Source organism: Indicator indicator, chromosome 2 (genome assembly GCF_027791375.1).
Source record: "Indicator indicator isolate 239-I01 chromosome 2, UM_Iind_1.1, whole genome shotgun sequence".
NCBI lineage: Eukaryota > Metazoa > Chordata > Aves > Piciformes > Indicatoridae > Indicator > Indicator indicator.
In genome coordinates, this window is record NC_072011.1 from 59962846 (window position 1) to 60107024 (window position 144179).

Sequence of the window (144179 nt, forward strand, 5' to 3'; positions counted from 1 at the left end):
TTCTCATTCTGGTAACTGCATGTGAATAGTGCACTTGATCCAGAAAGTACGTAGCATGTAATTGCTGTATGCTTTACTTAGTACCGGATGGGAGCCCTGATACATGTGAATTGTTTCTATGTTTAATTAAAAGGAATAGGTATGTTGCTTAAAGGAGCTGTCAGCCTCTTGCCTGTATAATAGGCCTGCTTCTCATACATGGTCACGTTGTTGCGTTGGAGTAGTGTGGACTCCTTTATTGCCCACGTCTCAATTAAGGTATTAGCATGACAGATAACTCTTTGCTTGGGGTTGGGGAAGACATAAGAACAGCAGTTTCTCCAGCTGAAACTAGGAGACCTTACTAGAAAATGGGAATGTTGAAGTTTGTATTGAGTAATTCTTCTCCTTCCATCCCCCATTCAGAAGAATTGGAGGATGTTCTGAACAAAGAAAAGTGATTTTTTTTTTGTTTGTTTTATTATAATTTTTTTCCTTCCTTACAGAACATTTGTTTTTAATTGCAGTAAGAGTAATGGTCTAATATAATATTTATTTTAAAAAATATATTATTATAACCTAAACTCTGGCTACTGTTTGGTGGTGGAGTATTTTTAAAAATTATTTCCTTTTCCACTAACTTGTTAGTAGTCTTAGGCAAGAATTTAGGCCTTACTTGGTCCTCAGTAGAAGAGGAAATATCACAGCATTTATATGGATGATGGAATCCCTTGACTGTGTTGGGTTGCTTACTTGGTACCCCTCCTGTTTCATATCCTCTGCTTCATGCTGTTGTTAATCTATGGAATATGAATAGTTTTGGTTTAAAATTAGTGAAAGTTCAAGATTCAACATTGCAAAAATTCAATCTGAGAGTTGTTTAGAATACATCTTAAAGACAATTTTTGTGGTTATGTGGAGCATGAATGCAACAAAGATGGCTTGTATTTCATGTGCTTAGCCAAAGAACAGGAAGAAACATGGCAAAGCTCAATGCACTTATAAAATACCCTGGATACATATTAGAACACTTAGAATATTTCAGTTTTACTGTCGGAGAAACAAACAATGATCAGAGATCTAAGGATGCCCTTCTGGATGGCGTATAATTAATAGTTGACAAGTATTGTGCATTTTATTTCAGCAGCGGAAAACATACACTGATTTAGTAGGCAGGATTTAACTGTGTTCGTGACCCATGTGGCATTCTTCAAGTTGAGTACACAAAGTGAATTTTCCTTGCTAAAAATGTTTTGTAGGCTGATGATTTCAGAACAGCTCTTGGAGGGTTCTTTTGCGTGCTTAGCGATTTTCAGTCTGCTTGTGGCTGTGCTTGCAATGTGGCTGTCACAGACTGGATGGATGTAATGGTGTAATATAGTTCATGCTTCCAAGTGGACAGTGTCCTATATGCTCTGTATGCATAAGATTTGGATCTGTGATCCATTGTACTGAGGTGGTTCTCTGTACTCTCACTAGCCAATGATGGGCATTGGTCTGCTGAGAAAGTGGATGTGCCCTAAGGAGCGGCTGTGTAAAAGATGGTATCATCAGTTTGTAAATGCTTTGCATGCAGGGTTTTCCTCTTAGAGAGGCTTTCTTTGCGTTAAAGATGCTCTTTGAGTTGAGTTAAAGATGCTAGATGGTCAATAAAAACCTCTTGACTCTTAAAAGTGATGGTTAGTGCTGGGTTGGGTCTGAATTGTTGGTGTTGACCATCCCTGAAGCATTGCAGTTCAGGAGCAGAATGAAGCAGGCTCAGATTCTTCTCAGTATTTAAGATTCTTCTTTTTTCATCTAGTATCTTTATGCACATATGCATAGCTCTTGTTTTGATACAGAGGTCTTGAACTTTCTTCTACCAAAGATGGAATCTCCTGTGAGTCCTTTGAGAGTCTGAAATACAAAGTGGAATTTTTTTTTTTTTTCCTGGAAATGTTTCTGTAAATACTATTTTATACTTTGAAATCATATCTGAAACGTGTCTGTTAATGGAAATAAATCTCTATGGTGTCCCAGTTTTGTTTACATGTTAACTGCTGGTTATAACTGGACATTTCCAACTACCATAGTATTTTCCGAGAATATCCCTATATGTAGTGCAGTCCATCTTTCTGCTACTACTGTCCGTTGTGCCTATCAACTGGAAATAAAGATTCATTCCCTCATAGTTCAGTCTGTGGCCTGTTTCTCATCTTGTGCCAGTATCAGAAATTCACACAGCACTGACATGAAATATTTCACTGACTTAAGTATTGCACTTCAAAGATAGCAGCCTGATTTGATGTCAGGCTTCATAGTTTTTCAATCACAGTTTGACTGATGCACCAAAATTTATTCGTGCTCCTTACTTGTTAGTCATCATTGGTGGCATATGCAGTGATACCTAGGGAAAAGAAATATTGTCAGCTAGCTACTGTACAATGGCAGGGTTCTTTAAGGTGTAATCCGTATTTCAGAGTAGCCTGCCTTCTAGCCTTGCTGGCTGGAAGCATTAGGCTTCACAGGGTTTAAATAATGCCCACTTGTCCAGCTCTTACTTGAGAGCATAGAGAAGCCATGGGCTGTGTTTTTTCTTCACAAGTTTAACTGGGGCCCAAAGACCTTTGGGGTGGTATGTTTCTGAAACATGTGCATGCTTGCATGGCATCAAGATGCTTTTGTTATCTTTGGGATGGAGGGAGAATTTTAACTGCACAGTTAGGAGCATGACTCTATAGTTCCAAGTTCACTAAAGAAAAATGTGGGTAAGTGTGGTTAATGACATTAAGGACTTTTGGTACTGGATTAGCGCATGAAAAAGTAATTCAGATGAAACATTGGAAACTGTAGTTCACTGAGAAACTCCTTTACTGTCACCAGTAGCGTTCATTGGTATTGAAATTCAAAGGAGTTTGTAGAAAATACTCACTCTACCCCAGCTGTGTAGCAGTGGTGTCAGAAAGAAGCAGCAGTTGAAAGAATAGAAGCAGCAGTGTCTTTTAAAGCCTCTCCACCTACTTTTGGAAGACATTAGTCATTTATGTGCTTGTGAATAGGGTAGGGTATCTTGAGGTGGCAGCAGCTAGGTATGAATTAACTCCATCAGTTTCAAGCAAGTCTTTGAGGACAGAGTTCTTCGGCTGTCTTCCCAAGATGATCACCTAGGAGAAGAGATGGCTAAACAGGCCATCAGGGACAGAGAGGTGGGGGTGTTCACATAGCCCCAAAGTGCTGCAGTCAATATACAGGTATAAGCCTGTGTGAAATGAAAGTCAACGTGATTACTTTTTGTGTCCTTTCTAGTCTTCCTTGCAGGCCTGCCCATGAGCTCTTCAGGGTGAGTTTGGGTTTTCCCCTCACCATTGCTTTAATGTTTGAAGTGACTAACTTGGCTGTATCTCAGGTGCTAAGGCAAATGAATAAGAGTGGAACAATTGAGTAGCGGAGAGGCGTGTCAGATTGGTAAGTTCAGAACACGTGAAACTGTGACACAGGATGACTTGACGAAGGAAACTGAAACTGAGACAATGATTATAAAGACTGGCAGAAAACAGGGCCAGGAAAATAAATTCAATTTGCTGGAGTTATATAACCATCTTAGTGTAGCCTGGTAGATTCATTAGTTTGAGAGCATACTTTGTAAAGGAGAGTGATTGCGTGTGGCTTCACTTTTAGCAAATTGACTGTAATTTAGAATGAAGGTGTAGGAGGTTGAATATGTTATTACTCTGGTTTTCTAACTGGTGTGAACTTGTCTAGCAGGTGAGTTTTTCAGTGTGTTCAGCCAGCATGTGTTCTAGCATACTTCAGTTTAGAGTTGCAGAGATCCTTGAAATGATGATTTGGCACAGTAGCACATCTTTATTTATTTATTATTTATTTATTAGACACTGAGAACCTAAGAGGAGAATATGGAAGAATCATGAATTATCTCTTTCTGTACCAGGAGGATATTTAGAGATTTATACAAAGATGATGACCAATAGTAGTGTAAGTATTTAATTCCAGATGAAAGATACGGGGGGGTAGATACTATTTTGAAGATCATCCTTACGTAGGTGCTACTTGTAAGTCAAGTACGTCATCCATCCTGGCACAAACAGTATCGACTGGAAGAGCACAAGATAAGGATGGGAAGAGAGTGAAGGGAGCATAGCTTGCTGCAGTTACCTCTGCTGGATGCTCATCCTTCCTGAGCCATGGAGAGCTCAGTGTGTACGGCCCAGGGTTATGTGCCTGGTAGGACTGGGAACCTCTGCTCAGGTTGCTGTGCCCCTGAGAGGGCTTTACTTCTGAATGGAGATTGAAAGTTAGGACTGCTTTTATCCTGGCATTTCATTTTGAAATCTTAATTCTCTTAAGGAAGGTTTGTTGGATGTCGTGGACTTTGTCTCATTCATTCTCAACTCTAGTGGTAAGGGATAAATCTTTTCCTATGCCTCTGTAATCAAAGTTACTATTTTTTTGTTATAACCAAGTCTGAGCAGTGTGAATGAGACCACATGGCCAGGCAGCAGTTTCACGACTTCTGCTTGGCTGTCTTTGTGTGTGCTTTTCAGGCTAAACACAGATACTCTACCTTTTGGAAGAGTATTTAGTGTGGGAAGCAGCTTGAGTCTTTCTGTTTAAAACTTATGCAGACGTTGATGTCTATACTTTTTTCTGTAGATATAATTACAGAAATTGAGAGTGATGCTTCATCAGTTACTCATCAGCATTTAATTTTGTAAAAAGGTTGCTACTACTCTAAAATGAAACTTTTTGTCACCTCATCAGTTGCTAGCCCTTTGGTTGTTTGTCGTTCAATAAACATAATGTGTTTGTAAAGTCTTGGTGACGTTTCACTTGCCTGGTCAGGTTTGTAGAAGTACTTTAGGAGGATTTACAACCTAACTCCTGGTCAAAATGCTTTGTAATGGTGCTCCTGGTCCAGAAATTTGAAGAGAAAAAAGATAACAACATGAAACTGAGTCTAAGAGTTGGAAAGGAATGAGGTAATGTATATGTTACGGAAATCTAAGAGAAGAAGGGAGTTTCTGTAAGTCAGTGACACTTTAACAAGTTATAGTTTTAGTACTTTTAATCAAATCTTGAAATTACTGTGCTGAGTATGTTCTGTTTTAACCTAGAATATTCTTATTCCTTCATAATATGTTTCTTGCTGATAAAATTAACTGTGATACAGATTCTTTGATTGTTTAACATAGGCACACTTGCCGGTGTAGAAAATACCCATGTTTATGTAGCAGTATATTTCTACATATATATAGTTGAAAATACTAGGGTCTGTCTTCCTATCCTAATGTCAGGATGTTTGGGATCGAGGCATTTTTGGATGCGAGTAGTACTCAGCTGAGTGAAAATGGGCTGAGGTTTTTGAGATGCTAATGTGCTTCAAAATTGTGGTTTATAGCAAAGAATTCTTTGGGTAAAAGCAGTTGGATTGGAGTTTCAATGTACTCGTGAGGCCATGTAGTAGGAAATCCAGAGGGTAACTACTTAGTCTGGTATGTTCAGCAGGAGTGAGAGAGCTGTTACCTGCCTGATGAGAATGCTGTAGTCAAACAATTAATGAATTATTCTCCAGTGATGTCTTCTCCCTTTGCAGACTATGTGGGAAGTCTGAGCTCCTCCTAACTTGGGTTAGCCTTCAAAAATGCATGGAACAGCCCTTTCGAGCTGGTCTTTGGCTTACTTCCCTCTTTGTAGGTCACGTAAGCCATATTAGCAGCCATGGCTGCCTTGGAAAGGGCTTGCTCTGTTTGGAGACTCCACAGAATCTCTAGGCAACCTGTGCCAGTGCTCAGTCACCCTCACAGCAAATGCTCTGATGGAATTTTAATTTTTTTTCTTTGTCTTTACAGTGCTTAAATGCTTTCTCAGCTTATTTGTGTAGAGCTGTAAGCTAAATGAACTTTTGTAGTACCTTGTGCCAAAGAAGTCTTTTGTTTTTATTTTAAACAATATTTGAGCAGTTTGTCTTCCAGAAGAGATGATAATCTTGTAAGATTATTTGTCATACAGAATTTACCTGAAGGTTTGTTAGCCATCTGTCTTGTTTGTAATACAGTGTTCCTTCTTAAGACTCTTTATTCCCGCAACCTTTTAAGGGTATAGTCAGATGACCTAGAAGCCACAATAAATTAATACTATGAGGTGGCAGCCCTCCCTTAACTGAGGTATTGCAACTGACCTAGGCTGTTGACGTACTAAGTCAAATTAGTTTGGCTAAATGAGAGATGTTTATCTTTACTGGTGGATCAGCATGTTTGAATGTGTTCCAGGGCTGTATACCTGTGACTCTTTATGATGTATTTTTGTATATATATCAAAACTGTCTGAAGAAGTATGCCTTGACAGCTCTGCATATGCAAACAGCTGCATTTCTGTTCTTTGTTTATTTGTTTAACATTTCCTCAACACTGGGAAGTACTAAAAAGGACAGGATCAAACTGCTTAGGCTTCTAGGGAGTAAGGGGTTATAGAGGGAACCAGTACTAGCCATGGGATGATGGAGAACCTCCCCATGGGAAATCCTGACAACTTTCAATGTTATTTACTCTGTCTTTTTCCATATTTTCCTACTCTTTGGGAGGGGGGAAGGGAAAAAAAAAAAGAGGAATGTAGGTAAAACAGAAGAGGAGTTTAATAATTTGGGATCCTCAGATTGTCTTGGTCTCTAACCACCCTGCTTGGTGTGTATATGCCGGAGGGAAAATATGTAAAGCAGGTTGATAGCGATGGAACTGTTCAGACATGAAAGGGAAAACTACATATTAAGCTGGTCAGTTTTCTAGATAATCTTTTAAGTTTTTGTGCATGATGATAAGGAACTCTTGTTCCCCTTAAAGCTTCTTTAGATCCCTGTGGCCTTCTAGCATAGGCTTACTTCTTGTTGTAAGGTTGTCTCAATTTGTATTTTAATGGCTCATACCACAGCCATTGTGGTATTGTGAAGGACTTGAGGTTTGCAAGGGGCTGTGTTGTTGTACTCTGTCTCCAACCATGCCATTTCCCTGTTGCTTTTTCTTGCAGACATTCCAGCTTTTATAGTTAATGCACGTTATTTTAAAAAAGCTTAAAATGAAAATTCACTGTACTGAGGCATGACAAATTATAGAAGGTTTGTAGGAAGCATGGTGTGTCAGGACTTCAAAATGTATATGGAATAAATGGCAAAGAACTGTTTTATCTGATCTTAAAATAGGCGAATATCCAGGACTATGGAAACAAAATAAAAATGGAATTTAGGTACATGAGTAGGAGGACCTGTTTAAGAAAACAAAAAAGGTTAAGATTCTGCTGTAGGCATACAGAAAGTCTGGACATAAAAGGCAGTGGAGGGACAACAGACAACCCTTTTGGAAACTTTAGGACTTCTGCATATTCTGCAATGTGAAAAATTAGTATTTCTTCTTTGTTTTGTGATTAATGCTTGTTGTTGGGTAGCCAAGTTTACGTTGCCTGCATGAAGTTTTTTGTGTCTCAATGTTGTTAAGAGTAAACTTGAAATGCAGGTGGCCAGCATTTCTTTTATTTAGGAATAAAAAAAAAAATCTAAAAGGTATTTTTTTGTGTGGTTTTTTAGTTTATTTTTTTTTAGCCCATGTTTTCATATTGTTCACTGTAACAGAGCTTTAACCAAATTGGGACCATGAGAAAAACAGTTGAAAAATGCTGAGAAAAGAAGCTAGGGTTTTGCTTTTAATGAAATTGTCAGTAGCTGAAAATAGTTCCTTAAGATGCAGGGTATCATCTGCAGGGTTTTAAACTTGAGAACATGCACTGCAAAGACATCAATTTGGAAACTCTTAAATTAAGCTGCCCTTACATTTTTTTTCCTGAGAAATTCTGAAGTATCTGCAATTAGTGTAATTAGTTGCCAAAAGACATAATTAACAGCCAAATAGACTGATTTTTGCCCTCCACCCACACACACACCTTAGCAGTTGCATCTGCTTGTGTGTTAGTCTCTGAAGTTTTACTGAAAACTAAGTTCCTTGATCAAAATCAGTTGTATTGTGTATTAAAAAAATACTTTTTTCTGAAGTTCAAGTACAGGTAAGCATATATTTATAAACCCATGTGTAAGAGCTATTCACAATGTGAGATGCCAGTGCTACTAGAAAATGCTAATAGAGATTTAATAGCTACTTAAAAAAAGCTTTTAAAAGTTCATTGATCCAGCATTTCATGCATGATACTGCTTTTAATGGTTAAAAAAAAAAAATACGTAATTAGTCTGCATATGATGGCATGTTTTCATTGCAATTGAAAATGGGAAAGGTAAAAGTAGGTAAGCATTGTGGAGTGGTTATGAAGTGTGGAATGTGCTGGGTAACTAATGCGTATAGAATTTACACAGGGTGTTTAGGTTTGAATAAAGTATGTGTCTTTAAAAATAAACACAGTTTAAAAGAAGTTTTGTTTAGAAAACAGACAACAAAGGTAGAAGCTAGGTTTAATGTATCAAAACAATGCCATTTGGCTTTCTAATAAAACCCCAGGATGTTCTTGTTTTGTTTTGTTTTGCCCTTCCCTCCAGATGTCCAAGAGCTGTAACTGCTGGACTGGGATGCTTTAGGAGATCTTTTTCTTCAGAGCAAGGAAGAACAAAGTGTCCTCCCCGTGCTGCGGTTTCTTTGAGCATATAATACAAATATTGGCAAGATATGTTGCCAGTGGAAACCAGATGGTTGTGTTCTTCCAATTTGTATTTCTATACTGTAAAACTTGATAGGAAACCGATTTAGTCTTATCTCCCCCAGTAGGTTTCACAGAATGGTAGGGGTTGAAAGAGACCTCTAACGGTACCTAGTCCAGCCCCCCTGCCAGAGCAGGATCACCTGGAGTAAATCACACAGGAACACACTCAGGTGGGCTTGGAATGCTTTCAGAGATGGAGACAGCACAACCTGGTCCAGTGCTCTGCTATCCTCAAAGTGAAGAATTTGTTTACTTATGTTTATGTGGAGCCTCCTGTATTTAAGCGTCCATTGCCCCTTGTCCTCTTACCTGACACCACTGAGAAGAGTCTGGCTCCATCCTCCTGACGCTTGCCCTTTAGTTGTTCTCTGTACAGAATCTTGGAATAGTAGGGATTGATAGGGACTAACACAGGCTGTGGGTATGCTAAAACAGGTTGACCTAGAGCAGATTGCACGGGGTTATGTCCAGGTGGGCTTTGAATCTCTTCAAAGATGGTTTACTTATCTTTCTTTCTTAAAGCAGCTTGGGTTTAGGCATGCTGCTGGCCTTTAGTACTATGGTGTTTGGTGGTGATAGCAGGTTTTTTATTTTTACTGCAGTTCTTAAAAAATTTAGATTTGAATCAGTAGTTGCCTATTACACAAATGTTTCGTATTTTGATGACAGCTTTCTTAACCCATCTTAATAACATATATGCTGGCAAATAAGTAATGAGTAACAAAGCAATTTCTTCCTGCACCCTGACGATACTTGATTTTACAAGTTCCACATGCTGTTTTCTCAGCCATCTCCCAGAAGCTGAGCAAAGCCATGCTTTCCTGATTGTCAGGCACTATGGAGTTTGTAATTCAAGTAATGAAATAATAGGAACAGTCATTTAGAAAAGTTTTCAGAGTAAGTAATGATCAGATAAGTCTGACTTGGTGCATGAAAACCTGCCACAGTTCATCATGTAAAATTCAGCCTTATTACAATGTATATTAAATACAACATAACTGTGGACTGATCCAAGGATAATAAATTCTTGCTTTATCTTTCTGTGTATTCATGTTGCTGGCATAATTAGGATTGAATAGCCCTGCTGAAAGGTTAGAAATAGCTATATACTAGAATAGGGATCTGACTTTTTGGTAAACAACAGAAAATAATTTGGGGACATCTATCCATTTATTTATTTATTCATTCATTCATTCCCAGTCTGTAGTGGATTTAAGTTTTTGGTATACTGTTGTACTGTTTCTAGTAATTAATGTTCATCAGGTAAAATTTGATAGGGCTTTTAGGTTGTGTTGTTTCGTGTTTGATTTTTTTAAAATTTGTTTGTTTGGGTTTTTTTGGTTTGCCTTTTTAAAATTTCATCTGTAACATTTGAAATACTTGTAGAAGTGCTGGGCTGGAACAATTCTCACTATCAATACAGCCTGGGGGTTGAAGTGATAGAAAGCATCCCTGTGGAAAAGGACTTGGGGGTGCTGATGGACCAGAAGCTGGACATGAGCAGACAGTGTGCACTGGCAGCCCAGAAGGCCAATGGCATCCTGGGCTGCATCAAAAGATGTGCAGCCAGCAGGTTGAGTGAGGTGATTCTGCCACTTTGCTCTGGTGAGACCTCACCTGGAGTACTGCATCCCCAGCTCTGGAACCCTCAATACAGGGCTTGGGCTGGGTGACCTTTGGAGGTCCCTTTCAACCCAGATGATTTTATGATTCTAAGAAGGTAACATGTATATTTAATGTCATTGTGATAGTAAGTTAGAGAAAATAGCCCAAAGAGGTAGCAGAATTCCTGTTCCACCTTTTACAGTTCACAGTTACCTTTTTCTAGTGATGTGCTCTTGGATATCCAAAATTATGACTATTATTATCTCAGGGTATTCTTTTTCCTCCCAGCTACCTGTCCAAGTTACAAGGTCCAGCTTTTTGCCTCTGGACCGTGTAGTGTTCCTCTCTGTCTTCCTAGTCTAATGGTTGGTGTAAATTGACACTGCAGCTGAACATGACTTGGAAACTTTGCTTTCTGCAGTATATATCTGCCCCTCTATGCCATTAGGGATTTCTTCAGAAAACTACCCTTTGTGTAGTATGTTGGCTTGTATTGTTCCTGAAAGCTGTCAGTGTAATCTGGGATCTATAGCAAAGTCAAGAATACAACACAAGATTTTCTTGGTGACACTTTGTTTTCATAGTTACGTTAAATCACACAAAGTGCTTAAGGCGATGGCTTGGGGTTCTTTATTGTTATTTTTTCCTTCCTCCGACATAACTTAGTAGTAGGATACAGAAAGGGAAGAATGACAGCCAAATCCAGTAAGCTTTAAAATACTGTTAATGTACTTTTTCCTCCTCTTGCTTCTTTCTTGGAGAAAATAATACCACCTCAATCCTCCTCACCCCCCAGCACAGAGAAAAAACTGTCTGGCCTTTCGTCTTGGTTGTATTTTCCTTGTTTATTTTTTCACTGCAAGACGAATCTGTGACTGCCTTTTACATCATGATAGGCATTTCACAAACTCTTAATTGTGAAGAATCTTCCTGGTTTATAAGAATCTTCCTGGTTTATTATATCAGAACTGCTCCTTGACAGAACTGGGTTCCAGCTGGGCCAGTGTATTGAGAGATGTCAGTCACATCTGATGTAGAGTCCATCTAAGGCAGATGGTTTTGCATGGCAAGTATCTTCTAATTAGCTGCTACTCTTAATAGCAGGAGCTGCTTTTTAATTTTTTCTGCCTGTGTTACAGCAGTGCTCTGCAATTGTGGCTTATGGCAGAGGAATCTGTGGGAGGCTTTTGCTTCCTAAAATTTGGTGAAATGATTGTGCCTTGAGATTGTTTTAAGGGAGTTAACCTTGAATAGTTGCAATAGTGTTTAGTCATAATGAGACATGTAGCTGTGTAGATTGTTTTGTTGCATATAAACTTTCCTCCTCTTTGAAGGGGAGTCATGTTTCTCTGAGCAGTTTTCTCTTAGCTTCCTAAGCAGCACAGAAAATCACAGAATCACGGACTGACAGGGGTTGGAAGGTACCTCTGGAGATGAGCTAGTCCAACTGGCAGGTTCACCTAGAGCAGGTTGCACAGGGTGGCGTCCAGATGAGTTTTGAATAACACCAGATACGGAGACTCCACTGCCTCTCTGGGCAGCCTGGTCCAGTGCTCTACCACCCTCATCATAAAAAGTTCCTCCTGATGTTTAGATGGAACTTCCTGTGTTTGGTTTTGTGCCCATTACCTCTCCCAAATGGATCAGCTGTGGGCCATAGAAGATTTGAGTTATGAATTTTAGATGCTTGAAGTGAAATCTCTGCATTCTTATTGAATTCTGATTTTAACTTCTTCCTATAATGTGGGGTTGCCCCCTTTTTTATTTTTCATTTTTTTAATTTTTCAAAGATATCAGAAACTCAAACAGAAAAAGATGAATAGTGTTCTGCTCATTCCACAGCTCCAGCAGTGCTAAAGGCAGTTACTGGTGCAGGATGAAATTGGGCTGGAAATATTTGCCACCAGAATTTAACAAAATGGGAATTCACAGCTTTCTAATTCATTCTATTTGGAGTTTATCGGTATCAAGAATATCCAGACTTACTCTGATTAAACCATGCAGGCTTTCTGCTTCATAGCTCAGCTACTTACTGCTTATTAGAAAAATCTATCCTCACAAACATCTCACATTTATTTTACATATGCTAGCTATGACGTTTTTCTTATAAAAATGTTACCTAGCTTGAGCCAGGCTGTGTGAGGAAGATGCAAATAGTGGTTGGCCTTTATGTGTCTGTTCGGTAAATTTCACTTAGTTGTCCCACTTGACCACAGCCAGTCTGCTCCCTTCCCAATATGTAAGTTTTGGAGGCTGATTTTCATCCTATCAATGCCCAACTGTTTTGCTAACAGCATTGAGCAGGAAAATGAGTTCTCTATTGGGTGGGGTTTTTTGGTGTTGGGGTTTGGTGTTGGGTTTTTTTACTGCTTGGTTCAACAATTCCTCCATGTCATTGAAGTCTCTGGAGCCCCCTATTACAGGAAAGATGCGGACGTGCTGGAATGTGTCCAGGGAAGGGCTGTGAGGATGATTAGAGAGCTGGAGCTCCTCTGCGATGGAGACAGACTGAGAGAGTTGGGGTTACTCTGTCTAGAGAAGAGAAGGCTCTGAGGAGACCTTATTGTGGCCTTCCAGTATCTGAAGGGGGCTTATAGGAAAGATGGTGGAGGAACTTTTTAGGATGTCAGGTAGTGATAGGACTATGGGGAAATGGAGCAAAACTAGAAGTGGGTAGATTCAGATTGGATGTTAGGAAGAAATTCTTCCCCATGAGGGTGGTGAGACACTGGAACAGGTTGCCCAGGGAGGTGGTAGAAGCCTCATCCCTGGAAATTTTTAAGGCCAGGCTGGATGTGGCTGTGAGCAACCTGCTCTAGTGTGAGGTGTCCCTGCCTATGGCAGGGGGGTTGGAACTGGATGATCCTTGAGGTCATTTCCAACCCTGACAGTTCTGTGATTCTGTGAAGTACATGTTTTGGTCACTTTGGTGTTGCTATTGGAGAATCTATGGTTTCTTTCTCTCTGAGATGCCATCTTCTGGTGAAGGGGGATTTTTATAGGGAGGAGGAAGAAGGTTTTGTGTTTTGTGTTTGTTTGTTCGTTCTTTAATGTGTGTATTATTTTTCCATCACAATAGCTCCAAGGGTGTGGTCGCAAGGTTGCATTCTTGCCTCCATTCAGGCACTTTGAAGGCCTGAAACGAAAGTGAGGTGGTTGATGAGAAACAACTTTCTGGCCTATTGTGATGCAGAATAAAATGGGAATTGTTGAACCTCTTGCAGTGTGTTTTTGTTCTTGTCACTGGCTCTGCTTTTCTAATGAGGTGGAAGTTGCTGTATTTTAGCCAGAGGCTGGGGGGATGACCTTTGAGACTGGTAACTTGACTGCTCAGACAAATGAAGTGGTATGACCAGGTAGAAATTATAATTAAATTGGTAATAGTTGGAAGCTTGCGTCAGTAGTCAGACTAAAAAAAAAAAAAAAAAAATCCTGTAGTAATAAAATCTATTTTCTTCAGTATTAGAAATATAATGAGGAAGGGCTCTTAAACACTCTATATTCCTGAACCTTTAAAATCTGCTTGGTCAGCTCTTTCACTGTGGCATCAAGGAATCATGCAGCAAGGGCACTGCATTGAAAGTATTGCTTTATTAATGAGGAATGCACCCAAAAAGGGATCCTTGTCCCTTCTCAATGAAGGCTTGTCAGAGCAGGAGTCAAGCTGCCTGTTAAGCAGGAAGGCAAGTTCTCTTATAAAATACTTGCAAAGCAGCCACCTGGAGATTCGTTTATTAGTTTGCTACATGTTATAGATGATGGTGGAGTGCAGTTATCATCAGTTTGGGAAAACAGTGTAATTAAGAAGAAAAAAAAAAGAAAAAAGGAAAATAAATAATAAAAAACCCGAACCAATCCCCTCCACTTCCAAAACAAATACCAAAGGGAAAAAAAACCCCAACAAGCAAACAGAAAAGGAAGAAAAATCTATCTCCTTATTCTAGTTGGTCAGTACTATTGCTGAAATGTGCTAGTGCTAATTATTTGAGATGCTTGGTATAAGAAAAATACTTACTTTTTTTTCTTCTCTCTAAAATGAGTTAGCTAACAAGTAACTCAAGTATGCAGGTACTTGCACAATTATTCTGTATGTCTAATAAAAATGTGCATCTTAATGCCTTTAACCTGGTGTTAAATACCTCTTCTGGGGGGCACTCATGGAACAAAACTGGAATTTTTCATCAAATTCTAGTTATAAATTTCTGGCTTCTGAAAAGGTAAATATTCTTCAGAAGATCTTGAGGGGTTTTTAACTCGTGTTCACACATGGGTTTTGTGCTAGATGGTTTTAAGAGTCTGAACTCTCTAGTGAACAAGGTTCAGAGATATAAGTAGCTGTTTGTGACGGTTGGTAATTTTTAAAGAAATATAGCTGGGGACAAGTTTTGGGCTTGCAGCCAGTTTATCTTTCCCAATTGTCTCCTTTCACGTTCTGCCTGCTTTGTGCCAACTCTAAGAACTTAAATTTTTGCTTCATGTATGTAAGCTGCATTTAGCATGCACCGTTTTGAGGGTGTTTGCTGACCTAACAGATCTTTGAAGGGAATCTTTCTTTCCCTTCTGATTTGAGTGGCCTGTGTAAGGATTGGGGTAACGGGCCTCTCAGTGTGCTGAGAAGAAAGAAAAGACCAAATTGTTAGATAAATGTTGATTTTCATTAGTTCTTAAGAAGAGTTGGTGAACTGGTTCCTAGTTGGGAATCTTCAGTGATACCTGAGTCATGTGCTTGGGTGGCTTGGTCTTAGATGAAGAAGTCACAGAAATGCAGCATTGTTTTGGTCAGAAAGCTCGTTTAAAATCGAGTCCGATCCTTATCCCAGTACTGCCAGGGCACCGCTAAACCACAGCCCTCAGCAGCACATCTCCACGGCTTTGAAACTCCTCCAGGGATGCCCTGGGCACCCCTGCCCTGGGCAGCTTGTGCCAGGCCTTGACAACCCGTTTGGGGAAGAAATTGTGCCTTATGTCCAACCTAACCCTCCCCTGGTGCAGCTTGAGGCCCTCCTATCACTTTTTCCTGGGAGAAGAGACCAACCCTCACCTCACACCAACCTCCTTTCAGGGAGTTGTAGAGAGTCAGAAGTTCTCCCCTCAGCCTCTTCTTCTCCAGGCTGAACCACCCCAGTTCCCTCAGCTGCTCCTCACCAGACCTGTTTTCCAGAACCTCTGCCAGCTTTGTTGCCCTTGTCTGGACCTGCTCCAACACCTCAATGTTCTTCTTGGAGTGAGGGGCCTAAAAGTGACCCCAGTATTTGAGTTGCAGCCTCACCAGTGCCCACCAGGGGATGATCGCTGCCCTAGTCCTGCAGTCCCAGCTTAAGCAAAGCCCTTCACAGTCTGTGACTCGAGAGGCCAACCAATCTTAATACCAAAAAAAAAAAAAAAAAAATTTGAGCCTGAAGAAACTCTCTACATAGACAAAATGAGTTACTTTTCTCCTTGTAGAAAATACATTTAAATGTGTTGTCACAAACTAACAGGAGCTGTTGAGCAAATACAGGTAGAGTTCAGTGTCTGATCTATTCTTACTCTTTTTAGGCCATTGTGACTGCACGACCTATTTCCAGAGAGTAGCAATCTGTCTCCATGTATCAGTGTTTAAAAGCTTAAAAGGTAAATTGCAAAAAGGTACTTTCTCAATTTAAGACATTTCCATACAGGAAAAAATTCTAGGTATTCTGCATGTGTTGTTTGTTTATCAAATATCTACAAATTTCAAGAAGCTTGGATAGTGTTATGCAATAGATCTTTGGTTTGTTATCAGTAAGAAATTGTATGTGTATTTAAAAAATACTCTGGTAGTCAGTAATGGTTATTGTGCCTAGTTGTTACTTCCCAGAAGGCAGAATCTCTTTATTTCCATATGGTGTTCAGTAAGTCTGATCTTTCTGCAGTCTTCAAGAAAGCAAACATTTTTAACATTAAGTCTGTCCCCTTTCCAAACTGAAAGCCTGCTACTTACCATGGAGAGCTGTCTCTCAAGCTTTTTCTTGCTGGGTCTTTTCCCATTCCAAACAGTCTTGACTTCTGTCAGAATAATCCTTATAGAATCACAGAATGTTCTGGGTTGTAAGGGACCTATAAAGGTCATCTAGTCCAACCCCCTCTGCACTAAGCAGGGGCATTCTCAACCAGATCAGGCCATCCAGAGCCCTGTTGAGCCTGACTTTGAATATCTTCAGGGATGGGGTCCCAACCACCTCCCTGGGCAAAATTCCTTTTCGTTGATCTGTGCCATCAGAACTTCACAAAACCACCACCTTTTTGGATTTTGTGTTTATGTTAGTCAACCTGCTTTGGATATTGCTTGGACAATACTGCAGAGTTTCTTTCTTGAATGATAATTAAAATATACTACTTCTTGACATCTCTTTTGTGTTAGCAGTAGATGAGTTTAAAGCTTTTGCCAAGAAAATGGCAAGATTTGTTGTATCCAAAGCAACTGAGATGGATTAGTTCATGTTTTCATTGCAGTTCTCAGACTTTCTTCTAATGACGCGAAGATACGGACAGTGTCGGGATTTTTTATCTTAATAATTTATTTCTGAAATTCCACCACGTTAGAACCTCTATGTCAAACTCTTTACTGTTGAAATTTGTTGATAGGCAACGTCAGGCATTATACAAATAGGTTCAATATTGTTAGCTATATTTTTCAGAGGTTTTCTTACAGGATCTACTCCCAATTGATACGGATTTCTCTGTTTTAAAATTAGTTGGTTGTGTCTCACCATTTTGTTCCCCTAGTTTGCAAGAACAATTTCTATGCTTGGGAATACCTGCCCCACCCCAACTCCCCAGCATTTTGCCTCTCTTAACTACAAGTATGTTTGGTTTCACAGAAAAAGTGAAATTTCAGTGTTGAAACTATGTTATTAAACCTTGTATATCCTGTATACCCTGTATGAGCTGCTTCCCTTGAAACACTCACACCCTTATCAGGGAAAAAAGAGAAGAAGGAATTTTGGGAGATTTAGATATTCAAATTTTTAAAGCTTTTATGAATCTCAACTGTCTATCAATATTTAAAGTGAATCTTGGAAAGTAAAGTAAAGCAGAAGTGACTTTCACTTATTTTTGTAAAGAAGAAGGTGTAGACAAGAAACTTTCTCTGGAAGTGATTTGGGGTTTTTTTGTTGTTGTTAATAAACTATTTTGACAGTCCTTTGTCACTTTTCTGTAACTTACAATGTCATCATGAAACAAAAAGGAAGAGTCAATTGTGTACTCTACCATACGTACTTGAAAGTACTCACTTCCATAGCATATATGGAAATGAAAGAGAGTCTTGATTGATAGAGCAGTTGACAGAGTGGCAGATGAATTTTGGTGGGTTTTTTTTTTTTTTTTTCTTTTCTTCCCTCCAGGAAGTATTTTGTGCCTACTGGTCCTGTGTGGGTGTTAAAGCTTGTATTATGGTTCAGTTTCCTGAGTTCATTTTGAACTACCAGATAAGCTGCTTCTTAATTTAAATACAGGTTTTAGCCAGTCAATGTCACTAAGTTTTTAAGTTTTAATAAACATTATTTTATTTGAAATTATTTTATCTTACAGTGTCATTGAGGTAAAATATTCAGGTAAATGTTTGTTTGAGAGCAGATGGCTTAATTTAATATATTAAAAAAGAGAAACTGCAAATGTATTGACTTGGTTAAAACAGTGACAGCATCTGGCAGTCATTTCAGCAGGTGTTTGTACGATGATGTTAATATTACACACACTCCTCCAAATTTGTTTATTGACTTTTATACTTCCACCATCAACAAATTTGATTTATAATGTCTTTTAATTATGTTATTAGATGCAGTAGCTTATACTGTTAGGCTTTAAAATAGAGTTTTTCCAAATAGCATCACAGAATGGTCTGGTTTGGAAGGGACCTCCAAAGACCATCTAGTATTTTGGAGGCACTGGGGTTCTGTGTTTTAAAATTGATTTTTCTTCTTTAAAGCAGGTACGTATCTGTTATGTGAGTGTGGGGTTTGAGAGGAAAAACGTAAAAAAACAGCTCTTGGAAGTTTTCAGTCTATGTTATGTGTTTTGTCATGTTGCTTGTTGAGGGAAGGGTAATGTGCAGTCTTCAGGAAATAGCACTTTCTGAGAAGCATTTACCTGAAAGCTGGCACTGTAGCTGCTTTAGTCAGTTCAGAATGTACAATGGAGCATTTGGAAGGCTAAAAATGGAGGCTTCTTCTCTAGCAGATCACTTAAGATTTTCAAGTTTCTGATAGTTTCACTTGACACAGGCCATATTAGAAAAAAATAGTATCAGTCATGATTGTGAAGTTTCAGCAATCTCTGTAGATGTCCCTCAGCAGTGTGACAAAACCTGTGGATGAGAAGTCATCCTCTAACGGACCTGACTCTGGTTTTCCTTCTACAGCCAGCAAATGACCTGCACATGATTAGCAGGTTTGAGGCAGGGTCAGGCCAGAAGCTCTTGGTTCCTGAATTCTTCTTCTTCATGAGCTGCTGTCAGGATAGGTTCCAGGTGTGCTGTCACACAGGCTGGTGCCTCCAGCTGGGCATTGCTCAGCAGTGATGGGCACCTTGGCACACGTGTGCTCTAGGCATCCTTCTGCCTCCCATGCGCTGTGTGGATTCGTGCTTTCCCCTGCTCTCATCTTTCTTGCCACTGGGATGGAAAAGGAAAACTTTAATTCTTCTGATCCCTGCTGTGAATCTGAGTGAGCGTGTGCATATCCCTTCATGTCATCTGTGCTAGAAAAGTAATCTTTGAGCAAGGCTCCTGCCATCCTCCTAAATCTACTGCAAGAAAATGAATACTTCTCTTTTCTGCATAGCCACATTTTCAGTGTTTCAGCCAAACTGACCTTTACTTCCATTTTCCCTGCAAGGCTTCTCCCTTGTCTTTCCTTAGTAGCCTCCCTGGGTTTACTTTTAATGACATGTTTGAAGTTTGTCTTTGCCCTTTTCATCACCTACCAAGGAAGCCAAATTCTCTGCTTTTGTTTTTCATAACCACCCTTTATTTTCTTCACTGCTTAACACTTGTGCTGGATTTCACGTAGCAGATTTGAACTATATTACACTGACCATCCGGAACAGTAGGAAAAACACAGCCATTGAGATACTCATTTTGTGTCTTTGATACAAAAGAGGGGAACAGGCTTAAGACAAGACACTCAGAATCCCTGAGTAGCATTCTTCTGGGAGATACGAGCAGCCAAAATCACAATTACTGTGTCATATCTTAAATAGATATAAATGCTCCAAAGAAGATACATGCAGCAGTGTTTGAGTACCTGTGGGTGTTTTGCTGTAAGAAAGTCTTGCTGCTACGGTGGCTGCCCAAATTCTTCCTGGCAGGACCCACTTCACACCTCCAACTCCCTTTTCTGTTCTGACCTGTGAGGGAAGGCTGGGAACTCTTCAGTAGAATCTTCTACCTGCTGATGTCTTGTTAAATTGGTAGAATTTTTTTTCATGAGAGATGAAAGCAAACAAGTAAAATTAGGCAACTGAATCACAAGTATGCAGTGGGTCTGCTGTAAGGTTAGTAACCTTTGTAAGTGGGTGATGCTGAGACTGCAGTGCCAGACATTCCTTTGCAGGAAAATGCTCTGCAGTTCATCTCTCAATGTCCTTCTGGAGTTTTTCATAATGAATTAATACTTAGTGTCAAAGACAGAGAAGGTCTCAGGTGCTGGTGAGGTGTGTTGTGTAAGCAGCAATGGGGAGAGGGAGAGTGATCTGGCTTCGACCTGAAGTTATGGAGGTTTCTCTGTTGTTTTAGTAGACATTTACAGTTCAATTCTGTCCTTAGAAACCTGTGCTGTGGCTGCAAAAGGGGTGGTGGTTCTTCCCAGTCAGTGTGATCTTGCCCCCTGCTTGTGGCTGTGCTGAGCTGGGCCAGCTGCTGGACTGGCTGAAGGCTAATCATGGTTAGTTTTCAGGTGGATTAATGAGCTGGTGACACTTTCCCTGAATTGACTGTGTGAAGTTGCACACATACCACAAGCTAACTTCCTCTTTTTATCAACTTCTGTTCTCTGTTTAGATGTCTTGGTAGTGGTGACATCCCTTTGTGATACATGGCAGGGTTTGAAGTTCATAAATACCTGCTAAGGTAGAGGACAAATTTGGACCAGAAATAGTTCAAAGGAGGAAACAGAAAACAACTTTTTCTCCTGAATTTTGTTGGTTAGGTGTCACTGAAACAACAACTTGGGCTATGATGGCATACGTAATGCAATGTTTTGTCATTTATGTAAAAAAAATTCACCAGAACAAAAGGAAAACCCTTAGGAAAATCATCAGATTAAGATTTTAAAATGTAAGGGAATCTCTGGAACTTTGAAAGTGGTTTTTCTGTGTGTTTTTAAAAAAGGACTGGTTTAATATTTTAAGAGTAGGAGAGTTTTATGGTGGGGCTGGTTTTTTTATTTGTTTTGGTTTTTACATCAGTCTCTCTTCACTCAGGAAAAACTCCTATTCTACAGCACCTTTTACATCATATTTAACCCAGTTGAAAAATGAAAAAGCAGCTAAAGTAAAAAGGAAGCCCAAAATTCTTTTCTCACAGTTAAGCATCTTCGAAAAGTATACCTTTTATTTAAGTGGAGGTCAGCTTTAATTTCATTTCTAGACAGTTTTTTGTTCTAGCCTTGTAAAAATTCTAAGAACTTAATTATGTGATGCTAGTGGTAGGGCATGGAGTGATATAATTATTCCTTGCGTGTTTTGATTGTGTTCCTTAAATATACAAACATGGGAAATTGAAACTAATGAATCAAAAATGTTTAATGTTATACTCCTCACACTTTCTGCGCCTCTTTCTCTCTTTTTTTTTTTTTAATGGAAGACAGAGAATATCATCTTAATGTTCTAAGTATAATTTAGGCATAAAAAATGCATTTATTTAAAGTTACCTCTGTTTTACAGAAGGGTTTCTATGGTGGTTTGGGCTATTCCTGAAATATCTGGGGAAAACTCTGCCTTGAGTTTTGTACTAAATGCCACTCTTACTAAAGAATTTCTTGATAACCTCTGGTTAATAAATGAAACTCCAGTGTTGCTCACTGTGCTGATAGGTAAAAATATGACGGAATTCTGTGCTTGCAGAGAAATGGAAAGCCTAGGTTTTGGGGAAGGCTTGTTGGTTTTTTTTGGGGAGGGTTAAGCAGCTTTTGGTATAGCTGCTGTGTACATATGGGGAAGATAAATCAATGCATGTGTACTTTCTCTTGTAATTTTACGTGTGCTGTGTATATTCCTGGTTTTCTTCACTTAAAAAGTTCTCTGTGCTCTACTACTTTCTCCCCACCTTCCTGACTATCTTTTTATCTGCAAGTTTCTCTAGTATTTTTCTGGTATAACCCAAAACTGCAATACTAATTGGCAAATTTCCCTTTTTTTGTTGACAGATGATGATGTACCTGCAGATATGGTTGCAGAAGAATCAGGTCCTGGTGCACAAAACAGTCCATATCAACTTCGCAGAAAAACTCTTTTACCTAAAAGAACAGCTTGCCCTACAAAGAGCAGCATGGAGGTAAGTTTTATTTGTTTGGGGTTTTTTTAATTGCAAAGTAAATTTTCCTGTTTCAAGACCAGGAAGATAATTAGTACTTCTCATAAGTGACTCCATGACTGAAAGAATTCTTATTGATTTCAAAGGGTGCCTCCACTTCAGCTACTGAAAACTTTGGTCACCGAGCTAAACGTGCTAGAGTATCTGGAAAATCCCAAGATTTATCAGGTAATAACTCTTTGTACAAGAAAAAAGGGGATGTGGGGGAAGAGGTGGAAATATTTAAGTAACACACACGTACTCCTAAAATGTTTTTTTCTTGTGTGTTGTCCAACTAAGAAACAGCAGTGAAAAAAACAAGTACAAACTCGTTCTGAACTTCAAATTTGAAAGCATAATTTCAATCTGATTTTTTTTTTTTCCTTTGGAAGCTGGTCCTTTAGCCATGTTGGTTTGGGTCTTTTCTGGATTTTGTTTGGTTTTATTCTCCTCAAAGGACTGTGTAGTAGTACCCAAGCTGCTGGTAGAAGCAGTGATGCTGCAATGGTGCAGCCGTCTGACTAGGCTTCTTTAATATTTCTCGTATTGGTGTGTTGTTCCAGTATGGTGCTTAGAGGTAGTTTTGGTATGTCATTATAGCAGTTCATTGTGGAGAGAGGGGGATAGTTTGTCTATGTTTATGAATAAAAAAATACACATACAGCTGTGTGAGTTTCACACACAAACAGTATCTTTACAGTGTATAATAAACACATAGATTCATAGAATTGTCAAGGTTGGAGGGAACCTCAAGGATCATCCAGTTCCAACCCCTCTGCCATGGGCAGGGACACCTCATGCTTGATCAGGTTGCTCAGAGCCACATCCAGCCTGGCCTTAAAAACCTCCAGGGATGAGGCTTCCACCACCTCCCTGGACAACCTGTTCCAGTGTCTCACCACCTCCATGGTGAAGAACTTCTTCCTAACCTCCAATCTGAATCTACCCACTTCTATTTTTGCTCCATTCTCCCTAGTCCTATCGCTACCTGACACTCTAAAAAGTCCCTCACCAGCTTCCTTGTAGGCCCACGTGCAATATTTATATTGTGTGTGTATATATGTGTATTTTTTTATTTGTGCACATACACATTTTTTTATTCATACATATATATATATAGGCACACATCCTGCCTGTTCTGTTCTACTTCACTGTTCAGTCCTTCCGCTTCTTTTAACTCCTGAAATGCTTTTTAGTTCCAGGAGATCTGCTGTCAGTTTTCTTTGGAAAATCAACACTAGTGCTTGCCAACTCCCATTAATATGGTTTCTGTTGCCTTTAAATTTTTTTTAAATTATTTTTTTTCTTTTTAGCCCGTGTCTCCCTTAGCATTGTGAATTGACACTGAGCAGCTGGCACAAGGCTTTGGTCCATTTTCCTTTCTTCTGTTGCAGTCTGTTCTTTCTGTCTTCTTGCCTTCTCCATAGTCTTAGACATTCTCTTTCTCCCCTCTGTTTTTTTTCCTCATCCACCCCTTTGATTAACTCTTAATTTCAGCAACTGTTGAAGAATCATTTAACCTCAGATTGATAGCCTTGAAATTTCCAGAACCAATGGAACATTAACCTATGTCATTTGACTTCCAGTTTCATTTCCTGATTTGATGTTAGAAGCCTTGTACAAAGTTACCTTGTCACAGACTCAGTTTCTCTTGCCCAGTTCTTAGTTTTTCTTCAAGGTTGCTCACTTTTGATGTGTTCTTCATTACACTTTTACTTTCCTCCTTGCCCTAGTTAAGGTATGTAACTTTACCTCCTGTCCTATGGTACCAATGACATCATAAAGAACACTTAATTTCCAAAGGAATTCTCCATGCTTTCCTTTTGTTATATTTTTGAGCTCATGTGAGGACAGTACTGTGATCGTGGAGTGCTTCTTCTCCATCATGGAATTGTAAACAAGGGTTTTTAAATTGTCCTTTTAAGATTGTATTGTGCTTCTCAACCCATATTTCTATTAATCTCTTTCCTGGTAAGGCTGATGGTTATTTTCTATTCTCTCCATTGGGTTTCTGAGATATTCCTCTAAATTTGTCCAAATATTGATTTTTTTTTTTTTTTTTTTTTACTGTTTTTTGTTGGATAATGATATATAAAGTGGCTGAGTTGTAAATATGAGACTTTCTAGATTGTCATTAGTAGAGATTGAATACAATCATACAGCTGTAGATGAAATGAAGGTGTGGGACTAGGAAGAGAGGATAATGTCTTGATGGAGTACAGTTCCTTGTAAGGACTGTGAGCTGAGGAAAGGTTGGTGGAGATGAAAGAAAGCAATGCCAGTTTCCAACTGGAGTGGAGCCAGTAGTTGGTAAAATAGAAGACTGTTCCATGTTTTACTACTGATTTCATAATCAGTGCTGTTGAGAGAGAGTTGCTATTTCAATTTGTAATGTAAAAACAAATCAGTCTCAGATATTGTCAAGAAGAACATACTATAATTTTGAAATATTGGCATGGTTTCTTCCAGTATTTGCAGCCCTGTCCTTCAGTGGTCTCTGCAGTGGACAGTCCTGAGACAGAAAGATTACTGAATACACAAGAATCCTGATGAGCAAGCAACACATTGCAGAAAATTTTGGCATAATCTTTCACTGAAGCTCTTTTAGGTAGAATACAAAAGACAAAGAATCCAAAAATTTAGATAAGAACATGGTTATGATGAAGCTGTACTGCTTATGTCACAAGTGACTGGTGAACCTACAAATTCAGCACTTGACATCTGTAGAAAATATTCACAGCTTTTAGATCTTACTGATCCAAATATTTGTATCTTAAGCTAATATAATATTTCTTGATTTACAGAGAGCTGTAATATTCTGGCTGTTCCCTTATGTTGTGCTTCTGCTTACACTGGGATATTTCACACTCTTTTATACCACTTGTCTCATCCAGTCATTTTAATCCAGGGTCTTAATCATTTGGCATACACTTAGTTTCTTCCTGTGTAGGTTTTTTTCCTCTCTTGCTTTTAATTCACTCCCTTTGCATATCCATTTCATACTGGGCAGTTCTTGCTGTTTTTTTTTTTTTTTTTTTTAAACCACCTTTGGAGGACTTCAGAGACAAGAGATTTCAACTGAGCTGCAGATCTGCAGTAGAGGCTTAGAGTCTAGGTTACTGGATCACTTGTTGATAGCTCTGTACATTAGGTACATGCACAGCTGATAATTCCCAGAATTTAGTGCCTTTCTGAATTTATTTTCGGCTTTTTCTATTGATTTGCAAGATATTTTTCCAAGAACACTGCCTGCTATTTTTTTCTAATATATTTGTATTTCTTAACAAGAAGATATTTTTACTGAATACCTCCTCATGGAACAAAAAGCAATTTGTCTCCTTCTTATAACGGGCAAAAAGTATCCATTCAAGACACAATATACAATTTGGGATGACATTCTTGATCTTTTCATGAAGAAGGTGATTCACTTTCAGGCATCTTTGCCTGCCTTTTGCTGTGCTATTAGACTGTACTAGTTTCTATCTGCTAAATGATCAAAATTGAAACTGAATTAGCTTCACGCTGTCCTGTGGAAGCAGAATGAAATAACCAGCTGTGTTTCTGATTCTTTGGTTGTCTAGTGTATTAGCACTTTATTAAATTACAAACAGCTAATTTGTCAATTTATATTAGGGCAAAGATAAAGATTGATGATGACCTCTTGCACTTCATTTTTATTTTTGTCTATTTTTACCACTTACTTGGAAAACTGGTCAATTGCTGTTGTTTGCTTTTTTTAAATCAAGTGTGTGTTTTGTACTAAAGCTTCACTTTGTCAATAAGCATAGAACTGTCAGGAGTAGCAGTACGCATGTTTCTAATTTGGTGGCCAGGCAAACCTTTAAAACTGTTTCAGCTTATTTTTGTAAACTAGGAGGAAGAACATATTGAATGCTTCCTTGTTGTGACAGGTTACTAAAAGATACTCAAAACTTGAAATGTGAATTTATAAAACAAAAAGCATGGAGTTCCCTCATGTATCCAGAGGATGTTTCAAGTCTTCACATTAAGAAGCAAATTAGCTTTTTCAAATTATATTGGAGAATTCCACCTAGTAATCACTATACCAGTGATTTGAGTGGAGAAATCCTAAATCAACTGCTTTTTAATTGAGCAAAAGGGCAATTTAATCTCTCTCTTCTGCAGGATTTTGAATTAAAAAAAAAAAAGTGGGTGAGGATACCAAACACTTCTAAATCCCTCATCTTGATTTTGGAAGCAGTGCCTAAGGGTCAAAGTTAATACTAATTGAAAAATAGCAGGGGGTGGTGGGGCTTGCTGGGGCTTTCTTTCTTTCTTTTTTTTTAAATTTTATTGCAAGAGGCTTTTTTAACACTTTTAAAGTTGGTCTCTGCCGTTTGCAGTAAGGTAGCACATCTGGATTTCAGTTTTGATTTTGAGATAGAGCCTGGGGAGGAAAATGGGAGTATGAACTGTAGGGCAGTGGGAGGAACTACACTAGTGAACATCCCTCTTCAATTAAAAAAATTAATACATATGTAAGCTTAAAGAAAAAAAAAATCTGCAAATTTAGGGATGTAGCTAATTTCTCTGGGGAGAAGATCAAATTGTGTTTCTCAGGGATTTGTGTTAAAAGGAGAAGGCCAGTTTTAGGAGAAGGCTCGTGAGGATTCACTTTCTTGCATTCACAACATCACGTTACAGTGTGTGAGACAGTAGAAGGCTATCTCCACATTTAGCTGGAAAGCTCCCAGAAAAAAATTAATTCAGAAGCAATGTTGAATTATTCTGTGATGCATTCCAAGGACAATTAGGAATGTAGAATGAATTGCTGATGTCTGGTTGACACAGGAAAAGCCTTTATATGTTTAGTGGCAAAAGACCTTCTAAACCTTCTAAACTAGCATTGATTGTACATGGAACTTTTGTTTTTTGGTGAAGCCTAACCATACTCACCTTGTGGAGTGCTGAGATACACTCCCCAGACTTTAGGCTCCCCAAGTGTCTCTTGAGTATAAAACCTTTCCAAACTTTGTTTTATGCTTTTTATGGTTTTTTGCTAAGTTACTGTGTTCAGCCTGGCTCCATAGTATTTTCTGTTGTTGGATATGTTTAATAAAAGCAGATTTTTAGATCTGGAATTAGTAATGCTGCTCCTGAAGGGAGCTATCATGACCGGCTTCTGGACATTCATTCCAGTCTCTGTGCTTGCACCCATGTTAGCATTTCCATAGCTTCCTGGGAACTACAAAGAGCTGATCCATTAAAAACGTTTAGTTTTCTGGAGGATGGATAAGGATGAAGGGAAAAAAGAAATTAGTTAGAATCACAGAATCAGTCAGGGTTGGAAGGGACCACAAGGATCATCTAGTTCCAACCCGCCTGCCATGGGCAGGGACACCTCACACTAGATGAGGCTGGCCAGAGCCTCTGTTTATGATCAGTACCACAAGCTAAAGGATACTTTGGGAGCCAAGGTTGAGATTTGCCCCCTTGGAACTGCTGGATTAAAGTATCCCCATAGCTTATGACTGTGTTACTGTTGAGAGCATCCATCAGTCAGATGGATAAATGCCTTTCTAGCATCTTGGAGGAAATCAGTGTTTGTGAGTCACCAAGGTGACATTCATATAGTGGCACAACAAGAAGCTTGTTCAGGGAAGGTCACTGCAAAGTCACTAATGTTTCAGAATTTCTACTAACTGGGCTGACCACAGATGTAAGCATGACACAGTGACAAAACCAGCTTTAATCAGATCTCCAGTGGTACATAGGTTCTGGTGATGTTGTCTACAGACCACAGCTAAGCATCTTCTTAACGGCAAGGTTCTGGTCCTTGCAGCTTGCATCTTCTCTGTTCTAGTTGGAAATAATGGAGTTAGTTATTTTTGCTGCTTTGCCCAGGGAAGACCTGGGGCTTATCTGCATCTCTTTTTTTTCCACTTTTTTTTTTTTTTTTTGTGTGTGTGATCTCAGATGGAAATTATTTTTCTAAATATTCCCTCAAATTTAGTAGGTCATCTTTCTGACGGGCATTTTAGTAGTCATCCCGTAGTAGCCAAAATCACAATCCTATTGCTCTGTAGGTTCAAATGTTCTAGGAAAAATGGAATAGTGCAAGGGGCATTATGAATCTAGTAGGAGCTTCTAATGCCTTGCATACAAATCCTCTAAGCTTGAAAAGCTTTTCTGTATGCTTCTGCCTGAGAAAGGATCCTAAAGACAATAACCAAACAAGTGAGCTATGCAAACAGAAGAGGCTACCTGCCATAGGAGGTTCTTGTGAGACCACAAACTATAAGTGGAAGTTTCCTATATGAACTGTCATAGGTAGAGTGTGAATGTGCTCACAAGCAGGACGTCAACAAAGTGCATTCACCTCTCCACACAGTCATCTGGGGAAGGCCACTTTGTCAAACTTCTCTCAAGAAATGCAACAACTTGGGAAGGCTAACATTTCTTCTGACTTAAGTTTTTAATTTTAAAAGAAGGAGCATAAATGGAAGGAGAAGACTTTGGAATTATTGCTGGCTACTGATTCCATGCATTCCAGACATGCTTTTTCCTCATATGTTTATTGTGGAAGAACACTTAAGTTTTACTAGTTTCTCCGGACAGCAGCTATTTCTGAGTAAATTCTTTTTGTGTTGAAAAACATTTGCAGGTATTTTGACTTTGGTACTGGATGATGATCGTGATAGTTGGTTTGTTTATTTTTTTATGGCTAATGTGGGTTAATGAAGATAATAGCAGTGAGAAGCCAGTAGATCTGGAACATGCCACAGTAGCCTACTTAACATCTGCAGTTGTATGCAGATTTGATTCCTCCAATGGAAAAGGTGAACTAAAAGTTTGGAAAGAGGACTTGAGGTCTAGAACTTCTACCTAACTCCAGAGTCAACATTTACCTCTTGGGGGTTTTGTTTTGTTTTATTTTGTGGGTGTTTTTTGTTTGGTTGTTGTTGTTGTTTTTTTAATTTAGATTTAGATGAAATGTACTTCACCAAAAAAACCCCCAAACAACTAAAACACCAAAAAACGCCAAACAAAAAAAACCCCACCAAAAAAGCCCCAAACCAAAACAACAACAACAACAAAACATGCTTCCTTGAAATCACTGGCATGTTAAATGGGAATCTTTCAAATGGCAATTTGGTTATCTGTTTTGGTCAGAATTTGGGTTGGTTAAATATGATAATAATCTTATCTAGATTACTGTTTAATAGCAGCGCCTGCAGAACAATACCTTCAGGAGAAGTTGCCAGATGAAGTGGTTCTAAAGATCTTCTCCTACCTGCTGGAGCAGGATCTCTGTAGAGCAGCTTGTGTCTGTAAACGCTTCAGTGAGCTGGCTAATGATCCAATTTTGTGGTAAGTGAAAAGCTATTTTGCATTATCTTGAGGAATAGGTGTGCTGCACAGGGTGCTAGTGCAATAGACAAAGGGAAATGTTAGCTACAATTAGTTGAATTAAAAACAATTGCATTTCACTATGTCTGGTTTACTTTTTTCTGTTACTTGGGAATACCTGACTATGTGTTACACAGTAGAAGTTTTGATTCTCTAGTAGTGTAGATACTAGTTATATAATGACTGGTTTAAAACATCAATTAAGTTACCCTTTCAGGAGCCACTCCTTTCCTTCTTCCCTTATTTAACCTTTTCCAACCTTCTGTGGGGATTGTGTTACTTGATGCAAAACAAACGGCACATTTCTTTTTGTTAGATGCAAATTTTCTTTCATATTGCTCAGACTTTGTTTGTTTGAGTTAATTTGAGTCTTAGTTTTGTTTAATAGTTGTGTGCTCAGGCTGTTTTCTCCCATAAGAATCCACCTTTCCCCTGGGTTATTGAGAGCTTGCATAAATGGGATCTAAATTTGTAATTTTTTTTATAAGGGGAAAAAAATAGCATCCATTTCTTAGGTTGTGTTTTAAAGACAAAGATTAAGTCTGGAAAAAATGAAACCACAACAAACTACAACATTTGAGTACAACATCACAAAACCTTTTTGATACTTGATTTTTTTAATTTTCCTGTCCTAAAGACAGTTTTAGGGAGTGTCTTGTCAGGTGAACTACAACATTTAAGTACAACATCACAAAAACTTTTATGGGATTTTTTTTTTCAATTTTCCTGTCCTAAAGACAGTTATAGGGAGTTTCTTGACTGCAAGTGAATTACAACTTCAGAGGTTCAGTGGCATCTTGTAAATCTGGGCTTCTTATCAGCAGGCTCAGGCACTGCAGTTATTTGTATTCTGGCACTAATCAAAAGAATCCAGTTGTTGTGGGCTGTTTTCTTCTTTTTTAAGCCACTTTGCTCTGCCCACTGATGAACTCTCTGAAATCCAGTGCATCATTTGTTCTGTGCTAATGCATTTTATTTGGTTTTTTAGTCCTTTTTTTTTGCCAAGGTGAGAAAGAGGTGGCAGCACTCTTTGTCTTTAGCTTTGTTATTTTGCTGCTAGCTTTTGTGAGTGTTAAAGCAGTGCTGTAGTTAATATGCAGTTTATGGAATCAGAGTCTTAAGGGTGAACTAACCAAATACATTTCTTCATGGAAGTAGGATGTTGAGAAGTCTTTTTTTCTTGGATCATGAAACACATGTCAAAATTTTTTCTGAGAAAAAACACAAGAAAGTCAGTCCAACAGAAAAATGTTTTTGAAAGTGTTTTGAAGTGGTTGGTACTGATCTTGGTCACAATCACTGTCACAGATTGGCACATGCTGTTGTAAAAGAAAAAAACCCAGTTTTTACATTTGGTGTGTTACAATAAAATGGAAGAGTAATCAGAAATACATTAAATTTCTTTTCTGCTTAACACTTCTTCTTAGGAAAAGATTGTATATGGAAGTATTTGAGTACACTCGTCCAATGATGCATCCTGAACCTGGTAAATTTTATCAGATTAATCCAGAAGAATATGAACATCCAAATCCCTGGAAAGAAAGCTTTCAGCAACTGGTAACAATAGTATTTGTTGATATTTCAGTTTAAAGATGGTTTATAAAAATAAAAAACCCAACTTCTGAAATGTGGCTGGCAGCTAATTATTTTGGGTTTTATACTTTAAAAGATGATGGGACTGAGATGGGGAGAGATCCTTTTGTTGGGCTATGTAGTAGAAGGAGATCTGAGGTGATTTCCTGTTTTGAGGCACACTTTTAGGGAGGCATCGAGGGTAAAGGGGAGTGCTTGAACATCCATCTCTTCTGTCTGGGGTTTTCCTCATCGTTTTGCATCACTGAAGTTCTGTGGAAGAGATTGTCATGGTCTGTGACTCTCAGATAAACTTCAAATATATTGTTGTCTTACATTGTTTAAACCTGTGTGCATGCTGGTTATCAGATTTGTCTGCATTGCCCTCTAGCAAACCAAACAGTATATTGATATCACTTGGGCTTAAATAGTGATTTACAGTTGCCATGACTGGAGCTAAACAAGCTACCTGTAAGGCACATGTTTCCACCTCTAATCCAAAGAATCAAAGGTATTGTAAGAATGGTTGGGAGTGAAGTTTGAAAAGCATAAGGGAAATAAATATCAAGATGAGTATATTATGCAATATCCTACATTAGACAACTGGCTAATGAAATTCTGAGGGCAAATACTTGACTTGGCTTCTTAGTTCAGTACTAAGTGAAGATACAAGATTCTTTATTCTTCACCATATAAATGCAGTTTGGTTTGTGTCAAGCTGCTAGAAAATAAGAAGATGGAAATAAGGACATCTGTTGAGGCATGGATAAGGGACATTAAGCTTTCATTTTACAGGCTTCTGGCTGCGTTAAGTACATTAGCTTCTTGGCTAACCTTCTTGGCTAGTTGTTCATGCTCTTCCAATTGCCATTTCAACTTGCATGCCTAATATGGGAGGTCAGAATAGTTTCTGGAACAAACTAATATCAGCAAATGGCTTGTTAATTAAGGGATTAATAGATCTCTTGTCTCTGCATTCAAATCCACCTATCTGCAAGCTGGAGAGCGGCCAGGCAGAAAGGGACCTGGGGGTACTGGTTGAGAGTAGGCTGAATATGAGCCAGCAGTGTGCCCAGGTGGCCAAGAAGGCCAATGGCATCCTGGCCTGGATCAGGAATAGTGTGGCCAGCAGGAGCAGGGAAGTCATTCTGCCCCTGTTCTCAGCACTGATTAGGTTATGCCTTGAGTAGTGTCCAGTTCTGGGCCACTCAATTCAAAAAAAATGTTGAGATGCTGGAATGTGTCCAGAGAAGGGCAACAAAGCTGGTGAGGGGTCTGGAGCACAGCCCTGTGAGGAGAGGCTGTGAGGGAGCTGGGGTTGGAGAAGAGGAGGCTCAGGGGAGACCTTGCTGCTCTACAACTACCTGAAGGGTGGTTGTAGCTGGGTGGGGGTTGGTCTCTTCTTCCAGGAAACCAGCAACAGAACAAGAGGACACAGTCTCAGGCTGCACAGGGAGAAGTTTAGGCTTGAACTTAAAAGTTCTTCACAGAAAGATTGGCCATCGGAATGGGCTGCCCAGGGAGGTTGGTGGGGTTGACATCCCTGGAGGGGTTTTAAGAAAAGACTGGATGAGGCACTTGGTGCCATGGGCTAGTTGATTAGTTAGGGTTGGATGTGATGATCTTGGAGGTCTCTTCCAACCTGGTTGATTCTGTGATTCTGTGATTCTTATCATAAACTTTTTTTTGTTTCAGTACAAAGGAGCACATGTAAAGCCAGGTTTTGCTGAACACTTCTACAGTAATCCTGCAAGATACAAAGGAAGAGAAAATATGTTGGTATGTTTCTCAAGTAGCTCTCAGGAATGTGTATGTACCTTTGCATGGAAATTTCTCTCAAAACCTGTCTCCTTTCTTTTTAGTATTATGACACCATTGAGGACGCTCTTGGTGGAGTTCAAGAAGCTCATTTTGATGGACTTATCTTTGTTCACTCTGGTATATATACAGATGAATGGATATATATAGAATCTCCAATCACCATGATCGGTGCAGGTATTTAAACCGAGAGCGTCTTTGTCTCAAAGTTATGACTTGTGTTAATTACCACCTTAATTGCAAAGATATTCTGGTTTGAGAAATGCCCATCTTTCTTACTAGAACAATGAAAATATTTCTGTGCAAGTGTTACTAACTAAAAAGCAGCTGATGCTTCAGATTGGAGTACCATTGTCTGCTTGTTAGTTCCTGGAATAGCTTGTTTATCTTTTTATTTCATTAGGAGGGAAAAAAAATTGAATTTGTCAGAAAATATACTCAGTTACATGACTTCAGTTGAAACTTTCAGGTGGCTTTTATGAAATTTGTTTATATATAACCTATCTCCAGAGTAGAATCCAGCAGTGGGAGCAAGCCCAAATTAGTATCTGTCCCATTTTCTTCAGCATCATAATTCCATCTTGAAGGAAATGAGAGCATCCTGCAAAGAGATTCTGAAACTGGAAGTTCTTCTCCTGTTCATCTCTCAACTTTTCTTCTAAAGGGGAGTCATTATGGAGAAGGAAATAAGGCTTTCAGAATAAAAAAGGTTTACAAAGCTAATGTAAGATAGCACACCTGGGTACAAACTGTGATGCTTGTGGAACTCTTTGCTTTCCTTGTCCTTACTGTGTGTAAGCATACTTATGCCCAGTAGTAGCATGACAGGGTGGTAAGAATTTAGACTGTCTTAATGTGTGGTAGATAGCTTGATTAAGAGATTTATGACCTCTTGCTCCTGTGGTGACCCAGAAGTGAATTGCCAGCTGCCTGCTTTTTCTGAGATACTATCTGTCTGAGGGTTTTTTGTATGCTTCGTTGGGGTTTTCTGGGTGGTTGTTTGTTTGTTTGTTGTTTGTTTATTGATTTGGTTTGGTTTTTTAGTAGTATTACTTTACTGTGGGTTTTTTTTTTTTTTTTTAATTGTTGGTTGGCTGCTTCTTTTAAATGACCCTCTTTTCAGGTAGCTATCTGTTCTGCATGCCAACTGTTTTGTTCTTGAGTGAGCCTATCCTGGCACTTCTTTCATGGGTTTTTCAGCCTTGGCAGTGAGAATGGTTTTGGGCAATGCAGTCAGATTGTTCCAGCATTAGCCTTAAAACTCATCCCTGCAGTCCTGCAAGATGCAGGTGCATTAGTATGGTAGTTTGTCAGTTGGTGCCTACATCTCTTAAGCTAATATTCTGAACATCCCCACTTACAGTGCTTTGGCTTGTTCTGTGGATAGGTTTTGAAGCATTCTGTGGATAGGTTTTGAAGCACAAACTGGATTGTTTTGGAAGAGAGTAATCTGAGAGACATGTTCCTGGAATACTCTTACTGCATTGTAGTAGTTGTCACTGTACATTCAGTCAGAGGGAACAGCTTGGAACTAGTCACAGGCTCTTCCACCCTCCCTGTCCTGCAGTGCTTGTGATGTGGATCCTCAGCACTGTTTCACTCTCTATCACCTCTCCTGTGTGCTGCGGTGCTTGCTAATGCAGACATGGCCTTAGGCAAGCAGCAGAATACCCCCAGCTTCTGTTTCAGATACGAAGTGACAGTAGTAGATGCCACTACAAACAGAGCAAGTCCAATGCATGAAGTGTTTAAAATCCATGCAAAACAGGATCATTATTGTCCTAAGATACAAATTTTTCAATTGAATAATGAAACTTGAAATGACATCTTTGATGTTTTGGTTAAAATTCTACATGTTCTCTGTCTCCTTTTACATTTTGAAAGGCCTTCTGCTTTCCCTTCCACTGGAATTAACCTAAGTTATCCAGAAAAACAGTTATCTTAAGTACAGTTCTTCAAAAGCAATGGATCTGCACTGTGTGTTTTTGTAAAATAATAGCTGTGTTGGGGAACAAAACCTCCAAGAGGTATCCAGAAATGCTTAGATGTATTTCTATTTCAGTTTTTGGCATTGCTGACTCTTCACTTCCTCAGACTTTCTACACTGAATGGTCAGTGGCATTGCAGAGGGAGTCAATTTTCATTTGTCTGGAAAAGAAAACAAAGTGAAGCGAACCACTAAGCCTTGGAGAACTATCTCTTCTCAGTGCAGTCTGGCATGCTTTCCAGAATGGTAGGATTAAGGCAGCACCAAATGTCTCCCTAGTTCTACTCAAATTTCTCTAGCAGTTTCTTCTGCTGACTTCTGAAGAAGCACAACATTATTAGAAAGGCAGCTTTACATACCTCGAGCTTTCAAGAAGCTTCTGCTTTCTCATATCAGCAGATATCTTACAGAATCATGCTTGGTAGTCTAGGTTAGACAGTCTGTTTAATTTTGGAGTTATTTCTTTTCTTTCCTTAAATGTTAAGAGAAGGAGTCAGGTTTGGATGGAAGCCTTTGGAGATATTAGTAGCACTGTGGCTTATCTGAACTGTCAAATAAGAAGCAAATACGGAGAGCGTGTAAGGAAGTTGATGCACCTGGTTCAGTGGGGAGAAATTAATTTCTTAAAAGAATTCTGTTCTGCAAGGCTGGGGAGGGGTTGTCAGCTTACTGCAAGAATACAAGCCTGCTGTGGAGTGGTCACCATACTCAAGACACTTAGTCTCTCATTTTAAAGGCTGAGTTTCAGCATTATGCAGGCCTGTGTCCTGATCTGAGTATTGTCACTGAGTATTTTAGGAGATACCAGTTTTCTTTTTTCCCCCTCCCCTTTATTTTCCATTTAACTTAAATAATGTGCTAGTAAATGAAAAGGGTATTATCAAAGGATTTTCAAATCAAGAAAAAGAATTACTAAAAAGAATAAGAAGAATTATTGTCATTTTGAAGGTAGAAATGGTAAAGGCTGTCATAACTTCGTATTTTCACTTTTGAGAGCAAGAGAACTTTCATATGCCTGAACACTTCTTTAAATACCCATTCTGCATCTTTGAATTGAAAATGATATTTTAGACTGGTTTAGAACTGTGTTCTTTGCTGTAGATTTTACAGATTGCAAGATCTAAAAGTCCTCTGGATCTTTTTGCCTGATACAATCAAACAGGGCCACAGTTATTTCCTTCAGAGTCTAAGTATTTTTCTATTAATGCACTGAAAAGTGAAATTGTTTTTATTCCTTTGGAAGAATAAAAGAATCCTATGGCAACATACAGTTAATTTGTAATTCTGCAGGCAGTCCCTTATTGGAGACTTTCTGTTGAATTATATTTATATGATCTCAGCCATTAAACTGAGTGTGAATTCTGATCCAGTGGGACATGGCTCTTAGATTTCAGCAAATAGAGTTCTTGCAATCTGTGTTTTGCTTGATTATGGAATTAGTTGCTCTTTTTTTTCTCTTTTCCCGTTCTTATACTTGATTCTCTCTTCTTAAGTGATCTTAAGCCAAAAGTTGATTCTTTTCCAAAGTTTCAATAGAATGTTGAAGAGAATTTCTTTGATGCATTTAGAATGAAACTGATCCTTGAATAAATCGCCATCCCTCTTCAGCCTTTTCCTGGGGAGGATCTAAGTGCAGTGGTCTTGCTAATTGGCATGCTCCATAATGGGCATTCTGGGACCTTCAAATCTCAGAGATGTGTAAAGTAATTCAGGTGCTGAGAGGAAGAACGTTTCTATAGATAACATTGTCCAAACACATAATAAACACCCCGAGCTTTGCTTTTTTTGAGTTTCAGAGCATCCAATGTGAAATGCAATTTTTCCTTGCCCCCCCCACTGCCATTACCAATGCTATGGGCAACGTACTGTGGAAGCTTGGACCCAACAGCAAATGGGAACTGAATTCAGGAGCTGGTTTCTGTAACTGGATTCAGGAATACACGGATTGGGATTGAAGGCAGGACAAACAGAGCCCTCCTCAGACACTGGCCATTGAAGAAGAGGCTTCACTATGGTGATCCCTCAGCTTTATACTGAAGGATGGAATCCCTTGTGGGCCAGCTTAGGGTCACCTGGGCTGCCTCTTCTGCTTGCAGGTGCAGCCCAATATAATAGACAAGATTTAGCAGTGATCTTCGTCTGCATACTGATCCTTTGGTGCTAGCTAGAAACATCAGTATTATTACTACTAGAAGGAGACACTGCGAAAGTAAGCCATTAACTTCAGAAAGTGAAGTCACTGAGAAGAGATTGAGCTGAAAAGTAAAATCACTGAAGAGTGATTCTAGCTCGAACCAGGACAGCTGACGTGTGAATGCCGTTGCATTTGCACCGTGGTGAATATATAGAAGTGCAACCAGGCCACAGAGAAATACTTTGTATAATGGCAGAAGTCCTTCTCAAAGCCCCTTTTAGCTGTTACCTAGTTCAAAGTGAATAGTGGTATGAAGAAGAGCTAGACTACCTTAAAGTATTTGCAGCTCTGCAGTAATGAAAGCAGAGATCCGGCTTTTAGATAGTGAGAACAAGCTGCATAAAGATGTAAATGTTGCTTCATCCTGACTGGCACCTTTCTGCCCAAGTGATAAAGAACAGGACATTCCACTTTGCTGTACTAGTGTCGACAGACAACAGCAAAAGATCTGCTCATGAGAAATGCTGCATGTAGACTCTTCAATAAAATACAGAATTTAGGGCAGGTACTCTCAGTCACGTTTGTGTGCCTCTAGTTGGGAAGTTGCTTTGGGGTTTGAAATTGCTGTCAGAGAAGTTATCTGCAGTAATATTGAAATATCCATAGTTACATGTCGTGTGTGGAAGAAGGCTTCTGGCTGGCATGTTTAATGTGCAGTTTGGAATCTGGCAGAGGCTGTTGCTTGTGAATGAGCATCATTGAATTTGTGCCAACGTCAGGCCGTAGTTAACTCGTGCTCCCTCTGCCGGCTGTTGCCGCACCAATGTAAACATTCATTGCCTCTGGATTATTAAGGGTAAAGACTAGAGCTGAGCCTTGCAGTTAGCACAGGAAATCTGCAGTGGCAGATTAAGGCAACTTGCAAATGGAACTATTACGAAAGCCTCTGTAGATACTTAAGTATAGTTCAATCTAATTGCACATGATTTTCTTCTAAAGAATAGTTTGGATGTCAGTTAAAAGCTCCTGAGTTTTACATTTGAGAACGTTGCTGAGGTCACTTGTAGGTCATGAGCAGATTACAAAGTAGTTGTTTAAATTGGTTCAAATTAGTGACAGAATGTATGTGTTTAGCTTTAATAAAAGGCTTTGGAATACCAAAATAAATGGTACTTAGTGACAGAATTACAGTACCTCAAGATTGCAATCCGTGTTTAAACTGTTCATTCAGATCATAATAAGTAGTAGTCAAAAACTAGCTCTGTACAACAGTTTTGTTTTTCTTCATGGTGCTAGATGTTAGTGATGCAAAATTTCTTAGTGTTAGTTTCTTCAATGTCTTTGAAACTTCCTATTCTAAGACTCCTCTGACATGAAGACTATGTGCCAAGAATAGTATTCATTTTCCTTTGTTGCTTTAGCATAATTTTATAGGTACTGAGGATTTAATTTTTTTGTTGTTGTTGTTTGCAGTAGCATGAATTAAGAATTAATGTTTCTTTTACAGCACCTGGAAAAGTAGCAGATAAAGTTATAATAGAAAACACTAGAGATTCCACCTTTGTTTTTATGGAGGGTTCTGAAGATGCCTATGTTGGATATATGACAATCAGGGTAAGAGCCTCAAACTTCAGCAGAGCTTCTTAAGAACTTCATTTTCGTGCCTGAGCGTTATGTAAATGCTACATTTCTGTGTTGTCTTCCCTTTTCAGTTCAACCCTGATGACAAATCTGCTCAACACCACAATGCACACCACTGCTTAGAGATTACGGTGAACTGCAGTCCAATTATAGATCACTGTATTATTCGAAGTACTTGTACGGGTTAGTGGACTTTTTATTGTTTGAAATCAACGCTGTGTTTAAAGTTAACTCACCTAACCAGGGCACGTGGGAGCAGCACATAAATTGATTATGGTGTATTCTATTCTTTGATGCAGGTCTGCAAGCCTTATTTGCATTGAAATGGCATTATCACAGCGAGTTCTTTTGTCTCTCAAGACCTTTGTGATAATATATACTTGGTCTTCTCTTTGAATCAGTTTGGACTTTCTGGGCAGTTAGTTTAAATGCTCAAAAGTGGCAGTTTGTATAAACTCGCCTGGTTTTGGTGTGTATAGTTGGAGTTGGCAGGACAGAACATTTGAAGGGAGCACAGGTGGGACTTTGACATTATGTTCATTGCATATGTAGAATTGATGGCATTAAAACAGTCATGAGCTGTAACTGCTAAGATAAGTTCACCTTGTGTCAGGAGTGGTTTGACATAATCAAAGCATGAATTCCTAGCTATGCAGGGTGGAAGAAATGCATTATGTGGAAAGTTAAACTCACTTCACCATGAGATACTAAGGAATTTATTCTGCCTGATTTGGGAAACATTGGTAGTCTGTGATCAGGAAAGGAGAGGTCAGAGGCAGTGTCATTGAGAGGCTCGATGGCAGCTCACGGTCCTTGTCAGGATGGCATGGCAGTTTGCAATCACTAGACAGAAGACAACAGCCAGTTTGACATGTTTGAACACAGTCAGATGAAATGGAGTTGACATGACAGTAGAGGTGCAAGAAGATTAAGGTCTGGAGTCTTTGTGTGGAAATGGCAATGTGAACTTTGCTTAAGTTCAGCCGGTGAAGTGGAATGGAAATAGAGCCACACAGCAGGCTGTGTAGAGAGGTTGCTTTGCTCTACATAAAGGCGAGGAAACCAGGAGATCTTCAACTAGATATAACCATGGTATGAACCATGGAGGAGGGAATTCTGCAGGGAACTGTAATAAGAATGGTGGAAGGATTCCTTGTCTGCACTTCGTAGAGGAAGATGTGGTCATTCTTGGAGGTTTCAGGCTATAAACCACTACGCTTTTGGTCAAGGCAGCTTTGTGCTTCACATCACCATGTTTTAATGGAGACATCAGCTAGTATGTTGAAGCTAGTATATGGAAGCATTTAAAATGAGGAAAAAAAAAGGAAAAAAAGGGGCAGTTAGCTACTCTCAGTATCTTGATGTCCATGTTTAATGCTAAATACCAGGAAATTGTGCTATAGGAAGAAGAGATTGGAATATAGGGACTTTCAGAATATAGGAGAGCCTGATAACAAACCAGAGGAATTTGATTTGTTTCTTGGACCACATTCAGCTTGGTTTAAAAAGTAGTTTGAAGAGATGCACAGCTTCATGTTGAAATGTGCTTAAAAATAAGATAGTAGGCCTTGATATTTTTGTGCAAATTGTTTATTAAAATTGAGCTTTGATAATATTTTTTCGTGTCCACTTTGCAATATGGAGGACTACTCCTTTAGAATTTTGGACTTTTACCCTCTTCAGTACTCTAGATTTCTGAATATTTGCTGCAAATGTTGCTTCTCCTCTCCAAAATTGAAATTTCTGGTCAATTTTGGAGGTTGTGTGTAGGCTGTTACTATCATCACTTATCAATTATTAATTTTCATTTACTTTTTTAATCCTACTAGGTATGACTATAACATACTCACAAAGTATTGAGTATGTGTAAAAAGGGAGGAAGAGTGGCAGTGTCTCAGAAAAGGCATTTGCTGTTTCCAAGTCAATTACACCTCTGAAACACTGATCCATAAGCATTTAAAATCTCTTTCCTAGCACAAACTTGATACCTTTTCTGCAGATGTAATTGCATTAAAACATATTTCCTCATTCTGTTACATGTAAAATTCTTAATATATGTTATGTAAATATGGGAGCTATGTAAGAGCAAGTGATTTAAGCTGGAGGTCCCTTGCTGCCCATCCAAAGCTTCTTTGAAACCTTTAAAAATAAAGTTTAAATGTTCTGATCCTGAGGATAGAGGTTCTGTTACATCCATCATAGAAGAAATTAGTATTAATCCTCACCTTGAGACATGAAAGAAGTAGTGGATGGCAGCCTGCCTTTTTAAAGTATTGCTTAAGTGTTTGCAATCATTATAATCTGAGTAAACAAAATGAAGCCTAAACCAGTGATGTGCTTGGTGTTCTAAAAGGACCAATTTCACACAATCAATAATGACACCCAGTGAAGTGAGGCTGAAGAAAGATTTGCTTTCCTTTAAATAAGCAAAATGCAACAGAGGTATGCTTCTAGAATATCACATTGGGTTCCTAAAAAATCTCTAGTCCCTCAGAGTTGTCAGAAGAGATGGAGGAAAAGGGAGCGAAAGCAATTATTGAATACAAGAAATTTAGTATTAATTAACAGTTAACATGAATAGGAAACTAGGAATTGCAGGAAACTCTGGAGGTTCCCCCCCCCCAAAATACAAACGCTCCAAAAAATGCCCCTGTACCACCCAAAAAGAACTTGATAAACAAGACAAGATAAAACATCTGTCTAGAAGAGACAGCAGTCGTGTCTTAACTTGGGGAACAAAGGGAGTGTTAGCAGTGATGCTGATCCATCATAGAATGGGAGAATTTGAATGGTAAAGTGTTGTGTAATTTTTGTTCCATATTTAATGAGAATAGGCAGGAATGATAAATGTGCTCATCCCCTAGAGGGATAATGAAATACGTTCCACTCTTGACAGTAACCGTGGATAAGGTTAAACAGCTGTAAAAATAGACATTCTAAAACCATGCAGGACTTTCAAAAGAACTAGCCAAGAAATCTTCTTGGCTTTTATGATGTATCACAGACATTAGGGGTTGGAAGAGTCCTCAAAAAGATCATCCAGTCCAATCCCCCTGCCAGGGCAGGATCGCTTAGAGGACGTCACACAGGAATGTATCCTGGCACATTTGGAATGTCTCCAGAGAAAGAGACTCCACAACCTCTCTGGGCAGCCAGTTCCAGTGTTTTGTCACCCTCACAGTGAGCTTGAAACCTGGGTGAGATGCTGTATGTCCCTGGGCAGGGTAGCATTGATTAGACTAAACAGGATAAGTACGTCAAGTAGGTACTGCCTATTGATCCTGGGTAGAATGAGGAGAGAGTGAATGCAGGGGTCTGGTCGATCAGGAATTTAAAAGTAATGATTGAAGCAAATTAATGTATATTTACGTAAAGTTATAATGGTTGCATCACACTTAATTACTTTCTTTGACTGAAGGAAGCTAGCAGTCCCAGTATAATTAAATAAACCCTTGGAAAAATATTTCACTTCAATGCATAAGTGCCTTAGAACGTTCCAGTATTAACCAGAACACACCTTAAGTAGATGAAAAATAACTTTAAGAGTAATTAGAAATGGCTTTTTTGTGGCTATTTCAAAGATGACTTCTTGACATTAAGCCACTCTATCAGTGACTTGTAGAGAAGGAAGAAAATGCATTTTGATGAGACATGTAGGTAATGAAGATTTAGGCTATGATAAATAATCAGGAGGATGGGTAGCTACGCCCTTTGTGGAAGGTGGGCTCTGAATATTCACGTTAATGTGGGCAAATGTGAAGTTACACACACAACCTGGATGCATTCCTGGTTTTAAGTGATAAATTTTCATCCTGGGAAGCTGGATTCCTCAGAAAAGCTTGAAGAGCCAGTGTGGGTTAAATAGCTAAATACCAGCCTCATGTAGTCAAGTGGACAAAAGAACTGATGTGATCCTTAGTTAGACCTCGGGAGGGATGTTGAGCAGAAGTAAAGAGACCATATTACACATCTACTTAGTCCTGCTTCAGCATGAAGTGCTCTTTCCTGGGTGTCCATAGCAACAGGTGGAAAATTTAGAAACAGTTCAGTGAAAACATCCTAAAAGATAAAGCAAAGGAAAAAATGTGTAGTTGTAATGAAAAACATACTGACTGTGATTGGTTAGTTTATCAAAGAGACAGCTGAAGGATTAAATTGCTTGCACTAAATGGGTGCAACCATTGGGTATGGTGTAGAGAGAACCAGTAACTAGGTACTAAAGCTGGAGGAGTTCAAGGAAGTAATTAAAGTCTAAATTAACAGGGGTAACAACTGTAACCAGCTAGCAAGCTTTATAGTGGTTTCTCAGTTGTTGGAAATATTCAAATCGAAATGAACTGTGTATTCAAACCAAAATGAAATGTGTTGCTAAATGATATGTGGCTGAAGTTCCTACTACTAGAATTGAAGCAGGAATTAATTCAGGGAATTACTATAGCCTGTATTATTCATAAGGTCATACTAGACAATCAAAATAATTTCTTTCGGATTAAAAAAAAAAGAAGAAGAAAAGCTCTTTAAATGAGTCTGTGAATTATTAAAGTATCATCTTTGTGGTACTATGTTGGAAGGTAATGTGACAATTTAGTAATAGAGCATTACTGCCTTGCTTTATTTAGTGATGTCTAATTGCAGGGAAGGCCAGATAAGCAGTGATGAGGTCTTTGCCTTTCTGAAATCACTGTGAAACTGCCATTTATTTTTAGAGACTGCAGAATTTCATGTTCTCATACTTCCTGGAGTTCAGAGAATTGATCTGAGTTCAGGTCCTGAGCTGTTTTGAGTCCTAGTTGCCTTAAAAGATTTTGTTTTCTGGATAGTGGTATGGGGGCTGAAGGCATGTAAGGAGCTGCAGCAAAGAGAAATGTAATTCAGCTGGGAAGAGACCTGTTGATTTCTGATGTGTAGCTCTGCACTCTGTACCTCTGTAGTCTGTGCTGTTTGTCTCCTGCTCATCTTTAGTTAGACAGCATGGCTTTGTATGCTGCAGAATTTTTTTTTTTTTTGGGCTCTTTAGAGTACCAGGTTGTGGAGTTCAAAGGGAAGTAGAATAAGGCAGCAATTAGCATAGATTTTTATTCTATTTCTGCTGTTCTTTGACTGTTGTGAATAGTCAGTATACAGTGGGCCTACCAGGAGGGAAATAAATGAGTGAAACATTCCATAAGCATGAATTATTATGTAAGCCATTGTCTGTTCTGGCAATTGGATGCAGCTACCTAACCTTGTCAGAGGGATTAAAAAGCAACTTGTTGCATCTGCAAAACGGTGACATTGATGTTTTTCTGCCTGTGGCTCGCAGTGCTTTGGCACTGTGCACGCCCAATCTTTTTAAAATACCAGTTCCCGACTAACTTCTCTTGCAAAAGCTCTTCCTGACTATTTATAAGTGCACTAGGCTTGGAAGCTATGGTAACTGTACTGTTTTCTTCCAGTTGGCTCTGCAGTATGTGTTAGTGGCCAGGGAGCTTGTCCTACTATTAAACACTGTAACATCAGCGACTGTGAAAATGTTGGACTCTATATTACAGACCACGCACAGGTATTTCTCAAGGCTTTTGCTTTGTTTGTGGTTTTTTTTTTTTCTCTTTGATAAAATTGTTTACTGTTCTTGATTTCCATCTTACTTTACCTTTTTGTTTCCCAGGGGATATATGAGGACAATGAGATCTCCAATAACGCATTAGCAGGGATTTGGGTTAAAAACCATGGCAATCCCATCATCAGACGGAATCACATCCATCATGGACGTGATGTTGGCGTTTTCACTTTTGACCACGGCATGGTAACGTACACGGTTCCTTTTAAAGAAAGGAAAAAATAATGTTGTCTAGCTAAGATCTTCCAGGTGTTGCCTGTCATTGAAGAAATGCTTTTATGTGTGTTGTAGGGTGGGTTTGTTCCCCCCAACAAATCATAGATTACCTCTGGAATAAATTTACCACGCTAACTCAGAATTTCGGAAGGAAAATGAAGTTCTGTTTAACAAAGATGGACTAAATAGGAAATTATAAAAGGCAATAAACATATACAGGGTATAGTTACATATATATCAGGTAGTGACAGGACTAGGGGGAATGGAACAAAGCTGGAAGTAGGTAGGTTCAAACTGGGTATAAGGAAGAAGTTCTTCATGGGAGTGGTGAGAGTCTGGAATGGGTTGTCCAGGGAAGTGGTTGGAGCCCCATCCCTGGAGGTGTTTAAGGCCAGGCTGGATGAGGCTCTGGCCAGCCTGATCTAGTGTGAAGTGTCCCTGCCCATGGCAGGGGGATTGGAACTAGATGATCCTTGTGGTCCCTTCCAACCCTGACTGATTCTATGCTTCTATATTCACAGTTCAACAATATCAGAAGTACCCCTTTTACAGTAATTCAGCTCTTTTCCCCCCCTGGCCAGACACAAAGGCTCCAAAGGTGGCTGCACGCAGGTAGCCTGCCCCCCTGCCCTAATACTTCACACACAGCCAAAACAAGAAATTATTCTGTCAGGAGCAAGGTCACAGAGAGAGACAAGCAGCAAGCAAGCAAGAAGCCACAGGGAGAAAAGAGAAAGAGCTATCTGTGGTGCAAAATACAAGATTTTCAACAAACCTGTGGGATGATAGAAACTTAATCTTGCATTATTCTGTGCCCAATCCCTATAATTGTTTATTCTTTAGACTTGAAGTCTCTGTAAAATTCTTATCCTTATTTACAATTAAGACCTTAAGCTAGAGACTAACTCTAAACTGTGGCAATGTGTGAACAGGTAGTTCAAAACATGCTGTTCATCCCCTACTCATCAGTGGGCATCTCCATTTTAAAGACCATCATTTCAGCTGAAAGAGCTTTAAGCGAGCTTTTTGCAGTTGATTGGCAGCCTGTTACATTGAATTATGTTGCAGTGACAAAATAGTTCTTGAAATGGGATGTAAATGGTAGGTTTACACTTACACTATCGCTTCATTCCTTCTTCCTTTGAAATGGTATGAAAAAAATATGCTGGAAGACTTAGAAATGTCAAGTACTTGTGAAGACTTGATCAATCTTATTTTAATGTGAAATCTCTGAAAGAGGGTATATCCAGCTTCTCTCAGAAGAAAATTTTCCTAGCATGGAGTTAGTTGTGGATTTTTAACAGAGAATCTAGCCTCAAACTTCAGGCCTTTCATAAAAATGTTTGTTTCTGTGGGATAAAGGTGATAATTTCCATGTACATGTAAAGTAGTAACAAATTTCCATAGCTCTTCAAATAAACTGAATGGGGCTTTTTTTTTTGCCACTGAAATAAAGTATTACTATTTTTTTATTTGTTTTAGCAAAATATTCTGCCTAGCTTCCAAACAGTGCCAAGTCATTGTTTTTCCTGCTTAAATGAACAAGGCCCAGTTCCTCCCACCCAGCTGGCAAAATGAGCAGTTTTCTTCTGGTCACTCTTAAAATGGCAGATCTTTAAGAAGTTTACAGCCAGTGGAAACAGGGACAGCTGTTCTGGGAGGACTATAAATTGTGTTGGGATTGGGTCAGGAAGGCCTGGATGCAGCTGAACTCAGTTAGGGATGCAAAGAATAATAGTAAGGGCTTCTGCAGGTATGTCAGCCAAAAAAAGGTTAAAGAAAGCAAACCCCCACCCTTGATTAGCAAGACTGACAAAGGAGAGGGCTGCAAGGTACTCAGCTTTTTTGCATCAGCCTTCACTGGTGGATGAAAAGATGCATCTGAGCCAGCAATAGGCATTTGCAGCCCAGGCGGCCAACTGTATCCTGAGCTCCATCAAAAGAAGTGTGGCCAGCAGGTCAAGGGAGTGATTCTCCCCCTCTACTCTGCTGTCATGAGACCTCACCTGAAGTGCTGCATCCAGCTCTGGAGTCCTCAGCACAAGAAAGTTGGAGCACAAGATGTGTTGGAGTGGGTCCATAGGTGACCACAACAAAGAGGTCTGGAGCACCTCTACTGTGAGCACAGGCTGAGACAGTTGGGGCTATTCAGCCTGGAGTAGAGAAGGGTCTGGGGAGACCATAATGTAGCCTTTCATACATAAAGGAGGCTTATAAGTAAGATGGGGACAGTGTTTTTGGCAAGGCCTGTTGTGACAGGACAAGGGCCAACAGTTTTGAACTAAAAGAGGGGGAGATTTAGACTGGATGTAAAGTCGTCTTTAAGCTGAGGCTGGTGAGACACTGGCCCAGGTTGTCCAGAGAAATGGTAGATGCTCCATCCCTGGAAACATTCAAGGCCCCCAGGTTTTTTGGGGCTCTAAGCAACCTGGTCTTGCTGAAGATGTCCCTGCTCATGTATATTCCCAATCCCATACGTTTTATTCCTAGCTTCAGTACTTGGCACGCTGCTTGCCTCACTATGGCTAAATATCCTAGGCCTGTTCTTTGGCAAGATGACAATAATGTTATATCCACAGATGTGCTTTGTAAGTAAATGTCTTTTGTCATCAAAGTTTTACTGGTAGCTCTTGTTTGGCCCCTGAGAAAGATAAATAATACTTGTAAAAAAATGCTTGTAAAATTGCTTTAGACACTCATAGCTTGGGCTAGCTGAGAAAGATGAGACCCAGGGCACTTTTGCAAGGCATAGCTTAGGTATAGGCTGGACCTCTGTTTTCTTTCAGTTTTCTCAATCTTTTAAGCTGTGGATCCACTATTCCTTCCATATTCTTCATGTATCTAATCTTGCTGTCTCTACCACCCCTACCCCCTATTTAGTATGTTCAGAGATCTAACTGCAGTAGACACTTCTTTTTTAACTTGTTCACTGCTTGCTCCAATGAAGATACAGTCCAACATCTTGAAGTAGTCTTCTTCCTAAAGAAAATGTTTATTAATTCAGGTACTAAATTGCTTTAGCTTTCCTCTTCTGCATGAGGATTTTCTGCACTGTGTGCTACTGTTGGCTAGGTCTTAGTGGCTGTTGAATAACATGATAATCTCTCTTGATGAGACATTTATTGGGGGAAATAAATTTCCATAATTTTAATAAATGATTAATGCCATTAGAGCTAATATATAACATACCGAGCTTTCACAAAAACAACCACCACCACCAAACAAACAACAAACCAACCAAAAAAAAACCAAACCAAAACAAAACAAAAAAAAAACCAACAAAACCCAGACCAACCAAAAACCAACCATGTAGTTTTATCATGAGTAAGATGAAGAAGAGAAGCAGCTCTTTTTTGAAGAATGATACTTTGATCCTTGGCTTGGGTCTGCCTAAGGCTCACTACATTATGGATCTTTTTTCCCTTTGTTTAGGATATCTTCCTTCCCTTGTGAGTACTTGCTCTGTTGCTTCACTTCTAACCCAAACCTGGTCAGGTTCTTAAGGAGTGGTGGGAACCTGGAAATAGTATTAAGAGACAATCTGCTGTGGATGGAACCTAGTGAGGTCTTTCTACCAGAGTTGCTGGGGAAGAGAAGGAGCAATGCAGTAGTAGTTCCAGCTGTTTGATTTGCAGTTTCCTTGATTCAGAGGAGGTAAACAGGTCATGGAGTGTTATTTTTGCTGCTGCCCTAAAATTCTGCAAGTGGAAGGTCAGACATGATGGGGTTCTGCTCTGTTAGGTGCCTCTTCTCTACTCTTAGTTACATCCTTAGGAGTGTTTTTGTTCTGTGTGGGGCAGGACTGTACCAATGCAGAAGAATGCCTTTCTAGGAGTCTTCTGACAGATTCCTTTACATAATTTTATATTCTCTAGAGTTTGGCTATTTTGCAAAGAGTAATGGCAAATTGAAGATGTTCCCTCTTTGGTTTAGATTATCTCATTGTTTGCCTGCTGCCTCATTTAAGCTTATTAACATACTGCATAAGCACTCCTTATCCACTTCAGTGGATACATCTCTCCATACATACATCACTCCAAGACTTAAAGAGGCTCAGACACATGTAATGATTTCAGCTGTAAAAGGTGATAGATGAGAGTCCTTCAGTAACTCCTGGAGGGGGAGATGTCTGTATGTAGACTTGAGGGTTAATTGGAAGGTCTGGGTAGGAGCTGCCTCTAGTTTAAATATTAAATATGAGCATTGAAATACTTTTTCTAAAAAAATAAAAAGCCAGACTGAATTGACACAGAATCACATAACGTTAAGGGGTTGAAGGCACCTCAAAAGATCAAGTCCAACCCCTACTGCCAGAGCAAGATCACCTAGAGGAGGTCACACAGGAACACATCCAGGTGGGTTTGGAATGTCTCCAGAGAACTCTCTGGGCAGCCCATTCCAGTATTTTGTCAGCCTCACAGTGGAAAAATTTCTCCTTATGTTCATATGGAACCTCCTCTGATCCATTGCCCCTTGTTCTATCATTGGACATTAATGAGCAGAGCCTGGCTCTTTCCTCCTGACACTCACCCTTCACATCTTTACAAACATGAATGAGGTCACTCCTCAGTCTCCTCCAAGCTAAAGAGCCCCAGCTCCCTCAGCCTTTCCTCAGAAGGGAGATGTTCCAATCCTTTCACCATCTTTGTGGCTCTGATTGTAAATAAAAGTGTATTTGATCTGTTTTCTTACCCATGGAATGCAAGGATTATTAAAACATTTCTTAAGTCATAAACTCCTTGGAAAGGTTTTGCTTCCCCTCCACTTCCATCACAGTCTACTTTTGACAGCATCCTCTGTTCTGGGTCATGCTAGAGACAGAGTTGATAAAATGGCATTGTTGGCAACACTTACACAGCCTTTAAGTGTTGTGGTATCTTTCAGGTACAAATCTTAACACCCCTAAACAAATTAAAAGGGCTTTCTATGTTCACTTCTCTTCATTCCCTTCTGTATATTTTTTGTTTGTTTGTTTGTGGTTGGGTTTTTTGGTGGTGTTTTAGGTTGGCTGGTTTTGGTTTGAGGGTTTTTTTTTGTTGTCCCCCCCCTTTTTTTTTTCCTGATACTTTTGGTTTTGGTATTTGGAGGTTTTGGGGTTGTTTTGTTTTGGTGGTTTTGTTGTTGTTTTTTTTTTATTCCTCAATTGTTTGGTTGGTTTGGGGTTGATTTTGTTTGTTTGTTTGGTTTTTATTGCTTGTGACTGAAGTGGGTTAAGTACATTCCCGTGCTGAATTCCTACCCTGCACATTCTTTTGCCAGAGCTTCTGTGCCAGAGTGCTGGCTCTGTAAGGTTCAAGAGTGCTTTGGTTTGGCTTTTTCTTTTTTTTCAGTTTCATTCTCTCAGGCTGTTCTTTGTGTTTTGATACTTGTAGAAACTTAACCTCTTCTTTTTGAACCGGCAATATTCTGACATTTGCCTTAGCGCTTGTGCCAAATGTTTAACAAGCAGGCATTAAAAATGCAGCATGGTGCTGCTCAGTGCTTTACTCTGACCTCTTGCCAGTTGCCTGAGATGAGTTCCTAGACCTTTGTCATAAATTTTATTTAGTAGTTGTATGCAAGCAACAGAGGAGTACTGATTTACTGTAAGAATAAGCATGATTTTATAGTTTAAAGCTGGAATCTAGGCATAACAGTCTTCAGTTTTGCTGCTCCCAAAGGGGAAATATGTAGCAGGATTGGGTTTGAGTTTTTTTCTTTTGATGAAAGTATAGTAGCATGTATCTAAGTTAAATGATTGTGACTAGTTCACAGCACAGTCTTTTAAATACTACAGATCAAACAATTTTAAAGAGGTGGGTAGAAAGTCCAATAACATAAATGCATCTTCTGCCACCTAAGAACTCAGCTAGCCTTATGCTGCACTAGCAGATTTTCCCAGTGAACTAAAAATAAAGGGTTGCTTTTGTGCCTTGAATGTGGTTTTGTTTATGCTGCATTTGGATTTTTATAAAACCCACCAGCTTTCAAATAAAGGCACTGGGAGGCAGATTTTTGTAAACCTTCCTTTTTACTTTTATGGTATCAGTCACAATTTGCTTGCTCATTAATTAAGTTGATATGGAGTCAGATAGTCTTCAGCAGTGCATTTCTTTCTGTCTTGGTCTCATGGTTTTTTTTCTTGCCCTGTTGGGAACACAAGTATGTCAATAAATATTTAGGAAGTGATAAAGCTTTCACAGTTATCTCCCTTCTTGCCTTTTTTCCTCTGTCCTTCTTATGTTTTTCTTCTTCTCTCGTTCCTTCTTTTGCTTTCTCCTTCCTTCTTTTGCTTTCTCCTTCCTTCTTTTGCTTTCTCCTTCCTTCTTTTGCTTTCTCCTTCCTTCTTTTGCTTTCTCCTTCCTTCTTTTGCTTTCTCCTTCCTTCTTTTGCTTTCTCCTTCCTTCTTTTGCTTTCTCCTTCCTTCTTTTGCTTTCTCCTTCCTTCTTTTGCTTTCTCCTTCCTTCTTTTGCTTTCTCCTTCCTTCTTTTGCTTTCTCCTTCCTTCTTTTGCTTTCTCCTTCCTTCTTTTGCTTTCTCCTTCCTTCTTTTGCTTTCTCCTTCCTTCTTTTGCTTTCTCCTTCCTTCTTTTGCTTTCTCCTTCCTTCTTTTGCTTTCTCCTTCCTTCTTTTGCTTTCTCCTTCCTTCTTTTGCTTTCTCCTTCCTTCTTTTGCTTTCTCCTTCCTTCTTTTGCTTTCTCCTTCCTTCTTTTGCTTTCTCCTTCTTCTTTTGCTTTCTCCTTCCTTCTTTTGCTTTCTCCTTCCTTCTTTTGCTTTCTCCTTCCTTCTTTTGCTTTCTCCTTCCTTCTTTTGCTTTCTCCTTCCTTCTTTTGCTTTCTCCTTCCTTCTTTTGTTTTCTCCTTCCTTCCTTCTGTTTTCTCCTTCCTTCCTTCTGTTTTCTCCTTCCTTCTTTTGCTTTCTCCTTCCTTCTTTTGCTTTCTCCTTCCTTCTTTTGCTTTCTCCTTCCTTCTTTTGCTTTCTCCTTCCTTCTTTTGCTTTCTCCTTCCTTCTTCTGTTTCTCCTTCCTCTTCTTTTTCTCCTTCCTTCTTCTGTTTTCTCCTTCCTTCTTTTTCTCCTTCCTTCTTCTTTTCTCCTTCCTTCTTCTGTTTCTCCTTCCTTCTTCTGTTTCTCCTTCCTTCCTTCTGTTTTCTCCTTCCTTCCTTCTGTTTTCTCTTCCTTCTTCTTTTCCTTCCTTCCTTCTGTTTTCTCTTCTTCCTTTTCTCCTTCCTTCTTGTTTCTCCTTCCTTCTTCTGTTTCTCCTTCTTCCTTCTGTTTTCTCCTTCCTTCTTCTGTTTCTCCTTCCTTCCTTCTGTTTTCTCCTTCCTTCCTTTTTTCTCCTTCTTCCTTCTGTTTTCTCCTTCCTTCCTTCTGTTTTCTCCTTCCTTCCTTCTGTTTTCTCCTTCCTTCCTTCTGTTTTCTCCTTCCTTCCTTCTGTTTTCTCCTTCCTTCCTTCTGTTTTCTCCTTCCTTCTGTGTTTGTATAATATAGTGATCCTTGAGACAGAGGAAGAAAAACAGCCTTTTTAGAAAGGAATCAGGGGAAATTCCTCAAGATAAAAAGCAGTGAACAAAACCCCATCAGTTCTCAGTTTTCACCCTAACTCGTTTCATAGCAGTGTTTATTAGGTGAGATAAAATGCAGAAAGAAAAAAAAAAAAAGTCCAGTTTCAATTACTGAGTTAGTCTTGATGTAAAAAGTCTTCTGCTCTTGTCCAGCTGTGCAGGGATCCCTTCTTGGTCATACCACTTTTTCTTATACACTAAGTGTTTTGTGGAAACATCAGCATTACTGTTCCTATGGTGTTTGTTCGTGATTACTTTTCTCTGCTTGTACCTTCCCAGGCTGTGGCAGTGTGTGCTTGCCCATGCTTTCTGTCACTGTAGCTGTCATCTTGTGCCCAGAGCTAGTGCTTTGCCTGGTATTTTAAATAAATCTGGTGTACAGAGCTACTTTTTAATAGTTAGGATTTTTCAAGCAGAAAGCTACTGCTAAGGTTTTCAGAACCTCTTCACACTTGGTATTTTCATCTAGGATTGCTAATACTTTTTTCCATGTGCATCCCTTACTCCTTTTTTCTTATTAATCACAGTAGCCTCTCTTTCTCACTATCAGTCCTGGCACTGTCAGGTGCTGCATCTTTCAGGTTCTTCTACTGCTAGTTGATGAATTATAACCAGAAATCATCACAGAATCCACAAGTAAAATGCTCAGGACACTTGAAAATCATTTTTAGAAGGTGGTGGAGGCAAAGTAACACTTGCAATCCCTCTTTGTAGAGGAGTGTTGACCTTCCTGACCATAATAGCTGCCTGGCAGAGTCTCCATAAAGGATCTAGGCTTGAGCTTCCCAACATCTGGACAGAGCATAAGAGCTGTGGGTTGGGCAGCTGTGAAGTGATGAGACAGGAGCTGGCTGTTTCTAATGGCCTTAGTGGTTATACCTGGAGCTGGCAGTAAGCTTTGGCTTTGCAAACTGCATTAGTGGGCCATATGGATAATAAATCATTTAACTCCATACTCAGAAGTGCAATTTCCTTGTTAAGAAAATATTTGTTAACTGTCCAAGGAGAAAATGTTGTGTGAACCTGGAAGTGATGATCCAGGAGTTCATCACTTCAAAAAAAAAAAAAAAGTCTTCTTGAAAGGGGAATGGCTGTGATAGCTGGAAAAGATACCAGGGATTGCTTGGGGGCATCTTAAAGACTGAGATAAATGTAGCTCTTCTCCCTAGGGCTTGAATTTGGGCCAAGGAAAGTGTTGGTTTCAACAGAGGACAGCATAAGCAGTCTGGGAAGGAGCTGGTTGCTCAGGGATGTGGAAAACAGCAGTTTTCTTGGTTTGCCTGAATTATACACGTAGGAGGGGTTCAGACATGGTCTTAAGTGTAGAAATTGAGCTGATGCAATGTAACTCAGCATAAGTCAGCCTAAGTTCAGCTTAAGCTGACCCTGCCTGAGGTGGACAGGAATTTGTAATGTAGCTTCTCTTTATGAATATTGAATGTTACAAGATCTTAGCAGCAAAAAGCCTTGACCTTCTGATCCAGTCAGTCATAGAAAGGAATCCTCCTTCTGAGGAGCACTTCCTTTACAGAGGCTTACAGCAGATTCTTAACTTTCTTCTGAATCAGTGGTCCTGCTTCTTTTGAGAAGGTAGAAGAACAATCATTTTGATAACTCCATTTTCTGCTTTTTGAGGAAGTGTCACTTGTACTCTGCTGTCAAATGATGCTCAGGTGTTTTAGGGCAGAGTGGGCAAAGTACAATTAATCTACAGGTACCTTTCTCTTCCATCCTGAAGCTGTCAATACAGTGGGACACCAGAAGTGAAGGAGCTGGAGCCTTCTCTTTCACTTTGCTTCCAAACAAGATTAAAAGTTACACAATACAGGGTATTGTGTTCAAAAATTAGAAGTGTTTGTACCAAAATTTCCTTCCTATTAAATAAAAGCACTAGCTGAAGGTTGCAAAGGTATTGCTGACCCTATGATAAAGGCTCTGCTGGTTTGCAACTTCTACTTGGCCCTCAAAGAGAAGGTAATTAAAAGGATGCCAGGCCATGTGTAGTAATATTTTAATTGAAATTAAGTATTCCATTAAGAGGATTAAGCTTGGCTTTATAGCAAATTGTCATCTTACTTAACTTTGAGAGTTTCATTTCAAGTGAAAATGGGGGGGTGGGGGTCAGGAGAAGCTGTTCCTTTCGGGATAAGAAGTCCCAAAGACTGCCTATTGAATGTGTCTTTCTGAGATCACCTTCACATTGCCCTGTTGGTGTGTAGCTTCCCTAAAAGCATCTTGAATTACTGTGAAGAAATCTAATCCTAAATCCTTGGAAAACCCTACATTCTGAATAGTTACAGAAAATAGGCTTTTTCTATTTAGCTTTTTTTATCTGTCACCCAGAGGGGAGGAGGTTTCTGGAAGGTTTTCGCCTGGTAGGCCCAGGTGTATTCCTTTTGCATGAATGCCTTTTGCATATGTTTGTAAGTAGAATTTCCATTCAAACTTCCATTCCAGTGTGGAACATTGTTATTTTACTCCTTGGAAAGGGGTAAAAGATCTTGTCTGCCCTTTTGCCCTGGGCAGCTCATGGCTCAAACTTAGAATATTCATCCTGCTGCTAGATGAATGCTTGTTGGCACAGCAGTAGAATGCCTGGGATGGCTTTGTTGTTTTGGTGTTGGTTTGGTTTTTTCCCTGATCTATACTGTTTAGAGGGCATTTGTGGAAATCCAGTTTTGTTTATTCCTGCTGCTACTTTTATAGTGTCTAAATGGAAGTGTCCACCATTTATAAAAGACAAAAAAAAAATCCCAAAAAAATGGAAGGGCTGGGGGGGGGGAATGTTTACCAGTAGAATCATAGAATGGTCTGGGTTTGAAGGGACCTCCAAAGGCCATCTAGTCCAGCCCCCTCTGCAGTAAGCAGGGACATCCTCAATTACATCTGGCTTCCCAGAGTTGAGCCTCACCTTGAGTATCTCCAGGGATGGGTCCCCAACCACCTCCCTGGGCAACCTGTTCCAGTGTTCCATCACCCTCAAGGTAAAGAATCTGTTCCTAACATCCAATCTAAATCTACTCTTCTCTACTTTGAAGCCATTTCCCCTCGTTCTATCACTGCAGGCCTTTGTAAACAGTCTCTCTCTGTCCTTCCTTTAGGCCCCCTTCACATACTGGAAAGCTGCTATTAGGTCTCCCCAGAGCCTCCTCTTCTCCAGGCTGAACACCCCCAGCTCCCTCAGCCTGTCCTCTTAGCAGAGGTGCTCTAACCCCCTGATGATTTTCATGGTCCTCCTCTAGACCTGCTCCATCAGGTCCATGTTTTTCCTGTATTGAGGGCTCCAGACGTGTGCATGGTACTCCATTAGGCCTGGCAGATCAAGCCAGCTTTGGAAAAATGATTCCTCTCCTGTGCCCATTTGTATTTATTCTGACCAGTTATTTCAAAAGCATTTCTTCCTAAATAAATCATGGTCTTGCCAGATATGTTAATGGTTCTGAGTCTGAAAATAAGTAGGCAGTCTTCTCCATAACACTGTCCTTTTTATAAAGCTGATATTTCATCCAGTTTGAGGTGCTATATCCAGAACTGGATTTTCTTTTTCTTGGTATTCCATGGGTAGTAATAAATAGCAATGCAAACACACAGTATCTTTGAAACAGTAGTTTATTTTGGGGGAGGGAGGGGGGAAATTAGCATCAGTAGCAGTTTTAATTAGCCCTGTAAGAACTTGCATCTTGCCATTTTCTATGATCCTATGATTTTGGGTACTGTCTCCTTTTAAATGAGGAATGTGTTTTAGAGGGGAGGGAGAGCAGAGGGAAATAGGCTTTGTTTTAAAAAGGACTCTTACAGGAAACTGCATGTTTTGTGTCTTAAGGGTTATTTTGAAAGCTGCAACATACACAGAAACAGGATAGCAGGTTTTGAAGTGAAAGCTTATGCCAATCCCACAGTAGTTCGGTGTGAAATCCATCACGGCCAGACCGGAGGAATCTACGTTCATGAAAAAGGAAGAGGACAGTTCATAGAGAACAAAATCTATGCAAACAATTTTGCAGGTGTTTGGATTACCTCAAACAGTGACCCAACAATAAGGTATAGTTTTCTTCCTTTATTTTATTACTTAGGAGGTGTGATGGGGATGGGAAAAGGGCAATTTGATTTTGCTTGCATAAAACGAAATGTTAAATAGTCCTGCTAAGTTGCTGTCTGTGTTTGCTTGAACTGCTCTTTTAATTTGCATATGTACTTGGATGTATGTATTGCTCAAAGTGACAGAATCTAAATTTTCTGTTTGCAATCTGAGCATTGTAGAGTCCTGGACACACAGACATGTCTAGAGTTGTACAGTGCAGTACAGTAACCCCATAACGTGGCTACTTTTGTTTCCTAGGGGCAATGCAATTTTTAATGGGAATCAAGGTGGTGTTTATATCTTTGGTGATGGAAGAGGCCTTATTGAAGGAAATGACATTTATGGTAAGCTGATTTGTTTGTTGCATCTTGAATTCTGAGGAACAACAAAAAATGGGGATTTATGTTGTATTAACTAACATTGTTTTGGTGAACAGGTAACGCATTAGCAGGAATACAGATTCGAACAAACAGCTGTCCCATAGTTCGACACAACAAGATCCATGATGGGCAGCATGGTGGAATTTATGTAGTAAGTATTGTCTACAAACAGGTCTAACATTTTACTGCTTTCTGTTCCTACAAGTGTTGGGAAAGGGTACTCTATGTAAAATGCTGGATTGTACAACCATGAAGGAATCTCTTAGGTTATAAATTAAATGAATTGTAACAGATTGAAGCTGCTGCTCTCGTAGTGTTATTTGTGAACTTCTGTTGGAGTCTCTCCTGTCCCTGTTGAAATGAGAAGTCCAGAACTGTGAACAGAGCACTCCAGGTGTGGTCTCACCAGGGCAGAGTAGAGGGGCAGGAGAACATCTGTTGACCTCTTTGTACACTCTCCTTGATGCACCTCAGAAGACTGTTGGCCTTCTTGGCCACAAGGGCACATGCTGGCTTGTGGTGAACTTGGTGTCTACCAGTGCTCCCAGATCCTCCATGGAGCTGCTTTCCAGCAGGTCAACACCACACCTGTACTGGTGCAGGGAGTTTAGTGACCCTGTCTCAGCAGGGAGGTTGGATTAGATGATCTCCAGAGGGTCCCTTCCAACTCCCATCACTTTGTGATTCCCTAATGCTGCAAGTGTGCAGCTTCATCTGTTCATTCTGTGAATCTAACCAGAGCAGCTTGCCCTGACCAAGGATATACTGTTGCTTTACTTACACACAAACAGGTAGTAAAGAGACCTTAAGAGATGTGTCTTTTTTTTTTTTTTTGTCAGTCTGGTGAACAGGGCTGGGTGTAGTGCTAGTGCCACAGCATTCATCTGATTGCATGGTACTGTGGAGGTATCTCTTCTACCACAGCCAGCAGAGGTTTGCAACTGATACTGCAGAGCATAGGAAAGGGGAGAGGGACTTTTATTTAAGAGCCTGTGGTGACAGGACAAGGGGGAATGATTTTTAAACCAGAGCAGGGCAGATTTAGGTTGGACATCAGGAAGAAGCTCTTTACTGTGAGGGCAGTGAGACACTGTGGAAGGGGTTGCCCAGAGAAGTTGTGGACACCTCATCCCTGGACCTGTTATAAGAGCAGGGTGGGTGAAGCCTTAAGCACCCTGGCCTAGCCCTGCCCATGACAGTGGGGTTGGGACTAGATGATCTTTAAGGTTCCTTCCAACTGAAGCCATTCTCTGTTCTATGAATATAATGATTGGCATATAAACTGTGCTTAGTTTCATGGTAACCACTCAAAATCACATGCAAATATGTCCTGAAAGAGAATTCCTTTCCGTGGTGGGTTGAAATTACCCCCCAAAATAAAACTGCCAGACTAGCTCAGTTGGAAAGCAAATGAAGCTATATTTACAAGCAGACTGCAATCTAGAACCGCAATGGATATGTACAAAATATACAATATTTACATGTATTTACAATTTATAAACAACACAAGAACCCCCCTGGACAAAACCAGGGGCTTACCAACAGCTTCCCCTTCTCTGATCCCTTTCCCCCCCTGTGAAAGGTAAAAGAGAGAGAAGAGCAGAGAGTAGGTTGTTAGTGCTTAGCCACAACAAAGAAACACAGCCAAGGTCAGCAAGCAACCAGCTAGTATCTGCTAGAGCAAAGAAAGAGAAAAGAGAGTTAGTTCAGTTTATACAACTATCTTTTTGTTAGTTATCAGACCAATGGGATTTTAGACTTTATCATTATTTTCCCTTTTACATCCAGTGGTAATTTATTTACATTCTACCACTTTCTACTCAATCTGTGGAAAATTTTCCTAGGCATCAGCCTAAAACTGCCACACTTCCCCGCAATAAAGCAGCAGTCTTTGGGGTGGATGGGGTAGAGCCAAGAAGGCAGTATTTGATGTTTGCAGGTTTTCTCAGCTCTTCCACTGTCTTTCCTTTCTTTAGCATGAAAAAGGACAAGGCGTGATTGAGGAGAACGAAGTTTACAGCAATACTTTGGCTGGAGTCTGGGTGACAACAGGGAGCACTCCAGTCTTGAGGAGAAACAGAATACACAGCGGGAAACAAGTGAGTTTTGCTCTGTGGTTACAAGTGGGGGCCATAGAGAAGAAAGTTCTTCTGTGGGTTTTTGCTTTGTTGTGTTGGAACTAATCCTTTTCATTCTCCATGTGTTAGGTTGGAGTTTATTTTTATGACAATGGCCACGGCGTTTTAGAAGACAATGACATCTACAATCACATGTACTCAGGGGTTCAGATAAGGTAAATTGTCTTCTGATCCTATGTCACAACAGATGTAGCTTGATTGCTGTTCTCTTTTTTTGGTCTTTTTTTCTTTTTTTGACTCTTCTTGCCCTTCTGTCGCTAAAAATAGAACTTTTTGAAAACCAATCTGTGTGAATGATCTTCTGCTTCAACCCAACGACAGCCTGGATATTGACGCAGAATGTCTGGCCCCTGAAGTGTGGAAAGCTTAAAATGTGTTTGTGTGTTTAGACATAACCATATTTTAGCAAGCTTTTTCAGCAGTGAGATCTGTGAGGCATTTCTGTAAGGGTGTTTGAAACGTTTGGCCATTTTAAAATGTCTTCTCTGCTCACATTTCTCTCCAGAACTGGAAGCAACCCCAAAATTAGACGCAACAAGATCTGGGGTGGTCAGAACGGTGGTATTCTTGTCTACAATTCTGGTAGGTTTTTTTCCTCATCTTTATCCAGAATTGGTTTATGTTCTGCAATATTACCTCTTCCCATTTATTACCCTTTTTGATGTGTTGTTTTGTTCCCCCCCCACGCTTTCTTCAATTCTAGGGCTTGGATTTATAGAAGACAATGAAATTTTTGATAATGCAATGGCTGGTGTATGGATTAAAACAGACAGTAATCCTACACTAAGAAGAAATAAAATCCATGATGGAAGAGATGGAGGCATCTGTATATTTAATGGGGGAAGAGGTAGGTTTCTTTCCCTTACTAAGAGTTTGATTTCAGATTAAGCAGTGTCCTTTTTATAGTGTTCTTTTAGAAACCTAGCTCCTGTCTTCTGAAGTAATTGAAGTTGTTATAACGAACTGATGCTTTTTAGCCTTAATTACATCAGCAATACTGAAATCTGTGGGAGGCAGAGAGGTTATTAATCTCCTCCCAAGATGACTGTTAGATTGCTGCTTAGGACAGTCCTTTCATCCCATCTGCTTTAGTAAGCTTTGCTGTTTGACTGGAAGACAGCTTTGAATTCGAGTCATGTAGCCAAAATCCTGTATCTGAACAGTTCAGGTTCTGCCAGTGTCAAAGATTTAGGGGCAAAAATGACAGATCTTTAAGGAATTTTCTTGTGTACTTAGAAATTGAAAAGTGGTTGTCCTCTGAAATGCCCCTGACTTTTGTATGTCCTGATACCAGCTCCTGATATTTTATAGGTACTGACTTGCTGTAAACGAGCTTTAATTTTATTTAAGCATTTAAAAATAATCCTGCCCCTGCAACCACAAAAAAGAAAGTTAAGCTTTGCTTTGGCAGGCAAGGATAGAAAGATGTTAGAAAGAAAAGGAAGCAAAATCTGGAAAGTGAAAAAGCCTTTAGTGTTCCCTCCAACTAAAAATAAAGATCCATGGGAGTTTTCTGTTTGTGCAAACAATCCCAAACTCTGTTGTGTGCAGTGAAAAAAATCTTTATTGTGGTGATACAGAGAGAGATGTACTTAGAATTGTATCCCTAAGTTCAGTGCTGTGGGTGGGTATTCCCCAAGTGAAAGGGATTGTCAGGCCGATGATACGGGAGGTCTTTGGAAAATACTTCACAGGACAGTTGTAAGGAAGGAAATGGTTCTAAGAAGCTGTAAGAGTGTGGTGTTTGTTGGTCTGCCTTAGGTCTTCTGGAAGAGAATGATATCTTCAGGAACGCTCAAGCCGGTGTTCTGATCAGCACCAACAGCCACCCTGTGCTAAGGAAAAATCGGATATTCGATGGATTCGCTGCAGGTTTGTGTTGCCTACATCCCATTTTGAGGTGTAAGGGCTTTGAGTAAACTCCTCACAAGCTAACTCTTGAGTTTCTTTACCCCACAGTCCGTAGACATTTTAACTGGGTTATCCTTCTAGAAATCATCTGGGGATTCAGAATTGTAGGCACCATCTCTTTACAGCAGTCTCTGGCATCACCAGCATGTTGAGAAACAGCAGCACCTAAGCTGTCTTCTCATTTTGCTGGGAAATATCTTTTTCACTATTTTATAAGCAATGGCTAAATTCATCTAGGATATACTTAGAGTTGATCTGCTGGATGCTGCTTTGAATGTTTTATCTGCTTGAAAACCTGGGAACCAGCAAATGGACATTTTTAAAGATGTTTGAATTGCATCTCAAGTTCAACTTTTCACTCCACAAACTTGAAAAATTACTCAAATGAGCATTTCTCCCTCCAGAAGAGATTAAGAATGTTTAATAGTGATCTTTGTGCAATTTACTGTTCAATGATCGCAGCTCCACACATCTTGCATTCCATTCCAGCTCAACAAAAATTGCATTCTGGAGTTTTTCTGCAGCTTGCTTTCAGAAGAAGCAGTTTTCTGAGGAAGAGCCTCTAAAGGTGTTGGTTAGGTGGAGGATAGGTTGCTGTCAAGAGCAGTCGTGGACAAGTGACTTGGGTTCAAAGCTAAGGTTTAAAGCAATTAGTTTTAGGTGCCCAGCTTGAGAACTTCTTTTAATAAGGCATTTTATAAAGGGGTAAGGTAGGTGGCACAAGAACTTTGAAACATCCATGATGAGCACAGGATTCAACAAAAAAATGTGAATCTGAGTCTGATAGCAAATTTCTGTGTCCTTTTCCTTTTCCCCCTGAGGTTATGCTGGGTTAAAAAAAAACCCAAAACCAAACTCAACAAGCTCGAGATCATGAGACAGGTACCAATGCACAATCCCTAAGGATTTTTAACCTCTTCCCACTTTGTTTTCTCCCCTGTCTTCCCCCTGACCCAACGAAGGTATTGAAATAACAAATCATGCCACTGCGACATTAGAAGGCAATCAGATTTTCAACAACCGCTTCGGCGGTTTATTTCTAGCGTCTGGAGTCAACGTCACGATGAAAGGTGAGCCTGGAGCCCTCCGTTGTGGTCTTTTTGTTTGCTGCTGGGGTTTGGGTTTGGTCATAGAAGCATTAGAATTAGAAGAGACCTTTAAGACCATCAAGTCCAAAGATAAACCTAAACCTGCCAAGTTCACCATTAAACTGGTTTGAGGTGCGCTCGGGGGGATGGACAGAAGATCTTGTAGCCGAATTAACAGTGAGGGTTATCAAATTTGCTATTCTCTGACATCATCTGAATGTTGGAGGTGAGCAGATCTAATTCTCACTCCTGTTCTGTTGGAAGAATACCTTCTTCCTAAAGTCCTCTGGGGAAAATCAGTGCTCCTGTGCCTTCCTAAGGGATGTGCAAAAATCCTTGTGGTAGGGCAGAAGCTTTCAGGTTTTAGGCTTCTCAACAGAAAACTTAAGCTGGTTAGTAAGGTTTGATTCTGTAACCATTTATTCACAAACCAGTTCACAGAGTATTTCAGTGAAGGCCTCTCAGGTATTTTACACACTGTGTGCAAAGAGGAATAATTTTCCTGGTATGAGGAGTACCCTGCACTGTCTTTGACTGTGGCATTGAGGATTACATGTGCTTAAATCCCACAACTCAAATGCAGGCACAGAGCTAAAACTGTTCCTAATGGGTTTAGATTTTATAAACAAAAGGGGAGGGAGTGGGGGAGCTCTGTTCTAATACCTCATGTAAAACAAGTCCTCAATCCAGGTGTAATTATATCTTGGCTCTTTTGTTTGGTGTTTTTTTTTTTCCCCCAACAGACAACAAAATAATGAACAATCAAGATGCCATAGAAAAGGCTGTCAGCAGAGGCCAGTGTTTATATAAGATATCAAGTTACACCAGCTACCCAATGCATGATTTCTACAGGTAACAGGGGTTTGGGCTTTTTTTTTTTGCTGTCACCTGCAGTAAGATTACCACATCAACCCCATTTCTTTTCCAGCAAGACCCCTAAAGCAGTTGCCAGGTGTCTAAGGCACAAGTGCATGCTCTTCCTTGGCTGCAAACAGGAGAGGCTTAAACAAGTTGCCATTGTCTGGAATTTACTGTGGGCTTGAGGACAATGCATAGTCACTGTGAGCCTAAGCCTGGGGGTTGCACAGCAGACTGCTTTTCCCAGACAAGCAACCCCAGGCAGGCCATCAAATCCATGGCAAAAACTGCAGCCCCTGCACATCCCTTGAGCCCTGTTCTGCCCCTGCAAATCCTCCGCATGCTGTACTGCGCATGCACATCCTCTGAGCACTGTTCTGCCCCTGCACCCCCCTTGTGTGCTGTTCTGCCCCTGCAACCCCCTTGCGTGTTCCCCCACTTCACCTCCCCTTGTGTGTTGTCCCCCTTTCCCCCTTGTGTGTTGTCCCCCTTCCCCCTGCCCCCCCCTCGTGTGGTGTCCCCCTTCCCCCCCTTCCCCCTGCCCCCCCCTCGTGTGGTGTCCCCCTTCCCCCTTCCCCCCCTTCCCCCTTCTCCCCCCTCGTGTGGTGTCCCCCTTCTCCCCCCTCGTGTGGTGTCCCCCTTCTCCCCCCTCGTGTGGTGTCCCCCTTCCCCCCCCTCGTGTGGTGTCCCCCTTCTCCCCCCCCCCCGTGTGGTGTCCCCCTTCCCCCCCTTCCCCCCCCTTGTGCGGTGTCCCCCTTCCCCCCCCCCTCGTGTGGTGTCCCCCCCCTTGTGCGGTGTCCCCCTTCCCCCCCCCCTCGTGTGGTGTCCCCCCCTTGTGCGGTGTCCCCCTTCTCCCCCCCCTCGTGTGGTGTCCCCCCCTTGTGCGGTGTCCCCCTTCTCCCCCCCCTCGTGTAGTGTCCCCCCCTTGTGCGGTGTCCCCCTTCTCCCCCCTTGCCTGTTCTGTCCCTGCATCCCCCATTGCGTGCTGTTCTGCCCCTGCTCATCCCTTGAGTGCTGTTCTTCCTCTGTAGCCCCCTCCCGCACCTTGCTCTTGATTCATGCCTAATGTCGATGCCCTTTCTTTCAGGTGTCACACCTGCAACACCACAGACCGCAATGCCATCTGTGTGAACTGCATCAAGAAGTGCCATCAAGGACACGACGTAGAGTTCATTAGACACGATAGGTACGTTTCCCAAGAGTGTGTGCTGGAGCTGTTTTGGCAGCAGGGGTGAAAGCAGAAACTTAAAAGAGCTCTCTTTCCTTGTAGGTTTTTCTGTGACTGTGGTGCTGGAACACTGTCTAATCCGTGTACACTTGCTGGAGAGCCTACACACGATACAGATACACTATATGACTCTGCTCCACCTATAGAATCTAATACATTGCAGCACAACTGAATTCCTTTCAGAAAGCAAGTCCTGCCATTCTAATATCATAACTGTTCAACCATTTTTTTTTTGGAGGAAGTTATACTTGCCCATTTCTGCAGAAAGAGACTGTATTAAAAGTGGATGTGTGAGGTGTTGACACTATGGAGCTCAACCTACCAAAAAAGAAAGTGGCAATATGTTGACTCAGGATAACAGAACTGGGCGTTTTAAGCATTACTGTGTAAACAAAAACAAACAAAAAAACAAACAAAAGACTTTGGAAGGGACAGAAGTGAAGAAAAAAAAAAAGAATGAAATAAAAACAAATGAAATAAAATTAAAAAAAAGCTGCAATTTTGTACAGATACCAACTTCTGCAAGCTGGTGTTTTTACAAGTAGCATTGAAGCGCAGTCCAAGTTGCAGTAGTACTTATTCTGTAGACAAGCAGCATTCTTTTGTTGCTGCCTTTATGGACATGGGTACCAATTGCTTTTGTAACATGGTTAAAAAAAAAAGAAAAAAAGATAAAAAAAGACAAAAAAAAACCCCAAACAAAAAATGTGAGCTAGCACTTCTGCATTTCTTTTTGATTTATTTTTTTTTAACATTTATTCAGATTGAGAAATATGATTTAATGCTTTAATCTCATGTAGTTTGTTTCTAATTTCAAGCAAAAAAAAAAAGACAAAAAAAATTACTCTTACTGTACTTGAATGTGTCCTGTTTTGTTAGCACACCTAGACTTTGCTGTAACTGTACTCATGTCCCAGTATCTACGTTCTTTCTATGAAAGAGAAAAACACTAATCTTAAATTATATCCAGCAATTTTTCTGGTGTCCTCTGAAGTTAGAATAATCTCCCTTTCCCTTGCCCTCCTCCCTCCCCCCCAGCAATAGTCTTATACTCAAACCACCCTAACAAACAACAAGCCCACCCCTCAACAAAACAAAGTGTTTTAATGAGACTTCCTAGCCTATAATGCACTATAAAACAAAGTTTTCCCCGCCCTGTAACTAAAAGTTTTGTGAAAAAGAAATTTTACTATGTTTTCAAGTACGCAGTAGAAAGTCTCCTCAAAACAGTCTTGTAAACTTTTACTCTGTTCATAGTTTTTTTTGAACAGTCTGGACATTACTTAAGGTAACCTGCTGGAAATGACAGCAAATTTCCTGCTCTAATGAAGCTGAGACAAGTATATCTACAGCCCTATACAGTTTCATAGCTTTTTTCCATTTATGTGTATTGGTGACAGTGGGTAATCAACAGCCTGAAAGTGTATGCATGTACCATAACATCTAGACTTAATATATTGTGGAGTACTCAATAACCATTATGTAGAGGGTAGGTTAAGAATTAAAAGGGTTTAATTTCCTAGGAAAGACAATGGAAAAAAAATGGTCATTTTTAAAAAATAAAGTTTATTAGATCATAAAGTTGTCTGCTACCACCTTTTTGAGAACCAGCCACTTACGAAACTCAGTTGTGGTGTTCTTAAAGCTGATTGATCAGAGCGGTGAGTTTCTGGACAGCGTCTGCAGCCGGGGTTGTTGCACCATCCACCAGCAGGCACAGAGATCTAAGGGAAATGAAGTCACCTTCGCTCAGCACGGACACCGTGGGCCAGAGCCTGGCACTGACACAGCTTGAGAAGATAATAGGTGCCCTTTTGTGTCTGCTGTAAAGGGCTGCCACCAGCAAAGGCAGCCGCCATGGGGGGCTCCAGGACTACTGTACATGTGTCATCCCCCTCCCTGTGCCCATCCTCAGCACAGGGCTTGCTCAGGCATTCCTCCCCTTCGGCTGGGCGCACAGCCAGCCCAGCACCTCTGTGCAAATTAAGCTCTCAGCCTTAGAGACTGGCACAGACACCCAGAGCTGAAAATACTGTATTACTCATGGCATCTGCCCTCCTGGAGTCAGGCTTCGGCAGTGCCCTCCCTCGCTGCTCCTGAAGTACATTTGATAGCCACAAAGAGTTTTAACAGCCCCCCTCTTGGTGGCTGCCCACATTCTAAGATGGATGCCTGCTAAGCACTGTGCAACTCAGAAATGGAAACCCAAGGCCTTACCTGAATATTCTCAGTGAAATTGTTGTTTTTTCAAACTCTCTTGCTTTTCTGTGCCCCTTCTGAATGACTTCCTCTGGAATATTAGCAAGTCTTGCTGCATTGAAGCCATAGCTCTTCGGACACGCTCCTTCAATGAACTTGTACAGGAATGTAATTGTTTCCTGGCTTGGATCGTCACTCTCATTTTCAACCATACATGCCTAGAAAGAGTAAGTTACAAAAGTCAGTGTAAACATTTACCTACAGCCTAATAAATGCATGAGACATCACCTTTTCTCAGGATCCCTCTGTGACTCGGGGGGGAAGACTGCATGCACAACAAGAAGGGAAAAATCCTCTGTGAAGTGCTCAGCTCCTGCTCACCTCCAACACCCACACCCACCATGTACCACACTCGCGCCCACCCCGTGGCTCACCCATACCCACCATGTGCCCAAGCCGCACAGCCCCATTGTGTGAGTAATCCTCCACCAGTGAGTGGTAGTGTGTGGAAAACAGAGTCCGACACTTGATCTGCTCTGCCAGTTCTTTCACCACTGCACTGGCTATAGCTGTTCCATCAAAAGTGGCTGTGCCTCTGCCTGGAAGAGAAAAATGGAAAAGCTTTGGCACACCTGAGGACAGAAGTAGCAAAATAAACAGTTCATGTTTTACTTGCTACTGAAAGGAACTTCCCCTCTCCAACTTAAGTATTAAGCCATCCATCTTTGCTCCCGTTGTTTCCAAAGACAAAGGCAATGCTGTGAGACTGTGTATCAATTTGGTCCTGTTTGCCTTTCTCCCTCACCCCTGTGTGGAAGACTGGCTAACAGCTGTGAGGAGTGAAAGCCACCAGCACTATAGAATCACAGACTCATAGCAGTTGGAAGGGACCTCTGGAAATCAGAGTCCACCCCCATCAAGACAGGATCACCTAGGGCAGGCCATGCAGGAATGCATCCAGGTGGGTTTTAAGAGTCTCCAGAGAGTGAGACTCCACAACCTCTCTGGGCAGCCTGCTTCAGCAGCCTCAGAGGAACAAGTTTTTCCTCATGCTGAAGTGAAACTTCTTGTGTTCCAGTTAGTGTCCATTGCCCCTTGTCCTATCACAAGGCATCACTGGAAAGAACCTGGCCCCTTCTTGACACCCACCCTTCAAGTATTTGTACACATCAATCAGATCTCCTCTCAGCCTTTTCTCCCATATTCAGTCACCCCAGTATCAGCCCCGTAACAGTCACAAACTCTTCTGAACTGCAGAAAAAGACAAGTCTGCTCTCTTAAGAGTTGCTGGCTTGCTCAAAGTTCACTGCAAGTACTTGGGCCTTAAAGGAGCACAGGAAAACTCATCTAGAAATAGGCTGATCCCCACTGGGGGGGGTGGGAGAATTCTATGATTCTGTTAGTTACCAGGGCACCCAAGAAGTAGGTGGTTTAGAGAGGTACAGACATACTGACCAGTTAAACACTGGGAATGTTACAATACCCCGGGCACTTGGTGGCCTTGTAGACACCTCAACAACCTTACAGTTAGTCTTTAACCTTGGATTCACGCAATATCAGGTTGAAAGCCCCTTGAGGACTATCAGGTCCACCCTGTCACACAGTCTAGACAAGCTGAATCTTGAAAGTGTCCAGTGAGGACTCCTCTACTTCCCTGGAAGATCACTCCAGTAGCTAAATCTTACCATGAAGAATTTTCCTCTCGTATCTAACTGGAATCACCCCAGGAGTAACCTGTACCTGTTACCTCCCATCTTTTCCATATGACTCCTTGTAAAAAGTCTCTCTCGTCTTCTTAGCTCTAATTTTCATTTACTACAAAAAAATTACCCAGTTCATCCACAAGAACCAGGGAGTGCTTCGTTGCATGCTGGAGAATGCAGGAGGTCTCACTCAACTCAACGAAGAAGGTACTTTCACCTTGGAAAGAAATTAAAAACACCATGAGAAATAGTCCAAGATCTGAAAACCACAACTAAACCCCCATGTTCTTCATCTGCACTACAGCCTGGGTCAAGATAAAATGAACCTTGAAGATGAATGAGAAAACATAAAGCTCCTTTTTTTTTCCCCCTAGCATGGAAATGGTGTGTTTCCATTTGCCAGAAAAAGGAGGTTTTGGTACAGATATAGGCACAAATACAATTAAGCAGAAAACCTTAATTAAGACACCAGATTTCCTAGTTTGGTTGTTGATATCCTAAAGTTAATGGAGTTACTCAGAGTATTAAGGCTAGTCTCTCATGTACTCTACAGTGAATTAGGACCAAATAAATATCCTGCATGTCCTAAATGGAGTTCCAGCAACCCAAGTAATACACAGAATCACAGAATGTTAGGGGTTGGAATGGACCTTGAAAGATCATCCAGTCCCACCCCCTGCTAGAGCAGGATCACCTTGGGCAGGTCACACAGGAACACATCCAAGTGGGTTTTGAAATGTCTCCAGAGAAGGAGACTCCACAACCTCTCCGGGCAGCCTGCTCCAGGGCTCTGGCACCCTCAATGCGACAAAGTTTTTCCTTCTGTTCCTGCAGAACCTCCTCTGCTCCAGCTTCCACACATTGCCCCTTGTCCTGTCACTGGACATCACGTAGCAGAGCCTGGCTCTATCCTCCTGACACTGCCCTTCACATTTTTATAATCATAAATGAGGTCACCCCTCAGTCTCCTTCAAGCTAAAGAGACCCAAGCTCCCTCAACCTGTCCTTAGCAGAGAGAAGTTTAGCCCACAAATTGTTTTTACAAGCAAAGTATACAACCACTCAGGCCCTTGCACACAATAAATCCACATGTAAGGAGAGTTATAAGCTCTTTGTAGGGTTCACTTCAAATAATCACAGGCAGCAGCCGACAATATCATTTCAGAGCAGGCAAGTATTTCACATGGAGAGAATGGCTTGAACTGAAAGGGGCCTTAAAGATCATCTAGTTTCCACCCAGGGACATCTCCCACTACACCAGGTTCCTCAAAGCCTCATCCAGCCTGCTCTTGAACACTTCCAGGGACAAGGCATCCACAACTTCTGAGCAACCTGTTCCAGTGTCTCACTACCCTCATAGTAAAAAGCTTCCTCTCAACATCAATCTAAGTCTACCCTGCCCTAGTTCCAAACCATTCCCCCTTGTCCTATCACCGCAGGCCCTTACCAAAAAGGTTTCTCTCCAGCTTTCTTATAGCCCCCTTCAGATACTGGAAGGCCACTACAAGGTCTCTGTGGAGGCTGCAGAGACCCAACCTCCTCAGGCTGTCCTTGTAGACAGAGGTGCTGCAGCAGCCCTCTGATCATCTTTGTGGCCCTCCTCTGGGCCCTGTCCAACAGATCTATGTCCTTCTTGTACTGGGGGCTCCAGAGCTAGATGCAGTACTTCAGGTGGGGTCTCACCAGAACAGAGCAGAGTAGAGGGGCAGAATCACCTCACCTGACCTTTCTGTACTCATCCTTCATAAGCACTGCTGTTCTCCAAGGTATTTTTAAACATGAATTATTAAGCAGTGTCCAGCAATCCTGATTTTCTTGTATTTACTTAGAGAAATCTCCAGGACTGAATGTGTTATTAACAATGTTGATGGATAACTATTTGTTCATTTAAGACAACAAAAACCTCTCAAAAGGAGAGATTTTTAAAACATTACTTCAGATTTATTTTGTAAAAGTCCTGTGGGCATCTATTATGAAAGGACTGCCATGAAAAAATTTGGCTGTGCTTTCATTTTTGCAGTGTGGAAACCAATGCCCTAAGAAGAGATGTGGAAGCTAGTTCTACTCTGCAGTGTTCAACCCCACAACATGAAACCTTAAACCATTTGTGCACAGACTTGGAAGAGAAAAGCTCTCAGCTGACAGAAAAAAAAGCAGCTGAGAATGCTGCATTTTTTCTAGACCATCTCTTTCAGGAAGGGCAGTTTTTATTTCTACTATGAGCTCTTAAAATACTCTTTCATTCTTAAGATTTCTTTTTGTACTTCAATGAAACAAAATTTAAAAGAGCGGGTCAAAAAAGCCTTAATAAAATTCTCCAAAAAGCCTTAATAAACTTCTCTAGCTGCCAAGAAAAGCCTTGATTTGGAGAAGTATAAATATATATATATATATTCCTTATGTGCCACAAAAGTTCAGGAGGCTTAACTCCTTTCATATTCACTGACCCACATTCTTCAGCTGAAAGATCACAGAAAATCTGTGCCCTCCTTAAATGAGTTGTCATACTCTTCTTAGCACAAAACCCACGTTGTTTTCCTTGCCCCATGCCTACTTGCCTACAGGTACACTTTCCCATTCCAGTTGCTGTCTCATCCTCTACTTCTGACTTACTCTCCACTGAAGAAACAAAATACTCCCTGAATTTTCAGCTACTGCTTCCAAAAAGGAAGTGGAAGAAACAAAATACTCCATGAATTTTCAACTGCTGCCTCCAAAAAGAAAGGGGAAACAAAATACTCCCCCAATTTTCAACTGCTGCTTCCAAAAGGCAAGAAACAAAATACTCCGTGAATTTTTACCTGCTGCTTCCAAAGAGGAAATGGAAGAAACAAAGTACTCCACCAATTTTCAACTACTGCTTCTAAAACTTCATCTGAAGGAACTAGGTTTCAGACACAAGGTGAGCATCCTAACTGAAACCAGGCACCTCTAGTCCCTGCAAGAAGGTACAAACCCAGCTCCTCTATAACAGCTACAACATTACTGTCCTATTCCAGAACCCTTAGGAAAAAAAAGATACCTGTGTAGGTAAAACAATCAACTGCAGGACATCCACAAAGACATTGCTCAGCCTTGCACCCAGTCAGAAAGCAGGTTTTTAGTATTAAAATTCATTAAAAAGTGATCCTATGTGTCTGTCAAATAGTGGAAGACAAACATATCAAACTGATTAGACATAACTACTATACTGTTGAACTCTGAACATGGGACAAGAAGTCAGTTGCGCACCTCTCCCTGCAATATCAAGACTGTCTCTTTCCAACTTGCCCCTTGGAGCAAGAAAACTCACCAGGTGGCAAAAGAACTTTGGGAAGCTGGATGTCAGAAACTCACCTGACATGATCCTGTCTGAGGCACCCAGCCTGGTAAACACTCTGTCAATGGGTGTAAGCCTGCAGGCTTCAGCAGGCACATAGCATCCCAGCTGAGCCATTATAACCAGGAGGCCAGCCTGCAGAACAAACATTACAACATTGAAATCTTTACTATATGCTTGCAGCTTCAGGTCCACACAAAGAACAAGGGATTGAAACTGCATTTCCCCTAAAACAAAGAGACTATAGAGTACCTAAAGCTTCCCACTGTTTTTAACAGCTCCAGGCTGCAGCATCATAATCCCAAGCAGAACTGAGCTGCTCCAAAAGCCTTCAGAACACAGCAAGTTAGCACAGCAAGCTGTGCTTATAAAGCAAACTCCCTGCTCCTTTGCCACTTGCTACTGCATTTTCAGCAGAAGCATCTATTGTAAGATAATGCAAAGGCCTGGGTAAGGCCACTTGAAAAAGATTCTCTATTGCCATTTTCCCAGCCACCTCTCTTAAGAGAAATAAAATTTATTCTTCACTAAAGTAAGTGAAAGTAGACAACCTACTGTCTAAACATGGACATTATCTACCAGATTATGCTTTGGCATTACAGTGTAATTGCTGTACTGTGCTGCACACCCAGAGGACCCACTGCTGGGACCTCCTTTGACATTTAATGACAGTCAAGTCATGTCATTCCCTTATGCATAAGGCAGAGGTCCTCTGCAACCCTTGCAGACAGTCAATCACCTGTCTCATGAGCGTAGACTTGCCACCCATGTTCGGGCCAGTCACTAACACACACGAAGCTCCACCACTGCCATCTTCATCTGTGCTGCCTATCACAATGTCATTAGGAATAAAATTATCCCCAAAGAAAGTTTTTGTGATGCATGGATGACGTGAATTTTTAAGTTCCAGGAAGGGAGGAGCACTATCCACAGGAGGTACGATTACAGGACGGCACAAGGGTCCATCACCATCTTGACTGTAGTTAGCCAGAGACATCAAGACATCTGTAAGAGTAAGAGAAATTCCAGTAAGTGACACTTTTTTCAGCTTGCTTTTATTCATCCACTGGAATGCAATTTACTCACAGAACAGCATTTTTGTAACCACTTTTTTCCTTTTCCCTTCATTTTTTTTTTCTGCTAAGGAAAGCACCTAAGAAGTACTCCAGAAAAAAAAAAAAAAAAAAAGGTGGATATTGACATCTCTCCTCATTCCTTCCAGATTTCTACTGACACCAAATTAAAAATTTTACCCTCTAGAAGCTTTTAAAATCTGTACGTTCTAACTAAAAAAAGTCCCTGCTCACTGCAGGGGATGTTGGACATGATGACCTTCAAGGGTCCCTTCCAACTCAATGCAGTCTATGATTCTATGATAATTCCACTTCAAAAGCTTTTACTATGCACTTATATAAAATATATTTTATATTATTATTTTATTGCTACAAGGGCAGGCTGAGGGAGCTGGGATTATTCAGCCTGGAAAAGAGGAGGCTCTGTAAAGACCTAATAGCAGCCTTCCAGTACCTGAAGAGGCTACAAGAAGGCTGGAGAGAGACTGTTTACAAAGGCCTGCAGTGACAGGACAAGGAGCAATGGCTTCAAACTAGAGAAGAGCAGATTTAGATTGGATATCAGGAAGAAGTTCTTCACTATGAGGGTGGTGAAACACTGGAACAGTTTGCCCACGGATGTGGTTGAGGCCCTTTCCCTGGAGATATTCAAGGTGAGGCTCAATGAGGCCCTGGGCAGCCTGATCTAGTTGGGGATGTCCCTGCGGACTGCAGGGAGGTTGGACTGGATGACCTCTGGAGGTGCCTTCCAGCCCAGACCATTCTATGATTTACTGTCAGGAAGCAAACATGCCACCACTGTTAGTTATCGACACTATTAGCACAATTAAGTCTTTAAACTACAAAATAAGAACGTGCGACAAGAATCTTTTTTTGGAGGATGTCCTTGCGTACTGCAGGGGGGCTGGACTAGATCTTGTGAGGTCCCTCCCAACCCAAACCATTCTATGATTCTCTTTTATTCTATGTTCATCCTGGAGAAGAGAAGGCTCTGGGGAGACCTTATAGTGGCCTTCCAGTACCTGAAGGGGGCCTACAAGAAAGCCAAAGAGAGACTTTTTGAAAGAACATGTGGTGACAGAAGAAGGAGCAACGGTTTTAAACTACAGCAAGGTAGATTTAGATTGGACATTAGGAACAAGTTCTTTACAGTGATGGTAGTGAGATACTGGAACAGGTCGCCCAGAGAAGTTTTAACTCCTCATCCCTGGAAGCATTTAAGAGCAGGCTGGATGAGACTTAGAGTAACCTGCTCTAGTGGGAGGTGTCCCTGCCCATGGCAGGGTGGGTGGAACTAGATGACCTTTAACTCCTTTGCAACTCAAGCCACTCTATGGTTGACACTACAAGCAGAATTATTTTTACAGCATGTGAAAGCAAAGAAAGGCTCTCACCTAACACAGCAATGCACTCCACAGCTGTCTGCCAGGCTTTGCTGTTTTGATCGAAGTTGTAGAACAATCGCCTCATGCAGTCCTTCAGAGCCGCATCCCTGCGCTCCTCAGCGTTGACCATTGCAGCCAGCATCTTCTCAATCTCCTTGGTCCAGTAACGTTTGTACCCCTTCCTGGAGGACTTCAGCTCGTATTCCTCTGGCAGATGTCGTGACACGATGCTTTCTGGTATTTCCATCTGGTACCGGTTCTTGCCTGCCCCCCAGTACATCACAGATTTGTGCCCCAGCAGTTTCCGTTGCTTCTCCAGGTACTTCTTGAGATCTTCCTCAACAGCATCAATGTCCTGTAGTGCTTTATCATAATCAGGATCAAAACCTGCCTTTGGAGTGATCACTCCTGTCTTCCGAGCCTGGTTATGATCAAAGGCAGTATCCCATCTCTTGAGCTCTGCGCTCAAATCTGGGAAGCAGCCATCTGGGTTTTGGGCTTTGCGGGTGACCAGCTGCTTCAGGACTTTAGATTTGAAGTCGCTGGCAACTTCTTCCATGGCATCTACAATTTCATTCATTACTTTAAACCCCTCCAGCGCAGACAAAAAGTCAGCAATTTTTTTTTTGCTGTATTTGATTTCTTCATAGAAGATGGCCCTGCTGTCAGGATGGTTCTGACTTTTCAGCGGTGATCCAATGCTGTGAATTTTGCTGAGCAGCCTTTCAAGATCAGGAAGTTTCTTCAGGTGTTCACCAACTTCAGACATTTTGTCTGGCACTGACAGAAGGTCCTCTACAGCATCTAAACGATCATTGATGGATTTTGGATTACACAGCGGAGCACACAGCCACTGCTTCAGGAGTCGCTTCCCAAATGGTGTACAACAAGAATCAATCCTTTCCAGCAAAGTACCTTCTGTCGTCCCATTGGTTCCGTTCTGCAGAACCTCCAAGTTCATCAGGGTGACTCCATCCAGCACCATCCGCTGGTCAGTTTTGGCAAAGCAGCTACTCATAGCTTTTGTAGCATCAACATCCACAGGGACATACTCCTCGAAGTTGGCCAGTGACAACAGCTCCTGGTCAATCAGACATTTTTGGAGATAGAAAACACAGGCCCCAAGCGCTGACAAAGCTAACTCGCTGTTTTCACCAGGAGTTAATCCCAGCGAGTCACTCTCTGAAGTCAGAGATTTGATTACAGAGGGCAGAGAACATCCACTTTCAGAGGTCTCTTTCTCCTTGAAATATCCTTCTTCAAGAAGGACTTTTAGTGTTTTAGATGCATTCCAGAACTGGGAACCAGAGATCAGACCTTCCTGAATGCATGAAACAAGTGAGCCCTTCAGTATCTTCTGTGTGTCCACAGACAGGTTCCCCTTCTCATACAGCACCTGCACAGGAGTGTAATGTGCTACTAAAGTCCTAAACCTCGAGCAGTGCCGGTCATCTGAGAACTGGCCCACGTGAAACTTCCCTACTGATGTGTCAACAAAGCAGACCCCATAGACACGTTGTCCAGAGGAGTCTTCCTTTTCCTTAACACACAGTAGGTATTTATTATGGTTCTCAGAGGGATCACAGTCCATAATGCTGTAAGTCTGAGTTCCTTTGGTGATGATCCTGCAGATTTCTCGACGCACAACCTTGTCGAATTTCGTTGGGTGGGCCGTTGTCTTGCAGCGCGCTTCCATCATTTCGGGAGTTTCTGTCTGCTCAACACGAGCTACCTTGTAGCCCTTCTGCACCAGGACATCAGAGAATCTGCCAAATGCAGTCTCTGGAAAGCCCGAATGGGCCCAAGTTCCTTTCATAAAGATCAGCCCCAGCTCGTTGACACCCGTGACCGCATCCATGTGGTACAACTCATAGAATTTCCCGACTTTGTAGAAAATCACCGCATCAAAGTTTTGACTCTTCAGCTGCCACCACCTCCTCATTCCAGGCGTGCACTTGTTGAGGTAGTCCTCTGGCACATACAGCGTCCGGGGGTCGTAATCAGGGTCACTCTGCCGTCTCCTATGAGCATCTTTCTTCTTCCCCTCCTGCAGCCAGTCGAGCTTTTCATGTTCCCACACTCCAAAGCCACTGCTGCCTCCGCTGCAAGTGTTCGCTTGGGATTCGAAACTTTCAGGTGCTGCAAAGGATGTCAGCTTGGACTTAGCTTCTGAAGAAACTGCTGCCACTCTTTTGGGGGTTTCAGACTGTTCATTTTCTAAGCTAGTTCTTTTAGCAGGCTTGTTTATCTCTTTCCTCTTTCGTTTAGAAGGAACTTTTATGGGACTTTCTGCTATGCTCTCTGTGTCTGTCTCTGCGTCAGTAGACTCATTTTCATCCACCCCACTACTAGCTTCCTCACTGCTTGCTGCTTCCTTCACATCAGGCTTGAACTCCGCATCAGAGCCATCATGATCACTCTCAGAATCCACCACTCTTCTTCTTTTGTTTTTTATGGCATTTTCCCTGTTCCTCACTCGCTTGTTACTTTTGACATCCTCCTCACTGCTGCAGTCATCGCTGTTGGCTGATGCACTTTCACTCATCTGCTGGAAAAATAAATCATTTTACCTATAGAAAATTCTGGCTACAAAGTAAAAGACCGCTGCCTGGGGAAAAAAAAAGGTGCAAAAACGTGCAATAATGCAGGAGCTCAAGCAAGAGACAGCAGAGCCGCAGCCACCTCCATTTATCTTCACAGAGTTTAAAATTTTTTTATGGATAACAAATGGGCTGCCAGCCAATATCAGCATAATTACACCTCTCTGTATTTTTTACAGCCTCATTCATTACTTCGCATAACTGGTGTCAATGAATAAAACATTTAAACTGGACAAAAGGCATAATGCTAACTCTGCACTGTAATTTTATCCAACTGATGTCAGAAACGTTATTGGGCTTTGCAGTCTTTCAGTACCAGCATACATAAGTTCTGTCCATGGTTTGGGGTGCGGTTTTTCTACCCACTTCCACCAACAAACATTCTACTCTACAGTAAGATCACACACATCTAGAAGAAAGAACAGCTCCATTGTTTGCTTTTTCAGCCTGAAACCACAAGAACTTCAGGGCCAGTGCTGGTGAAAAACAGTAGTGGAGGGACTGAACAGCACAATACTTAGAGTGACACCCATCCCTTGCAGCAATGTCACTCTGAAGAAAGAGTAGATGGACTGCACTGACAGAGAAGGTAAGGAAACCCACTATCCCACTGCCAGTTTTCTCATCCCATTCCTTTCTGAAGTCTATTCTGATACACACACTGAAATAACATTTGAATCATTCACAACAGAATGTGATTACAACACAACAAAAGATTTCTTTTTAGTTAACCCAACAGATTTGTGTCAGCAGTACAAGAACTTGTATTTTAAAGCTACTGTACAAGATGAAAGCAGACTCCAAAAAATCCAATTCAGTGCCTTAAGATGAATACTCCAAAAGTTAGACATTTCTGCAAAGCAGTTAAGCTGTGATTACTGCAAAGAATTGAATGCTTAGTTCCAACAGAGAGCTTCTAAGTTCTAGCACCATTTCTGCAGCACACAAGAAAATGTTTACCTCTGTTTCCTCCTCTTCCTCCTCTGTGTCTGAAGGTTCATTGCATACTGCCAGTTCAAGTCGCTTAGTTGTATCTTTACTCATTGCATCATCCGCTAGCACCATTGCTCTTTTAATTTCCGGCTTTGTACTATGAAACATACCTCCTTTCAGTGCCTCCACATCTGATGAACCTGTAAAACCACAAGTAATTGGTTAGAAACTGAGGTAAGTCTAGCATTTCACCAGTCCTTTAGCTAGTGTTGATACTTCACTGAAGACAGATAGCATAATTATCTAACATTCTGTGTTGTTACCAGTCACGCCCATAAGGTCTTAGACATCATTCACTTAGCCTGATAAAATACCCCTGGAGAAAAATCTAAATACTCACAAATGAAATGCCAGCTTAGTACATGGACACTTAAGAATTGCTTCTGTAATTCATACAGATATGAATGAGTGCTTATGGGTAAGAGTGAAAGGATGATTCAGTTGTGGGGGTTTACTACAGACCACCAAACCAGGAAGAAGCTACTGACGAGGCCTTCTACAGGCAGCTGGAAGTAGCCTCAAGATCAAGTGCCTTGGTGCTTGTGGGTGACTTCAACCACTCAGATATTAGTTGGAAAGATCACACAGCCAAGCACAAACAGTGCAAAAGGTTCCTGCAGTGCATTGATGACAACTTTCTCCTGCAAGTAGTTGAAGAACCAACAAGGAGAAGTGCAATGCTGGACCTGATATTAACAAACAAAGAAGGCCTGGTTGCAGATATCAAGGTTGGGGGTAATCTTGGTTGCAGTGACGACGACATGTTAGAGTTTCATATCAATAGACAAAGAAGCAGGGTGGTAAGTAAAATTTCAACCCTGGACTTTAAAAGGGCCAACTTTCCCCTTTTCAAGGCTCTACTTAGAAATATCCAGTGGACTAGGGCTCTGGAAGGAAGGGAGGCCCGAGAGAGCTGGTTAATATTCAAACATTACCTCCAAGCTCAAGAGAAATGTATTCCCTTGGAAAAAAAAATAAAATATCAAGCAACGCAAGCAGAAGACCTCCATGGATAAGCAAGGGACTCCTAGTAAAACTCAAACAAAAAGGAGGTTTACAATATGTGCCAAAAATGGACTAGTCAACTGGGAGGATTATAGACATCTAGCCAGAGAATGTGGAGATGCAAGAAGGAAAGCCAAGGCCATCCTGGAACTGAAATCTCACCAGAGGGGTGAAAGAAGACAAATAGTTTTTTCAAATATATCAATGATAAAAAGAAGAGCAGGCAAACGGTGGGCCCGCTGCTGAATGGGATGGGAGATACAGTAACTGATGATGCAGAGATGGCAGAGCTGCTGAATGCCTTCTTTGCCTCAGGCTTCACTCAGTCTCTAGACTGAGCAAGGGAGCAGAACTGGAGAGATGTGGACATTCCGCTGGTCAGTCAGGACAGGGTTAGAGATCTCTTATACCACCTGAAGACACACAAATCCATGGGCCCTGATGGGATGCATTCACGAGTGCTGAGAGAGCTGGCTGATACTGTCGCTGAACCTCTCTCCATCATCTTTGAAAAGTCCTGGAGAACAGGAGAGGTGCCTGACAACTCAAAGAATTCAAATGTCACTCCAGTCTTCAAAAAAGGCAAAAAGGAAGACCCAGGCAACTATAGACCAGTCAGCCTCACCTCCATCCCTGGAAAGATGATGGAGCAGCTCATCCTGGAGGTCCTCTCTAATTACATGGAAGACAAGAAAGTTATCAGGAGTAGTCAATATGGATTTACCAAGGAGAGATCCTGTCTAACTAATCTGATAGCCTTCTATGAAGTTATGACCAAGCGGGTAGATGAGGGCAGAGCAGTGGATGTCATATATCTTGACTTCAGTAAAGCTTTTGATACAGTCTCCTATAACATCCTCATAGAAAAGCTCAGAAGATGTGGCATAGATGGCTGCTCAGTGAGGTGGATTGAAAACTGGCTCCACAACAGAATTCAGAGGGTCATCATCAGTGGCACAGTGTCAACTTGGAGGCCTGGGGCAAGTGGTGTCCCCCAGGGATCAGTACTAGGTCCAGTTTTGGTCAATATCTTTATCAGCAACCTAGATGAGGAGATTGAGAATAACCTCAGCAAGTTTGCTGATGATACAAAACTGGGGGGGGTTGGCTGACACCTGTCAGGCTGTGCTGCCATCCAACGTGACCTGGACAGGCTGGAGAGCTGGGTGCAGGCAAACCTCATGAAGTTCAATAAGGACAAGTGCAGGGTCCTGCATCTGGGGAGGAATGACAGCAGGCACCAGAACAGGTTAGGGGCTGCCCTGCTGGAAAGCAACTCCACTGAGAAAAGAGTGCCAGTGGACAGCAAGTTCTGCATGGAACAACAACATGCTCTTGTGGCCAAGAGAGCCAATGGGATCCTGGGATGCATCAAGAAAGGTGTGTCCAGCAGGTCTAGGGAAGTTCTTCTACCTCTCTACTCTGTCCTGGTGAGACCACACCTGGAATACTGTGTCCAGTTTTGGGCTCCCCAGTTCAAGAGACACAGAGACCTGCTGGAGAGAGTCCAACGGAAAGGCACGAGGATCCTTAGGGGACTTGAGCATCTCCCCTATGAAGAGGGACTGAGAGCCCTGGGGCTGTTTAGTCTGGAAAGGAGAAGACTGAGATCTGATCAATGTCTATAAATATCTGAGGGGTGGGTGTCAAGTGGAGGGGGCCAAGCTCTTTTTGGTGGTTCACAGTGATAAGACAAGGAACAATGGGTTCAAACTTGAACACAGAAGATTTCACCTCAACATGAGGAGAAACTTCTTTACTGTGAGGGTGATGGAGCACTGGAACAGGCTGCCCGGGGGGTTGTGGAGTCTCCTCCTTTGGAGACTTTCAAAACCCACCTGGATACATTTCTGTGTGGACTACCCTAAGTGATCCTGCTGTGGCAGGGGGGTTGGACCTGATGATCTCTTGAGGTCCCCTCCAACCTCTGATATACTGTGAATACTTCTAAATTAAGCTCTAACCAACCTGACACTAATATTGTTGCTGTCAATAGTAACTCTTAGCAGTGCAGCAGACCTGACTAAGGCCACGTGGCTATTTTACCAATGATGCCAAGTTCAACCATAAAGTTATCTTCAAGTTACGTGCATCAGTCCTCTGTGACAGAGATCTCTTGGCTAAAGAGCTCTGCTTGCTGTTCAAACTGCTCCTGTAGGAATTCCAGATCCAACACTGGCCTAGTATTAGCCAGATTAGCTGAATCATATTTGCCCAGAGACTGTAGAGTATCAAGCAAAGCCTACTACTACTAACTGCACCATCCCTCACCCTTTCATATCCCTTCAGCACCACAGTTCCTCCTTCAACCTCCTGTACAAAACACAGAAACAAAGCCAACCAATCTACAGACTGATTTCTAGAAAGGGTCCCTACAGACACTGAGATCCATCTTAATGCCATGCTCAAGAAATGAATGGCATATATAAAGATACATATTCAACTTGAGGAAAGTAAAAAGCAGGATAGAAGAGTAGGCTATAGATAGGGAAGGCTGAGTCATTCTCCTGCTTTTACAGGTTTAGCTGACTGCATGTGACAGTAGGAGCTGCTTGAATAGGTCCTTACATCCACTCTTTTGAGTCCCTTCAGACACTGCTACTAACTGAAGCTTCAGCTCCATGGTAGGCAAAAGGCAGGAGGCCAACTTTCTCAGAAATAAGCCAAACAGAATTCTTTCTCCTGTTCATTCTTTTGAGCTTGCACAACAAGCTGCACGTAGCTGCTTCTACAGCACAAATGCAACACATTAACAAACCAGATCTCTACTTTAGTTCGCAAGTGCACTGAGAAACCTAAAAATATTTTGCCTGCAGGATTGACAGCTTAACAATGGCAAGAGAAAAATCTCATCATCTTACTTAGCTGCATATTCAGTTATGCAACATGTGCACATTTATTTAACCAACTTGCATGCCCAACTGTTACAAGTCCAGCCCTCTGCTGTACTTATGCAGTTAGACAGTAACACAATGTAAGAAACTTCATTTTCTTACCCAGAGACTCCAAGACTCTTACTTTGTGTATGATGATGCTTCTTGTCTGAATTTAAAAGCAAAACATGTATTTTAAATACTTTTACTCTGTTCAGCATTAAACCACATCTCTTGTAGGCAGACCAGTGCTCCCATGCTTAAACATTCTGAATACTTTGTGTTTTTCTGCAATTATCTCTTGGTAAACAGTTCAATTCTCCTTACCTGTATTTTCTTCTAAGTGTAAATGCAAGATGTTCAAACACACTTGATTCTTTCAAAATACCTTCAAGAAGGATACATATAAACTATGGACCAATTCACCTGCATTAAACTCTGCTAACGCTCACGGTAATAACAACATTGCCATTTTGATTTTAAACTAACTATGGCTTAAGTGTAGTACATTACAGCATAAATAAGCCAGAAAGGGATAACTACATAATTGTGTGAACTGGAACTCTGACTTGTACAAAGCAAGAAACTGTGTGAAATTCGGTTGTTTCCCTGACATAAATAAATCCTGCAGCATATCCAAAAGACTGTATTAAATCCAAAGCACTGGTCCAACTGAGTTTACAGCAACATAATTTGCACCTAACAGTTTACAGCCACAGGAATATTGCAAAGCAAGATCGTGATTATCAACAAAGTGAGACTGCATTTGATTTTCATTAGTTAGCCAAGCAATTTCTTCGAGAAACACCAACACTGCTCTGTTAACCTCAAGCATTACCCTAATACACTGAATTCTCAAGGTATCTGTTTTATTAGCAAAACTGTACTGTGTTGCTTCAAAGAAGTAACACCAGAGGAGAATTAATTTTAATTCCTAACAACCCGTGCCTAGTCTTTTGATTCTGGAAAAAATGCAGTTCCCAAATAACTGCTTAGGGTTGGACACTACTGGTACTTTAAGGTACTTCAAGGTTACAAATTGAAATAGCAGATCTTCAAGATCTTTTTCATACTGATGGGAGAAATAAAGGAGAAAAAACTTCAAATGAGCAAACTTTAAGTTTGTGTTCTAATAAACAAAAAGGCTAAATGTTTTATGCTTAAGAAGGAACTGTGTAACCACAAACACACCTGTAACACATTGAAACACACAAACCACAAAACTTGTAACCACAAACAGATTGAAAACTTGCTTTCTCTAACTTACCAAGTCCAAAACATGCTTTCCCACTCAATACTAACCCTGGTTTTCCCGCTCTTTCTTTATGAGCAATACCACACTCTATGCCCATTTTTCCAAAGCAAGTGGCATGTTTCCATTTCAAAAAGTTTTATTTACATTTCTTACCTTTATATGGTCTCAGGTATTTGATACTGACCCAGCCTCTTGTAGGGCTGTCATCAAAAAACTGTACATGGATACGAGTGGATTTCCCTTTTCCTCTCACTATCGTTCTTTCAGTCGGATGGTTGTATATGAGACATGGCCACCAAGGATAACCTTCCATCTTGGCCCAGACCAAGTCACCAGGGGAATATTCACAGGACACACTGCAAAGACAACAGATGTGTCATTCAAAGAACATAAATCTTTAAAACAGGTCTCTTCATAAACATTATTACGCACTGTTTCTGAGCAGCTTGCCCTCTGAAGGTCTTAGAAGGCTCTGAGGCAGTGCAATCTGGATTATACAATCCTATACCACCACCAGTACTTCTCTTATTTGCTCCTCCAAGTTCTACTGAATCCACACATACAAAACTTCAGAGTCACAGAAGGTGACAGAAAGGGTCAGAAAGCCCCTCTGGAAGTCATCTTGTCCAACCCTTCTACTCAAGCACAGTCATCTAAAGCCATGGGTAGACAGACTCTTAGTGGATTTCTTAAGAGAAAAGGAAAAAGCAATTTGGTCCAATCAGACATTAGTCAATCTACATGACTAAGACAATTTTTCCTGTAGAGTCTATTTCTCAACAGGTCACCTAAAGCAAATGAATTCAGATTCTAAAAACCCTCAAGATAGAAAAAAATGTACATAAAAACTCTGTCCCACTACAAAGCACCTGCTCATATGCTCTATATTCCTCCTCCCCCAAGAATACAATCCAGTCACTGCCACACTGATTCCTGTAGGCTGTAGCCAAACAACCAGAATCACAGAATGGTGGAGGTTGGAAGGGACCCCAGGACATCAAGCCTAACCTCTAATCCAAAGCAGAATTACCGGTAGGCCACACAAGAATAGGTCTTGAAAGTCTCCAAAGGAGATGACACAACCTTCGTGGCAGCCCACTCCAGTGCTCTGGCAGCCTCACAGGAAATAAGTCTTTCCTTATGTTTAGGTAGAGCCTCCAGTGTCCTAGTTTGTGCCCACTGCCCCTTGTCCTATCACTGGACACCACTGAAAAGAGCCCAGCCCCATCCTCATAACCTCCATCCTTTAGATATTTATCTGTATTGATAAAATTCCCCCTCAGTCTTCGCTAAGCTGAAAAGCCCCAGGTCTCTACGCCTCCCCTCATAGGAGAGATGCTCGAGAACCCTCATCACCTCTGTGGCCCTCTGCAGGACTCTGTCCACTAGTTTCCAGCGTCTCTTGAACTGGGGAGCTCAGAACTGGACACAAAACGCCAGGGCAGAGTTGAGTCAGTCTGCTGGCACTTGAGACACTTACCATCACGATACAGAACAAAAAAGAAATTCAGGCGGGAATGAAAAAAATTATATTGAAAGCAGGAAAAACTGAAAGTAACCTCGTCTCTCTGCAGACGCCGGCGTTATTCCGCCTCCAGCCCTCTCCCGCCTTCCACTAAAGCCCGGCGAGGGGGGCAGGCCGCTGGCCTGCAGCGCCTCCCACCCTCCTGTCCTCAGCGCGGGGTTACACACACCCGCGCACCGCCCCCGAGGCACGGCTCCCGCCAGCCTGACGGCATGAAAGCACGGGGCTGGCTGCAAAGCCGCCCTGCGCGGCACGAAGGCCTCGGCGGGCCCAAGCGACGTTTGCTGCGGTAACGGAGGGGTTTGCACGACACGCGGCGGCCGCACCTGCCCTGCACACAGCTCGCGGCGCGCTGCCGCCCTCTTCTGAAGCAGGCCGCACTCTCGAGGCCGCCGCCTCCTCCTCCCCTTCCCACCGATTTACCTGGGGGCCTTAGCGACCGCGCCGTCCCCTTCGCCCTTCTCGCTCGCCTTCTTACGCCGGGCAGCGGCTCTGCCCCGTGGCTCTGTGCCGTTGCTCGCCGTGTCGGCGGGGCTGGTGACGGCACCGCAGCCATTCTGCTCCGCCGAAGCGCGGCCCCTGGTCACCGCACCGGCCCGCGGCGAAGTCGGTGCGGACGCAGCCGCCCGAGGCGTTGCCGGGGAGGCCTTGGGGAAGAAGCGGAGCAGAGTACTCTGACGAGACATGGCCACGGCGGGAAGCGCAGCCCGCGCCACTCGATAGCGCGCCCTAATACCGCCAGCGCGCGCCACGGCGGGCGGGCCCCGGCCCGGCTCCGCCCCCGCGGCACGCGCCGTCAGACGCAGCTGGCGGGAAGCGCTGTCGGGATGGAATCCGGGGCTGGTATCCCGGGCTGGTTTGGGTAGGAAACGACCTTAATAGGCCACCTAGGCTAAACCCCCTGCAGCTGGCAGGGACATCTGCAACTGGAGCAGGTTGCTCAGAGCCCCAGACAACCAGACCGGGCATGGGGCATCTCCCATCTCTGGGCAACCTGGGTCAGGGTCTTGCCACCCTCAGTGTCAAACATTTCTTAACCTTCTCTCTAGTCTGAATCTCCCTCTTTTAGTTTGAAACCATTGCTCCTTGTCCTGTCACAACAGGCCCTCCTAAAAATTCTGTCCCCAGCTTTCTGATTTCTTTAAGCACTGAAAGGTCACAAGAGGGTCTCCCCAGAGTCTTTTCCACGATGAACAACAAACCCAACTCTCTCATCCTGTCCTCAACAGCAGAGGGTTTGCAGCTCTCCCGTCATTGCTGTGGCCTCCTCTGTCCCCACCCCAACATGTCCATGTGTCTCCTGTGCTGAGGACTCCTGAGCTGGACCCAGCACTGCAGGTGGGGTCTCAGCAGAGCAGAGGGGTAGAATCCCCTCCCTCTACCTGCAGCCTGCACATACTTGTAGAGTTTGTGTTTTGTCCCCAACAGGTATTGTTTTGTCATGAGCTAATGGCCTAAATCCCCTTTATAGCAAGTGGTAGCAGTTTAATAGAAATAAATGGTGTTTATTCTCCAGTCTGAATAATTGCAGGGAATAGAGGTTGGCGTTTTGGTTCAATACCTACATAAACTAAAAGTGTCATGAACTGACACTGAGAGACATTCTTCCTGAGAGAGGTATTATATTTAAAATACCTTTTCTCCTGCTGTGGAGGCATTCGTGGAGTTATTACACAGATTCACTATGAATGAAAGGACCCTTAAGATCTTCAAGTCCAACCATTATGGAGTGGTTTGTGTTGGAAGAGAGCCACTGCCCTCAGCAGACTGTTCCAAACCTTAACCACTCTCAATGAATAAATTTTTCTTCGTGTCCAACCTAAGCCTCCCCTTGCACAACTTGAGGCCATTTCCTCTTGTTACTACGGAGAAGAGACTGACTCCCAGCTGTCTCCAGCCTCCTTTTAGGGAGTTACAAAGAGTGAGAAGATCTCCCCTCGTCTTCTTTTTCTCCACGCTAAACAACCCCAAGTTCCCTCAGCTGCTCCTCACAAAACTCGTGCTCTAGACCACCATTGCAGTGGTCCTGCAATACCACCCAGTTCCTCAATGTACTCTGCCACCTGCACCCAGCCTGGCAACCTGAACCTCATACCCTAGGTGCACTCCTCTAGCCCTCCCTGCAAGGACATCCATGTTTGCCCTGCTTCCCCTCTCCCTGCTGCTGTCAGATGGCCTGGGACATCTCTGGGCCCCCACCACCTGGCATCGTCCTGGCAGGTGAATTCTCCCAGGCAGGCATTCCCCAAGTGCAGCAGCCCCAGCAAGGTCTATCCTTATTAACTACAGCCTGTCAAACCCTGCTTCTTCATCTGCAGTGAGGCCACAGCGGTTAAGATTAATGGTGAGATGAGATGAGATGAGATGAGATGAGATGAGATGAGATGAGATGAGATGAGATGAGATGTGGTATTCCCACAAAAACATCCTCTGGGAAGGAGAGGCATCCACACTGGAGACCTTCTTTCCCAAAGGGCAAGAGCAGTGGTGGGGTGGAAAGGGGAGAAGCTGGTACCTGACCAGAGGAGAAGCTTGGACAGCTGCTGGCTTTGCTGTCAGGCTGCAAGGTAGTGCTTCTCATCCTGCTTTGCTACTGGGCAGATGCACATCAGAGCTAAGAAATGACAGTAAAAATAATGCAATCTCTTCCTCTGCTCATGGGGTTCTTTTCATAGGTGAAGCTGTGTCCTTATAAGCATTTTTTGATAACTTAGAATACAATCCAGCTCACTCATTTTTATTAGCATAAATTTGGAGAAGAATTCTACGCTGTAACTATATATCTGCTGGCGCAGCTTTTTCCTTCACTACAATTACCCTTGAATATTGCAAGATAGAACCTCTCCTACTGTTCAGTACAATTGTAGCCAAGTGTCCCAGGCTTGCTCCTACTGCGAGTGAAAAAGTGGAAACTGCAAGGCAGGGATTTACCCACAAGAGGTCCCACCAAGCCAAATGATACTGAAGGACTTGAAAAGCGTGTTCTTTCCAAAAGAATTATTTCAATTTAATTTCAAAGGGTGTTTTTTTCCATTTAACTCATCATCTGTTGCTTTCATAAGAAATCCCCAGCTACACACACCTGAAACTGAATTAGAAAAGCAACTGCATTTTGTTTCCTGACAGTAGTCCGGGGGATTCCAAAGCACAAGGACCGAGAAGTGCTTGGAAGTGGAAAACACTGCAGAATAACTCCCTGGGCGGGTATTGCTGTTCATATCAAAACCATTTGCCAGCACTGGTAGCTGCACAAGTGCTTGGGTGGCACATTTTTGTCATTTGGTTGCAGGAAATAAGCAATCCAGAGGGCCCTGGACAGGCTGAATAGATGGGCTCAGGCCAATCATATGGGCTTCAACAAGGCCAAGTGCTGAGTCCTGTGCTTAGACAGCAAGAAATCTGTGCAGTGCTACAGGCTTGGGGCTGAGTGGCTGGATAGTTTGCTGCTCAGCAGAAAAGGACCTGGGGGTGTCTGGCCGTTTAGGATGGGTGCCTCCAAAAAAGAAGCCACAGAGTTTGAGACCTCCAGTGTCCAAGAAATAGTGTATTTTTTCCCATAAATCCTGTACCCTTATAAATCTGGCAGCAAAGTTATTGTCTTTCTCTTTCTTCCCTCTCTGCTCCTGTGGGAGAGAGATGCTCTCTTATCTGGTAATGATGGCAGATTATCATAGGTCTCTTTGGCATGAGTAACTCATTTTCCTGCACAGTCTTGGCCTGTTTAGGCCTAATGCCAGGGTAAAAAGTGAGGGCAGTTCAGGCCTGGCCAGCCTGAAGCCAGCCTAGCAACTGGGGGGGTTGGGGGTGGGGGAGGAAGAGCGAGCCTTGGGGTTTTTGGTGAACCCCAGGTGGGGAGAAGGGGAGTGTTAGATTTTTGGTCCTGTGCAAAGGAACTTGTGTGCTAAGATTAGACTGGGGATTTCTTTGAACTTTCTATGCTTTGCTATGCTCACCACTATGACTTGTAGTTTTTGTAGTATAGGAATTGCTTTTCCATTTAAACTTTTCATGACTATCCAATCCATTTGTGTGAGCGTTATTCTTTGTCCCTTTTGGAGCAATAAAGCAATCTGTCCTGCTCTAAACAAGGACAGGGTGTTAATTGACAGCTGGCTGAACACAAGCCACCCCAAGTGGCCAAGAAGTCCACCAGCATCCTGGCCTGCATCAGGAATAGTATGGCCAGCAAGGACTAGAGAGGTGATTGTTCCCCTATGCTCAGTGCTGGTGAGGCCACATGTGGAGTACTGGGTTCAGTTTTGGGCACCCAGTGTAAGGCAGACATTAAGGTGCTGGAGAGAATAGAATTCTACTTGTTTCCCTACTAGTCTCAGCAGGGTAGGATGTAGAATCATTAAAACAAAAAATTCTGTGAAGTTGTTTAATAGGCCATAGAAGGTGACATCACTGAAAACATTATAAACAACTCTGTTCTTCCCCCTTTTTAAAATATATTTTCTTTTGAAGAGAAAACCTCAGGGAACTGTGAAGGTGCTGTTAGTGCAGACTTCACACAAAGCTCAGCTGAACACTGAAAAGTGCTGTATTTATCTTAATTCTTTTCCTCCCTCTGTCCCTGCCAATGCACATGCAAATACTCCCACACAGCCTTCAACTGTGCTTTTTAGCTCCATAAGTGATTCTGGACAATTTCCATTTTAGGAACATTGGAAATGGCAAGAACTTGGCTTTTTTCAAGATGATAGCTCAAAGTTTTTGAAACTGAAACAACTTTGGCTATACTGTGCCTTATAGCATAGAATCACAGAATTGTCAGAGTTGGAAGGGACCTCAAGGATCATCCAGTTCCAACCCCACTGCCATGGGCAGGGACACCTCACACTAGATCAGGTTGCTCACAGCCCCATCCAGCCTGGCCTTAAAAACCTTCAGGGATGAGGCTTCCACCACCTCCCTGGGCAACCTGTTCCAGTGTCTCACCACCCTCATGGTGAAGAAGCTCTTCCTAACATCCAATCTGAATCTACCCACTTCTAGTTTTGCTCCATTCCCCCTTTCTTGTAGGCCCCCTTCAGATACTGGAAGGCCACAATAAGGTCTCCTTGGAGCCTTCTCTTCTCCAGACTGAGTAGCTCCAACTCTCTCAGCCTGACCTCTAGGAGAGGTGCTCCAGCACTGTGATCATCCTCATGGCCATTCTTTGGATGCATTCCAGCACATCCATCTTTCTTGTAATAGGGGCCATGATGCAGACACACAGCATCTGAACTGCAGAATCCTAGAATCACAAAATGGTTTGTATTGGGAAGAACCTTTAAAGACCATCTAGTCTAACCCCTTTGTCATGTGCAGACACATCTTCCACTAGACCACATTGCTCAAAGTCCTGTCTAACCTTGCACACATCCAATAATGGAGCATCTACAACTGCCCAGAGCAATCTGTTCTACCACCATAGTAAAAATTTCTTCCCTACATCCAATCTAAGTGCATCCTCTTCCAATTTAAAACTTCTGCTTCTTGTCCTGTCACTAGAGGCTCTAGTAAAAAGTTTGTCCCCATCTTACAAGACCCTATAAACTGAAAAGCTGCAATAAGGTCTCACTGGAGCAATGTGGCAATCGAGGAGCCTGGGGAACAAGTGAGGCAAGAAGTGATATAGAGACGATCTGCCTACAAGACAGAATTAATAGATGCATTTGTATAGCTGGCATCCACACCTTGGAGAGGCATTGGGTTGAAAACTAAATGCATTTCAGGTAAGGACAAAGATATATCTTCACAAATCAGAGATCATGCCAAATGCACTAATCCTTTCCATTGACAGTCTCTAAAGCTTTTTTTTCTTTCACAAGCAAGTCTCCATTTTAATTTACAAACACCCTATGATTTATCAATATCTAAAATAGGCTACTATATAGAGATGTCCTTCTCCAGCCTTTCCTTTCATTGCCTGCTAAACCAACAATTCAGTGATGATCTGGTGACAATCATATTGCCATGGAACCAGGCAGTCCTGCACTGCCAATCGCAATGGGACTCGATGCAACTCTGAGCAAGAACATTACCTGAAGCTTTGTTTTTAGGGTCGCTGCAGCGTTTTGTTCTCTGTTTTCCTCTGGATACTTTGGAGGAGATGTGCATAATGCTTTTGGATAGCATAGAGCAGGCTGTCTGCTTCGTGGAGTTATGGAAAGGATGTGCAGCCAGCCCTCACATGCTCATTGTGAGTCTGATGTTCAGTCACTCAGTTTGTGTGATCTAGAGCACATGCAGGCTGGCTATATCTGGTCCCTCTCCTGCAATACTGGATGACAGTGGTGGTACTCTTAATTATCCAAGGGCTTCCTACAATCTCCTATGGTCTTTCTACATCACTCTGCAGAACCAAGTCAAACTAGGCCTTAGGTCAGAACGTTGATGGGTCTTAAAAAACTACTGATGCAACATATATGTATTTTATGTGTAACACCAGCATCAAAAACACGTGAATTAAATGGTTGTGATTTTAAAGAGACACTGAAAAAGGGCATGATCTAGAGGGCTTTGCCAAGTTGTAGCAGGGTAATTAGAAGTGTAGAAGTGTGGCCAGCAGGTCAAGGGAGGTGATTCTCCCTCTCTGCTCCACTCTGGTGAGACCCCACCTGGAATACTGTGTCCACTTCTGGAGTCCCTGTTACAGGAAGAATCTGGAGGTGCTGGAATGTGTCCAGAGAAGGGATACGAGGATGATCAGAGGGCTGGAGCTCCTCTCCTATGGGGACAGACTGAGAGCGTTGGGACTCTGCAGAGGAGACCTTATTGTGGCCTTCCAGTATCTGAAGGGTGCCTCAAGACAGCTGGGGAGGAACTTTTTAGGGTGTCAGGTAGTGATAGGACTAGGGGGAATGGACCAAAACTAGAAGTGGGTAGATTCAGATTGGAGGTTAGGAAGAGCTTCTTCACCATGAGGGTGGTGAGACACTGGAACAGGTTGCCCAGGGAGGTGGTGGAAGCCTCATCCCTGAAAGTTTTTAAGGCCAGGCTGGATGGGGCTCTGAGCAACCTGATCTAGTGTGAGGTGTCCCTGCCCATGGCAGTGGGGTTGGAACTAGATGATCCTTGAGGTCCCTTCCAACCCTGACAATTCCATAATCCATCTCTGAACAGAACTGCTCTAGCCACGAATGATAAGCATCTTACTTATGTGATTCTATCACTTGTAGTTTGCAATTTCCATCAGAAATGTGCCTGTTCCAGACAGAAAATCTTTCTGTTGCTCGTTCTCTAGGCACTGGCATTTTCACAGATTTGACACCCAGCAGTTGAGAGGTTTGACTAGTTGCACAGCAAGTCTGCCCTCAGTGCTGCCTGAACTTCTGAAGTCAAAGCTTCTAGGAGTGATGTTCAATCAGGCATAATTTAAGGTATAATCTCTATTACTAAATTTGACTTTTCCACAGGGTTACCAGGAGACGGTGTCGCATTTTACACCCTACCTTTTTGTTGCTGTTTTCTTCTTTCACATTTCATGGTCTTCTGTTTGACACACTCTCTTTTCTTCATAGTTTCAGGAAGGTAATTTCATCAGGAAGACTCCCACATCATTGCTTGACTTGTCTGTTATGTGCATCCTGAATATCCTGTGCTCATAGTAATAATACAGCACACTTTTTGGACTAACAGAAGTGCAGCTAAATATTTTTCGCTTGTCTCAGAGCATCCGCTCTCTCCTCCCACATTCTTCCATAATTCTTAACACAGGATCGCTTAAAGAAACCCCTGCCTCATGATTGAACTGGCTCATCCAATTGCTGCACTTTTAAAACACTTTTTCACTCTGAGGGTGACAAAACACAGCAACAGGCTGCCCAGAGAGGTTGTGGAGTCTCCTTCTCTGGAGACATTCAAAACCTGCCTGGATGCATTCCTCTGTGACCTACTCTAGGTGTTCCTGCACTGGCAGGGGGGGTCAGACTGGATGATCTTTCAAGGTCCCTTCCAACCCTTAATGTTCTGTGATTCTGTGATTTATTTCTCTGTGGATGCAAAATGCAGCTAATTAATTTGAAACACTTTCCTATTGGAAAAAAAATTACTAGTTCACTGGTCTAATTTGTTAATTTTCTAGGTAAACTTTCTGTTCACTGCCTTTTTCTCTTCCCTCAGCTAATTGCAGCTGGGCAGCACTTGTAACAGGGATTCATAATTTTAGAAGAAACTCTTTGAAACAGATGGCCCCAGAGTTTTGGGTTTTTTTTTGATGAGGACTGCTGAACTCCTTTAGTATCTAATTTAAGTAAAATCTGTGAGCTGACAGCAAGATAGGACTTATGCTGTATTGCCAGCTTCAGGCATCAACCCCCACCCCCCCAAGTTCTTAAAACATAATGAACTTTTAAATTTGCTGGTGGTTTTTCAAGCTGCAAGTGATCTAATTTTCAAATAATTCTCTGAAACGATGAAAGCTGAGACCCTGACTTCCTTTCAAATAAAAAACATTCTCCTGTCATCCTGGGGATTTGGAAACTGGGGTTTCACAAAAGGTATCATGTTAAGAATTTCAAAGGAATAAACTCCGGGACTTGCCACTGTGCAGCTGATGGGACACAACTGGGAAATTCTGCACCCTCTTGAGAGTGCATCTAGTGCATGTGCCCATGGGTTTGGGTATGCACATGCACATAGACACATGGTGTTAAATTCAGAAGGTTGTCTTTCCTGAACTGTTCTAGTTGAGGATGTCCCAGCTTTCTGCAGGGGGGTTGGTCTAGATGACCTCTAGCTGAGCCCTTCCAACCCAGCGCATTCTATGACTCTATGATTCTGTGATTCAGGATGAAGGACAATGGACACAAACTGGAACACGGGAGGGTCCAGTTTAATATGAGAAAAAACTTTCTGGTGAGGGTGCTGGAGCACTGGAGCAGGCTGCCCAGGGAGGTTGTGGAGTCTCCTTCTCCAAAGATTTTCAAAACCTGCTTGGACATGTTCCTGTGTGACCTGCTCTAGGTGATCCTGCTTTGGGAGGGAGGTTGGACTTAATGATCTCCAGATGTCCTTTCCAGCCCCTACCATTATATGATTCCATGCTTCTATGATCTTCCCAGCAGTGCATGAAGGGTGGCCCACTTTCATGAAGTGCCCACTGAGAAGAAAGTATCTGGTAGTAGGCAGGGATGCCTTGTAACGGACCTAGCTGGAATGGTTGAAAATGGCACAGGAGCTAGGTGCTGATCATTACAGAATCACAGAATCATAGAATCAATATGGAAAGGACCTTCAAGATCATCAAGTCCAACCAGTAACTAACTCAAAATCCTTACTCATTATCTAACTTGTTACCTTTGGCATCTGCTTCAGGTGGAGGTGACTGCGAAAACTTCAGTGCCAGTTGATCCCACTGCAAAGTCGGACATGAGGTCAAATCACAGGCGCTCACTGCTACTGCAAATACACAAAGGAATAACACACAGCATTACTCCTCTGCTGAAAGACCAGGTAGTGGCTTCCTGCACAGCTGCCACAATCATTCCAGGTGTCTGAAAAGTAGATATAATTTTACATCTCAATTTCTAGTAAGTGTACTTAGAGTAAGCGCAAATTGCCATTCAATCCTTTTCCGAGTCAGTTCTAAATGCAGTCCTCAGGGGTGCATTAAGAGGAGTGTGTCCAGCAGACCGAGGGAGGTTCTCCTCCCCTCTACTCTGCCCTGGTGAGGCCATACCTGGAATATTGCATCCAGTTTTGGGCTCCCCAGTTCAAGAGGAACAGGGATCTACTCAAGAGAGTCCAACAGAGGGCTACAAGGATAATTGAGGGACTGGAGCACTGCCTTATGAGGAAAAGCTGAGAGCCCTGGGGCTGTTTAGTCTGGAAAAGAGAAGGCTGAGGGGAGATGTAATAAATGTTTGTAAACATCTGAGGGCTGGGTGTCAAGAGGGAGGGGAAAGGCTCTTCTCCATTGCACCCTGTGATAGGACAAGGGGCAATGGATATAAACTACAGCACAGGAGGTTCCACCTAAACATGAGGAGGAACTTCTTCACTGTGAGGGTCACAGAGCACTGGAACAGGCTGCCCAGAGGGGTTGTGGAGTCTCCTTCTCTGGAGACTTTCAAGACCATCTGGATGCATTTCTGTGTGACCTGTGCTAGATTCTATGGTCCTGCTCTGGCAGAGGGGTTGGACTTGATGATCTTCAGAGGTCCCTTCCAACCCCTAACATCCTATGATCCTGTGAATTTATTGCTACTCTATTAATGAAGAGCAGACCATCTTTGTGTAGCACAGGGGTGATAGATCCCACTCTGGTCATACCACACTGAAACAGGGCACATGTAGAAGAACAGATCAGCCTCATGGTCCCCCAGCAATAATTCCTTTCATGGTTGTGTGGAAGGTCTTGGTGAACTATAATAACTGCAGCATCAGGACCCTGAACCAGGTTCTTTTTTTTTTTTTTTTGACTGCCAGTGCATTTTCCTCTGCTTTAAGTATTTTGTGACAACGGTCAGTGCTGTTGTAAGAAAAACAACTCCTTTTCAAGCATTTTGCCTTATAAAGAAGTGGTGAGACAAGATAAAAAAAGGGAAAACAAGCCCAAAATAATGAGGAGAGAGAAAAACCCCAAAACTAAACAAACCAAAACCAACCAAACAAAAAGATGTAACAAGGAATAGAGCAAAAGAGAGAGGAAAAAATACTGGAAAAAGAAGAGTAATCAACAGAAGCAGGAAGAAAAGGAATCTTAAAGAGACATAAGAGTGTATTTGGAGCCCTTCTGGAGGAACAACTCCCCTCCTTAGGATAACTCCTTGCCTTAAAAGGAGCTACAAGGCTTCAGCTGTACCTGATCTGTTTTGATAGTTTGTTTTTCTATCAGCTTTTTGTTTGTTTTGTGGGGGTTGTGCTGTTGTTAGTTTGGGGTTTTTGTTTGGTTGGTTTGGTTGGTTTTTATTTAAAAAGGCTGTTCCTTTTCTCTCATAGCCAAGCCAGAGAATCCTGATGGGGACCTGCAACACCACCTAGGATACTGCAGTAGAGGGAGCCACATCATCACCATCCATAATCGGTAACGCAAGTACCGTGCACTTCTCTTGTTCCTCCTGCGAACATCTGACAGCCAAGTGAGTTCTCACGTGGGTAGAAGATGATCTTTAGAAAGAAGCACATATACTAAACTTTCAGGCCTCCTTCATCACTACAGAATCACAGAAAACATACTGTGTGGAGGAGACCTCAAAGATCATCCAGCCCAACCTTTCACCCAACACTAAACTATGTCCCTAAGCACCAGGCCCACAGGCTGCTTAAACACCTCCAGGGATGGTGACTCCACCACTGCCCTGGGCAGACCATTCCAATGTTTGAGAACCCTCTCTGTGAAGAAGTATTTCTTGGCATCCAGCCTAAACCTCCCCTGGTGCAGTTTGAAACCATTTCCTCTAGTCCTGTCACTTGACAACAAGGAGAAGAGGCTGCCCCCTCCTCACTCCAACCTCTCTTCAGGTAGTTGTAGACAAAATCAGAGCTGTCCCAATAAGAATCATAACCAAAGAGCAAAAGCAGTACACAGTAGAGAACCCCACACAAAGGAGTTTGTTAGATGGTTGTGTGTCACTTTCCCTCAGCTAAGAGGTTAGATAATGTTTTCCAGCAATGTTACCTTTACCTACATATATGTGTCTGCTGCAATGACCGAAGCTCTGAAGAAAAAGGAGGAACTGCAAGGATCTATGATGCATATTTGCTTTCTCATAGTGATTTTCCTCTTAATCTCTGAATGGCATAGTTGTGCTGTGATTCAGCAAGACAGGCTGGAGAGTTGGACTGGGAGAAATTGAATGAAATTCAACAAGGGCAAGTGTAGAGTCTTGCACCTGAGAAAGAACAACCCCATGGACCAGGATAGGTTGGGGACTGACCTGCTGGAGAGCATCCCAGTGGATGGAAGGTTGACCATGAGCCAGCAATGTGCTCTTGTGGCCAAGAAGGCCAATGCCATTCTGGGGTGGATTAGAAGGGCTGTGGTCCGTAGGTCAAGAGAGGTTCTCCTACCCTTTTATTCTGCCCTGGTGAGGCTGCATCTGGAATATTTTGTCCAGTTCTGGGCTCCTCAGTTCAAGAAGAACTTCAGGGAACTGCTTGAAAGAGTCCAGCACAGAACCAAAACATGATTAAGGGAGTGGAACTTGTTCCTTACAAGGAGAGACTGAGGGAGCTGGGGCTCTTTAGCTTGGATAGGAGGAAACTAAGAGGTGCTTCCACCAGAGTAGGATGTTTTCAGGATTTACCTTCTTGTAACGGATCTTCTAAGCTGACATATTTAGTTTGGAGAGGAGGAGACTGAGGGGTGCCCTCATGCATGTTTATAAAGATGTAAAGGGTGAGTGCCAAGAGGATGGAGCCAGGCTCTGCTCAGTGATGCCCAATGACAGGACAAGGGGCAATGGGTGGAAGCTGAGGCATAGGAACTTCCATGGAAACATAAGGAAATTTTTTTTCACTGTGAGGATGACAGGACACTGTAACAGGCTGCCCAGAGAGGTTGTGGAGTCTTCCTCACTGGAGGTATTCAAAACTTGCCTGGGTATGTTCCTGTGTGATCCTGTATGTTCCTAGGTAATCCTGCTCTGGCAGGGGGGTTGGACTGGTTATCCTAGGAGGTCCTTACCAGCCCCTAACATTCTGTGATTATTCTGTAATGTGATGTTCTGCATATTAGGACACTGCCTATCTTCATGTGCTTCATGAAGTGAGATAACTTGAAAGAAATAACCTAACTAGAAAAAACAATTCCTAACTCCAGGTGCTAAGGATTTTGCATCATTGTCTTTGAATGCAGCTGTGACAGTTTAATGCAATATTAATCCTGGCTTGGTAACAACAAACAGAGCAAGTAAAGTTTAACATAGTTACCTGCTGAATCTTGACCTGATAGGATTTTCAGGAAAATAAGGTGGGTTGTGGTGTGTTTTTATTTCAATGATCAGGAGCCAAGCTTCCAAAAGCATTTAAAGGTCAAAGAATACAAACAGAAGGGTGAAATGGTGCTTTCTTCTATCTGCATGTATCTGTTAAGGCTTCCCACTTGCTTCTGGAAATAAGATTAGGTTTACATGTCACCCACATGTTGTACCTGAGGTGGTTTTACTAGAGCTTATTTTTATTTCCTGGAAACAGGCATCTTTTAAAAACAGGTTGCAGAAAGCCATTGCGTCGAGGCTTTCTAATTATTTTTAATATAGTTTTAATGACATTTTATGTCACTGGAGATCAGTTTTCACTTTTGCTTCATGCACAAGATGGACTATTTTTTTTTCAACAGCAAAGGGGTGGAGGAAGTATGTTTTCCTAACACGAAAAGTGTCACTGAGTTCAGATTACTTCAGCTTTCTTGGGTTTATGTTTGAAACTTAGATAAACTGGACCTGAGATAGTTTCAGAATCACAGAACTGTCAGATTTGGAAGGGACCTGCCATGGGCAGGGACACTTTCCACTAAATCAGGCTGCCCAGAGCCACATCCAGCCTGGCCTTAAAAACTTCCAGGGATGGGGCTTACTTTTTTTTGTGCTAAGGGAAGATAAAATACTTTGGGTTTAAGAATTAAATGAAACCAAGAGATTATCAGATGCATAAACAAAATGCTTAAGTCACTGGGAGTCACACTGCAGCTTTAGGGTCTAGAGAGTTTGTCTATAAACAAATAATTACTGGTAGAAAGATGTTATAATTCTGAGATCCTTTACAGGATTTTATAAATAATACTTTCATATTATTTACATACCCTTACTTAATATATTGGAGACTACAGCTTGATTAACTTGATTATACAATCATAGTTAACTTGATTATACAAGTTAACTTAATTATACAATCATAGAATTGTAAGGGTTGGAAGGGACCTCAAGGATCATCCAGTTCCAACCCCCCTGCCATGGGCAGGGACACCTCACACTAATCAGGTTGCCCAGAGCCACATCCAGCCTGGCCTTAAAAACCTCCAGGCATGAGGCCTCCACCACCTCCCTGGGAAACCTGTTCCAGTGTCTCACCACCCTCATAGTGAAGAACTTCTTCCTAACCTCCAATCTGAATCTCTTTTTGTCCCATCCCCCCTAGTCCTATCACTACTTGACACCCTGAAAAGTCCCTCCCCAGCTTTCCTGTAGGCCCCCTTCAGATACTGGAAGGCCACAATAAGGTCTCCTCAGAGCCTTCTCCTCTCCAGACTGAACAGCCCTAACTCCCTCAGTCTCCATAAGAGAGGAGCTCCGGCCATCTAATCGTCCTCGTGGCCCTTCTCTGGACACCTTCCAGCACATTCAGACCTCTCATGTAACAGGGGCTCCAGAACTGGATGCAATACTCAAGGTGGGGTCTCACCAGAGTGGAGTATAGGGGGAGAATCACCTCCCTCAACCTACTGGCCTTCTCTTGATGCAGCCCAGGATGTGATTTGCTTTCTGGGCTGCAAGTGCACACTGAAGGCTCATGTTGAGCTTCTCATCCACCAGCACCTCCAAGTCCCAAGTCCTTTCCTTCAGGGCTGCTCTCAAGCCTTGACTTCCCCTCTTCCAGAGCTTTTGTTTTAAAGTTAAACAAATAAGCAAACACTCCTGTGATATTGCAGATTTTGGAGTCATTTGTACAATTGAACAAGATAGCTCTTTAAGATGATTCCAAGTTTACATAATAAAGAAATATGCAGGGTGAACATGGCTGTAGTAGTTGCTAGTATTTTCAAATCCTGCCAGTAAGCACAGTCATTGGCAGGTTCTTTGAAATGCTTTTCATTTTTGCCATGCTGAAATTGTCTTTTTCCCCTCCTTACACATTTCCACACCCTTAACTTTTTGTCCCCACTTTTCCCTGTTACTCTTGGTGATTCAGCATATCTCCCAAACGCTGTGTGATACACTGAGCTCCCCTAAAACCACTAAAAGTTCTATTTTTTTTTCTTTTAAGTATATTTTTATTAAGTAGTATTGAGGTGATTATTCATTTTGAATTGTAGGGCAAGGTAACAGGAAAAAAATGAAGGTAGGGGAAATTCTGCCAGACTGATAAATGATATTCCCCACGTTTGCTAAGTAGTATGTTAAGGATGTGTATGCATTATTAAATCCTGAGGAGTATAGCACTGGCATGCAAATTTCCCTGAGGCATGTGGTTAGATCACTAAGTACCTGCCTTTTGAAAGAATGATTCATACAGAGCTGATCATGACTTCATACTAGATTTTGCACCCTATGCAAATCCCCTTTCTGACTGACTTTTTGGTCTTCGCGCTGACAATAACCTTCTGTAATTTGCACACCTAAGAGGTTATAAGTAAAAACTAGATCCCCAGATCCCCATTGAGCCTGAACTTGAATATCCCCAAGGACGGGGCCTCGACCACCTCCCTGGGCAACTATGTGTGCCGTTATCTTCATGATAAAGAACTTGTTCCTAACACCCAACCTAAGGCTACTCTAATTTCAAATGATTGCCCCTTGTCCTATCACTACAGACCTTTGTAAACAGTCCCTTTGTAACCTTCTTGCAGGCCCCCTTCAGGTACTGGCAGGCTGCTGTTAGGTCTCCTTCAAGTCTTCTCCAGGCTGAACAACCCCAGCTGCCTCAGCCTCTCCTCGAAGCAGAGGTGTTCCAGCCTCCTGACAGTTTTTGTGGCCCTCCTCTGGACCTGCTCCATCGGGTCCATGTCTCTCTTGTGTTGAGGGCTCCAGAGCTGGATGCAGTACTCCAGGTGAGGTCTGACCAGAGCAGAGCAAAGTGGCAGAATCACCTCTCTCAATCTGCTGGCTGTAGCCATTTGCCTTCTGGGCTGCAAGCTCACACTGTCTGCTCATGTTCAGTTTCTCATCCATGACTACCCCCAAATCCTTCTCCACAGGGCTGCTTTCTAACACCTCCTCCCCTGGTTTGTATTGATAGTGAGGATTGTTCTGGCCCAGGTGCAGGAACCTGCACTTGCTCTTGTTGAACCTCATGAGATTCACCTGGGCCCACCTCTCCAGCTTGTCCAGGTCCCTCTGGTGTATCAACAGCACCACTCAGCTTGATGATGCAAACTTGCTGATGTGCACTCAATCCCACCATCTATATCATATCACTTGTCACTGCTCTCCATCTGGACTTCAAGCCACTGACCCTTTGGATGTGACCACCCAGCCAATTCCTTATCCACTGAACAGTCCACTCAGCAAATCCATTTCTCTCCAACTTGGCAGATAGAATGTTGTGGGGGATTGTGTCAAAGGGGAGCAGGGTAGATTTAGAATGGACATTAGGAAGAAGTTCTTTACTGTCAGGGTGGTGAAACATTGGAAAGGGTTGCCCAGAGAAGTTGTGGACACCTTATCCCTGTAAGTCTTTAAGACCAGGCTGGATGAGGCTTTGAGCAACCTGGTCTAGTGGGAGGTGTCCCTTCCCATTGCAGGGCATTGGAACTAGACGATCTTCAGGGTTCCTCCCAACTCAAGCCATTCTGTGATTCTATGATAAACCCACAGTTTGCTCCCTGCACACAGGCAGATCTGGTCCCATGCACCTCTACATGGGTGTAGAGGTGCTAGACATGCAAATGAAATTCTCAAAGGATGGAACCACTGCCTTGTGTGAAAAGACAAAAAAGACTAAGACTAGTATGGAGAGGAGAGGGGTGAGTGGAATACAACTGAGGTTTGCAAAGTCAAAACTGAATGGGGAACAGTTGCTCACCAAGTCTTGCAATGTGAGACCTGAGGGTCATTCAATGAAACTAGTAGGAGGTGGGTTTAAAAGAGATGAAAAAAAGTACTGCTCTACAAAGCCAGAGCTGAACTTCTGGATCTTGCTGCCCAAGGAGAATGTGGTTCTAGTGCTCTCAGCTAGCTCAAAAAAGACACAGGCAAAACTGTCTTCAGCTCCTTCAGCAGATGCTTAATGGATCATAGAATCAAGAAGCCTGGAAGAGACCACAAAGATCATCGAGTCCAACCTGTCACCCTACACCTCATGACTATCTAAACCATGGCACCAAGTGCCACGTCCAATCCCCTCTTGAACACCTCCAGGGATGGTGACTCCACCACCTCCCTGGGCAGCCCATTCCAATGGCCAACCACTCTCTGTGAAGAACTTTCTCCTCACCTCCAGCCTAAACCTCCCCTGGCGCAGCTTGAGACTGTGTCCTCTTGTTCTGGTGCTGGTTGCCTGGGAGAAGAGACCAACCCCCTCCTGGCTACAACCTCCCTTCAGGTAGTTGTAGACAGATGTACCTTTTAACATTCCCAGTCCACAGTTTTGGGTACTGTGGGAATGTGCTGCAGAAAGTTGCCAGGCTCAGGTGCTCTCCCTACATGGACTCTCCAATATACGTGTTGGAGACACGGTATTTGGTCTGGATGATCCCAGCAACTGGAGCCAGCAGGGATGGGGGTTTTACATGTAGGGAGGAGAATGGAGTTAGTAAGTGTTTCCCTTCATAGGGTTCCCACATGGGAGCTGGGCATAGTCTTAAGTTTTTTCATGTTGCTTTTATTTCATGGGGGTGAGAATGAGGGGTTTTTAGTGAGATGGTGTGTGAAAGTCATGGAATGATGGTGAGTACTTGGGTCATGTTCATTTCACTCTACATGGTGAATCCTTCTGTCACTTCTCAGAAGTCTCTTCTTGGAGATGGTGGCAGTCCCCTCTGTAGTGCTTTTTAAAATACAGAATAAACTGAGGATTAGGAAAGACATGCTCCTGTCTGAGTCACCAGGCCTGTCCAAATGACAGCTCAAAGCTGTATTGTGCTGGAAAGGCTCATAGCTGTGGAAGCCAATTTGAGAAGTACCCATTCCTTAATAAATAACAATGAGTAACTCCAGTGGAAAGGGATTGGGCTGGCACAAGACACCTCCCAAAAGCTGTCCCAGTTAGTGTCAAATGCTTTGACTGCCTATTGAATGCTAATACAGCCTGTAGGAGATAAAAGCAAGTATGCACTGGGGGTACAACAATATGGAAAACTAAGTTGCAGAGACTGTATATGAGTAAGCCATCCAAAACTAATCCACAAGCCTGTAGGAAAGGACAAAAGCTACTAGGGTTTATGATGAGAAATACATATAAAGGGCTTAAAGATCTAATATGCCTCACTTTTCCAACATAAAACTTTTTGTAAGATTTCTGGAACATGAAGGCAGACACTGCTGGCAAATCTGCAGCCACAGGGGGCTCCCAAGTCATAATAAAAAGGACATTCTTTATTCCACTAAGTTCTTTGGATTTATAGGATTGCTGTCCTGAGGACTGCTAAGCATCCTGCCACAGTTCAACTGGCTGTTGAGAGAACAGTCATTGGTCATATTTCCCATCAAATCAGATATCTTCAAGAACATCACAGCTCTAAGACCTCCTACTCAAGTGATCTGAGCCAGATCCTGCATCATTCTGTGGTAATTTTGGGGGGTGGGTGGGTGGGTTGTTTGTTTGTTTTTCTCTTAAACTGTTTATTTTTCATTTCCTATTCCTCCAAAATGATGCTGCTGTTTCCCTTCTTTCTGCTTTTATTGTTTGTCAGTTTGTTTCCCTCATTACTTAAAAAAATCCCATGACAAACAACAAAGTTCTGAACATCTTTCTTTCAGCTTTTCTTCAGAAATGTATTCACAGAAAAGGGGCTAATGAGAGAGAAGTAAACCTAAGTAGAAATGCATACACATACAGACATATTTCTGTTCCTATTTGTATTCCAGATGCTCTACCATGACATCTTTCTTCAATTGTTTTCTTTTAACTCCCTGTTAAAGTTTTCTTTATTCTGCAAGCCAACTGTATACCAAATATTATATTAAGCTCACTATGGGATAGAGACCTCAGTCAGCTAAATGCCATGGTTGTTTCTAGTAAATCAGAAGTGTGCACGTCTTTAGACCCTTGAGAATACACTACCAGATCTCAAACATTCACTGAATCACAGAAAACAGCCAGTTGGAAGAAACTTCAAAGACCATCCAGTCCAACCCTCACCCCAGCACTGAAGGATCAACACTAAACCGTGGCCATAAGCACCAGGTCCACAGGCTGCTTAAACACCTCCAGTGACAGTGACTCAACCAGTGCCCTGGGCAGACTATTCCAGTGTTTGAAATATTTTCTCACATCCAGCCTGAACCTCCCCTGCTGCCTGAGACCATTTTCTGTAGTCCTGTCCTTTGCCACCAAGGAGAAGAGGCTGCCCCCTTCTCACTCCAACCTCCCTTCAGGTAGTTGTAGAGAGCACTGAGGTCTCCCCTCAGCCTTTTCTCCAGACTGAACACCCCCAGCTCCCTCAGATGCTCCTCACAGGCCATGTGCTGCAGGCCCTTCACCAGCCTCATTGTCCTTCTCTGGACATGCTCCAGCACCTCAATATCCTTCCTGTAGTGAGGGGCCCAGAACTGAACACAACACTCGAGGTGTGGCCTCACCAGCGCTGAGCACAGGGGGATGATCACCTCCCTGTTGCTGCTGGCCACAGTGTTTCTAATATAAACCAACTACTGTTATCTGATTAGTACTTGAGCAATTAAAACAGCTTTGCCCAAAGAGAGAAGAAAAAAACCCACACTAAAAAAAAAAAAAACAGACCCCAAACAAAACAACAAAAAAACACTTAAATGATTTCACAGATGAAAATAGCTACAAATATCAAAAGGCCAGATGATGCCTCCTCCTATGATACCACATAAGCCAGTTTCAAAGATGGAGATGAGCCAGGTTTCTAAAGCAAGAGTAAAGCCACAACACTGTGGCTCAATTAGAAGAATGGGCTTCATTAATTCTAGTTTTCTGCAGAGCTTTTTAAAATGCTTTTAGCTGTAACTGCATAATTGTTCAACACAGTTTCCTCATGGAGCCAGTTCTTTCCCTTATCCCCGTGTGTACTTCCAGGGCTCTTTATACAGAAGAATAATAGTTTACTAAGCTATGCAACATTCATGAACTTTCAGCAGTACTGTGCATTACATCCACATATTAAATGACATTCCCAATAGGTGATAGCTGGAATAAGGTAATTCAGAGCCCACACTTATTGCTGTTATGGTTTGAGCCTGGGTGTCTTTAAAAACCATAAAGCCCAGTGGGTGGACACAGGAAATTATGTTATTTCATGCTCAGAATGCCTGCATCTAGCCTTTCATAGGATCACAGGACGTTAGGGGTTGAAGGGACCTCTGAAGATCATCAAGATCATCTCTGGCCCCTGCCAGAGCAGGACCAGAGAATCTAACACAGGTCACACAGCAACACATCCAGATGGGTCTTGAAAGTCTCCAGAGAAGGAGACTCCACAATCCCTCTGGGGAGCCTACATAAGGGGACAGCACAAGCTGCCTCTGCCCTTTTTCCCTCCCTCTCTGCTCCTGGGAGGATGTACAGGCTGTCATGTTTTGTGGGGGAGGGAGGCTTGGTTCAGCCTTGGCAATGCTGCCATCTGCAGCTGGGAGCAGCCAAGCCAAATTTTATCTGCGTCATTACGGGTTTGGTATGGGGGTAGAGAGGCATGGGGGGTGAGGGAAGGGGTGTACATTTGAGGCCTGGGTTTGTTGGCCTGATTCAGAGGGAGGTTTGTGTAAAGGTTCGGCCTAAAGAGGTTCTTGGAGAACCATGGCCAAGGTGGACTATGGTTTTGGTGCATTTTATATGCCTTTGTACTGTTTTATGTAGTTATGAAAAACATTTCCACCTAAACTTTCCAGTTATATCCAATCCAGTGTGGAGAGTTTTTCTTTTACCCCTTTTGGAAGAGGTAAAAGAGCATCTGTCTCTCTCAAAACTAAGACAAATGCCAACAAGCCTTTCATGCCTCTGTACTCAGTCCCCTTTTTGCCATAGTCCTACTCAACCAGTGAAAGCAGGAACCTTTTCTTTTTGTAAGCAAGACAACCTGTAATATCTAACATTAATTTGCAGGGCAGAATGACTTGGTGAGTCGGCAGGGCTCACCACAATTATCTGTTCCTGTCTTTTCACTGCTTTTTGTAAGGATGGTTGTCACTAGCTTCACTGGAACTGTGGTTTCAGGGATAAACACAAAATGAAGATGCACAATGGAGTTCACATTCTTTAGAGCACATTCCAGGCTTTCAAGCACATCATATTGCATCAGTCTCTTTAGAGCTCATGTTTCAGTCCCTCAGGCAGATGACATTGCTTCAGTTTCATATTTTAAGGCATTCTTCTTCCTTTAAAGCTTCTTGGAAGGACGAGAAGTTTGCCATTTCTTTTTAATGAAAATGCAAATTCTGATGTAATTGTATGGCACTGTGAGCTGAAGCCCAAAAATAACTGTATTATACTGCCTTGGCCATAAAAATTACTGAAGGATTTACAGTATTCCCTAAAGGTTCCTGCAGAGCAACAGCACTACCAGAGCAAGAGCTAACATTACTGTAAGTCATTTACACACTACAAGGATTGCAAAAGCAGATAAAGTCTCCCATGTGTGTTGTGCTGCCAGCTCAGGTACTTCTGAAGCATTTCAGTTCAAGGGTCTGTTTAGCCTGAAGAAGAGCAGACTGCAGGGGGATCTCATTGGAGAAGGATCTGGAGTCCTGGTGGATAACAAGTTATCCATGGGACAGCAATGTGCTCTTGTGGCCAAGAAGGCCAATGGGATCCTGGGGTGCATTAAGAAGAGTGTGTCCAGCAGATCAAGGGAGGTTCTCCTCCCCCTCTATTCTGCCCTAGCAAGACCTCACCTGGAATACTGCATCCAGTTCTGGGCTCCCCAGTTCAGGAAGGTTCTTTACCATGAGGGTAGTGGAACACTGGAACAGGTTGCCCAAAGAGGTAGTTGGGGACACAGCCCTGGAGATATTCAAGGTGAGGCTCAACAGGGCTCTGGGCAACCTGATGTACTTGAGGATGTCCCTGCTGACTGCAGAGCAGGCTGGACTAGATGAACTTCAGAGGTCCCTTCCAACCCAGACCATTCTATGATTCTATGACTCTCTAGTTCTCTCAGATTCCAACCTGGTATTAATAAGTGTTGACAGTTTGACTTCACCAAAACTGCTGTTCATATGCTTGAACTGTGCTCTTTATTTTATGTGGCATTGCACAGAGTCATTTCAGTTTAATTATTTGTGGAGAGTGTGTGTGTGTGTGTGTGTGTGTGTGTGTGTGTGTGTGTGTGTGTGTGTGTGTTAAAGAACTTGTAAGGAGTAATGTATCCACCATGATGCAGATGGTACATCACCTAAAGAAAAACACACAAAAAAAAAAGAAGCAGAAATTGTATGGGTGGGAAAAGTGATTTGATTTAATATTTGGTCTAATTTTCTTAACACTTTACATTTCACTCATGATATGTTTCAAGCTATGCTTTTTGAAAGGGTGCTGTGCTACTTTTGCAAAATAATTTAGAGACAGAGTTGGCAGCCAGTGAGTGCCAGACAAAGCAATGTAGTTAACACATAGAAATTATTCACCCAAGGAGTTCAAAACTGGTCTTATGAGGAGCAGCTGAGGGTGCTGGGATTGTTCAGTATGGAGGAAAGGAGGCTGAGGGGAGACCCCATTGCTCTCTACAGCTCCCTGAAAGCAGGTTGGAGCAAGGTGGGGATCAGTCGCTTCTCCCTAGTAACAAGTGATAGGATGAAAGGAAATGTCCTCAAGTTGCACCAGGGGAAGTTTAGGTTGGACAGGAGAAAAGAATTCTTCACTGCAAGGTTTCTCAAACACTGGAACAGGCTGCCCAGAGGGGTGGTTGAACGCTCATCCCTGGAGGTGTTTAAAAGATACAGAGATGTGGTGTTGAGTGACTGGTTTAGCACCAGCCTTGGAAGAGTTAGATAATGTTTAGACTTGATGTTCTTAAAGGTCTTGGCCAACTAAAATAATTCTATGTTGTTTAAGGATTGCATTTTATACTTACAGGGAATTTTTTGGAGCTATCATTTTAGTTTTCAGGTGGCTTCCACTGGACAGAGAGAATCCCTCACTGTTTGGATTTGCTAGGCCTGGCTCACATTCCCCAAACAGAATTTGAATAGCATCATAATGGAGAAGAATCTGCTGGTTGGATACAATGAGATGTATAATGGGAATAAATAAATTTTAAAAAAAGGAATGAGCACCAGCAAATAATAAAGTTGAAAATGCTCTCTGAGAGTCATTAATATGAATTGCTAGATCAAGGGAATATGATTGCATGCATCTGATACCTTTTACCTCTTAATTGCATTTAATTAAATCAGTTGTTTAGGAGCTCCCTATACCTTCTCAGATAGCTGAGTTCTAAGAACTCTGAATTCACAAGGAACTTATTAGTGTTATTCTTGCTCATGACAAAAGCTTCAAAATTTACAGATATACTCTGATAGATAATTTCCAGCAGTGGGAAGCTCTTCACTGTCTGAAACTTGTGCCATGGTTATGAATAAATGTGATTTTGTGGCTATCAGTGCTACATTTGCTTGTCTTATCCAGTTGGGACTTTTTTCCCACTTGCAAACAGACATAGAGTCAGGGGCAAAAACATTTCCAGAAGCACTGCGAAAAAAAACTCTGTTTTCTACAGTATCAGGATCTGAGTTATGATAAACTAAGCAGGGAGCTATAACCACAACTCCCCTCCCTCAGTCTTGGCTTATAACATTTCCAGTGTTAGAGCTGGAACTTGTGCCAACAAAGCAGAAGAAAGCAGTATGAGATGGTGCAAAGTCCTTTGGGCATAGCACATAAAAGGATTTTATTCTTTCATGTATGGTGGGTTGAAAATTCCCCCCAACATTAAATTTGTCAGACCAGCCCAGCTGGAAGCAAATGAAGCTGTCTTTACAAGCAAAACTACAATCTCCAATGAAATGCAATGAATATGTACAAAATATACAATATTTACAGGTATTTACTGTTTATAAACAGCACAAGAACCCCCCTGGCCAAAAACCAGGGGAGCTAATAGCTTCCCCACTCCCTGCCCCGCCTCCCTTACCTCCCTGGACACAAAGGGACAAGTGAAAGAGCTGGGGATGTTAGAACTTAGCCAAAGCAATGCAGCCAAGGTCAAGCAGAAGCCAGCAGAAGCACAAAGTTAGTATCTCCCAGAGCAAAGAAGCCAAAAGAGCAGGATTGTTTACCTAAATAATTCTTACCGTAAACATCTCTCCAATAGGATTGTTTAGAACTATCATTATTTCCCTTTTTACACCCAGTGGTGATTTATTTACATTTTACCACTTTCTGTTCAAGATCTGTGGAAAATGTTAAAGGTACAGCCTAAGACTACCACATCAGGTGACAGCAAAACTATTTGCATCTGCCAATCCTGCACATTCACCCAGCTTTCTGCTCTCAGGAGGATGGTGGACACTCATGTTATGCCCTAGTGTAGAGTCAGGGCATCGGTGGACTCTGCAGCTCTCTGAGATGTCACTGTCTCAGAGTGCACACCTGCAAGGGTGTATTTTATTTTTCACTCTGTTTCTGGAGTTTTTTTCACCATAAAGTGTTTTAAAACACCAGTAGTAGTACTATTGGCACCAAGGGCTCATAAGGAAGAAAAATCAGATAATCAGATAGACATGGAAAACCAAATAATTTTCCAAGCAATTAAAATCTGGCTAAGTGTTTTAATGAAATAATACTTTAGGTCTCTCTTGAGTACCTAAGATAGCTTGAAACCAGGTGTGGTTTGGGCCACTCATGAATTTAAACAGCATAAAGAGGCTTTGAGCAATCCTAACACATCGGCCTTTGTCATTGCAATTGTTCATTTTCCACTACTAGATGATTATTATCCATTTTACTCCTCAGTGTTCACTCACTTATTACTTGGCACCCTTTCCCCGTGAGTCTACCCTCTTTGCCTGATTTTCTTCCTCCTACAGACTAAAAATAAGCACAGTCCTTATACATGGCTTGGCCCTGTGTCTTTAAGTTATTCTAATAAAAGCATGTTTAATGTGTGCAATAAAAAATTTTTACAAAGCACTCATTTAGCTCTACATTTTTTAAAATATGTGCCCATTTTGCTGTTTTATGTCTCTTGCCTTTATCCTCCCCTTACCTCTGAGGTCAGTGTGTTTTCATAGAACAGCTTTGTCTCTCTGCCTATGCATAATGCACCACTGCATTTCAGCAGCTTCAAACCCTCACATTTAAAAACACGACTTCTCAGAGATATAGAATGGCTTTCAGCAAGATAAATATCACTGGAAGCTGAAGGCTTTTGTCTACAGAAGAGATATAACACCAATTTAAATGTCTCATGCACTCTTGTATCCATTGTGCCTCAGCCCTGACATTACAGATTGGAATCTGCAGCTAATAGACCACATGACAGCTTTGAATTTTCACAAGGTACCTAGAGGTGAGTATCTCTTGGCCCATGCCAGGAACCAGCAGTTTCTCAACCTTTCCATGAGATAGTGGCTCACAGACACCTGACTTTCAGCTGCAGGAATATGATATTTAAGCTGCTGCCTTTCTTGTCCATTCAAATCCTTATTCCTCTCAACTGAATGTATGTTCATTAATCAACAAAACACATAGGATGAAAAAGAACTATTTTTCCTCCTGCTTCTTTTGCAGAACCAAGTCCATTTGTCTTATGCTTGCAGACTCTGAACAGTGCAATGAAGTGCTGGCATGTACTAATGCTAGGCAAAGAACTGCAGCACTTCCCATCTGCAGGGTTATTCTCATTTCATCCAGATCAGTGTGTGGCTTGGAGACAAGCATCACAGTTGCTTATGAACATTTATGGAAACACCATTGTACTTTGCTTGGCATGAGACAGCAATTCTTCCACCTCCAGTTCTGCTGCCAGAAGCAAATACTGCTTGCATTCCCACTCTGGTTACCAGACCAAGGTGGAGGACTTGAAACAGCCAAGAGACAAAGATGCTATTAAGCTGGGCTTGCTTTGCCAGGCCTACCACTTGAAGAGTCAAGTCAGTTAGTTAGACATTGCAAGCCATGCTTTAGAAAGGTCCTACATCTGGGTCAAGGCAATCCCAAGCACTGATATAGACTGGGCAGTGTCTGGCTTGAGAGCAGCCCTGAGGAAAGGACTTGGGGGTGTTGGTGGATGAGAAGCTCAATATGAGCTGTCAGTGAGCACTTGCAGCCCAAAAAGCAAATCACATCCTGGGCAGCATCAAGAGAAGCATAGCCAGCAGTCAAAGGAGGTGATTCTCCCCCTCTACTCCACTCTGGTGAGACTCCACCTGGAGTACTGTGTCCAGTTCTGGAGACCCTATTACAAGAAGGATCTGGGTGTGCTGGAACATGTCCAGAGAAGGGCCATCAGGATGATCAGAGGGCTGGAGCTCCTTTCCTATGGAGACAGACTGAGAGAGTTGGGGTTATTCAGTCGGGAGAGGAGAAGGCTCTGAGGAGACCTTATTGTGGCCTTCCAGTATCTGAAGGGGGCCTACAAGAAAGCTGGGGAGGGACTTTTTAGGGTGTCAGGTAGTGATAGGACTAGGGGGAATGGAGCAAAACTAGAAGTGGGTAGATTCAGATTGGATGTTAGGAAGAAGTTCTTTACTATGAGGGTGGTGAGACACTGGAACAGGTTTCCCAGGGGGGTGGTAGAAGCCTTATCCCTGGAGGTTTTTAAGGCCAGGATGGATGGGGCTATGAGCAACCTGATCTAGTGTGAGGTGTCCCTGCCCATGACAGTGGGGTTGGAACTGGATGATCTTTGAGGTCCCCTGTGAAAAGAAGTTAATCCCCATGCATTGTTGCCACTGGGATGGAGTCACTCATCCTCTCCAAACTTGTACAGGAGCTGTGTCCTCATGGAAGCATCCTGAATGCAGAAATCTAACAAGAAGGTGAGATAACTTATTAAAGGTCTTTGCAAGGAGCCCTGCTTTTTCTTCCAGACCCTCTTAATTTACCATTAGATGGTAATCACTAAAAGGGAATGTCAAAAGGAGGTCTAGTATTTAACCATCCTATGGAGGTGACACAGATTAGTTAGTAAGAGGCAGTGTACACAGACTTAGAGCAGCAGAAGCTCAGCAGGTACTGTGCTTTTTTCCTCTTCTAGGAGACAGTGTTGTCTCTGACAGTAAATATAAATGGCCTCCCCCTCAGATCCTCCTCCATATTTGCTTTCCTACGCTGAGTTCTCATCTTTTCTAGCTCTTAAACAAGCTGATCTAGTTCACTGCCTTCCCAATGATACTGAAGGCTGTGAGGACAAAATTATACTATTTTTTGAAGTTTTGAAAAATACCTTTTATAGTTAAAATGCAATTCCAGCATTGTGCTTAACTGCCTGATATCTTCCCCAGCACTCCTTGACCAGGACATACTTAACAGATGACATCCATTGGAATCATAGAACGACAGAAATCATTTAAATTGGAAAAGACCTTTAAGATCATTGAGTCCAACTGTGAACCTTTTCCACTGGGCAGCTTTCCAGCCACACTCCTCCAAGCCTGTAGCACTGCGTGGGGTTGTTGTAACCCAAGTGCAGGACTTAGTACTTAACTTGGGTCTTTCCAAAGAAACCTATCATTCCAGACAAACCTTATGCATCACAGACACTGAGGAAGTACTTAAAAAGAGAAAATGGGGTAAAATGATAAAGTGGAGGTTCATTTCATCAACCATCTTACTCTGATGAGTTTCTGGGATGAAAGTTGAGTTCAATGTGATGCACCTAGTAGCTGTCTCCTTCCTATTCTGCATGTATTTGCTTTAACACTTGATTATTTCTTGGAGGAAAAGATTCATTATACTTTTTCCTTCCCCAGTTTTGACCAGGATAAAGAATTCAGTATCAAAATCATTGATATAGATTTACTATGTGGGGTTTATTTAATTTCAATATGGTTGTGCAAAAGTTGTAACACATTTTATGAAGACTTCAGTAAGAAAGTTTATAGAAGGAAAAGGAAAAAAAAAAAGGGGGTTATTTTTACAACCATTTGCCAGAACAGTGTATTTTCAGAAACAAGTAACAAAAGCTCTCAGTACAGACAACTTGGTTAAGTCTCTCTTCATATCAAATGAAAAATAACTTGTGACCTTTTTAAAAGGTTGTTATCTTTTTAAAAGCAGGAGTGCTTATGTCAGCAGATGGTAATAGCAGTTTTGTAACCACAACTTAATTCTATCCAAATACTTGACTATGGAGGGACAGGTCACAAGGAATACTGAAAAATTTCTGTGTTCCTATGGCAGTCAATAAAATTCAGAGTTTTATTTCCTTTCAAAACCAGGACCTTAACTCTCCCCCACACACATTTGCTCCAGATTTTCATCTTGAGGATGGGTCATCTAGCCAATAACTCCACTGTCTTGAAGAGTAGCAGCAACCAAGCAGTACAATATCACAGAATCACAGAATGTTAGGGGCCGGAAGGGACCTCCAAAGATCATCCAGTCCAAGCCCCCTGCCAGAGCAGGATTACCTAGGGCAAGATCATACAAGAACGCATCCAGGTGGGGTCTGAAAATCTCCAGAGAGGGAGACTCCACAACCCCCCCTGGACAGCCTGTTCCAGTGTTCCATCACCCTCACAGTGAAAAAAATTTTCCTTATGTTTACATGGAACCTCCTATGCCTCCACTTCCACCCATTGCCCCTTGTCCTGTCCTTGGGCATCACTGAGCAGAGCCTGGCTCCATCCTCTTGGCACTCACCCTTGACATCTTTATAAACATGCATGAGGGCACCCCTAGGTCTCCTCCTCTCCAAACTAAATATGTCAGCTTAGAAGATCTGTTACAAAAAGGTAAATCCTGAAAACCTCCTACCCTGATGGAAGCATGCTACATTCATCCCCTGTAAGTATTTGGAGATCAGAAGTGGTAGCCTAGATGCAGGGCGCATCATGAGTGATGGCTCTGATTACAGATGATTTTGAATACAGAGTGTGGAGCACCTTTTTTCTTGCAGCTCTCTGACCTTCAGTGCAGGTCCTCCAGTGTGAAGGCTGACTGGGAGATATTCTGTCCTGGCTCGTGCCTTCTCTTTTAGAAGTGGTTCTAAAACCTGCGTCTGGAGTATTGTGTCCAGTTCTGGGCTCTCCATTTCCAGAGGGACAAGAATCTACTGGAGAGGGTCCAACGGAGGGCTATAAGGATGACTAAGGGAATAGAACATCTCTCCTATGAGGAAAGGCTGAGAGACCTGGGGCTGTTTAGCCCAGAGATGAGAAGGCTGAGAGGGGATCTGATCAACATTTACAATGATCTACAGAGGTCCCTTCCAACCCCTACTGTTCTATGAAGAGCTGACCTTCGCTCTTTGCTCTTTTCTGTGATGGCACAAATCTGGTGTCAGTTTTCCTTAGTCAAGATTTATGGTAGTACAAGTGAAAGCAGGATCTGCTAGTTTAATGGATTTCCATATTATGATGCAATCCTGTAAAAAGTAAAGATTTTGTGACAGACTTATTTGAAGTGGAAAACAGGAATTAGGCATTTAGGCTCCAGAGTTGGCACATCTATGTCCTGCAGTAAAGGAATAAAGTCACCTTACTATTACCTACTGCTTTAAATAAAAGACAGGAGTTTCTAAGGCCCTTTTACAAACTCCTAAAGTATAAGGCTTCTGCTCTCCAAATTACTATGTTCACTTAACATACAGTGAGCTAGACTTGAAAGGTCATGAGGTAGCACTGATCATTATCTATCTGAGAGAACTAAGAGATAAAGGAGGGGGGAAGTTGTCTATTTTTAGCTTTGAAATGTATGGCTATGATAGCATTTTGCTAAATGCTAAATGAAGTGATCTGATCAAAAAGGTGAAAGGCAAGAATGTCTATCCTTCATGCATCTCTGACAACAGTAAAAGCCAAGATGTTGGAACCACAGGGAAGAAGTTAATCTTACCTTCAACTAAAAGATTTGCTAAAGCCCATGGCAAAGAATTTAAATGTTAACAGATCAATTTCTCTTGCAGCAATATAATTCTACTGATTCTCTTCCATTTGTTATTAATTTACAGGCAAGGTGCCATGAAACAGGCAATTTAAAATAGGAGCAAAGCAATTTATCTTTGTACAGTAAGATCATGTGAAACTATACAGCCAGGAAGAGATTCAGTGTTGCCTCACAGTTGTAAGCCATTGGGGCACTTTAAGTAGCTAAAGACAGACAGGTCACTGAGACTCTCTTATCCCACCAACATGTAGGGAAGAAACTGCTTTGGAACTTTATTTAGAGCTATGTCTCTGTATACAGCTGTGTATCTGGATGCAATTTTAAGGAAAAGGTAATTCAAAGAGGTTTTGAGCATGGTGAAAACTGGCATGACTTTGATATATTATAAAATAAGTGCCAGAATGATGGAATCATTTAGGTTGGAAAGGACCTTTAAGGTTATTGATTACAGCCATTAAATAACAGCAGGGTTGATTTAGGCTGGACATTAGGCGGAAGTTCTGCACAATGAGGGTAGTGAAATACTGGAGCAAGCTGCCCAGAGATATGGTAGAGGCTCCATCCCTGGAGACATTCAAGGTTGAACTTGATGGGGCCTAGAGCAACCTGATCTGGTTAAAGTTGTCCCTGCTTTCTGCTGGAGGCTTGGACAAGATGAACCTTCAAGGGTCCCTTCCACCCCAATGCATTCTATGATTCTATATACTATTAACCTAGCACTGAGAAGCCTACCATTAAGCTATGGAATCATAGAATGTTCTGGGTCGGAAGGGACCTCTGAAGGTCCTCTAGTCCAACCCCAAGCGATGGCACGTGTCTTTTAAACACCTCTAGGGATGGTGACTCAAACACTTCCCTGGGCAGCTTGTTCCAGTGCTTCATAACCCTTTCCATGAAGACATTTTTGCCAAACTCCAATCTAACACCACCCCTGGCACAACTGAGGCCATTTCCTCTCATCACTATTACTTGGGATGAGAGATCAACCCCAGTCTTGCTACAACCTTCCTTCAGGTAGCTTTAGAGAGAAAGGGAGGAGAGAGAGGTCTCCTATAAACCTCCTTTTTTCCAGACTAAACAATCTGAATGGCCTACATGAAATTCCCCCTTGAGGGAAGCCCTAACGTTTTCTAGAGAACCTGAAGACTGTGGATTTAACAGTGCAGAAAAAACACGTGCAGCATGCACCCAAAACAAGAAAAGTAGCTGTCTCCTTTTGGTGTAATTGGTCAACAATAAAGCCAGTTAAGCAATCTGATAATAACAGAGTTTTGAAAGAGTCTCTTTGAAAGGTAAAATTCTTAATTAAAACATCTCATCTTAAGGAACCCTGCAATTTATCTTCTTTACACACGTCCTCCCCCTGTACCGATACAAGTGAAAACTCTTTTTACACTTGGAAAGATTAAAAGCACCACTTCCACAATTGCCTTCAGGAATGAGAGGGATGCCAATGCAGTTTGAATACTGATTGAAGAGTGTGAACCTGAAAGTTAGCTTTAAGTGGAAGCAATCTAATCCTAGCTTAGAGAAGAAGTCCTTATCCCTCTCACAGCTCTAAAAAATGAAACCTTGCCCTGCAATTTCTCCTTTCAACACTTCTTATTGGGTGTTGAACTGTACTCAGGATAGAGCTGCTGCACTGACTCTGTTCAGAACTCTTTTTCACAGGATCACACAATGCCAGCCTGGAAGGGACCCCAAGGATCACCTGGTCCAACCTTTGTTGGTCCAACATTTACATTTGTCTAACTGAGCCAGCTCTGCTTTTGCTGTCAGAGATCAGAAGCCATCGCTCCTTGGAAGCCTGAAGTGGCAAAAACCAGGTTTTGTGCTAGCAGGGATACTGCCACCTTTTAGAGGCAGAACACATTAGTAATACATTTTGATTACAACAAACCAACAGTTCCCTGCTTGAGACATACAAGCAAAGGAGAACACTAAACAATGCCAGAACATTACATATCTGACTGTCAGCTGAGCATGGTGGCACTTAGCTGACATCCTATACACATGACTACTGCAACTGTGTTATACAGTTGGTAATCCAATGAGCTGAAATAATTTCAGCTCATGATTCCTGAATTGCCTTTATTCTTTTATTGCAAATTCAACACCGTTTAGTTGGTTTGTTTGTTTTTTCCCTCTCCTACTAGCATCATCTCTCAGAGAAAATCTAGGCAAGTGATAGTCCTGCACTCTTTCCCTCTCCATATCATAGAGCCAGAGAACGGTGGTGAGGTTTGGAAGGGACATGTACAGGCAGATTTTGAACGTCCTCAGAGAAGAAGACTCCACAACCTCTCTGGGCAGCCTACTCCAGTGCTCTGGCACCCACACAGTAAAGAAGGTTTTCCTCATGTTGAGGTGTAACTTCCCATGTTCCAGTTTGTATCCATCACCCCTCATCCTATCACTGGGCACCACTGAAAGAGCCTGGCCCCTTGTTCTTGACAGCTTCCCTTCAGATATTTGTAAACATTGATCTGATCCCTTCTCAGCCTTCTCCAGGTCAAACAGCCCCAAGTGTCTCAGCCTTTCTTCATAAGAGAGATGTTCCACTCCCTTAATCATCCTAGACTCTCTCCAGTAGTTCCCTATCCCTCTTGAACCGGGGAGCCCAGCACTGGACACAATACTCCAGATAAGGCTTCACTAGGGCAGAGGGGCAGGACAACCTCCCTTAACCTGCTGGCTACCACCCTTCTTAATGCACCCCAGGATACCATTGGCCCACCTGGCTACAAAAGTGCATTTCTGTCCCATGAATAACTTCTTGTCCACCAAGAGTCCAAGATCCTTCTCTATGGAGCTGCTTTCCAGCAGGCCAGCCCTGTAACTTCTGAGATGGGAGAAGCTGCTGTCACATACCCTAGTCACATACCCCTCCATGCTTTCTGTAAACACTCCTGTCCCCATCTGCTTCTATACTCCACTTGCTTCCATTGCACTGCTCTCCTGTTGTATACTATATTTCTGCCATACCATATGTGCCTCAGATCTTTCCAGTCTGGATTTTGCTGTTCCCTTTTTTTTTTTTGGTGGGGGTGGGAGGAAGTTCCTACAGCTAGGTGGCCATTCCCTTCACTCAGCACTCCCTGGTGTCCACTTTTGCTGCCAACACACTCATGTGTCCCTCTGTCTCCTTGTCACATTTGACCCTGAGGATTAACTGGATCTCAGTGGAGAGGTGCAGCTGCAGCTGTAGAGTGTTCAGGCTGTTTCAGGTACCTAGAGTCCTTCAGCTTCTGACAGCATGGGGCACAAGATTGTCTAGAAACCAAAGTGTCCTTCAAGAGTTCTTAGAGGCTTGCAGTTTATATTAACCATGAAGCTGCCATGGCCCTCTAGTTAAAGCAGCTCTGATGCAGTCACCTGCTCTACAATGCAGCATTTCACAGAAGAGTAGGTTTTGGAAGGGACCTCTGCAGATCATCAAGTCCAACTCCCCTGACAAAGCAGATTTTCCCATATCAGGATGCACAGGATGACATCCAGGTGGCTTTTGAAAGAGAAGACTCCACAACCTCTCAGGGCAGCTTGCTCCAGTGCTCCACCACACTCACAGGAAAGAAGTTTTTCCTCATGTTGAGGCAGAACTTCCTGTGTCCTAGTTTGTATCTGTTGAAACCTAATTATGTAGTTCAAATTATGTAAACATTTACCCTGAGCAACTAGCTTAAGGCAGAGCAAGCTTTGGCATGCACACTTTAGGTCACAGAATCACAGAATTGTCAGGGTTGGAAGGGAACTCAAAGATCATCCAATTCCAACCCCTCTGTCATGGGCAGAGACACCTCACAGTAGATCAGGTTGCTCAGAGCCCCATCCAGCCTGGCCTTCAAAACCTCCAGGGATGAGGCTTCTACCACCTCCCTGGGCAACCTGTTCCAGTGTCTCACCACCCTCATGGGGAAGTATTTCTTCCTAACATCCAATCTGAATCTACCCATTTCTCTTTTTGAGCTACAGCAGAACTCACCATGATCCTTTTTTGTCAGGCTGAACTTCAAGACTCTGCTTTGAAACAGGATCCCTCTCCCTGAAGGACTGTGATTGTTTATGTTATGGGCTTTTGTTTCTACTACTCTATACAGTCTAGTGCAAGTCTTTGCAGGAAGTGTGAAGAGATGCCACCTCCAGAAGCATGGAGCACCAAATGTGTGTTCTTTAAACACATCAATGAGATCAGGAAACAGCTGCAGAGAGCAGAACACAGCCAGACTAAATGAACAGCCACTACCCTGGTATCAGCTCTTCATTAGCTGACGAAGGCAGCCTAAGCCTACTATATCCAGTTTTTAACTGCAGAACAAGCATGAGAAGTCTAATTCTGGCAAGCTATAAATTCCACTACATGCTCATTCTTTGTCACAATCTCCAATCTGTTCCTCTGGTGAAACCTTGGAAATATTTCTTTCCCTACTATATTAATCTGAGAAGGTGGTTATGGACTTTTTCTGCACATAATGATCTGTTCTACAGGCTTATGGATCTATATAAATGTTGTATTATCAGTCTGCAAATTCTACCTTCCAAAATGGCAGTTTCCACAGGATCTGGTGTTTCAGAAGAAAAACAAGGTGTCTGCTCTTGCCACATACAGTTCTTGGAGAAAACCAGGATTTCCTACTGCAATGCAATCTTTGACATTTTCCTGAGGCTTTAGGATTAAATATAGCCATCCCTCGCCATGAAGTTGTCTCAGGCTCAGCTTTTCCATATTTAAATGTTCCAGAAAGTTATCTTCAAGTTGTAGTAAACCTATTCAATGGCTCCCACAAGGTAAACTCTGGTTTCCAGCATGTAAGAAATTCAGGAAAAATCTCGCTAAGCTGTTTTATTCTGCTAAGATCAAATCCAGCTGCAGGTGCATGCTGCCCTAAAAAATATTCTTCAAGTCAAACCTTCTCATTCTCCATAGCCAATACCAGCCTGTGCACAGAAGGACCATGAACTCGCTGCTGCAGTGAGAGAGCACAGCACAGAGTGGAATACTTGGGCAGAGGTATACTGCAAATTACTCCAGTACTACTCTCCAGATGCTTTTGCTTTGCAACGATCTCCTCCAGGTGTTTATTTTGTACTCACCCATAGACCTGTGGTCTGCATTGTCCCCCTTTACAGTTTACATCAGAGGCAAATTTCTCCATCAGCTGCAAGGACAAGAAACTAATCTGAATTCCCTACACCTCTGGCCTCCTGCAACTCCATTCCCATGATCCTAATGCCATGCTGCGGGTGTAGAAATGGATCCTCTGCACTGCTGGGCCAGGAGCCTGTGCTTCATGGGTTTGATTACTACCATGGCACATGCTGGCATATGTTCTTGAGTGCAGTTACCCATTGGTATAAAGCATGTTTAAAAGAACAGTTTTGGTGAGTAGCTTTGCATCTCATACAGTTCTAGCAGTAAGGGCAAAGCAGGATGCCTCTGAGTTTGAATGAGAATGTTTAAGTCTGCCACATAAGAAAAGGCAGTGGGAAAATCTAGCTCAGTGGGCTAAAACTGGAAATAAATTAAGAGAAGTGGGAAATGATCATTTGCACAGCATGACTAGGCTTCAGTTGAGGCAAGCCTTATCATTTACTTTGCCCCACCACTAGATGTCTTTACAGTTCAACCAAATGGCTTTTGTTTTCTCGCCTTATTGACATACCCTTTCCTTCTGTCCCTTTGAAGCCAGTGTTGGCGAGGACAACAAAGAGATTTTCCAAAGGAGCTGCCAAAATAACATTACCCAAAGTGAAATGTGTAGCTTTTTCCTCAGTCTGGATTAATTTCATCTGTATCTCAGTTGTTAAACAGCTTGTTGTGAAGGTCATGCTGTATTGCAGTCTTTAATTAACAGCATATATAGATATAGATATATGCCTGTATATATATACATATATATATATCTTTAATATATTTATATTTTGTTATATATACATATATATATATCTCAGAGAACAAGAGATACCAACTGGAACAAATGCTTAGTAGGAATGAATACGTCAGCTGATAAAAATGAAAGAATGTCCTCACTGAAATGAAAGAATCACATCTCTGCAGATGTGTTGCCAGCAGATCCAGAGAGGTGATTCTGCCACTTTACTCTGCTTTGGTAAGACCTCACTTGGAATACTGCATCCAGGTCTGGAGCCCTCAATATAGGAAAGATGTGGACCTGATGGAGCAGGTCCAGAGGAGGGCCACGAAAATTATCAGGGGGCTGGAGCACCTCTGCTACAAGGACAGGCTGAGGAGCTGGAGGGTGTTCATGCTGGAGAAGAGGAGGCCCCAGGGAGACTTCCAGTACCTGAAGGGGGTCTACAAGAAGGATGGGAAGAGACTGTTTACAGAGGCCTGTGGTGATAGGATAAGGGGCAATGACTTCAAACTAGAGAAGATTTATATTGGATGTTAGGAACAAGTTCTCTATGAGGGTGTTGGAACACTGGAAAAGGTTGCCCAGGGGTGTGACTAGGGCCTCATCCCTGGAGATATCTAAGGACAGGGCTCTGGGCAACCTGATGTACTTGAGGATGTCCCTGCTTACTGCAGAGGAGGTTGGACTAGATGACCTTCAGAGGTACCTTTCAACCCAGACCATTCTATGACTCTATGAGTGTCAATTAGTTGAAGTCTCAGTGGAGCTCAAGAATTGGATCATCATCAGAAACAGGGGGAAGGACCATCACAGAGAGAGGTTACAAGGAATTAATTACAAGCAGGAATGTTCTGATGCAAGAATGACTGCAAACACAAGTAATTATTTTTTAAATATATGAAAAAGTGTGACAGCACAATGGAACCCAAAGGAGTTTTGTTTAAATTGAACAGCAAATGCTAGCAGAGAAAAAATTGCTTTACTGCTTTGGTGATCAGTTTGTATTTCATAAATTGCACTCTGAAAATGGCATCATGTGAAGAACAAACCACAGAGGAGAATTTCAGAATATGGGAGGATTTCTGAATGTAAGAGAATTAGAAACCATCAAAAAACAGGAAGAAAAACAAAATGTGAAGGTATATTGCATAGGTATGTGAAAATACACTCAGTAAAGATAAGCTGTAAATCCATCATAAGTGAATCCAAGTCATTCATAACCCATTATGTTAGGAATGAGTTCTTGGATATTAGGAGCAAGTTCTTTGCTATGAGTGTCGTGGAACACTGGAACAAGTTGCCCAGGGAGGTGACTGAGGCCCCATCCCTGGAGATATTCAAGGTGAGGCTCAGTGAGGTCCTGGGCAGCCTGATCTAGTTGGGGATGTCCCTGCTGACTGCAGGGAGGTCCTTTCTGGCACGGACCATTCTATGATTCTGTGATTCCTTCTTTGGTTAAACATCAGTGAGGGTTGCATCCAAGAGAGCAGGGAAATGAACTGTATTTGTAAACACTTTTCCCTTTGTGCTTGTGACTGTGTCCATCTCACAGCCTTGAGAAAAGAAAGCTTAGGGCAGACCTCATAACCATGTGCAAGTACATAGAGGGCAGCTATCATGAGCAGGGAGACTCCCTTTTTAAAGAGAGTCCCATGGTAAAGACAAGGGGTAATGGGCACAAGTTGCTACTGGGGAGATTCAGACTGGATGCCAGATTTTTTTTTTCCACCATTTGAACTATTAGACATTGGAACAAACTCCCGCAGGGAGGTGGTAGATTCCCCTACATTAGACAGTTTCAAGGTCCAGCTTGACAGGGTGCTGAGCATCTCATTTCAACTATGTTCTTACCCTAAAAGGTTGGACTGGATGACACTTGAGGTCCCTTCTAACCTGGTATTCTATGAATCTCTTCCAGTCTGTCTTCTACTTTTGTTAATTATTCAAATGTTTGATCCAAAACAGTTCTAGAATTACTATTTCCCATTAGTGGCATATTTACAGCTTGTAACTAACCATGAAACAAATGATGGTAAGGTACAAATCCCTACAGAGCAAGGCAGGTACCTTGGTACTCATTGTCATTACCCAACAAACACCTTAGGGTGAGGTCATGGTGAACTGCTGCTCCTCAGAGTTTCTCTGCTGGGAATAAATGATGGCTCCCAGGCATGAGGTTCAACCTGCACATGGGATATAACCTACTGCAGTTTGAGGTCTCTTGCAGTAACCCCATGAATCTATTTGCTGAATTACAGCCCATTAAAGAAAGATTTAAAGCAAGGTGTGCTGGCCTATATATAACCACCAGAGTGCTCAGTGACTGAATGTACTCTCTTTCATGATCTGAAGTGCTTTCATTAGAAGAGAAAAAGAAGCCTCCCTCCTGGAATTACTGCAATTATTGTGATATGGGCTTATGTTTCTGAAATACTTTTCTTCACTTTCTTCTGGATCTTTGGAGAGAAATGCTAGGATTCCCATTCCTAACTCATCAGAAGTACAATTTTCTGATGCAGCCTTAGCTGTCTCTTTGCTGCTGCTTTGCTATCACGCAGGCTGAATGACACTTCCTAAACCCCAAAGGTCTTAAAATATAAATACTTATGACAGACAACATGTAAAAGGCACATTTCTTCAGGTCACAAGGTAGAGGTAACAGGAGAGCTGGACCTGGAAATCTGCTGGGCCAGATCCTACAATCCAGTGACTTGCTTGGCTGTAATATACTGTAAAGTTTTCAGGGGGTTAGCTATTGTTTCCTACAGCTGTTTCATTCTCTTACCTACTACCATGCACAAACAGTCTTTAGTTTTTCTCAGCATGCCTTATTTCAATAAAATTCCAAGTGGAACACAGAAGCTTTCTCTCAAGAAACATGGATTTTGCATATAAGCTTCAACACTGCACACCATTTTTCCCATATGGCAGGCAATTGCTTAGTAATAAAATCATTGTCCAACATAATAAGGGGTAGAAAAGATAAATATTAACATAGCATGACATTCCTGTCTCAAGAGGCATCATTAGTTTTTAAATTTACTGTTCAAATGGACCCTTCATAGAGGTTGCCACAGTGATACCACATCAAAACCTGAACAGGTGGTGACTGAAGACAAGTGAATTACAGAAGAAAATTATAGCAGCAGCTGAGAGGGTGATGGAGGGCTTGAAACACCCTCGGAAACTGGTAGATGTACTGCTGAGAAACACTGATGTTGAAAATAAGTCCCTGATTTCTACTTAATATGTGAAGCTGGGCTGGATTCTTCCTTGCTTTAGACTATACTGCATCCTAAAGAGATGATGGTACTTATCTGGAGTACTGTGTCTTGTTCTAGGCCCTCCTGGAACTACTGGAGAGAGTCCAGCTGAGGGCTAGAAGGATGATTAAGGGAACAGAACATCTGTCTTATGAGGAAAGCTGAGAAAGTTGGGTTTGTTCGCCTGGGGAACAGAAGGCTCTGGGAACACCTTAGAGAAGCCTTCCAGTATTTGATGTGGGCTACAGGAGAGCTGGAAGGGGACTTTTTACAAAGGCATGGAGTGACAGGACAAGGGGCAATGACTCCAAACAGGACAAAGCTCCATTTAGATGATACATTAGGAAGAAATTCTTCACTGTGAGAGTGGTGAGGCACTGGAACAGGTTTTCCAACAAGTTGTGGAGGCTCCAATCCTGGAAGAGTTCAAAGACAGTTTGGATGGGGTTTTGAGCAACCTGGTCTTGTAGGAGGTTTCTCTGCCCATGGCAGGGGCTTGGAACTGGATAATACTTAAGGTCCCTTCCAACCCCAAATCATTCTGTGATTCTGTGATGTAAAAGCCCGGTGGTGCTCCAGCATTTTCATGATGCTGTGTGTTGGGCTGACTCAGCCTCTGTGGGGACTCTGGATTACATAAAAGGTTCCAGCTGGGTAAGGGCTATTGTTGTGGTGAGAAGAGCTGGAGGGCAGCAGCCCTTCAAGCTCTGCTGAACAACACTGCTTCGCAAAGGGAAGTGTAAGGGCAAGTTTAGGAGCGTGTCAGAAGCTGAGGACCCAAACAAAAACGTTGTTGAAAAGGACCTTCTGGAGATCATCGGGTCCAACCCCACTGCCAAAGCAGGATCACCTAGGGCAGGCCACACAGAACACACCCAGGCAGGTTTTGAAAGTCTCTAGAGAAGGAGACTCCACAATCCCTCTGAGCAGTCTAGTCCAGTGCTCTACCACCCTCACAGGAAAGTGTACCTGTTTGTGCTCATTCCCCTTCTTCCCATCATGGGGCTCCACTTAAAAGAGTCTGGTCCCTTCTTCTTGACACCCACCCTTCAGACTTTTGTAAACACTGATCAGATCCCGTTTCAGTCTTCTCCAGCTAAACAGGCCCAGGTCTCTCAGCCTTTCCTCATCACACAGATGTTCCAGTCCCTTCCTCATCCTCATAGCCCTCCCTTGGACTCTCTCCAGTATTTCCCCATATCTCTTGAACTGGGAAGCCCAAAACTGGACACAATACTCCAGATGAGGCCTCAGCAGAGGAGAGTAGAGGGGTAGGAGAACCTCCCTGGACCTGCTGCACTCATGTTCTTTGCTAACTGGTTTGCACCTTGGCTGCTCTACCAGTCCACTTGCACTGCCCATGTACTCAAAAATATTGTTGCTTTAGTCACACTTTTGCAAAAAAACCCCAAGAAAATCTCAACTAAACAAGTTTTTTATGACAAGTGGCAATTTGGTAGCAATTTCGTTTAGTGCTGCTCAGCATATAATGTAAACACAAGAAAACATTTTTTTCCCTGTGAGGGTGACAGAACACTGGAACAGGCTGCCCAGGGGATTTGTGGAATCTCCCTCTCTTGAGATATTCAAAACCTGCCTGGATGTGTTCCTGTGTGATCTGCCCTACGTGATCCTGCTCTGGCAGGGGGGTTGGACTGGATGATCTCTCAAAGTCCCTTCCAACCCCTAACATTCTGTGAAAAAACATAAAGTACAGCTCTTGCTCAGCATGGGGATGGTGTTTTCCCGGTGTTGTAGTGTAGCAAAATTAAGTCCTGATCATGCTGTAAGTTGAGACCACAAGTGCCTTACACAACACAAATCCTGTGAGGGACTAAACTCAGCACAGATAGGAAGTTCTCTGGAGATGAACTCAACTACAAAATTGGTACCAAAATCTTCATAAAGTGATTGTCTAAAAAATAAGTATCTCGACATGAAGGTTCTGGGTCATCTTTCACTGATGGTACAAAGCAGGAGGCCTGTGGCCAATGGTGTTCCCCCGGGATCAGTACTGGATCCAGTTTTGCTCAATGTCTTCATCAACAACCTGGATGAGAGGATTGAGTGTATCCTCAGCAAGTTCATTAATGATACCAAACTGGGGGGGTGGCTGACGTGCTTTCAGGCTGTGCTGCCATCCAAAGAGATCTGGACAGGCTGAGAGCTGAGTGAAGGCAAACCTCATGAAATTCAATAAGTGCAGGGTCCTGCATCTGGGGAAGAATAACAGCAGGCATCAGTACAGGTTGGGGGTTGCCCTGCTGGAGAGCAGCTCCAATGAGAAAGATCTTGGAGTGCTGGTGGATAGCAAGTTTTGCATGGAACAGCAATGTGCCCTTGTAGCCAAGAGAGCCAATGGTATCCTGGGGTACATCAAGAAAAGTGTGTCCAGCAGGTCTAGGGAGGTCCTTCCACCCTTCTCCTCTGCCCTGGTGAGACCACACTGTCTGCTCACATCCTACTTCTCATCCATCAGCACCCCCAAGTCCTTTTCTGCAGGGCTGCTTTCTATCACCCCATCCCCCCAGCCTGCATTGATAGAGAGGATTGTCCTGGCCCATGTGCCGGACCCTGCATTGGTTCTTGTTGAACCTCATGAGGTTCACCTGGGCCTGGAGTATCCGAGCAGCATAGGGTTGCTCTTCTTTTGACATAATAAAAACCTGTGCTGTGCAGGAAGTCAGGCAGAATTACAACAGCTACATCAGAGTGTTGAATGCAAATTACATTTCCAAATCGTGCTTATGCTAAAAACCAGCCCAGTAGCCAGTTTTAAAATGAAACCATGCATTAGCTCTGGCTGTTAAAAATGGGAGTCAGCTTAGAAAATATTTGTTTCAATATTTTTGCTTTCCAGCGTGAAAAGAAAACCTCTGTTTGCCTCTATATTTTAAAATATTCCAATTATGTATCTGTAATAGTCAGAATCATAGAATGGTCCAGGCCAGAAGGGACCTCCAAAGGTCATTCAGTCCTACCTCCTCACAGTCAGCAGGGACATCCTCAACAAGTTCAGGTTACCCAGAGCCCTGTTGAGCCTCACCTTGAATATCTCCAGGGATGGGGTCCCAACCACCTCCCTGGGCAACCTGTTCCAGTGCTCCAACACCCTCACTTCTTCCTGATATCCAATCTAAATCTGCCCTTCTCTAGTTTGAAGCCATTGCCCCTTGTCCTGTCACTGCAGGCCTTCGTAAACAGTCTCTCCCCATCCTTCCTGTAGGCCCCCTTCAGGTACTGGAAGGCTGCTACTAGGTCTCCCCAGAGCCTCCTCTTCTCCAGACTGAACAAGCCCAGCTCCCTCAGCCTGTCCTCGTAACAGAAGTGCTCCTTAGCCCTTACTTGCATTACTAGAAATTGCTAACTCAGAGCCACCTGCTACAAGTATTTGCTCACTCAGCAAAGAGGTGATAGTTGTACCTATTACCAGAACAATGCCTACACATGGAGATTTGCCTGTGAAAAAAAAAAAAAACAAAACAAAACACTGGAGGGCATGAGAAAAATGAGGAAGGACGGTAGAAGTAATGGAAATTAACTGCTACACTGCACTTTTATTTCCCAGCCCAAGGGAGGGTGGAGAAATAGACTTTAAAAAATTGTGCACAACAGTTTATTCTTGCATGTCACAGAATCACAGAATGGTAGGGGTTGGAAGGGACCTCAAAAGATCATCTAGTCCAACCCCCTGCCAGAGCAGGGTCACCCATATTGATGGCAGTCATAGAATTGCTAGGGTTGGAAGGGACCTCAAGGATCATCTAGTTCCAACCCCCTGCCATGGGCAGGGACACCTCACACTGGATCAGGTTGCTCACAGCCACATCCAGCCTGGCCTTAAAAACTTCCAGGGATGAGGCTTCTACCACCTCCCTGGGCAACCTGTTCCAGTGTCTCATCACCCTCATGGTTTTCTTCCTAACATCCAATCTGAATCTACCCATTTCTCTTTTTTTTTTTTTTCCGTTCCCCCTAGTCCTATCATTACCTGACACCCTAAAAAGTCCCTCACCCCCTTCAGATACTGGAAGGCCACAATAAGGTCTCCTCAGAGCCTTCTCTTCTCCAGACTGAATAGCCCAAGCTCTTTCTGTCTGTCCTCATAGCTGAGGAGCTCCAGCCCTCTGATCATCCTTGTGGTCCTTCTCTGGACATGTTCCAGCATGTCCAGATCTTTCCTGTAATAGGGGCTCCAGAACTGGATGCAGCACTCCAGGTGGGGTCTCACCAGAGTGGAGTAGAGGGGCAGAATCACCTCCCTTGACCTGCTGGCTATGCTTCTCTTGAATCAAACCTGTGCTTGTACAAGAAGCAGCATTGTTAAATGGAGAGACTATCAGTCACTCTCACCCAAAAATGTATCTTTTGGGTGGGTAAAGCCACAATTTTGGTTCCTCCCTAAAAGGAGCAGAAGCTGATGGTGCTTGGGTACAGCACTGGGTGCCAGGTCCTGGGCTGGTTCTGCTGTGGATGACTCCAGGGCTAAGCCCTTCCCATGTACTTTAACCTTACATTGGACCCCAGAGCTGACTGTAGGTCACCTTGCAGGGATGGAGTGTGGGAGGGCTGCCAGCAGCAGCAGCAGCCTTGCCCTGTTTGAACGCTGTGGGATGATGCCAGGGTGGTGAGGCCACTGTCCTCTGCTGGGGTCTCCTTAGCTTCCTGCTCCTCCCCTTACTACCTTTATATGATTCACATCTAGAACTCCAGCTTCCTCAGCCTAACAAAGGAAGGCTGTTGCAAAGTTGAGCAGGTTCTTTTGAGCTTTGTGGGGTTTTTTGGGTTGTTTGTTTTGTTTTCTTTTTTTTTTCCCCACTGGATGAGTCAATATCAGTGAGATTTGGTCTGAGGGTGCCCTTCAACCTATTTGTCACCAGTGCCCCAGAATCATTAAAGAACAATGCTCCAAAGATTAAATATCAGCTTCTGTACTGACAGATTAATGGTATGTGCTATAACCTCCTGCCAAGTAAACATAGAGAAGAGAGACACAGACTCCTTGGAGGTGCACAATGGAAATACACAAGGCAATAAGGATGTTCCCTACTGGAAATAAGAAATCTCTTCATAAAGACATGCAGTGCTGGATGGTGAGGATCTCCTTCCTAACTGTTTTCAAAATGCAGCTGGATGGTGCTGAACAATCTGCCCTGATCTTGTGGGCAGCCTTCCTGGAGCAGGGAGCAGGAGGTGAGACCTCTATGGCTGCATACTGATGGACCTTCAATACACCTGGGAAAGGATATGTTCCTTCACCCCTTGCTGAGCAGGATCATCTGTGGTCACCTCTTACAAGCTCAAGGTCACAGTGGCCATGACATGTGGCAGTTACAACTCCCCTCCCCACCCAAGCTCAGGACCTCAAGGTGAGGCTTTCAAGGAACTGATCTTTATCAGCTTTTTGTCTCTGGTGCCCCTTGGTCTAGTGTTCTTTTGTTTGCTTGGAGAAACCTGCCCTCCACCTAACTGAGCAACTGACCACAGCCAAACCGACAGGGGTATAAATGGAGTTCTGCTATGGAGAGGAGCTCGCTCACTCTTGCTCCACAGAAGGAGCCTTTGCAGCTCAGAACTTCTCCCCTTGAGAACAGAACCTAAGGAACTTCACACCCCCCAGCACTTGGTGACTATAGATACATCTATACCCTCACTAGCTGTCAGGAGATTTTTCTTTCCTAAACTGTGTGCACGTTTTGCTCATCTCTCCAAACAGATAATTTAATAGTTTAATTAGTCATGCAACAGCATTTTCCCAACTGACACCCAAACCTGTAATTTTATTGTGTTGGAAAGAGAGCAGATTTAAATTACAATAAATCAGTGGCTGTTAGTCACCTGTTTTGTCTGTCTCCTTCACGACACGTGGATAAAAAGAACACAGCATTCTGCGAGTCACGCAGCAACAGTGTACATGGTTGCTGTCTGACACCTCAGCACTTTTTCATCCCTCCTCCCTCACCAAATGGCATGTCAGGGGCTGGAGCTGCCTTCATCCCAACAGCAGGCTGCTGGGGTTGATGTGGCAGTGAATTAAAGCTGCAGCTGCTCCCTTCTGCTGCTGTTTATCTGCTCATTCATCAGATGCACAGTTTCTATCTGCACTTGCTGTTCCACTGGGGACAGTGCTGGGTGGGATAATGGGTAACAAACTCGATCTCCCAGTACAATATTCGTGTTGTTGAAGTGCAGTGGAGATTTTTTCCTATATATTCCTCTCTCCCCACTCATGTTCCTCTTCCGCCCACCTAATCCCCAAGCTCCCAATCATCTTGGTGCCATCAGGGCTGGAGTGCCCAGTCGCTCCCAAGGAACAGACACAAACACTGCAGCAGTTCTGTCTGGGCAGGAATGCAGAGCTAACCTAACCTGAAAGCAGGCCGTGGAGAGCTGGGTGCTGGTCTCTTCTCACAAGTCACAACTGATAGAATCATAGAATCACAGAATCAGTCAGGGTTGGAAGGGACCACAAGCATCATCTAGTTCCAACACTCCTGCCATGGGCAGGGACACCTCACACTAGATCAGGCTGGCCAGAGATAGGACAAGAGGAAATAGCATCAAGTTACATCTGTGGAGGTTTAGGGTGGACATTAGTAAAAACTTCTCTACTGAAAGGGTTCTCAAAGACTGGAGCAGGCTGCCCAGGGAAGTGTATGAATCACCATCCCTGGGTGTATTTAGAAGCCATCCCAATATGGTGCTCAAGCATATGGTTAAGTAGTGGAGTTAGGTAATGGTTGGACTTCATGATCTTAAAGGCCTGCTCCAACCAGAGTGATCATGTGCTTGTGTCTGCTCATCTGACCTTACCACCCTGGGGGTTAACCACCTTCCCTCCTTGTTTGCAGAAGAAAACCCCCAGAAGCTGAAACCGTAGGGACTGTCTTTGGTGTGAATGGGAAGCCTTCAATAAAATCTGTCACATCACAGACCTGCCTGTGCCAGACTAGTACAACATCATCCATTCCCTGTGCTTGGGCTACAGGTCCTTACGGTATTTTTATTTCCTGATTAAATCCAGACCCCATTTTTCACATACATTTTAACAGGTTAGAGGTCTGCTAGTTTCATCACAAGCAACTCATCATGTCGCTCTTTCCAATCATAAAATCCAATTTGCTCTGGTATCTTAGAAGTGAATGGAGTTTAAAGGTTTTACTTCCCAGGAACATACCATATCATGGTTTGCCTGGCTCACTCCATACTAAATACAGTTTGAATTTTCTATTGCTCTGCCCTTTCTATGGCAAAATGAAAGTCTGTTACTTTAAATTCAAAGCTATGCTGCAGGTCACAAACTTGAGGGGTTTTTCCCCACAGTTCTCTATAGCAAGATACATTTACAGAGGTAGAAAAGTCCTCTGTGCAGCAGCTTGTGTTCTCCAGGGAGCAGTGCTTGCAAGACTGTGTAAACCTTTGATCCACACTTGAATAAGAATGGGATAGGTTTGGGTTTGGTTTTTTTTTTTTCCTCTAGACAGTTACTTACACACTACTGTCGTGAGCATGCACATTCATCTTGTACACAGAATGGGTGGGATCAGGCTGTGTGCCCTTCTGGACACACTTGTAAGTGCAGCTTTAGCAACCTGATCTGATTGAAGAAGTCTCTGCCCACTACAGGGCGTTTGGACTAGATGACCTTTAAAGGTCCCTTCCAACACAAACCCATCTGTGATTCTATGAATTTAGGTCCACTGGATACTGTGAAACATCAGATTGCAAAGAGCTGGTTATGGAGTCAAACCCTGTGTAGATGTCTTTTTTCCATTTGATCCAAACATTAAAGTTAGGCCCAATGTTTTGTTTGTTAGCAAGATGCCCTAAAGGTTTGTACGCCAGTTCTTTATCTAGTCAAGAGGAAAACTTGCTAAACAGTGAAATAAAAGTAACAAAGGTCATTGGCAAACAAAGTTTATGCTCACGGTCACTTGCCTGATTGTGGAAGCTATAGTGAATTAAAAACCCCTCACCACTTGCAACCACAAAAAAATACAGAAAAAATCTGAATAAAACCTGGATGTTTGCTCATTACCCCTGCTCAGACACTGGGGAAAGTCCTCCACATGATGATTCTCTGGAAATACTTAAATTTACAGTTCTTTTGGAGTCAATGTCCACAGTAGTTCCCTAACAACAAACTGCTCCTGTTGCTGATGTTCCCTGAATTCACTTAAAATCAGTTTTACATTCTTTTGTTACCTGATGCTCTAGTGACTACAAACAGCACCTTGAAGGAACAAGCTACTAAGCAGCTCTGCTCATAGAAAGGGAGGAAAGCTACTACTGCCCTTTCACTGTTGCAACACTAAGCCTACACACTTCAGACATGATACTGGGAGGGCAGAGAGGGAAAGTGGGATACTGACATTAGGAATATCATGTACTGTCTGGCCAGGTGCATGGTGAAAGGAACAGTTCTGATGCCAGTTTGTGGTGCTTGATCTCAATGGGGAGGTTTAATCACTTAAAAATACATTCAAGAAGCTGTAATCCACTCTTGCCTTTTGTCTGTCAGCAGCTCTGTAATTTGAGTGGCTCTATTTGTCCCCATCCATGGCAGGGGGGTTGGAAGAGGACACTGTGCCACTAAAATTACTTCAGTTTCAGGTCCTAAAGGCCTTAAATAAAATACTGGCATTTAAAGGATTGCTTTGAGGGGTGCTACCGCAGTTAATCTGTAATTTGGGCTACAGTTAGGAGAAATCATCAGATGTGGTGTATGAAGAGGTCTGTCTGTGTAAAATTCTTGCTGTGCTCAGTGTACAAGGAGCAGATGAAGTGCTTGTGCAGAGGGCTGGGTGTTGAGTCCCTCCTTTAACCCCCTCACACCCAGTGCCTGTGGCTTCACTGATTGTACCAAACACTTCTTCACATTTCCTGTTCTCCAAACACTTCTCATTAGTCTTCAAACTGAATGAAATGCCATTAAAGGTCTAAAACTGTTCTCCAGAAAATGCTGATTACTGTAATGTAAGTCACATTTCTTCAGAAAACATAAACCTTTTAGGGTTGTTTTGAGATACATAGTTATAACTTCCTTTCAGGAGGAGTGAGAAGGTTAATGTATGGCAATGTCAGTTCAGGCTGTGACTGGTAACAAATACACATAGCCAGCACAGAATACTTGTAGTAACTGGAAAGTTCATTTTGTGATAGTCCTCCAACAACTTCTTAGCAAATTCAGAATAACTAGAGCCACCTATCTAAGAGCTGGTAAGAAAGGGAAAATAACTTCTGAAATGGCTATTTAAGAAATAAATTCAGAAGTATTGTGGGAAATGGACTGAATAAATTAAAGAGATGCTCTGAGAAATCTGACCACATTAAAAACAGCAACTGCATGTACTCCACGTGTTCATTAAAATGGATTGTATATTCAAGAGCTGTATACACCACCCCAGATTAGCAATGCAAAGGAAAGAGCTCCCTTTGAATTTACTTACTCTTGAAGGAGATGTTTTCCTCCTTTCGCCACGCACATTCTGTTCCCCTCTGCAGGAAGAAGCAGGCAAGCAGCTAAAGAGTAAAAAGAACAGAAGACATCAGAACAAATCGTGCAGGAGCATCACTTCCTGCTTCTTGTTGCTTGACCATTCTCCCTCCTGTCTCCTGTGCCATTACTTCCAGCATAGGCACTTTTCTGTTCATGTGTTGGTGCTATATTTTCCTTCCTCCTCATCACTGGAAGCCTCTGCTAGTTCTGGTTGTTCCCAGTGCCCCACAAAAACATCTTTCATGCCCTTCCCACTGGGTCAGCAATACCCATCTTTATAAAAAATTAGGAGATGGGGCAAGCATCATTCTGTTGGATGTCTAGAAAGCCTTGGTAAATGGTCCATAGGGAGAATGGGTGATCTGAGATAACGGGTCACCTACCCACCTCACTGCTCTGAGTACCCACGGCATGCCACAGGTAAAGTTTCCTCTGATACAGCCTTAAATATCAGTCTGGTCACCAGTGCATTTGGGCAGCTGGGTGTTCAGTGAGGACTGCAGGCATATTCCAGCATCAAAATTATTCCCTCTCCCAATATTTTCCACTAACTTGTGAAATTAGGGGTTCAGAGTAGGCTTGATTAAAAACTTTATTAATGGACAGATACTGAAAATTAAACATTAAGGCACAGGATTAAAATGAGGGTTCACAGTATCACAGTATATCAGAGGTTGGAAGGGGCCTCCAGAGATCATCAAGTCCAGCCCCCCTGCCAGAGCAGGATCACTTAGGGTAGTCTGCACAGGAATGCATCCAGGTGGGTTTTGAAAGTCTCCAGAGAAGGAGGCTCCACAACCCCCTGGGCAGCCTGTTCCAGTACTCTGTCACCCGCACAGTAAAGAAGTTTCTCCTCATGTTGAGGTGAAATCTTCTATGTTCAAGTTTGAACCCATTGTTCCTTGTCTTATCATTGTGAACCACCAAAAAGATCCTGCCCCCCCCTCCACTTGACACCCACCCCTCAGATATTTATACATATTTATGAGATCCCCTCTCAATCTTCTCAAGACTAAACAGCCCCAGGGATCTCAGTCTTGCTTCATAGGGGAGATGCTCAAGTCCCCTAATCATCCTTGTGGCTCTCCGTTGGATTCTCTCCAGCAGGTCTCTGTCTCTCTAGAACTGGGGAGCCCAAAACTGGACACAGTATTCCAGGTGTGGTCTCACCAGGGCAGAGTAGAGAGGTAGAAGAACTTCCCTAGACCTGCTGGACACACCTTTCTTGATGCATCCCAGGATCCCATTGGCTCTCTTGGCCAATGGTTATTCAATCCCAGTTTTAGTAACCTTCTGCTGAATGCTGCTCAGGTGAGCACTGTCAGCAGACACTGGCTCAAACTGACACCAGCAGTTTCCCTACTCTGAGCAAGTCATGCATGTGCAAAATGGACAGAGCTGCTGATTTATGTACTTGTGCATATATGACCTGATTTCCCCTGAAACTAACTTCAAGGCATGACCAGCCCCACAGAAAGAGAAGAGTTAGGTCAGCAGGTGAATGCAATTCTGTAGCTCTTGAAAAACAAAACAGATTCAAGACAGCCAGCATGGCTTTACCAAGGGCAAGCCCTGCTTGACCAAGCTGGTGGTCTTCTAGAATAGAGTGACTGCATCAGTGCACAAGGGAAGGCCAATGCAAGTCATCAATCTGGACTTCTGTAAGGCCTTTGACACAGTGCCCCACAACATCCTTCTCTCTAAACTGGAGAGGTGTGGACTCAATGAGCAAACTATTTGGTAGACAAGGAACTGGCTGGATGGTTGTATCCAGACAGCTCAATGTCCAGATGGAGACTGGTGACAAGTGGTGTCCCTCAGGGGTCCAGACCAGGACCAGTGCTGTTCAAATATCTTCAGCAATGACATAGTGGAATCAAGTGCACCCTTGCCAAGTTTGCAGATGACACCAAAATGAGTGGTGCTGTTTACATGCCTGAGGGATGGGATGCCATCCAGAGGGACCTGGACAAGCTGGAGAAGCGGGCCTTTGTGAATCTCATGAGCTTCAACAAGGCCAAGTGCAATGTCCTGCACCTGGGTCAGCTCAACATCTGGTATGAACATGGGATGAGAGATAACAGGATTCAAAGCACCTCTGCCAAGGAGGGCTTGGTGTACTGGTGGGTGAGAAGCTGGACATGAGCCACCAATGAGCTCATTCTCACAGCCCAGAAGGCTAACTGTATCCTGGGCTGCCCTGAAAGAGGTATGGCCAGCAGGTCAGGAGATGTGATTCTGGCCCTCTGCTCTGCTCTAAGCAGGCTTTCTTATTGATTATTATTATTGATTAGGCTTTATTATTATTTATTAGGCTTTATTACTGAAGTTCAGCAAGGATAAATGCAGAGTTCTGCACCTGGGGAGGAATAGCACCAGGCAGCAGTAGAGATTAGGGGTTGACTCTCTGCAGAGCAGCTCGATGGAGAAGGACCTTGCAGTCCTGGTGGACAACAGGATGTCCATGAGCCAGCAATGTGCCCTTGAGGCAAAAAAAGCCAATGGCATTGTGGGGTGCATTAAGAAGTGTGTATCCAGCAGGTCAAGCAAGGTTGTCCTTCCCATCTACTCTGCCCTAGTGAGAGCACATTTGGACTATTGTGTCCAATTCTGGGTGCTCCAGTTCTGGGTTCCCCAGTTCAACAGAAACAGGGGAGAAACTGGAGAGAGTCCAAGGGAGGGCTACAAGGATGATTAAGGGACTGGAACATCTCTCTGATGAGGAAAGGCTGAGAGACCTGGGGCTGTTTAGCCTAGAGAAAAGAAGGCTGAGAGGGGATCTGATCAGTGTTTATAAATATCTGCAGTGTAACCATCAAGAAGAAGGGGCCAGTCTCGTTTCAGTGGTGCCCAATGATAGGACAAGGGGCAACAGACAAACTGGAACACAGGAAGTTTCACCACATGAGGAAAAAAATTCTTTCCTGTGAGGATGCTGTAACACTGGAGCAGGCTGCCCAGAGAGGTTGTGGAGTCTCTTTCTCTGGAAACTTTCAAAATCATCCTGGATGCATTCCTATGTGGCCTGCCTGAGATGATCCTGCTTTGGCAGTGGGATTGGATTCAATGATTTTCAGAGGTCCCTTCCAACCCCTACTATTCTGATTCTGTGATTTTTCAGCTTCAGGAAGGTCAGCTCTGGAGGCAACTGCCCCCTAATTTGAACCCTCTACAAGAGCTGCCTGTACAAGCCTTAGAGAACTGCAAAACCCAGAGAAAGCATAACACTGATGCTGATCAGGTGCATATTCCATGATTTGCCTCATTGCGTTATCAGTTCTTGTGTGTCAGCAACCAGAAGAGCGTTCTCTGGGGTTTAAAGAACATGCTTTGAGATGGAGATATGTCAAAGGACTGAAATTGTGCTCTGTGTCTTCATAGCTTCCCTCAGGTTTATGGGGAGAGGACATTTTCCCCTTCTAGAAATCATTGCTAAATACTTTCTAGAAAAGCCCAGGCTTCATCTGTTCAGTGAGAAGCAAACAGTGCCCACTGAAGAGCAGGACAATGAGCTAGAATATTGACCATAATATGTTATCCATCCATTTTCAGTGAAACCAGAAGCAAGGTCAATATATTTATAACTCTGCCCATTTTGCTGTGAGCTCAAAAATGCATCTGAATTTGATGAGTTTTGCTGGCTGTGTACCTTGGAGTGAAAGCAGCTTTCACTCCCCAGCGTTATTTATAGCACAGTCACAGTAAATAGCGACTGTGAGTAGGATGGGAAAGGAAGAAAAACAACATCACTGAAATATGTGGCTCCACTAACTCCAGGAACAGGTTGGTTGCTCTCCTTGCTCTCCCCCTGGCAGAGGATCCTTGCTTGGCTTTTGTCCTCTTCCATCACATTTTGCTGCTTCACTTGAAACCTTTTGCCAGTTTGTCAGCAACCAGTAACTACTTTTGGATGCTTTCTTCTCACATTTCTGTGCAGTGACCACCTGTCACAGCACAAATAAAAGCCTCCTAATTCCCCAAAGCTTCTAATTAAGATTCTCAAAGGTTATTGAGCTGTGTGAGACAAGCTATATCCACTCCTCAAACAAGAGCAAGATGGGAAAGTTTTAGCTTGAGTGAGTTGCCTTCAACCTCTCACCCCAAAGAATCCTCCTCCAGGTTCCCTTGTGATAACAGAAGAAACCACCCAGGAAAGCAGGAGGGAGACATTGATACAGGAAGCCAAAGCAGAGATTTGAAGAGATTAGGAGGCTTCTCCAGCATCTGGCCCAACCCTAGACCGAGGTCTGCAAAGTGTCAGCCCTGTTGTGGCCCTTCCCTGCCAGTGGCAGGCACAATCACTGGCATGGTCCATGCTCTAGCGACATACAAGACCTGCTCAGATGAGTGAGAGAAGAGCAAAGAGGGCTTTCTGTCAGCTCTTGCAAACAAGCAGCTGACACACAGGGACATGTGGATCTGCATCACCGATTTCTGATGTAACAGGGCAGGAATTTTTGGTATATCCAGTCTGTGGCAACTGGCTGAAAGTTCCTGCCTATTGCTTCATAAAAATGATCTGTGGAAGGACCCAACACTTAACATGCCCTTTGCCCTGCAAGCTCTCAGAACTAACATTTAACCACCCTGCTTTCTTGTACAGACTTTTGTCCTTCCTCATTTCGGTGTTCTTTCCTTTGAAACAGAGGCCATTAAGGTGGAAACGAGCAAGTTGAGCTTAAAAAAGTCTACTGGCATCAGAGGGAAAAAATAATCTATTGCAGGGTAGAAAGGTAACAGTAGAAATCCTGTCTGTACCCCTGCAGTGTTGTATGCAGTTGATGTTCACAGGACACACTAAGTGGAACATGAATGATACAGCAGAAAGCAAGAAAGCTTTACCCAGCCAAGGAGCAGAATAAGGCCTGGTCTCATTGACTGTTTCTATGGTCAGTGAGAGGATGTAAAGATAACTCCTTTAACGTTTGTTTTCTCTGAAGACTTTGATCCTAAGACAATATACCTCCATGTCTCCTTTTGCACCATAATTACAGTAATTAAGATGAACTTATCTATTAAAGAAACGCACCTGCTATCCATTCTCCTGCACTCCTTAAAGGCTTTGGTGTATGTATAGAATCACAGAATTGGTGGGGGTCGGAAGGGACCTCTAGAGATCATCTAATCCAATCCTGTTGCCAGAGCAGGATCACCTAGGGCCAGCCACGCAGGAGCACATCCAGGTGGGTTTTGAATGTCTCAGAGAAGGAGACATCACAGCCTCTCTGGGTAGCCTGCTCCAGTGTTCCATCACCCTCACAGGAAAGAAGTTTTTCCTGCTGTTGAGGTGGAACTTTGAGTTCCAGTTTGTGTCCATTGCCCCCTGTCCTATCACTGGGCACCACTGAAAATTGACTGGACCCTTCTTGACACCCACCCTTCAGGTATTTGTAAACTTTGATCAGACCCCAGTCTTCTCTTCTCCAGGCTAACCAGCCCCAGGTCTCTCAGCCTTTCTTCTTCAGACATGTTCCAGTCCCTTTATCGTCCTTGTAGCCCTCCCTTGGAGTCTCTCCAGTAGTTCCCTGTTTCTGTTGAACTGGGGGAGCCCAGAACTGGACAAAATACTGCAGGTGTGGTCTCACTAAGGCAGTTGTATACATATATCCAGGATCACAACCAAGTCAGTCACAATATTTATCTTCTTTCATACACGAGGAATTTGGCTATAAATTCCATCTCTGCTTTGTTTAGAGTTCTCATCATGGTATTGATACAGGGATACTCTAAATGGGCTTCTGGAGATTGTGCCCTGTTTTCTAACACTTTTGGAAGTAAGTCTCATTACATCACCAGTTATTTCAGAGCACAATTCCCTGAAATTCAACTGAGAGTGGCATTTTCAAAACAAGCCAATCCTTATTTCCTTCTCAGTAGATAAGTCATATGCAAGGTTTGATTCTTCTTTCAAATATCCTATAAAATAATCAAAGCTCCTACACTGTCCAAGGGCCAAACTGGCTTCATTCATCCCAAAAATGTAATATAAGATTTTCTATTCTGTCTTAAGTTCCCTCTAACTAGGATTAATATATATATATCCAAAACCCCAATGGATCCTTTTGGAACACCTATTCCACACCTTTAATGCTTTTTCATCCTTCTTATTCTAATAATAAATATAACAATAATAAAAACTTTAAAATAACTTAATTTTCACAGAACCAGAGAATCACCATCATCTCTAAGATCATCAACTCCAACCATCACCTATCTCCACCAGGACCACTACTACACCATATCCTTTAGCACCACATCTTCTACTCTATATCTGAAAGAGTTAATTACAAAATAGTTTGTTTAGAATACTGTGGTAACTTTTAAAGCCATCTACATGGCTGATCTTTGCTTAGCTTAGCTGTTGTCAAGTCTGCCTTCTTTTGACTCTTTGAAGCTAAATATCCACTAAACTTGATCTTGAATGTCTGGTTTCCCTACTCTCTCACAAAGGTATCAGCAGTTTCTTCCCAACTTGGTATTTCCTTCTTTCTCATGAAAGCCAGTGTGGAAATTGTATTGTGGGAAGTGGCCCAAAACAGTGGTGTTATAACACAGGAAAATCCAGCCCTCATTGAGCAGCCTTTGTTTTTACAGCAACAATTACATGCAAGAAACAACACCACAACCAAAAAACATAATAAACAAACCATCAAAAAGGAGGAACTTAGATGCATTAAAAACAGATGATGAAAACCTGGGCCCCTTTGCATTACAAAGTTGACACAGAGTCAGTTATTGGACCATGAAAGTGATCTGTGGTGGATTTTCCCTATTGATGCAAAAAAATCACCACCTTCACACAGAACAAATCCAATAAATTCACAAAGAAAGGATATTCAGTACCGAGTGAGCGGAATATCCCAACCACCTAAGTACAATAAAGTGAGAGGTTTCCATTTGCTCATACAGACCTTAAAATGAGCGCCAGGGAATTCAGTCTTTGGGAAATCTTATGCCATAAATAAATGAATAAAATGAATTAAAGAAAATGAAATAAAGTGTGGGGAAGGTCAGCACTGGACTTACTGTGAAAAAACCTGATTAAGACAAAGTGAGAAGTTGATATGAAAGGGGAATTGGTTTGCACAATGGCCAGTCAGGGTATAATTCACCTTCAAGGAAGAAGAATCCCAGACTGACTGGTTTGGGTCACAATTTGAAAGCAAATGAGATCTTTGCCCTACTGATATTAATGTCAAAGGTACCACTGGCTTTAAAGGAAACAAGATTATATGTGCTGGGAATCATTCTCCACTGTTATATGTATTTTATTTTCAGAGGGATTCCCAAGAATGAAAACTCTTAGTGCAATTGAGCATTTCATTTTGGTGTCTTGCATTGACAGGTGTCATATCCAAAACAAAAGCATGGGACAAAGCCAAATTATGTAGTTCACTTTAGGCTTCAATTTCATGAGAGCATTGATTTGTTTAAAGTTAGTCCTGTAACTCTGAGGTCAATATTTTGGAAAAAAGTTTTGACATTTTAACCTAAACTCCTGACCTGTTTCTAAAGATCACAGAAACACAGAGTGTTAGAGGTTGGAAGGGACCTCCAGAGATCATCAAGTCCAACCCCCCCACCAAAAGCAAGATCACCACACAGTAGGCCACACAGGAACGCATCCAGGCAGGTTTTGAAAGTCTCCAGAGAAGGAGACTCCACAACCCCTCTGAGCAACCTGTTTCAGTGCTCTGTCACCCTTACTGTAAAGTCTCTACTCATGTTGAGGTGAAACCTTCTGTGTTCAAGTTTGCATCCATTGGTCCTTGTCTTATTACTGTGCACCACCCAAAAGAGCCTGGCCCCCTCCTCTTGACACCCACCCCTCAGCTATTTACACACATTGATCAGATCCCCTCTCAGTCTTCTCTTCTCCAGACTAAACAGCCCCAGGGCTCTCAGTCTCTCTTCATAGGGGAGATGCTCAAGTCCCCTAAGCATCCTCTCCACTGGGACTCTCTCTAGTAGATCCTTTGTGAAGTACATTTTCCTGCTGAAATACCTTGCAGATATAACACATTTTCCAACCTTATCATCTCCCATGCATTTGGGAGTCTTTTTTAATAGTTGTATTAGTTGATGCTCTTTAAAATATCTTTCAGAAGGGAAACTGAATTCTGAAGCTAGGCATAGCCACAGATTTTTGTTGTCAGCTCCCTAACCTGCTCCCTCCAAGCAAGCCATTCTGTTAATGCTGACATGAGCAAAGAAAAATGTCCCCAGCTAACAGAGATATTGTACACTGATTTTTATATCTCATGTCTGCAGGTCCAGTTCAGCCTAATGCATTACTTCTAAGGGCAAGAGCAGCAGAAATAATTTTAAAAGCACACTTCTCAGATGGAATGAAGATCCATATTTATTGCAACAGTAAATTACAAGTTAAAATGAGCCTGCTCTGCACAGTTTCTAAGCAAACTGGACCGCTTTCAATAACCAAATTATTCAAAGGCAGGCAGAGGCTTTGCAGGAAACCAGGGTGGTTGCAAACCTTTCCCAGTAGCAGCAGGAGATTTGGGGAACCCAAGGAGAAAATGTTTTCACACTTCACATAAAGCTCTGACTGCAAGAAATGTGCTTGTCCCAAATACTTTGGTTTCAAGCAAATCACCATTTCTTCACTCTGAGGGAAATGTTATGCTTTTTCCACTTCATGCCATGCAATCAAATTGTTAAGGATCTTCACACTCGGGAAGTATTTTAGTCCCTCACCATATGAAATGTTTCCTCTTTAAAACAAAGTGGGCTGTTAAGAAGAAGGCAGTAGAATATTAATGTGAGTATGAAATGGTTAAGAGAGATATTAGCTAACAAAAGATAATTACAATTATCACATGCCTAAGTGTTATGTAATTAAGAGATTATGTGAAAGCATCGCCTCCAAAGCTAATATAGTAAAATACACAAGCTCCTTTTCAAGCAAACTTTTGGATTTTTAGTTTGTACTTCACAGAATTGTCTGGATTGGAAAAGATCTTTAAGGTCACCAAGTTGAACTGATAACCCAGCACAGCCAAGTCCACCAATAAACCATGGCACTAAGCATCTTTAGGTCTTTTTTAAAAATAACTCCAGAAACAGTGACTCAACCACCTCCTGGGCAGCCTGTCCCAATGCTTTACAATCTTTTCAGCAAGTAAATTTTTTTTAATATCCAATCTGAACCTCCCCTGGTGCAACTTAAAGCCATTTTCTCTTGTTCGATTACTTGTTACTTAGGAGAACAGACCAGTTCCCACCTGACTCCAACCTACTTTCAGGGAGTTGAAGAGTGAGAGAGTCTCCCTCAGCTTCCTCCTCTCCAGGCTAACCAACCCTAGTTCCCTCAGCCACTCCTTGTAACACCTCCACTCCAAGCCCCCTCTACCTTTGGATGCACTCCAGCACTTCAATGTCCTTTTCACAGAGTCATGAGATTATTTCATTTGGAAAAGACCACTAAGATCATTGAGTCCAGCCTTCAGCCTAACACCAGCATGGCCATTAAACCATGCCCCAAAGTGCCATGGTCCACATGTGTCTTGAACACCTCCAGAGATGGTAACTCCACCACCTCCCTGGGCAGACTGTTCAAATGCCTGACCAATCTTCCAGTAAAGATTTTTTTTTTGCATCCAATCTAAACCTCCCATGGCACAATTTCAGGCTATTTTCTCCCTAGTATCAGGTGATAGAAAGAGGAGAGACCAACACCCATCTCACTACAACCTCCTTTCAGGTGGTTGTAGAGAACAATGAGTTCTCCTTCTCTAATAGTGAAAGATCCCAATGTGAACCCAGTATGCAAGATGCAGCCTCACAAAGGACAAGTACAGAGAGAAAAATCACTCTCCTAGTTCTTCTGTCCACAGTGTTTCTGCTGCAAGCCCAGAGACTATTTGCCTTCTTGGCCACCTAGGCACACACTACCTCATGTTCAGCCAGCTGTCAACCAAAACTTGTAACTTGCCATACCCACTAGAAAGTATTCCAACTGTGACATAGGCTGAGCATTTAAAAGTCTGGTTTACAAGGCAGAGCAATTAAAAGTTGTGATTCCTGTTTGTATCTCATTTGTTATGTCTACAAAACCATGATAGCTCTCCCTTTCTGAAGGGAAATGTCAGATAGCTCCTGCTTTGACAGCTAATGTCTGAAAGCTGCAGCTCTTTCCTTTCCATTTGTTATTTTTAATGCTGGAGAAGTGCAGCTCAGCTCTGGGAGAAACACCCTTAAAAAGCTGGGAAATAAAATAATGCTGAGGCACTTCTCCATAAAAAGCCATCAAGAATTCAGAAAAACAAAACAAAACCACACAAAACCCAACTGAACAAACAAAAAAACCCCACAACCCCAAAACCAACCAAACAACAAAAAAACCCTACCCAAAATACTTCCTTATATTGAAATACTGTAAAGCTATTACATAGTATATTTTAATTGCAATAATATAACAGAAGTATGCTGACTATAGCTGTGAAGGTACTTCAGAATGTTCAGTGTTCCATAAAAGAGTGACAGCTATAGCAAAATTATCGCTAGGAAGGTCTGTAAAGAGAAAAACATGGTTTTTTAATTCTTTCCCAGACACCTTGAGCTATGATTAGTGTGGAAAAATTAACCTCTGCTTGTTTTGTGTGGCACTTCAATCAACTTGGGAGTCTCTCCTGAAGTATCAGCTTATTTAGTCTGGATCTCATTTCTCTGCCTGGATGCTGAGTGTCCACAACATCCTTAAATTGGGCAGGTAAAAAAAATTCAAGGTGAATCAGCATATCTAATGAACCAGGTATGTACTAAATACAGCTTTATCTCACTCACAATAAACAAGAGAAGGATCAGAGTGATTCACTTTTCTACCTCTACACAACAGAGAAATCCTGAGGAGTAAATCGAGGACAGATATGAATAATTCAAGTGTCACCCATTCTGGTTTGGGTTTTCATAGCACAGATAATAACAACCAATACCTGAGCTCTGCCTTACTGTATCAGCACTTGTGCATATGTCCTTCCTTTAAAAAACACAGCCCATGTTTTCACTGGCCATACACTACATAGATATAATTTTTGCTGTGATGTATGTTTTATTAGAAGGAAAAAAAAAAATCACCCCAAAGAACACTTTGCTGTCTGAATAGAGCATACTGAGTTTCAGATGGCACTCACTTCTTGTACAAGTTAGTTCTGCAGCCATGGTGCAGTCTCCAAAGAAATGCTTGATTTTGTACCAGTGGTGTTTGTAACTTGCTGAAGAGCAATCATGGAATCATAGAATGGCTTGAATTGGAAAGGACCCCCAAGACCATCTAATACCAACCCTCCTGCCACAGGCAGGGACACCTCCCACTAGACCAGGTTGCTCAAAGCCTCATCCAGCCTGCTCCTAAACACTTCCATGGATGACATGTTCACAACTTCTCTGGACAACTTATTCCAATTTCTCACCACCCTCATAGTAAAGAGCTTCTTTCCATTGTCCAATCTAAACCTACCCTGCTCTAGTTTCAAACTATTGCCCCTTGTCCTGTCACCACAGGCCCTTATGGAAAGATCCACTGTGCCTGAGGAATAAAGTGATCAGCACTAAGATCACAGAATTAACCAGGTTGGAAAAGACCTTTGACATCAAGGCCAACCTAATCATCCTTCAGGTAATGGTTTAGGGGTTCAGAGCTGATGATTTCAAAGATATGGATGATAACCTAAAATACTCTGTTGTAGACAACTTAGTAAAGAACTCACAGTAGCTTATACAGCAAAATCCTGAGCTAGCTGCTATTTTCTTAACTCTGGTGGCTCCATGCCCAGATATATTTTGGTGCTGCTGGGAGGTGACAAAGGCAAGCATTACCAAGTCCTTTCAAGTCTCAGCTAAACCACAAGCCCTCAGAACTGAATTATTATGATTTAATTCCAGTATATGATAGCACTTAAGTCATGAGATTGGTGTTATATCTATGAATAATACAAGTTTATTTAAAGGAATGGAAGTAGACCAGATTATTTAAAAAGACACTGACTGCTGGGGCTGAATATAATTTTTTTTCCCAAATGTCTTCATCTGTGAGCAGAGCTGCTACCAGACCACAAGGAAACACTAGTTTTGTTATGTATTATGAATGACAGACGAGTTGCTGTTTATCAACATGGGAGTCAATCTCCTACCCCACAAGAAGCAGTAGGAGATGCTGCTCCAGGCATCACGACCAGCCAACCTGCTATAAATAAGTAACCACATATTTATAAACTGTGGTCCAGATTGACTCATTTAGCTGGGCATCTTCCACCAAAGACAGCTGCAACTTCATGAGCTAAACCACTGTCTCTTCTTCTTTAGATCAGCCTTTCATCACCTGCTAGATGCTTCAGGTAAAGCGATGAAAAGTGTGGTAGGAGGCATTGGAGCAAGGTATTGTTCAAGTCCACCTCAGTTGCCTTGCCTTCCTT

The 144179-nt window shown here is 42.4% G+C and overlaps 2 protein-coding genes across 2 annotated transcripts; one reads left to right on the top strand and one right to left on the bottom strand.

The window, feature by feature from the left end:
• Positions 1–21664: 21664 nt before the first annotated feature.
• FBXO11 (F-box protein 11) lies at positions 21665–64009 on the top strand. The gene is made up of 22 exons (XM_054399304.1): positions 21665–21787; positions 21913–21994; positions 28993–29137; positions 30604–30733; positions 32444–32527; positions 32611–32743; positions 38195–38301; positions 38400–38511; positions 43764–43870; positions 43976–44113; positions 55506–55723; positions 56022–56107; positions 56200–56294; positions 58120–58242; positions 58351–58436; positions 58787–58863; positions 58985–59128; positions 60043–60153; positions 61155–61262; positions 62024–62132; positions 63226–63324; positions 63409–64009. The coding sequence occupies exons 1-22, from the start codon at positions 21680–21682 to the stop codon at positions 63536–63538; spliced, it is 2532 nt and encodes an 843-aa protein (XP_054255279.1). The 5' UTR covers positions 21665–21679; the 3' UTR covers positions 63539–64009.
• A 955-nt stretch (positions 64010–64964) lies between these two features.
• Positions 64965–82117, bottom strand: MSH6 (mutS homolog 6). The gene is made up of 9 exons (XM_054393816.1): positions 81925–82117; positions 76606–76778; positions 73055–75590; positions 71327–71592; positions 70605–70722; positions 67396–67485; positions 66010–66164; positions 65584–65783; positions 64965–65090 (listed from the first exon to the last, which is right to left on the bottom strand). Exons 1-9 carry the CDS (start codon positions 82082–82084, stop codon positions 65006–65008), a joined length of 3783 nt encoding a protein of 1260 aa, XP_054249791.1. The 5' UTR covers positions 82085–82117; the 3' UTR covers positions 64965–65005.
• Positions 82118–144179: the final 62062 nt, after the last annotated feature.

Bases quoted from the DNA above. Each gene is read 5' to 3' on its own strand.
- FBXO11 (XM_054399304.1), top strand. From the start codon at position 21,680: ATGGTTGCAGAAGAATCAGGTCCTGGTGCACAAAACAGTCCATATCAA. The intron at 21,995-28,992 runs GTAATAACTCTT...ACTGTTTAATAG, and splicing joins AAAATCCCAAGATTTATCAG to CAGCGCCTGCAGAACAATAC. The intron at 56,295-58,119 runs GTAAGTATTGTC...TCCTTTCTTTAG, and splicing joins AGCATGGTGGAATTTATGTA to CATGAAAAAGGACAAGGCGT.
- MSH6 (XM_054393816.1), bottom strand. From the start codon at position 82,084: ATGGAAGGTTATCCTTGGTGGCCATGTCTCATATACAACCATCCGACT. The intron at 76,779-81,924 runs GTAAGAAATGTA...GTGGTTTTACAG, and splicing joins ATACCTGAGACCATATAAAG to GTTCATCAGATGTGGAGGCA. The intron at 65,091-65,583 runs GTAAGGCCTTGG...CATTTCCCTTAG, and splicing joins ATTTCACTGAGAATATTCAG to ATCTCTGTGCCTGCTGGTGG.